The sequence below is a fragment of the Dipodomys spectabilis genome, unplaced genomic scaffold (genome assembly GCF_019054845.1).
Source record: "Dipodomys spectabilis isolate Male_0828 unplaced genomic scaffold, ASM1905484v1 ptg000085l, whole genome shotgun sequence".
NCBI classification, from domain to species: domain Eukaryota; kingdom Metazoa; phylum Chordata; class Mammalia; order Rodentia; family Heteromyidae; genus Dipodomys; species Dipodomys spectabilis.
In genome coordinates, this window is record NW_024870762.1 from 1,765,015 (window position 1) to 1,907,575 (window position 142,561).

At 47.0% G+C, this 142,561-nt stretch overlaps 4 protein-coding genes and 1 pseudogene across 6 annotated transcripts; 2 read left to right on the top strand and 3 right to left on the bottom strand.

The window, feature by feature from the left end:
• Positions 1-8,694: 8,694 nt before the first annotated feature.
• Positions 8,695-41,918, bottom strand: Rnf8 (ring finger protein 8). Its single transcript, XM_042683846.1, has 8 exons — positions 41,638-41,918; positions 31,039-31,167; positions 27,604-28,341; positions 25,518-25,577; positions 21,313-21,402; positions 19,735-19,842; positions 15,386-15,590; positions 8,695-9,197 (listed from the first exon to the last, which is right to left on the bottom strand). Exons 1-8 carry the CDS (start codon positions 41,746-41,748, stop codon positions 9,181-9,183), a joined length of 1,458 nt encoding a protein of 485 aa, XP_042539780.1. The 5' UTR covers positions 41,749-41,918; the 3' UTR covers positions 8,695-9,180.
• On the bottom strand, positions 31,682-34,005 carry LOC122111047 (annotated as a pseudogene).
• Positions 41,919-45,395: 3,477 nt separating the features above from the next.
• Tbc1d22b (TBC1 domain family member 22B) lies at positions 45,396-108,536 on the bottom strand. Of its 3 annotated transcripts, XR_006147987.1 has the most exons (14): positions 108,229-108,536; positions 93,039-93,095; positions 87,476-87,783; positions 84,873-85,052; positions 84,282-84,352; positions 82,824-82,952; positions 81,528-81,593; positions 76,903-77,017; positions 61,107-61,213; positions 60,613-60,688; positions 58,052-58,179; positions 57,671-57,766; positions 46,957-47,331; positions 45,396-46,805 (listed from the first exon to the last, which is right to left on the bottom strand). XR_006147987.1 is itself a non-coding variant. In XM_042683844.1 (13 exons), exons 1-13 carry the CDS (start codon positions 108,282-108,284, stop codon positions 47,203-47,205), a joined length of 1,518 nt encoding a protein of 505 aa, XP_042539778.1. In that variant the 5' UTR covers positions 108,285-108,536; the 3' UTR covers positions 45,396-47,202. The 3 variants fall into 3 exon arrangements, 2 of the variants coding, with proteins under 2 accessions (XP_042539778.1, XP_042539779.1); XM_042683844.1 differs by having other exon boundaries at positions 45,396-47,331; XM_042683845.1 differs by lacking the exon at positions 108,229-108,536 and having other exon boundaries at positions 45,396-47,331; positions 87,476-87,638; positions 93,039-93,091.
• Positions 108,537-119,980: 11,444 nt separating this feature from the next.
• Positions 119,981-120,553, top strand: LOC122111142 (transmembrane protein 217-like). The gene has a single exon (XM_042683876.1). It carries the CDS (start codon positions 119,981-119,983, stop codon positions 120,551-120,553), a length of 573 nt encoding a protein of 190 aa, XP_042539810.1.
• Positions 120,554-122,690: 2,137 nt separating this feature from the next.
• On the top strand, positions 122,691-123,245 carry LOC122111143 (transmembrane protein 217-like). Its single transcript, XM_042683878.1, has one exon. The coding sequence runs from the start codon at positions 122,691-122,693 to the stop codon at positions 123,243-123,245; it is 555 nt and encodes a 184-aa protein (XP_042539812.1).
• Positions 123,246-142,561: the final 19,316 nt, after the last annotated feature.

Below are 142,561 nucleotides of genomic sequence, written 5' to 3' on the forward strand. Positions count from 1 at the left end.
AGCCCCATGACCGACAAAAACAAACAAAAAAAATAAGCTAACACATTAGAAAACATACAGGTGGAGGCTTGCACTGGTGGTCCACCTTTGTAATCCTAGCTACTCAGGAGGCTGAGATCTGAGGATGGCAGTTTGAAGCCAGCCTGGGCAGGAAAGTCATTAACCACTTAGAAACTGGAAGGGGAGCTGTGGCTCAAAGTGGTAGAGCTAGCCTTGAGCAAAAAAGCTCAAATACAGCACCCAGGTCCTGAATTCCAGCCCCATGACCAGGAAAAAGAAACAAGGATCAATTTTTATTTTAGTTTAGTTTTTGGTGGTTGAGGGGCTTGAACTATGGGCTTGGGCACTGTCCCTGCGCTCTTCAGCTCAAGGCAAGCACTCTACTGCTTGAGCCACAGCACCACTTCCGGTTTTCTAGTGATTTTATTGGAGGTAAGAGTCTCACAGACTCTCCTGCCCAGACTGGCTTTAAACCATGATCCTCAGATCTCAGCCTCCTGAATAGCTAGGATTACAGGCATGAGCCATTGGTGTCCAGCTAATATCACAGTTTTAAAGGGAAAAGTAAAAGCAATAATCTCTAGTATCTAGAACTTTTAACTCTATCTACAATCTGCTAGCAATAATAGTTACCGTCTTTGGGAGGGTAAGTGGGGGCACAGAAATGGAGGAACAAAGGATGCAGCAGGTACTGACTAGATACTATGTTGAAAATGAACTATGCAACTTTAGTTGTATAGTATAGTTGGAGATGGGAAGGAAAAACTGGGAGAGAGTGAGGGGAGGGGTGACATTGTCCAAAAAGAAATGTACTCTTTACCTGACTGACATAACTATAACCCCTCTATACACCACCTTTATAATAACTATAAAAATAGTAATAGTTATCTTAAAAATACCCTGTGACAGTTACATGAACCCCTAGACAGGTTTGAAATTGCCTAGTTCATGTGTAGATTATACACTTATCCAAGTCTCAAAAGGTCATCCTGTATTATAAAGAATTTTTATTTGAACTGTCTGGTTTCCAAAATGTAAAAGCAACAAAAATATCTCAATATAGGACACAGGCCTTCAGCTTTGGTAGCCACATAATTACTTGGTATAGCACTGCCTGGTGACTATACCACACCAGCACAAGTAGATGAGTCACGTATTATCTGGTGGTAGAGCTGACAGTGTTATGGTTCTGGGTAGAAATTATTTTTGTTTTTCTTTGCTTTGCCAGTCCTAGGGCTTGAATTCAGGACCTGAGCTTCTTTTGCCCAAGTCTAGCACTCTACCAGTTGAACCACAGCACTACTTCTGACTTTTTCTGTTTATGTGGTACTGAGGAATCGAACCCAGGGCTTCATGGATGCTAGGCAAGCACTAAGCCACATTCCCAGCCAAAATAATGTTTTGGATTACCCCCAACTACTATGATATGAAAAGAGCTATAACTGCTGTTGGTGAGAATCACCAAGACTAGTACTATTATTAGTGTTTACCATCTATTGGCTCCCTATTGACTGCTGCATTACAAGGTGCCCCTGTACCTAGCTTAATATACCTCATCACATGGCTGATGGGAGCAGTTTGGCTCCAGGGCCCTCGTGGAGTGGGAATCAGCTGCTGGTCTTGGGCAGCCTTCTGCAGGCTTGTCTGGGCTGGATATCTGCTTGCAAGTAGTCTGTGTCTGCTGGTAGGGGTCTCCATTCCACACTGAACCCCATTCTGCTTTGTCCAGCTGGAAGCTGTCAACCCAGCCTCCTTTGTCACCGCACATAACCCTATTGCTATGTCCTAGGTAATGACATGTATTCCGTGTAGGGTGAAACTTGGGAAAGTCTTTTTAAAAAAATACAAGGAAATACTGGGATTATGGGGACTGAGAGTGAACAATAGGAGAGGTTAATCTGAATACAGTATATGTACATGTAAATTGCTATGGCGAAATCTTTTTGTATGTTTAATATATGCAGGCAGGTACAGGTGGGAGGAGGGGGGTCCATGCAGAGAGTGAGGGGGGTAAATATGGCTGACTTTATATACTGACTTTTAACACTTGAGCGGAGCTTATGCTTCTGACTTTTTTGTTGTTTAATTGGGAATCAGAGTCTCTTAGATTTGCCTGGCTTCAAACCTTCATCCACACATCTGAGCCTCTGGAGTAGCTAGGATCATAAACATGAGCCAGTGGTTGACTAGCTCATGCTATAAATAGCCAAATGTAGAACTGGAATTCAAATTAAGCTGTGTCTGCCTTCCAGTCTGTGCTGTGACCTGAGTCGAGATATTCAACCTCTCTGAACCTTGGGAAGTTCATTTGGGGTCACTGGGGCCATACTCTTGAAGAGGATTGGAGTGGGATCTCACCTGTGTCTTCCCTTCCTGTTTGACTATGAGGTGAATGGCTCTGCTCTGCCAAGTGTTCCCTGTACAGTGCTGCAGTCTGATCAGGCGCCTGGGATAAGTGTGTCTGCCTGATCATGCTACCTCCAAACCCATGGGCCCAAACCAACCCTTTCTCTGTATAGTTAATTCATCCCGGCAACAAAGTGGACTAACACAGAAGAGCAATCTTTGTTCTTGCAGGTGTCTCTCCAGGCCTTTCCTTTCCTGTGACCAGCTTTTAATCCACATTCTGCCTTTTAACCTCTCATCATCATAAAATCCCTCTCAAGATCCCAATCCTAACCAGGCACTGGTGACTCATACCTGTAATCCTAGCTACTTAAGAGGCTGAGATCTTTGGATTATAGTTGGAAGTCAACCTGGGCAGGAAGATCTGTTGAGTCTCATCTCCAATAAACCACCAAAAAGCCAGAAGTGGAGCTGTGGCTCAAGTGGTAAGTCTTTAGACAGTACTCAGACCCTGAGTTAAAAAAAAAAAAAAAGAGCAGCGCGCGTGCACACACAAACCCATACCCACACCCACACCCCCACCCACCACACAGAGGCACACACTCACACAAAGATCTAATCCTGGATGCATCCACTTTCTCCACACATAGGCGGGAAAAGCACACAACACATCCTAACTGATGCCATGATACCCAGGCCTCCATCGCTGTACTCATGCTGCCCCTTTATCCTGCCTCCCCAGAGAGCTCTCCTGGCTCCCAGACCTCCCCTTCCAACCTGATCCCAATGCTCACTCTCCACTGTCATCAGAACCCTCTGTAGCTCCACAAGATAAACAGACCATCAGTGGAACTTCCTCTACCAGATTTTCAGATTTTTCCCTCCACTTCCATTTTCTCCCCTGAAATACATAACAAGTCCTATTTCTCACTCACTAATGCCAGGCAGATGGTTATTTTGCCTCCAGTATGCCACCCGAACTGCTCTTCCAGTGAATTTATAGAGCAGTAACAGCAGGAAATACTGTGTGGAGATTGATGAGCCGACAGCGTGTAGGTATGTGGTCTGGCAATGTGGTCAACTTTACATCAGCATTTGCTCAGTGTCTACTACAGGCCCATCCCCTTCCTAGGATGGAAGGGCTCTTCGAAACTGGAGAACGAAGTGAACAAGACAGCTCATTATTTTTCTCAACACAAAGCCCTATCTTCTCCCCAAGAGCTGCCCTCACCAACTGCCTCCACTACCATTTAGACAGAAAAAGTTGAAAAATGCTGACCACATCAGAAATTTCTTCCTCTGAATGATGCATAATAGCCTTAAATGCCAGGCCTGCTGTAGCCAATGGCAGTCTTCAGCTCTCACCAGGCCCTGTACCTTCAACAAGCCAGACCCTCTAAGGCCAGGGACAGACAGTGATTCCTGTTCTGATCTCCTCCCATTCTTCTTAGATTAGGACCACAATGCAAGTTAGAAATTCCCTCTGCACATCAAGTAGAGCTAATCAGAGGACGAGGGCATCTAAATGTCAGATAAACAGCCCGGGACACCCCAGGTTTCTGGGTGGAGAGATTTGTTACAGAGCAGGTTATTAAAAAGCAAAGGCAGTTGAAGAGCTAGCTGCCCATCCCAGGAGTCCTGTGGCTGTGGTGCCTGGGTGGCTACTCACAGAGAATGGCAAAGTGGGGATGAGAGAAAGGCCGGCGATAATGAGGGGATTTCGTTTTAATTTGTGTCCAGCTATTCCGTCCACCAACAGCAAAATCTCCCACTTTGGCACCATCTGATTGATGAAGCTGGCCTAGAAGTTAGAGAGAGACCTTTCTAGATTGAAATAATGGGATGGACAGGGAGCACCTCACTTCACTGGCTGCATTCATCCGCTTAATAAAGCCAGAATGGAAGCACACACTCTAGTCTCTCAGAACCCTGTTGTAGAGAACATGTCTTTAATTAGAGGCACACTGCACAGCAGTGGGGCTCAGCTCTACTGTAGTTTGGTGCTGTGTGAGAGAAAAGTTATCATGTATTTTTCTAGGCAAGCAAAATGAATATGATGTTTAACATCAGATCTCTTCAAGGAAAGAACATTCTGTAGCTCAGAGAAACTATGCAAGTTTGGGTTATTTTTTGGTTTGTCTTTTTAAAAATAGAACATTCTTCTGAGCAAGGTATGGTGGTACATGCCTATAATCCCAGCACTCAGGTAGCTAAAAGGTTTGTAAATTCAAGGCCAGACAGTTTAATATTGAGACCATTCCCCCTCCCCCACAAAAAAGCTAGGCACCGGTGGCTCAGGCCTACATGTAATCCTTACTACTTAGGAGGCTGGGGCTCAAGGTTCAAAGACAGCCAAGTCAGGAAAATCTGTGAGCCTTTCCTACCCCCTCCAAAAAAAAATGCTGGAAGTAGAGCTATGATTCAAGTAGTAGAATGCCAATGCCAGTCTTGAGGGAAAAGGCTAAGGGATAGCACTCAGGTCCTGAATTAAAAAACAACATTCTGGTTTATTTTAGTTGTTTTTTTTTTTGTTGGTCATGGGGCCTGAACTCTGGGCCTGAGCACTGTCCCTCAGCTCTTCAGCTCAAGGCTAGCGCTCTACCACTTGAGCCAAAGCGCCACTTCCAGCTTTTTCTGCTTATGTGGTGCTGAGGAATCGAACCCAGGGCCTCATGCATGCAAGGCAAGCACTCTACCACTGAGCCACCTTCCCAGCTCCTATTTTAGGTTTTTTATCCCCCCAATCTTGGGGCTTGAACATTGTCCCTGAGCTTCTTTTGCTCAAGGCTAGTGCTCTGACCACTTGAGCCACAGCATGACTTCCGTTTTGCTTTGTTTTTGCCAGTTCTGGGGCTTGAACTCAGGGCCTTGGGCACTGTCCCTAAGCTTTTTGCTCAAGGCTAGCACTCTACCACTTGAGCCACAGCTCCACTTCCAACTTTTTCTATTTATATAGTACTAAGGAATTGAATCCAGGGCTTCATGCATGCTAGGCAAGCAAAGCACTCTATCTCTAAGCCACATTCCCAGCCCCCAGCATTTTTATTTATTTAATTTATTGGAGATAAGAGTCTCATGGACTTTCCTGCAATACTCAGATCTCAGCCTCCTGAGCAGCTAGGAATACAGGTGTTTGCTACAGGCGCCTGGCTACTTTAGGTTTTAGAGATAGGGTCTCACCATATAGCCCATGCCAGCCCAGCCTAGAACTCATGATAGCCTAAACTATTTTCCTGCTTCTACCTCAAGACTGCTGGGAATACAGGCATACACAGCACAACACCTACTACATATCTGTTTGTATGCAGTATGATATTGTGATGTAACTATTTAGGCCTTACTTTGTAATTAAGTTGGAAGTGGAGATCCTTTACAGCTGAAATAACCAAGGCTCAGAAAGATTGAGGAACTTATCTAGGTTATACAGTTACAAACAGCAGGGCTGCGAGTCCAATCAAGACAGTGTGGCTTTTTAATTGTAAAAGTTCTTTACTTAGTATTCCTCTTAACATGTCTTCCTAGCTTATCTTCTCTAATTGTGTGGCACTGGGAGGGGAGCATGCTCCGAGAGGCGGCAAGTTGGGAGTGCTCAGAACGGTCGTCTATGAGGCTGTCCCTGCAGATAACCTCAGGATATTCAAGGCAAGAGGCTCTTTAAGGATCTTTTCTTTAATGAATGAAGTAGGGACCACAACAACATTGTTTCAGGAGGAAAAGGTTTGAGGCAACCTGCAGTTCCATCAGAAGCAGGCTGGAGTGCCAGGTATGGAACTCAGTGGTAGAACATGCTGCATAGCCTGTATCGGGACCTGGTTCAATCACAGCACCCAAAGTGAAAAACAGCCCAGAAAAATAAAGCATGGTAAAAGCAAACTGAAGTAACATGCATCTGTAAGAAAGGAAGGAAGACGAAGTCCTTTAGGTACTACGTGTGAAAGAAAAGCAAGGTGCAGAATAGCTTATCATTTGTGTAAAAGAAGGGAGAAGAACCCACGTGCATGTGCTTGTCCATGCAGGGAAGGTCTCTGTAGTGCCTGTAGTACTTGCTCATCTGCGAGGATGTGCTCATAGGGAGAGAGCCAGAAGTTTTCCACAGTGTTCTTTTATGCCTTTTGATTTCAAACCATGAGAACTAGTACTTGGTTGTGAAGTGTATATCTATACTTGTAAAAGAATTATGTCTCAACTGAAAACATGGAATATACAAAATCTTAGCTCTATCCATGTCATCACATAAAGCAAGCGTATGTATAGAAACGAAGTCATTACATCAAGGTAACAATCACCTTTTTTTCAGGACTTTTCTGATAGTTATAGTTAATATTCTTTTTGTTGTTGTTGTTGTTTGTTTGTTTTTTTGGGTCCAGTCGTGGGACCTGAACTCTGGGGCTGGGCACTGTCCCTCAGCTCTTCAGCTCAAGACTAGTGCTCTACCACTTGAGCCACAGCACCACTTCCGGCTTTTTTCTTTTTGTTTATGTGGTGCTGAGGAATCGAACCCAGGGCCTCTGGCATGCAAGGCAAGCACTCTACCACGGAGCCACCTTCCCAGCCCTAGTTAATATTCTTAAAGCTATTTTTCTATGTTTCATTTTACTTCTTCCTTGACTCTACTAGTACCTCTTTTTCTTCCCTTTTTTAGGCAGTGCAAGGGATAGAACCCAATGCCTCATACATGCTAGGCAAGTGCTACAGCACTGAGCCTTCAGCTAATATTCAAAGATGGAATTGAAACCAGGGTATCCACAATACTCAGTCTACTGCATGAAAGAAGACATCCTGTACCATCCCTGCAAAGGTGGTAAAAGGTATAGTAGTCTCCAATTCTTTGTGAAACATACAGGGTATAGAAGAGTAAAATACAATGGTTCTCTGCACAGAAAATGGAAAGGGAGGGAAGCAGATCAGTGACAGACAGCTCAGTTCCACATTCCTGCTAGGAAGAGGGCTCTCTGTTCTAATCACCATTCTTCAGTCTTCTATGTTCTCAGAACACCGAGGACACCAAAGCTTGTCCAGAGCTCTTACCTCCCACCATCGACATGCTGTTTCTTTCTGTTAAAAAGGGAAGGTGAGGCATAGGTAATGTCTTTCTCAACAGGACTCCTATTGTTCACAAAGTAAGAGCAAGAACTGACAAATGTATTGTATCAGACTAAAAAGTTTCTAGGTACTGGGCACTGGTGACTCACATCTGAAATCCTACTCAGGAGGCTGAGATCTGAGGATTGTGCCAGCCTAAGCAGGAAAGTTCCCATGAGACTCTTACCTCCAATTAACCACCAACATACCAGAAGTAGAGCTGTGGCTCAAGTGGCAAAGCACTAGCCTTGGACAAAAAAAGCTCAGGGACAGTAGGGTGCTGGTGGCTAACGCCTGTAATCCTAGCTACTCAGAAGACTGAGTTCTGAGGATCATGTTTTGAAGCCAGCCCCAGCAAGAAAGTCCATGAGACTCATCTCCAATTAATCACCAGAAAACTGGAATTGGCGGTATAGCCCAAAGTGGTAGAGCACTGGTCTTGAGTGCAAAAGCTCAGGGATAGTGCCCAGGCCGAGCTCAAACCCCAGGACCAGCACAAAAAAAATTTAAATAAATACTTATACACATAAAATTGTTTAGAAAGAGGGGAGGGGAAATAATAAAAAAAAGTAGAAGAGGTGAATTTGAATGTATAGAAACATCATAATGAAACCCCTTTGTACACTATACACTAAGAAAAAGTAAAAAGAGAAGGTAATCAAAAGCGGCTATTAATTTAAAAAGGGGGGTTGGGGAGCACATCAAGTTCTCCTAAGTTCATTGTCTCTGTGTTCTTTTTTTTGGTCATGTGGCTTGAACTCTGGGGGCCGGGGTGCTATCCCTGAGCTCTTCAGCTCAAGTGCTCTACCACTTGACCCACAGCACCACTTCCAGTTTTCTGGTGGTTAATTGGAGTTAGAGTCTTAAGACTTTCCTGCTTGGGTTGGCTTTGAACTGCAATCCTCAGATCTCAGCCTCCTGAGTAGCTAGGATTACAGGCATGAGCCACTGATGCCTGGCTGTCTCTGTGTTCTTGACATTGCTTTGTAAGTCTAGAAACATCTTCAGATGGCAGCTGAAGGAGAAGAACTCACCCACTCTGAAACAATGTAAGCGGTAACCTCGGCCTCCAGAATAAGAGGGGACATGCTGGTCGAGCCCACCTGCTGTGACACAGCCTGGGTGTGGCCTGACATTCACTTGAAGTGCATCATCTGCTACAGTCACTTGGCTGTAATCTATGAGCTGCCAGTGTTTACTTGTGAAACTGCCTGGGAGCTGGAAGGAAAGGAAGGTAAATACACCAAAGCCCAGCTGAGCAACCAATAGGTTTTACATTTTATTTCCAAGAAATGACATCTTGTTTTCACAAAGAAGAGGTAAGGTAGGCTCAAAATACAGGCTGCCTGCATGGGCAGCCATGGACTGAACCCAACTGTTCAGAACATACATCAACAGAAATGCTTGTGAGGTACCAAAAACAGTAACAAGTTAAACAAAACAAAACAAAACAACCAAAAAACAAACCCAGAACTCAATCCATTGAACGTGTAGTGAAGAACTTGAAGCAGCCAATGTGTGTGATCCACAGTGCTTCAGACAATGATGGTATTGTCCATGTATTCACCAGCAACATCTTCAGAACAGTAGCTGAAGGAAAGGAAGGAGGCCAGTGGGGCTAGCCACCACACCAAGCAAGATGCAAGGCTCCCTAACTCAGTCTCTGTCTACACAGCTTCTCAGATGACCTCCAGAGCAGCCGGAGTCCTACCTGGAGAGCCTTGTCTTTCACATGCAGTCAGAGCATGCTCTTCATGACAGTCTCTTTGCTGTGGAGAGAAAGGAAAAGCAATGATGGAGGCGTCTGCACTCCCTCTCCTGGCCTCCCTGCTTCCATCTTTGCCACCCCGTCTCGTCTCACAGCAACCAGAATGAAGGGAAAAAATAAAACCAGATCATGTCACACTCTGCCCTGGGTGAGCAAGAAGGCACTGCTCTCACAGCCTCCAATAACAAAAGGATCTCACAGTAAGCGCCAGTGGTCACCTTCTGGACCCCATGGTGAGGCTCCTCAGTCATTGACTCCTGCCCTGCCCTGCTGAAGATCTATGTAAAGGTGAAGTGAGAAGGTAGTCAAACTCAACGGTGTATGCATTTGGAGTGCAATGAAGGAATGCCATCTCCTAAACCATAGAAGCTTTCCCCCTGCTTGCAATGAGGGTGTAGCTTTTTTTTTTTTTTTTGGGTCCGGTCATGGGGCTTGAACTCTGGGCCTGGGCACTGTCCCTCGGCTCTTCAGCTCAAGGCTAGCACTCTACCACTTGAGCCACAGCGCCACTTCCGGCTTTTTTCTTTGTTTTGCTTATGTGGTGCTGAGGAATCGAACCCAGGGCCTCAGGCATGCAAGGCAAGCACTTTACCACTGAGCCATCTTCCCAGCCCGAGGTTGTAGCTTTTAATGAGAGAAGACCCCACTCCCCCTCTACCCCAAATCCCATAGCACTGATGTTAGGGAACTGCCTTCTGACCTCTGGCTAGAAGGACAGCTCTGGTATCATTGGAAGGGACTACTGAGGCAACAAGAAACTCAAGGTTCAAGGACTTTCCAGGCTGCTACCCCATGTCTCAGTTAATCCCAACCACTGATCCCCAGTAAAAGGATAGTTACACATCCCACTGGATGAACATGAAGGATACTGTGGTCATTTCAAACTGTGTGTTCTCAGATGTTAAGTAAGAGACATCTCAGTGTGATGGAAAGCAACTTAAACAGAGGAAGTGCATTATGACCAGGAAAGTAAGGACAACAGGACACAGAGGAGGAGAAGGAATAAAAGAGCAGAATGGTGAGCGAGAAGTAAGAACATGTTTCTAGTAATATATCTGTTAACTTTCTATCTCATAATTACTTTTACAAAGCATATATTTTAAAAAAATAGTCTCTTTATTTGAGTGTGTGAATGTGGAATACTCTTAATCCACCTGACTTTCTTGAGCCATTTTCCTCAGTCATGGTTCTGAGAGGTGGGCAAGAAGGCTGACTTCATACACATGGCCTAAGAAGTTCCTGCTAGGCCAGGGATATTGCTTCGTGGTCGTGTTTACCTAACATACACGAAGCCCGAAAAAACACAAGTGGAAAAAAACAAAAAGAAGTGCTTACCAAAAAGGGACAACGAGGTATCCCTTATCTGACATTTGAGAAGACAGTTTGAAATTACAGTATGGCAGGAATTGTCCATCCAATGGGACAAGGGACTATGATCTTACAGCAGGTCAGCTGTAGGAATAACTGAAACACGTGGGGTAGCAGCCAGAAGGGCCCCACGAGTATTCTCTCTGGGTGAGTGGATTTACTATTGTCATTCCCACAAACATACCTTTTTTTTTTTGCCAGTCATGGTGCCTGAACTCTGGGCCTGGGCGCTGTCCCTCAGCTCTTCAGCTCAAGGCTAGTGCTCTACCACTTGAGCCACAGCACCACTTCCAGCTTTTTCTGCTTATGTGGTGCTGAGGAATCGAACCCAGGGCCTTATGCATGCAAGGCAAGCACTCTACCACTGAGCCAGCTTCCCAGCCCCCCACAAACATACCTTGACAAAGCTCTGAGTTCTAGCAATGGAAGATGGGCATTATCAGAGGAAAACATCAGGGCAGCAGACACATACTCCAGAGTCTGGACTAGGAGTTCCTCCTGTTCCATGTCTGGAGCACCTACCTACCAGAAGCCACCAAAAGCCACAGGCCAGGTGGTCTAACTTGAGTAAATCTTCCCAGAGACCCTCAACTCTGGAGGAGGCCTCTGTCTCAGCTTCACAAAAGTTGACCAGCCCTTCTCCCCCGCTTAGCCCACTTGAAAGTCCCCTGAAGGCCTTCCGAAGGCCGCACTGCACTCCTGTCAGCAGCCTCAACTCAGTAAAATACTAGCAAGGGAGCAGGGGAATGTAATATTTAAAAGTCTAAGTTGAAAATCAGTGTTCTAAGGAACTAGATTTTAGATCTTTGATTAAACCCATGGGCTTATGCATGCTAGCCAAGTGCTTAACCACTGAGCTGCATCTCCAGGCCTACTTTTCTATTTTCTATAATCCAAGGGAAATGCTACAGAAAGCAAAAGGTTAAATATTAATGTATCTCTTAACCAACTAAAACTCAACAAGAACAGAAGAAACAGAAAGGAAGTAACCAGACACTGCTCTCTCGCCTCACCAACTCCCCTGTAAGGGGTTTCAAAAAACTCTTCCTGCTGGGGTACTGTGCTCACATCTGTAATCCTAGCTACTCAGGAGGCTAAGATGTGAGGATCACAGTTCAAAGCCAGCCCAGGCAAGAAAGTCTGTGACACTCTCATCTCCAATTAACTACAAAAAGCTAGAAATGGAGATGTGTCCCAAATGAGAGAACTAGCCTTGAGCAAAAGAAGCTCAGGCCCTGAGTTCAAGCCCCAGTACTGGCTTTTACAACAACAACAACAACAACAACAACAAGGGCTGGGAAGGTGGCTCAGTGGTAGAGCGCTTGCCTTGCATGCATGAGGCCCTGGGTTCGATTCCTCAGCACCACATAACCCGAAAAAAAAAAAAGCCAGAAGTTGTGGTTCAAGTGGTAGAATGCTAGCCTTGAGCTGAAGAGCTGAGGGACAGTGCCCAGGCCGAGAGTTCAGGCCCCACGATCGGACCAAACAACAACAACAACAACAACAACAACAACAACAACAAAAAAGCAACCAAAACCCTCTTCCCCTCACAAAAATGTCCTAGTACTCCAGAGAACAACCATTACTCATGCAACAAAACTCTATTTGTATGTATGCTATTCACTCCAGTTCCAGAGAATCCTTTCTCCAACTCAGAAACCCTTCCCCTCCCCGGCTCTCCTTTGGGCTGCATTTATAAGAAACCATAGTTAATAGTTATGTGGCTCTACTCCTAGCCTGGAGATATGGAACTCTGAGACAACCACCAGCCAGGGAGGCCAAGGAGGGGCTGCTCTTGGTGAAGCTGGAAAATCAGCCATCTGCATGGGCAGCCCCCATCAATCACAGGCAGACACACCCCTCTGAATTTCTGAGAAAAACCATCCTTGCCCAGGGCTGGACTGTAGCACTAGAAATGGCAATGAAATACTTGCCAATCCTACTTCCTAGATCCTAAATTTAGTCCTTCTAAAAAAAAAACAAAAACAAAAAAAATCAACTCAAAACCCTCCTAAGCACTAAGGAGCAAATCAGCTTTTAATGGCCTTAAACACACAAGGACAGTTGGTATTTGCGCGGTGAGTTTTCTCTAAACCCTGCACTGCAGTCCAGTGAAGCTGCTGATGATTTGGCACATCATTCCCTAAATCAGGTTTCAGGTCTTCTGTGTATCTCTAGAGAACACCTCAAAGCTGCATGCTGCGATAACTGCACAACTGGAGATGGTTGCCAGAACTGCTGGGAGCAAATGCACACAGAGGAGAAACTAACTGTTTACTGTGCAGCCTCTTACTGTCGCCAAAAGGCCAAGAAGTATCTCTTTAGCCTTTGGAGAGAAAGGTGTGTGTGGGGGGGTGCTGGCATTTACTCTGTACAGCAGTTTTGTGGACAAAGCTGACACAGGCTGTTCAGTTTCCTTCCAAGGCCTTGTGAAGTCATCACAGTAGATGTACAAACACATTACTGTGTTTGGACTGCCAAGAAGGGAACTGGGCAAGAGGTTGGGCAGAAACCACACTCAGATGTCCCTATCCTGACACAGACCCAGAATACTTCAGCTCAAAAGTCATAACCTGATCCTGGTCAAATTGAATTTCTGAGACAGTGCCTCTTGCAAAAGGGGAAGAGAGAGAAGGAAGAAAGCATTCCCAGGCCTCAGTAGATAACTGTTCAACCTTGCTGTCATCTTACAAGTCTAATACCACATGAATATGGCATTTGGGGGGGGGGGGGGGGTTGATTTCAACTCGGGGTCTTGTGCATTTCTATCAGCACTCTATCACTTGAGCCATGCCTCCTCCAGCCCCATTTGCTTTCATTATTTTTATAATAGGGTCCTGATACTCCTATTTCCTATTTCCACTTCTCACATAGCTAGACTGACATAATGATATGACATCATGCCTAATTTTTTACTGGTTGAGATGAAATTGCAGAACTTTTTTTTTAAACAGGGGTTAGCTTTGAAGGATGACTTTCTCAGTCTCTGCCTCTGAGTAGCTAGGATTCTGGCATGAGCCCTCAAACCCAGCTAAATATGTTTTTTTTTTGGGGGGGGGGGCACAAGAAATAGGGCTGGTGACCAACCACTGCTGTCTCATGCCTGTATGCTTTGCTCATGCAGTTTCTTCTGCTTGGCAAACCAACACCCAAGGAACCTGTAAGATTCCACCCAAATGTGGAGCTTTCTCTCCCTTCCACCTACCTAAAGACAGAATGGTCCATGCTCTGAAGTTTCCCAGGTCCTGCTGTGACACACACCAGCTATCTCCTTTCTTCCCGCCTTTTCTACTGTGAGTGCTGTGCTTACTAAGACGATGCTGTATTTCTCTATCCCCATGTCCATTAAGTTTTGCTATGGCATGACCGGAGATGGCATTCTACCAGAATCAAACAGCTCTTGGAGGTAAAAAAAAAAATGTGGGCATTCAAAACTTGGCACAAAGCTGGGTGCTAGTGGCTCACGCCAATAATACTAGCTACTTGGGAGTCTGAATTTGAGGATCACAGTTCAAAGTTAGCCTGGACAGAAAAGTCTACAAGACTCCATCTCCAATTAACTAGAAAAAAGCCAAACTGGAAGTATGGCCCAACTGACAAGAGTGCCATCATGAGCAAGAAAGCCAAAGGAGAGAATAAGACCCCAAAATCAAGCGCTCAGGTATAATCAGAGACACATGAACATGAGTATGCAATGGCCAGGTGGCATGTGAAGGAGCAGCAAGCTCCTGGTTCTCTGACAGGTCTATATGTATAGCCAACTGACAAATGACATCACAGCATTTTGTCTCTGAAGCTTTCCCAAGTAATGCTTCATTAGCTCAAGGGACTGATCATGATAACTATATCTACCCTGCTTTTATATACACTGGAGCTTTACTCAGTAACAATCCTTTCTATTAGCTTCCTGTGCTTTGCCCAAGACACATGCTTTTGCCATAAAGATATTCCTGTCTCAAGCAGAGTGGCTCTCTGCAACCTTAATACAGCAGGCCAAGTGTGGCAAGATCACTTTAATGAGCAGATACTTTCTACAGCAGCATAGTTCATCAGGGAAACTCACCTATGCTATCTCTAATGGTCTTATACAAATTCTGACTGGGAGCTTTGTTAGTGAAACTATCAGGATTCCAGAAGACCACACAGTAGGATTAGACTTACATACCTTAGTTCTATAATCCTGTCCAGTCTGTCAAATGATAAGTCTAATAGACCAGACATGTATATGTGTTCAAGTATTCTGAAAATTAAAAACTTTTTTAAGTGCTTGAACTCAGGGTTAGAGTGCTATCCCTTAGCTTTTTTGCTCAAGGCTGCCTCTCTAGTGCTTGAGCCACACCTCCACTTCCAGCTTTTTTCTGGTTAATTGGAGATAAGAATCTCACAGACTTTTCTGCTTGAGTTGGCTTTGAAAGTTGATCCTCAGATCTCAGCCTCCTAAGTAGCTAGGATTACAAGCAAGCCACTGTGCTAACACCAAATTGAAAACTTTGATTTGTAAACATACTATTTCTAATTGTCTACTTAACCTGTGATAGCAACTGAGCTGTCATGAGCAACAGCACCATCTAGTGATGAATAAGGCAAACCATCTGACTGACTGTGTTTTGTAGTCAGCTTGTTTTTACCACATTCCCATGGCCAAGGCACACACCAGCTTTCCACATTTCCTATGTTCAAGGTACAGAGAACTCCCTTTATTATCTCATTTCTTCCACCCTGTCTTTAGCTCACTCTCTTCCCCATTTACAAACAAATAAATCTGTTGAAGTCTAGATGCAAGTCTTTCATTGAGAACTAGGGGTTTCCTGACCCACTCACCTCTTCGTTCCCTAATGAGGACAATCCGTCGTTCTCTTACTTCTGAGCTCAAACTGACCACCATCTTATTAATGCAATTATCCAGAACCAGGGAGTAAGTTTTGGACTTGATGTCCTGCCGACAAATGGGGCATTCTGTCTTCCGCTTCATCCACTCATTGATACAGTAGGAACAGAAACTGTGGGCACAGTTCAAGGTGACAGCCTACAACACAAATGGGAACACAAAATCATACCTGTCATGCTTGCTTTCTCAAAGCTATAGCAGGAAGTAATTTTCAAGGCAAAAAAGAAAGCTAGTCATAGTCTCATGTAGAGTAGGGTGGAATTTTTTTTTTGGGTGGGGGGCCAGAACTGGGGCTTTAACTAGGCCTGGGCACTGTCCCTGAGCTTTTATGCTGAAGACTAGCATTCTATCCCTTGAGCCACAGCTCTACTTCCAGTTTTTTTTTAGATAAGAATCTCACAGATTTTCCTGCTCCAGCTGGCTTTGAACCACAACCCTCAGATCTCAACCTCCTGAGTAGCTAAGATTATAGGTTGAGCTACTGTCTACTTGGCAGAGGTGGAAATGTTTAAGTTTCATGTTAGAAGATTCATTTCCTTTGTAGGTCCCTCCCCCACAGTATAACTCCTGTTTTCACTGTATTTGATGTTGGTATAATTTGGGGAGCGGAAGGGAAAAAACAAATTGTTTAAATAGGGATACAGGTTGACCCACTGCAACAATGAGATGTACAAGATGCTATGTCAAAAAATGAACTTTACAATGTAGAGGGGCGGGGAATGGGAGATGGGAGTTGTGGAGATGGAAGGGAAGGGATGATAAGGGAAAAACAAAGGAGGAGGCAACAATGCTTGATAAGAAATGTATTCATTACCTTGCTCATGTGATTGTAACCCCTTTGTACAGTATTTTCACAATTAAAAACTTATTTAAAAAAAAGGAAGATTCATTTCTTCCTTTCTCAAAGGTTACAGACATAATCGTTGCAGACTGGAAGGTATAGATCAGACCCCAGGTAGGCTGATTTGTTTGTTTTATGCTGCCTATTACTAATGTGGATTAGTAACCTGGCAAAAAATGTAAATGGATATAAGTAGAATGTGTGAATGTATGAATGTACAACTATATCACTAAGTCTCTTATAAACAACAAATTTGCTGCCATTGTGGTTCATCTCTGTAATTCTAGCTACTCAAAAGCCTGAGGATCACAGTTTAAAGCCAGCTGAGCAAAAATTCCATGAGATACTCATTTCCAACTAACCAGTAAAAAGCCAGAAGTGGAGCTACAGCTCAAGCACTAAAGTGCCAGCCTTGAGTGAAAAAGCTAAGGGACAGAGCCCAAACCCTAAGTTTAAGCCCCAGGACCAGCACAAAACAAAACAAAAATCTATAAAAATCTATGTTCTAATGCTAGCTTGAAATATTCATTTCAATAAAAATGATGTTCTAAAGGGATCCATATACTAAAACAGTCAATAAACAGAACTGGAAGATTTGGTTAACTGGAACTATATACTGAATTGCGCATCAGTCTGGACTACAGAGTGAAACCCTATTTCAAAGGCAACAGAAGACGGTGCCAGTGGCTCACACCTGTCATCCTAGCTACTCATGAGGCTGAGATCCAAGGATCATGGTTCAAAGCCAGTCCAAGCAGGAAAGTCTGTAAGACTCTTATCTCCAATTAACCACCAGAAAAACCAGAAGTGGTGCTGTGGCTCAAGTGCAGAACACGAGCCTTGAGGAGCTCAGGGACAGGGCCCAGGCCCAGAATTCAAGCCCCATGACTGACAAAAAAAAAAAAAAAATCAACAGTAGCAGTGGGAAGAAGAGGAGGTATGGTAATAGACACCAGATACCAGTGGTTCCACCTACTCAAGAGATGGAAAGACTCAAACTATAATAGCAAAAGGACTGAAAAAAATGGCTCAAATGGTGCAAAAAGACTGGGAAAACGGCTTAAGAGTAGAGAGTTTGTCTACGAATTATGAGGTCCTTAGTTAAATCCCACGTTCATCTCTCTGAGGATGAGGATGATGATGAAGAAGAATATAAATGACCAATAAATAAGCTGGATAAAAAAAGAACTAGAACATGTTTTTGGGGGTGAGTAAAAGCAGGCACAGGAATGGAGGGAGGAAGAGTGAGCAAATGTAGTCACTATATTCAATGTATATTATGTTAAAAACTATGACGCTGGGTGCTGGTGGCTCATGCCTGTAATCCTAGCTAGACAGGAGGCTGAGATCTGAGGATTGTGATTTGAAACTCTGGCAAAAAAGTCTGTAAGACTCCTTTTTATTTTGGTTGGTGGTGGGGCCTGAACTGTGGGCCTGGACGCTGTCCCTCAGCTCTTCAACTCAAGGTGAATGTTCTACCACTTGAGCTACAGCACCACTTCTGGCTTTTTCTGCACCACTTCTGGCTTTTTCTGCTTATGTGGTGCTGAGGAATCGAACCCATGTCCTCATGCATGGAAGGCAAGCACTCTACCACTGAGCCACCTTCTCAGCCCTGTTAATCTCCAATTAACAACCAGGAAACCAGAAGAGGTGCTTTGGCTCAAAGTGGTAGAGCACTAGCTTTGAGCAAAAAAGCTAAGGGACAGTACCCAGACCCTTAGTTCAAGCCCTACAACAGACAGAAAAAAGAACTATCTAATGAGGTTAGGGACAGGAGGGGAAGAATGGAGGAGAACAAAGGAAGAAGTAACGCTGACCAAAAGGCACTATACTCCTAACCCTGATTTATGAATTGTAACCCCTATTAACAACTACTTAATAATAATTTTTTTTTTTTTGGTCAGTTGTGGGGCCTGAACTCTGGGCCTGGGCGCTGTCCCCAGCTCTTCAGCTGTAGACCAGCACTCTACCACTTGAGCCTCAGCCCTGCTTCCAGCTTTTTCTGCTTATGTGGTGCTGAGGAATCGAACCGAGGGCCTCATGCATGCCAGGCAAGCACTCTACCACTGAACCACCTTCCTAGCCCCCCAAAATTTTTTTAAAAGAATTAAAAACTTTAATATGTCACTAACAGTGCCTGAATCCCTATGTAATTTTGCCATGAAAAGAGAAAAAGAAGGAAGTCTGTATTTAAGAGTCTCTTCTGAGTATTGGTCAGATTTCTGCCAGAATCTTTTCTGATCTAGGAAAACAAACCATTTTCTTTGTTATACTTGTTTATGTTCATTTTCTAAGTAAAACTTATTATGAGGCTCAAAAGTCCTCATTTCTATTAGGATAACAGCAGGAAAAAAAACCCCAGAAATCATGTTTCTTCAAATGTTAAATCTATAAAGTTAGAAAACAAAGGTATTATTTTCCATATGAGATAAATAGGACTAAAACTTGTCTGATTAAAATGAAGCACTTTTTTTTTTGTGCTACTGGGGTTTGAACTCAGGTCTTTGCTTTTGCTTGGAAGGGGCTCCACCACTTAAGTCATGCCCCTGGCCTCTAAGGCTGTCTATGAGAAATAAAGTAGAACAGGAGAGGCAACACAAGGCCAAGTACACTGAGTTTCTTCTCCACAACAGGGAATCAGCTGACTAGAAACTGTGGGAAAAGACGACCTGAAGTCAAAGTGGATCCAGGACAAAGAAACAGGTCTACTGGAGGGAGATTTTTCAAAAGGTTAATAGACCCAGCCTCCCTAAAGACTGCCAGAGAAAAGGAAGCATTGTGTGTATGCATTTTCCTTTTCTAAGGAATCTGAAAAGATTGCCATTTAACAGCCTGAGTTCAATACTTCTAGTCTAACATGAACTGGTCACAAATGGTAGAAATTTATGAAAAGTAAATGAGCTGGAACAAAAAATATGACAGGATGGCAAATGGTAGGCTAGGACAGAGATGTTTCCATTTCAAAAGCAGCCTTGCAGTCCCTGAAATATATGTAGCTTTTCTCCTGAGTTCCCAAAGTGACCACAAATCAATGACATTTAGCACTCTGTTGAAAGGGCTGCACTACAAGCTACTCTTGGCATTGTGCCCACTCTGAATAAAGAAAGAATGGCTTTATTGGGCAGCTTTGTTCTGACAGTTCAAAATCCTAATACTATGTATTCCTATTTCCTTTCCACCACCCAACAAGAAGGGTTTTATTGAAGTTTAAATGTTAATTGTGCTAAAAAAAAAAAAAAAATCAAGAAAGAAAAGGGACAATCAAGAGAAAGAAGACTACAAAACCTAATGAGAAGAGGCCACTCTGAAATCAAAATAGCTAAAAACTCCTGGAATAAAAATCTCCAAACTATTTCCCTGTAGTAGCAACCTGAAAAGCCCCTGCAAACCCCTCAAGGCTGGCAAGGCGCGAGGGGTGAGCTGCTGTTTCACACTCACCTCAATGAAGTATTCTGAGCAAATAATGCACTGGAGCTCGTTCTCTAGCACGTCATTCACATGGTTAAGGACTTCCTCCTTCTGGGCTAGCACCTTATCCTTCTCCTCCTGCAAAGACACACAATGCCACTGTCATTTGAGAAAACTGACGAGAATGCAGATCAGTGCAGGGAGTGAGGTTAATTATCTGGAATAGGATTCAGAAAGAGTTTAAATTAAAAATTCATTCTGGTGCAGCAACAGAGAATGAAATACTTTTCCCATGGGTTAGTTTCTCAAGAATTGCTTTCTAATACAGATACTAACTTCCTTCTTTCCTTCTCCCACTTGCTGCAGCCTAAACCTCTGGAACCTAACTTGAATTGGATAGTTCTTTTGTGTGTTTGTAGGCTTTCTGTGTTTATTTTTTTAATTTACTAAATGTATGTTAGTTGGGGGAAGTAATATCATTATTACATTTCTACACATGTATAATGCACTATATGATGGTTTTAAGAGTGGACTGGTGGCTGGGTGCTGGTGGCTCATGCCTGTAGCTACTAGCTACTAGCTATTCAGGAGGCTGAGATCTGATAATTTTTTGGTTTGAAGCCAACCTGGGCAGAAAAGTCTGTGAGACTTTTATCTCCAATAAAGTACCCAGAAAAAGCTGAGAGTGGGCACTGTGGATTAAGTGGTAGAGCACTAGCCTTGAGCAAAAAGGAGCCTTAGGGGCAGTGCCCAGGCCCTGAGCTCAAACTGCAGGACCAGGAAAAAAAAAAATCCCCTCATCCTTTCTGTAATCAGTACCAGGAGTCATCACATGGTACCCTCAAAGTATATACAAATTGTATGATTATTAGCTATTAGTTAAAAAAAACAACAGCAACTGAGTGGCTCAAGTGGTAGAATGCTAGCCTTGACCAAAAGAAGTTCAGGGACAGTGTCCAGGCCCTGAGTTTAAGCCCCGAATGCAACAAAACAAAACAAAAAAATAACGGAACTTGCTGTCAATATCTGAAAAATGGTAGTTTCACTTACACTAGAAATGATTTTTCATGCCATAGGAAAGTCATGTGAACACTGCTGGGCCTAAACTTCCAGATGCCAACAACTGATTGAGTAGAAAAGAGCTGCTTTGTGATGCCTCCTGAGTAAAGATGGGGAAGCACCGCAACCTCACTGTCCTGCACCAAGCCACAGGCTCATTCATACTACTGCTCTCCATTCATAACACCACACCTATTGATGTGGTGAGAGGAATTATGTAAGTATGTCACAATGAACCGCTATTTTTGACTGACACTCCACAGTCTGCATCAGTGACACACCCTGAAGGAGCATTCACCACACCAAAGACTAGAATGCTGGAGCCAGTGTCTTGTTTTCAGCATTTAGTTTCTGGACAAGGGAAAAGAAACAGATCTTGCCCTACAGGCAGAACCTTCTATAAGCCTGAATAATTTTATAGCTTATTTCCCCAGAGGCAAGGAGCAGCCATAATCTCTCTCTTCGTTCACCATAGCAACCCAGGCACTGTCAAAAATGCTGAGCTGCACATACTAACCAAAGTCTACACCTCTATTCTCTTTGTCATACCTTGGTTTGCTCCAATTCTTTGTTCTTGGCTTGAATGATTGTTTCAAAGTCCTTCTTGCTGCGATTGAGCTCTTCCATTAGAGCCTGATGCTGTAGAAATAAAGCAGATACACACTCAGGATGAGCTACCCAGGATCCTTCCTTTCAGCCACACACATCTCCTTCCTCCCCCTAACTCAGTGATTTTGGTTGAGGGATCAAATGAATTGTCAAATTCAAAATAACATCCTTTATTCAGGATATCCCACAGAAGGGGATTGGGAGGGAGGCTATCAAATCTTCTAGTCCCTAACCCAATCTCCATGGCCAAACAAATCAATGGAAGAACTTTTACTGCTTTTACAGAGTCTGATTGTGTATGTTTGGCTTGAGGCCCAGGAATGTGCATTTTATTAAAAAATGATCTAGGTGATACTAGAAACCAGAGCTTAAAAACCAATAACAGTGCTGGGTACTGGTGGTTCACACCTGTAATCCTAGCTAGTCAGGAGGCTGAGATCTGAGGATCGCCGTTCAAAGGCAGCCCAGGCAGGAAAAGTCCATGAGACTTATCTCAAATAAACCACTAGAAACCTGGAAGTGGCGGTGTGGTTCAATGGTAGAGTGCTAGCCTTGAGCTGAAAAATGAGACAGCACTCAGGCCCAGAGTTCAAGCTGCACAACCAGAAAAAATAAAATAAAATCAGTAACAGTGAAGCTGATCAGAACAACAATTAAAATAGGGTTCAGGTAGTTTGATCATCATATTTATTGAAACAAAATAAGGCCTTTAGCAGGGAGCTGATGACTCACGTCTGTTATCCTAGCTGCTCAGAAGGCCCAGATCTGAGGATTGATGTTCGAAGCCAACCCAGGCTGGAAAGTCCTTGTGCGACTCTTACCTCTAATTAACCACTCAAAAACTGGAAGTGGGGCTGGGAAGTTGGTTCAGTGGTAGAGCGCTTGCCTTGCATGTTCGAGGCCCTGGGTTCGATTCCTCAGCACCACATAAGCAAAAAGAAAAAAGCCGGAAGTGGCACTGTGGCTCAAGTGGTAGAGTGCTAGCCTTGAGCTGAAGAGCTGAGGGACAGTGCCCAGGCCCAGAGTTCAGGCCCCATGACAGGACCCAAAAAAAAAAAAACAAAAAAAACTGGAAGTGAAGCTGGGCGCCGGTGGCTCACGCCTGTAATCCTAGCTACTCAGGAGGCTGAGAACTGAGGATCACAGTTCAAAGACAGCCCGGGCAGGAAAGTCCGTGAGACTCTGATCTCCAAAAAACCACTAGAAAATCGGAAGTGGCGCTGTGAGCTGAAGAGCTCAGGGACAACGCCCAAGCCCAGAATTCAAGCCCCACGACCGACAAAAAAAAAAAAAAAAAAGAAGTGAAGAGCTATGACTCAGCACCCAGGCCCTGAGTTCAAGCCCTTCAAACAACAAGAAAAAAAAAGAAGAAAGAAAAACATAACCTTTAACCTATTCATTCTACAAATCACATACCTCATGTTCATAAGGCAATACTGTCTGAACCTGGCCAAAGTCTTCTGGAAGCTAGCATGCCTAGAAGCCAACAGCTGAGTCACACAATTAGCTGCTTATCCCAAATGTCAAGAAATTCCACATCTATGAAATATAATTAACAGGCTGGGTGTGTGGCTCAGTGGTTAATCAAATGCTTAGTATGCATGAGATCCTGAGTCCCATCCCCAGCATAAAAGGGAGGGAAAGAGGAAAAGATAGGAGAGAAGGAAGGAAGGAAGGTAGGAAGGAAATTTGTTAGTTCCTTCATATACAAGAATAGAATGTACTTTAGAATCTTTCCTTAAATCCTTTTTAAAAGGTAGAATAAAGGTTGTTTCTGGAAAGATAGTCAAGAAACAAAATTTTAAATGTGTGGTCTCTCAGAAGGCCTGAGTCTTCTGACTAATTAGATCTATGCTCCTTAACTTTCTTACCTATAAGATAGGAAAACAAGTGCATCTCCTTCCACAGTGTTGCTAAGAAAATAACATTTCCAGGCTGGACATGGTGGCTGACACCTGTAATGCTAGCTACTCAGGACACAAAGATAGGGAAGCCCAGTTCAAGGCCAGCCCAGGCAAAAAAGTTAGCAAGATTTTATCTCAATCAATAAAAGCTGGGTTTGGAGCCGGTCACTGGTGGCTCACACCTTTAATCCTAGCTACTCAGGAGGATGAGATCTGAAGATCTTGGTTCAAAGCCAGTCTGGGTAAGAAAATCCACGGGACTCTTTTTTTTTTTTTTTTGTCGGTCGTGGGGCTTGAACTCTGGGCCTGGGCGCTGTCCCTCAGCTCTTCAGCTCAAGGCGCCACTTCCATCCTCGGGACTCTTATCTCCAATTAACCACCAGAAAACCAGAAGTGGTGTTGTGGCTCAAGAGCTTGGGGACAGTGCCCAGAGTTCAAGCCCCACAACAGACAAAAAAAAAAGCTGGGCATGGTAGTGTACATCTGTCATCCCAGCTATGCAGGAAGCATAAATAGGAGATCTTTAGGCCAGCCCAAAGCATAAATGATAGACTCTACCCCCAAAATAAAATAAATATAAAAGACTTAGGAGCATGGCTCAGGTGAAAAGGTGCCTGCCTAGAAAGTACAAGGCTGAGTTCAATCTGTCCCCCCCCCCCCAAAAAAAAAGGAAAGAAAGAGAAAAGCATAACAGGTATGGAAAAACATTCAGAATCGTTTTAAAGTTCTATGGAAATGCAAGGTTTCCTATCAGTGTGGTAAAAAATAACTTCAAAGGAACCTGCAGGGTAGAACAAAAACCAACCATTGCTTCAGTTAAGAGTAACATGTCCCCCTAACATGATCATACAAAACCAGGGTCTAAAGCATCACAATTCAGCTAGGTGACTTCAAGGCTAAGCATCCATAATGTGTGTTTTCCCGTCTGCTCAGAACATGTGTGTACTTTGTACAGACAGGGAACTCAACAATTCCTCAGGGAATCTCAGGGAGCAGAGCCTTATTCTTTTCTAGTCAATTTCAAACCTGCATCTCAATAGTAATCTTAACATATTCCAAATGGGAAATATACTTCTTTCCCACCCTATAAAGTAAACAACCTTGGAAAAATACTGAAACACTCAATTAACTTTTACCTAATTTTTTCTAAAGCTATTTGTGGACCCCTCAAGGAAGTCAAGGAAGGCACTCTGTCACACTTACAATACCATATAATTATTAGTACTGTAAGGTACAGAAATAAGCAATAAATGAATATAAGGAAAAATTCCCATGCTTACTTTTCTCAAGGAGATTTGAGCTATCCCCTTAACCTCCTGACAAAATTTACATCAAACTATTAGTTACAATATATAAAGGACAGAATATGAAGCAGCTTTAAAAATATATACTTCTATGTGTGAAATAAGTAAATAATATAAATGAATAGCTGGACACTGGTGGCTCACTCTTGTAATCCTAGCTACTCAAGAGAATGAGATATGAGGATCAAAGTTCAAAGCTAGCCCAAGCAGAAAAGTCTGTGAAACTCTCATCTCCAATTAACCAGCAAGTAGCTAGAAGCAGAAATGGGGCTCAAATGGTAGAGTGCCAGCCTGGAGCAAAATATCAAGCAAGACCATGCAGCCCTGAGTTCAAGCCTCAGGACAGGCACAAAAAAAAAAAAAAAGTAAAATGAACCAGTTAAGTGAACTAAATTACAAGTAATCTTTTAGGAGAATTTTATTCCTGTGAGATTACACTACAGTTAAATTGATGTGTTTTGTGGTTAAACTGCACGATCTCAACCTGACTTAAAAGGCTTTAATAGGAACATTCTCGAAATATTCCTATATGTCCTAGTTCAGAGAGAGACTTAGAAGCCCTTGCAGGCCCTGAGGACCAAGCCATGGCTCTCATTTCCCCTCTGCTGTACTCACTATTCTAGAAGTAGAGGCCCTTCTCCAGAGTCTCTATTACTATAGGGTTGGGTTTTTTTGTGGTTGTTTTTTTCCCCATCACTACCAGAGCAACTTATGCCCAGATGAAGACGTTAAGTTTTCATGCTGAGATCTGGCATATATGTGAGGCTCCAAATCTCCAGCCTGATGGTGAGAACAGCTGCCACCTGCTCTGTTTGCAGACTGGAGATGCTGCGGACGTGTGGGCTAAAAGGCAGAGGCAACGAGTGATCATATGATGCCTGGCTGGCCCCCTCTTTCAAACCACTACTGTCTCTGAAAAGTGGAACAAGGAAATTACCTCTTGCAGAGCCTGGGCCAGCTGTTGCTTCAGGTCCTCTTCTTGCTTTTTCTCCAAACCCTGCAAAGTCAAAAGAAAATGAAGGTTTCCCTCTAAGAGGGGGAACAAAACCCAGCAGCTACCAGAGCAGACCAGCTAGGGTAAAGAGCATCTGGAAACACCAGGGGGCAGGGAGCAAGTGGAAGACACCCTCCCCCGCTTATTTCAAGCTGTTGGCAGTAAAGTATTCAAGCTGTTTATCTGCTCAAATATTGCACTCCTTAGAACTGTCAGCTCGAAGCCACCACTTGGATGGTTCTGGAAAAACTACAGACTTGCAGTTCAAACCTTCTTCATTGGCTAACAAAATGACATACAAAGGATGCAAACAACTCTAGAGCCACTAAATCCTTAAATGAAGACACAATTTCTCATGCTGGCGCTATTAAGAACTTCCAAGTTTCTTCTCTCAGTCTGGTCACCCCATCTCCACTCTTGAGTCTTTTCCACTTTTAGCCTCTAAGCTGCTCCTCCTCCCTCCGGTCTTAGCTTCTGATATACTTCCTCTGCCAGCCCCTCCAATGTCTTTCACATCATTAAATCCTATGTTTGGCTGCTTCCACAACAACCTCTGGGCTCTTCCTTCTTTAAAAGTTACTATTTAATATGCCAACTTAAAAGGGTTGTCTACTTTAATGACTGAAATCTATTCTTCCATTATATTATGTGTATAATACATCTTCTCAACAAGGTAAAACATTTCACAGTAAAAAGATAACACAACAACAAACTATTTGACTGGGCACTGGTGACTTATGCCCATAAATCTAGCTACTCAGGAGGCTGAGATCTGAGGATCGAGGTATATAAGCTAGTCTAGGCAGCAAAGTCCCTGATATTCTTGTATCTCCAAAAAATGCTGGAAATGGGGCTGTGGGTCAAGTGGTAGAGCACTAGCCTTGAGCAAAAAAGCTAAGGGACAGCACCTAGGCCCTGAGCTCAAGCCCCAGTACTGGTACATTTGTGTGCACACACACAATACAGAGAGAAAGGGAGAGAGAGGGAAAGAAAGAGAATATTTTCTCTGGAGAAGGTATGATACACTAATTAGGAAGAGATTATTACCCTCCATTAATTTCAAGAAGTCACCAGGGCCGGATGAGGAAAAAGGGATACACATGCAGCCAGGGTATATCCTTAAAAGACACTTAATCCATGGCCTTTGTTAATCCTACCCGCTCAAAGTCATAGCAGATTAAGAATGAAATTTATAAATTGTTCAGCAATAAGCCAACATTACTTCTGGTTGTTCCTTGCCCTGAGCAACCCAAACACTTCAGTTGTGAACAACTGGGTGTGACTAACTTGGTTCCGGCCAGATGGGAACTGACATTTTGAGTAGGGACAGGATGAGCTCCAACCTAAAGCTATGTGCTTGAGCTTGCCATCTAAGCAAATGACTTAGGAATGAGAACACATTTGATCTTACTTTGACATCACTAAGACAGTTAATTCCTGTTTTACCTTCCTATATTAAAGGAAGGCTGTTAGTTTCTCACTCTGCCCAACAGAGTAGTGAGGTTCCTGTCCCTGTGCATGCTGACTGCATGTAACAAAAGCTTTTCCAGCTTTCCACCTCCTATATTAGCTAGGGTAAACTAATCGTAACAGCTAACACACTGTCAGGCACAAGGGCATATTAGCCATCTGATCTACACCTCTTTGGGGGTAAGGGATTTGCCTTTGACCACATAGCAAAGACAGAAGTCAGGAAGACAACTATGGGCTTCACTGGAATGTAGTATGACTTTGTGGCATCCTCATTGTCTCCCTGAATTGACCCTGGGTCTGAGACACCTCTGCTTTCTATTCTAATGACATAATCCTTACGTCCTAGCTGGCTTTCAATTACTTATCCCATCATGTCACTCCAAGATGAGATCACTGCAGCTGAGGCTCCTGATCTCATCAGTGTGTTGAATTCTTAACCCTTTCCTCAACCTCTTTAAAAATCTATTCTCATTCCTAGTGCTCGGCATTTGGTCCCTGGCCAGAAACAGCACTGGCCAGAGGCATGCAAGGCACCTGCCCTCCCTGGATGGTATACCTGGAGATACTGTTCCTCTTCCTGCAAGGTCTTCTCTAGTTGCTCCACTCTGGCCTGCTGCTTAGCCTGCTCTGCACACAGCTGGGACTGTAAATCCTGCAGTTCCTGTTCCATTTTCACAATTTTCTTCAAGTTCTCCTTCTGGGACTGCTTTTTCACGTTCAAAACAGCTACTTGTTTTTCTTGCATCTGTGATTTCAGCTTCAAAATCCTGGACATATTCATTTTAAACAGCTCTAAGTTGCTCTGAGATACGGAAGAGTTGGAGGCTTTCTGCTTCTTATGATGAAGCTCTTTACCTTTTTGAGGGCCAGGGCAATGATGAGCTCCTGTGGTCTTACTTGCTTCAAGAGAAGTCAAGTTAGGACATGAATATTCCAAGGGTTGACTTGTCACTTCACTTTTCCTATGTGACTTCACTAGCTGACCAGGTTCACAAGACACTTTGCTGATTTTAGATTTCAAATTTGAGGGGCCTTCAGCTCCAAGACCCTCTAATTCATCTAAACTAAATCTCCTTTTAGTTCTCAAGACTTTGTTTTTTTCCATCATCTGGTCATTCTTTGGGGCAAGACAGGGATAGATCTTCTCCCAGTCCTCTTCGGTAACTTCATATTCATACTCTGCATTCTCTTTATTCTCCAGAGGCACTCCAAGCTGGATGTGGTCTCCCTCCTGGATGAAATAAACCCGCAGTGGTTGCAGACGTTCTCTGTTCAGCCAAACACCATTCAGACTCTAGAGAAAGAGAGACAAACTAAGCTGCCTGATTTTCCTCTACCTAGTGGAATTGCTTTCCTGCTGCTGAAAACCACTCTGCCTTTTCTGCAGGAAAAGCCCTGAGAATAAACAGGAAAGAAAGGCTCCTAAACCAACCGTCCTTATAGCAGCATTTGTCAAACAGTGCTTTGGCTTTTCACCCTTATTTCACATTCAGGCCTCTACAGCGAACTGCCTGTATAAGCAAGAATCACCATATTACTGGGGGAGAAATTCCTCAAATATATGCAACAGCACTAAAGAGAACTGAAATTGAATTGCTCCTACTGATCTAAATGGAAGACAATAGCCCAAAACTGGAAGGAAAACAAAAAACAAAACAACTTCTATTAGTGAAAAAAAATTAGTATCTAATTGTGAAGTCCATGAGGTAAGCTGGGTCAGCAAAGTTATTCAAGCACTGTCTCTGTATGTGTTCCTTAATACATTCCAGTGTGCACAAACCCAAAAATGGGTACCTATGCTTTGTAGTGGGATTAGGTAGGTGGACCTTGATCTAGGTAATGCCACCAGAGATCCACAGACATTATATCATAGTAGTTAAGACTGGAGCTCTGTACTTAGCCTTGAGCTCACTGCCCAAATGCAACACCATGGGCTTATTAGCTGTATGTCCTTTAGCAATTTATCTTCTCTGTGCTTCAATTCTATCTATGAGACAGGTAGTATAGTACCTACACCTCACAGAACAGTGGTAACACATGTGCTAACACATGTAAACACATAGCATAGTGACTCACATATAATAAATGTTTAATACTCACTGATTCTGAAGAAGTCCTAGTGTAGGGGTTAAAAAAGCAAGGGATGCAGTTTCAATAAGTGGGTAGTAGACTAAGGGAGTGTGATGGAGAGGGTGAGGTTGATCAGGATACATTGTATACAAATGTAGAAATCTCACAATGAAACCCTCCCTGTAGAACTAATGCTAATAAAAAATAGGCAATCAAGTGCACAAATTGCAAATATACTAGGTAAATAACCACAAAGTGAACATATCAATGTATCTATCATGAGTTTTGTTTTTTCTCCTAAAGTTTACATAGGGCAGGCCCTAGTGGCTCACAGTTGTAATCCTCAGATTGAGATCTGAGGATCACAGTTAGCCCAGACAGAAAAGTTGGTGAGACTCACCTCCAATTAACCACCAAAAAGCCAGAAGTGGAACTGTGGCACAATTGGTAGAACACTAGCCTTGAGTGAAAAAGCCAAGATATCACCTAGGCCCATGTGACTAGAATTTGAACTCGGGCCTCCAGTTCTCTTGGTTTACTTGCTCAGCTGGTCCTCTATTATTTGAACCATGTTTCTAGCCCAACTTCTTACTAATTACTTTGGAGGAGCATAGCAGACTTTTCTGACTGAACTGACTTCAAACTGTGATCCTCAAATATCAGCCTTCTAATAGGCTAGCATTACAATAGCACCTGGTTCTCTTGTGCTTTTCATTTGAATTTCTCCCCTGATCATTAATGAGAATGAATAACTTTTCGGGGACATTGAACTGTTTTTTTTTGGTTTGGTTTTGGTTTTTTTGCTGGTCCTAGGGCAAACTCAAGCCCTTGGTGCTATCCCTGAGCCTCTTTGTGCTCAAGGCTAGCACTCTACCACTTAAGCCACTTCTGGCTTTTTCTGAATAGTCTATTGGAGATAAGAGTCTAATAGACTTTTCTGTCTGGGCTAGCTTTGAACTGCAATCCTCATATCTCAGCCTCCTGAGTAGCTACAGACGTGAGCCACTGGCAACGTTTTTTATACTCTTGATAAAGGCCCATCTTTTACTCATTTTGAAAACTGGGTCATATCTTGACATACATATACATGTATATATATATGTCCTTCATCAGGTATATGTGTAGCAAACACTCTGGTTTGCTTTCATTCTCTTAATGGCATGTTCTGAAGACTGGACAGAATTGAAGGACAGCCTCCCTCCTTCTAACAGATATTTTAAAATCCTGGCCAGTAGAGCAGTAAAGTATAAAATGGTATGTAAACATTTCAGACTTTCTAAACTTTACTTGTTTATATTAAAATTCCTCTCAACTCATAGCCGATATTTTCATTACATTCCCGGTGCTTGCATAAATAAATGCATGATAGTATTCTCAGTCTCTGGGTTTTGTATACTGTTTTAATTCCTTTAGTATATTCTCCATCAGACAACACACAGGTTTGTTTAAAGAAAACCCTTTTATTTAAAATAAATTGTCTTCATGTTTAGGGAGGTAGGGAGACTTAGGAAAGGAGCTAAGTGCAGTCAAGTTCACTTTCTCTACCATTCCCTTGTCCCCGGAGGCACAGATGTCTTTCCAAAGCTTCATCTGATTTCTAGGGTCTCTGGACCTTCAATTCAAAAAAGACAACTCCTCCAAGAACTTGGTCCAGTGTTTTGAATAGGACTTATGGCCCAATTCAGATGTTCCCTTCATAGTTCCAATTCATTTATCACCAACTCTTTCAAACCCATGTCATTCAAAATTACTGATGGAATTTTGCCTCTAGCAGCACACAGAAGTTGAACAGAAAGAAAATGAAGCTACAAGGAAGAACATGAAAGTTTTCAGTTTTATACAATGAATTATCTATGCAAAACAAAGTAATATCAAAATACATAAAATGTCAAAGTCATTAGGCATCTATGCATGCTCATACCTTGTTGTCCTTAATTGTCCACTGGCCCTCAGGGTTTTGTTTCAAAATACAGTGGTTTCGAGAAATCATCAGTGGACAGACTTTTGATACTAGCTGGTATGTGACACCAAATCCTCGTCCTATCGTCACCTAGAAGACAACAATGTAAGGAGAGACGATCAGTCACTGTGTCGAAAAGGGTGTTCTCCTTTAGTCTGATCAACCAGCAGAGTACATGATCGTGACTTAGGAAAACAGATTCCTAGGGAACCCAAACGGTTCCCCTGCCACGAAAACCATTAAGTAGAAAAAGGCAAGAAGGTGCGATAAGAAGAGAGCCGAAAGGAGTGAATTGCGGACTCTGGGTATTCAGGGCCAACCAGGTTCAATCATAGAGTGATGAATGATCTGGGACGATGCCCAAGAGTGGAATGGCTGGGTCACAGAGAAGTTCTGTGTTTAGGTGGTTTTTTGTTTTACATCGTCTATTCTCACATCAGGTTTGTAAAAATGGTGCCAGATGGCACTTGCATTTCTAAAGGCCTTTTTTTAGCTGTGGTTTCTCTTCTAGGACAGAGTTTCCAGGTGTGAGAGAACAACCAGAGGCTCATCTGGACGCTGGGCGGTGGGCCAGCAGAGTCATTGATTTGCTGTGTTGTCTCTGCTACGACACTTTTGACAGACACAATATCAATAAGATTTCACATTGGGTTCCCCCCCAACCTTTTTTTTTTTTTTTTTGGTCGGTTGTGGGGCTTGAACTCTGGGCCTGGGCGCTGTCCCTCAGCTCTTCAGCTCAAGGCGAGCGCTCTACCACTTGACCTACAGCACCACTTCCGGTTTTCTGGTGGTTTATTGGAGATAGGAGTCTCACGGTCTTTCTTGCCCGGGCTGGCTTTGAACCGCGATCCTCAGATCTCAGCCTCCTGAGTAGCTAGGATGACAGGCGTGAGCCACCAGCGCCCGGCTCCCCCCAACCTTTTTTTTAAGTAAGTATGCTCTCAGTTTCTCATTCATATTTTTCTTTGAATATATTGCACAATATTTGATTATTTAAAAAGGGGTTTTTAGATTCTCCTTCCCCTTAGGAGGTGATAATGTATATTATTTTCCAAAAGAGGTAAGTGTATAGCCATACTCAAAAGGAACAGAATGGACAGAAAGCAAATTATCTTGACTATAACTTTTCCAATTCCATGTAGCATGCCTGTTGAAAAGATTCCTCCAGAGCCGAGTGCTAGTGGCTCACGCCTGTAATCCTAGCTACTCAGGAGGCTGAGATCTGAGGATCGTGGTTCAAAGCCAGCCTGGTCAGGAGAGACCGTGAAACTCCTATCTCCAATAAACCACCAGAAAACCGGAAGTGGCGCTGTAGATCAAGTGGTAGAGCGCTCGCCTTGAGCTGAAGAGCTGAGGGACAGCGCCCAGGCCCAGAGTTCAAGCTCCACAACCAACAAAAGGAAAAAAAAGAAAAGATTCCTCCAACAATACTGCAGTCTTACAAAAAACTGCCAGAAGGCATAAGCTCCTCAGCAACAGTCACCATGAGAGAGTAGAGATCATATTTCATGAAGATCCCAGAAACTCCATGGCTACCTGCAGTTGATGATACATTCCCTTTCTGTGATGTGTTTCTGATGAAATTTTGTATGTTTGGAGTTTTCTTGGCAGATTGGAACATCTGGTTGTGATCTATAGCAATTTTTTTTTTTGGGGTCCATTCGTGGGGCCTGAACTCTGGGCCTGGGCGCTGTCCCTCAGCTCTTCAGCTCAAGGCTAGGGCTCTACCACTTGAACCACAGCGCCACTTCCGGCTTTTTTCTTTTTTGCTTATGTGGTGCTGAGGAATCGAACCCAGGGCCTCAAGCATGCAAGGCAAGCGCTCTACCACTGAGCCACCTTCCCAGCCCTATAGCAATTTTTTTGTTCCATTCAGAGGACTAATAATTCCTGAACAACCTCTCCAAAAGGCAGGTGATTTATTCTGTGAGAAAAGTTGTAGGAGTCATGGTTGACCAGTGCTGCCAAGCGTGCATGCCCACAAGGATGTGGAATTGCCTTACCCATAGTTACATGAAAATTCCCTGTCACTTTATTAATGTTGAGATGGCTGCAGATTCTGCACGTGTCTGTAGACTGTGGCTAGTCACCTTCCCTGGGTGGAAGTGCTATAGATAAGCTTTAAAAAGGACTTTTGAATATCACATCCTGAGAGAATACTCCTTTTTTTTCTCTTTTTTTTTTTGTCGGTCATGGGGCTTGAACTCTCGGCCTGAACGCTTCCCTGAGCTCTTCAGCTCAAGGAGAGCATGCTCTACCACTTGAGCCACAGCACCACTTCCAGTTTTCTGAGTGGTTTATTGGAGATAAGAGTCTCATGGCCTTTCCTGCCCGGGCTTGCTTTGAACTGCAATCCTCAGATCTCAGCCTCCAGAGTGGCTAGCACTACAGGCTTGAGCCACCGACGCCTGGCCAAGAATACTCTGCATCAGCTGCAGCATCCTCTGCCACTCTTTTTGCTGTGGTGAAAGTTCTAATGTAACTGGTTCATAAATAAGACTATCTGCAGAAGCAACCATTGCTTCTGCTAAATCTAATACATCTGCTCCAACATCTAGAAAAATCTTTTTCTACTTCATATTCACACTTCACCCAAGTATCTTGATATACTGAGAATTTCATTATTGTTAGCAATAATGGCTAGTAATAAAGGCTATTAAAGAAACTAGCCCCACTGGCTGAGGTCTCTACATAGTTTTTGGGAACCTTCAGAAAGGCATCCAAGTCTTTCACCAAACAATGTTTTTTTGTTTGTTTTTCCAATTCATCTTCAGGAAAACTTTCCTCTTCCTTCATATAGTCATGCTTGTGGTATGGCCCCAGCTGGCTGACATGTTTCAGAGGAGCCCGAGTCACTGTGTTTAGCCTTTTGAGGAACCTCCGAACTGCCTTCCAGAGTGATTGTACTACCCAGCACCAGTGGCTCATGCCTGTAATCCTAGCTACTCAGGAGGCTGAGATCTGAGGTTCAAGGTTCAAAGCCAGCCCAGGCAGGAAAGTCCATGAGACACTTATCTCTAATAAACCACCAGAAAACCAGAAGAGGCGCTGTGGCTCAAGCGGTAGAGCACTGGCCTTGAGCTGAAGAGTGCAGGGACAGCACCCAAGCCCAGAGTTCAAGCCCCATGACCGACAAAAACAAAACAAAAAACCAGAGTGATCGTACTAGTTTAAATTCCCACCAACAGTGCAGTTTTTCCCAAATCCCTGACAGTATTTGTTTTTTGAATTCTTTTTTTTTTTTTTTTTGTCGGTCGTGGGGCCTGACTCTGGGCCTGGGCGCTGTCCCTCAGCTCTTCAGCTCAAGGCGAGCGCTCTACCACTTGAGCTACAGGGCCACTTCCGGTTTTCTGGTGGTTTATTGGAGATAGGAGTCTCACGGTCTCTCCTGCCTGGGCTGGCTTTGAACCGAGATCCTCAGATCTCAGCCTCCTGAGTAGCTAGGATTACAGGCGTGAGCCACCAGCGCCCGGCCTTGTTTTTTGAATTCTTGATGGTCAATCTAATCAGGACAAAATGGAATCTCAAAGTTGTTTTGCATGGGGCTGGGAAGGTGGCTCAGTGGTAGAGCGCTTGCCTTGCATGCATGAGGCCCTGGGTTCAATTCCTGAGCACCACATAAGCAAAAAGAAAAAAGCCGGAAGTGGCACTGTGGCTTAAGCGGTAGAGCGCTAGCCTTGAGCTGAAGAGCTGAGGGACAGTGCCCAGGCCCACAGTTCAGGCCCCACGACCGGACCTCCCCCCCCCCCCCCAAAAAAAAAAAAGTTGCTTTGCTTTACATTTCCTTTATGGCCAGGGATGTTGAGCATTTCCTCATGTGTTCGCTTGCCATTTTTACTTCTGAGATGTCTCTCTTTAGATTCATTGTCCATTTGTTGGTTTGTTAGATTTTTGGTTAATATTTTTTGAGTTCCTTGTATATTTTGGATATTAGACCTTTGTTGGATGTGTTGTTGGAAAAGATCTTCTCCCAGTCTGTTAGCTGTCTTTCTGGTTTAGTGACTATGTCCTTTGCTGTGCAGGAACTTTTTATTTTGATGTAATCCATTTGTCAAGTCTCTCTCCTATTTGCTGTATCCCTTTTCAAAAAGTTCTTGCTTGTGCTTATAAGTTTAAATGTTTCTCCTATTCCATCTTGCAATAGTTTCAATGTTTCAGGTCTTACATTGAGGTCTTTAATCCACTTGAGTTGATACTGGTGCATGGTGACAAATAAGGATCCAACTTTAGTGTTCTATATAAGGACATCCAGTTTTTCCAATAGCACTTATTGAAGAGGTTATCTTTTCCCATTGTACATTTTTGGCTCCCTTGTCAAATTTCTAAGTCTTCTAGTTGGTTCCATCAATCTTCAGGCCTATATTTGTGCCAGTATCAAACTGTTTTTGTTGTTTTAGAGCTGTGGTACAGCTTAAAGTCTGGGATTAGGATACCACCAGCATTGCATTTCTTGCCTAGAATTGCTACTGGAGATCTTTTGTTCTTCCACATCAATTTTTGGATTGTTTTCTCTATCTTGGTGAAGAAAGTCACTGTGATTTTGATGGGGATTGTGTTAAATTTGTAGATCACCTTTGGCAGTATGGACATTTTCATATTAGTTCTACGTATCCATGAACATAGGAGGTCTTTCCAGTTCCTGATGTGATCTCTGAATTCTTTCTTCAGGTTTTTATACTTTTCACTATAGAGATCTTTTGTTTCCTTGGTTAGGTTTATTCCTTTTTTCTGTTTTTTGTGGTTTTTTGAGGCTATTACAAATAGCATCATTTTCCTTTTCTCTCTAATTGTACATTGTTGGAATACAGAAAAGCTACTGATTTTTGTATCCTGCAACTTTGCCAATATTCTAGAAGGTATAGTACAATGTGTATAACTGGAAATCTCAACACCAGAACTTAATTTCCCATGGGAACTGCATACCAAAACATCAATCAATCATTGAGAATTGTTTCCATTAACTTTGATCAGCTTGGGTCTACAGTCTCTCAGGTCCTTTAGATATAGGATCATGTTGTCTACAAATAGGAATAGTTTGACTTCTTATCTATCTATGCAAATCCCCATTATGTCTTTCTTTTGCCCTATTGCTCTGGGTAGGCATTTCAGAGATATATTGAAAAGGAGAATGGACTTCCTTGTTCCTGATTTCAGAGAACATGGTATTTTACCATTTAGTCATATATAGCTCCCTTCCCACCGCTTTTTTTTTCTTTGTCAGTCATGGGGCTTGAACTCAGGGCCTAGACCCTGTCCCTGACCTTTTTTGCCTAAGGCTAGTGCTCTACCACTTTAAGACAAGATTCTGACAGACTTTCTTGCCCAGGCTGGCAGGAACCACAATCCTCAGACCTCAGCTTCCTGAGTAGCTAGGATTCCAGGTGTGAGCCACTAGCTGGATATAGCCACCTGGCTTGATACAGTCTTTTTATATTGATGTGTGCCTTATATTCCTAGCTTATCCAGAGCTTTTACCATAAATGGATGTTGGATTCTATCAAAGGCTTTTTCTGAATCTATTGAGATAATCATGTGATTCTTTTCTTTGGCTCATTTATTAATGTGGTACGTTGATATTATTTATTTTTGTCGGTTGTAGAGGATGAACTCTGGACTTGGGCACTGTCCCTCAGCTCTTCAGCTCAAGGCTAGCACTCTACCACTTGAGCCCCAGTACCACTTCCAGTTTTTCTGCTGATGTGGTGCTGAGGAATCAAACCCAGGGCCTCATACATGCAAGGCAAGCACTCTTTACCACTAAGCCACCTTCCCAGCCCTATTATTGATTTATACATGATTTATTGATTTATATATATTAAATCAGTCTTGCATCTCTGGGATAAAACCCGTTTGATCATCATTTATACTTTTTTTTGATTAGTTGTTGAATTCTATTGGCAAGTATTTTATTAAGGAGCTTTGTCTCTATGGTTGACAGAGAAATTGATCAACAGTTCTCTTTTCTCATTAGGTCCCTATCCAATAAAATATAATGAAGTATAATGCTGGCTTCATAAAATGTGTTTGGTAGTGATCGTTCTATTTCTATTTCATGGAAAAGTTCAGTGAGTACTGGTATTAGTTCATATTTAAAGCTCTTATAGAATTCAGCTGTGAATCCATCAGGTCCTGGACTTTTCCTTGTTGGAAGACTATTAACTTCCTTCCTCATTTTTCTTGATATGGATTTAAGTGGTTTATATTTTCTTGGTTCATCTTAGGCAGCTTTTATGTCTCTAGGAATTTATCCATTTCTGCTAGATTTTCCGTCTTATTTGAGTATAGGTTTTGGAAGTAATTTCTAATTATCTTTTGGATTTCTTGGATATTTGTTGTGATGTTACCTTTGTTGTTTCTACTTTTGTTGATCTGAGTGTCTTTTTTCCTTTCTTTTTTGTCAACATAACTACGGGTTTATCAATTTTATTAATTTCTTCAAAGAACCAGCTTTTGTCTCATTGATTCTATGTACAGTTCTTTTTTTATTCTCAAATTCAATTATTTCTTCCCTAGTTTATTATTTAGGTGGGAAGTTGGGAACTAGATTATTAGAGCTGGAAAATATGGAGGAACAGCTAGGAACTCTTACAATTCATTTCCCTTTAAAATGCTGTGGTGACTACCTCCACTAAAATTCTCAGTCTGAAGTCTTTCCAGTCCTTTGATAGTTTGCCAGAATTTGAACTAATTCCAGAAATTCCTCTGAATATATATATATATATATATATATATATATATATATATATATATATATATATATATCCTATAAAATGGAGTATTTAGGACTGTGGTATAGTTCAGTGGTGGGAGGTGTATTTAAGAACTGTCACCCCTATTTATTAAGAATTTCCGTCTGGTAGATTTCTAAGAGAGAAAGTATTCCATATTCCATTTTACTGGTTGAGGAGAAATTGCTAGACTGCCATTAGGGAAAACAGTATAGAAGAAACAGAAGAGTACCTTTTTCTGAGATTGCCTCCAATGGCTTTTGAATCCAAAAGAAGAAAACATTCATTTCGAAAACATTCATCTTTTCCTTCACTGTACAGTCTTAGAACTTACCTAGACTGATATTTCACTTATGCTACAGTTAAGAGTTCAATGTGCATTACTGGAAATCTCAACACTAGAACTTAATTCCCCATGGGAACTGCACACCAAAAACATCAACCAGTCATTGAGAATTGTTTCCATTAGCCAAGTTTTGCACCCCTTTGAACACACAGACATTATCAACCTAGAGATAATCTTGTTCCTTCCACTTTTGTTTAAGGATACCGAAGATCCCTTTTGTCTTGGGCCCTTGTTTCCTAGACGACCTGCGCATACTCTAGAATTATCCTTTCCCTTTTTTTTTTTTTTTTTGGGTCCGGTCGTGGGGCCTGAACTCTGGGCCTGGGCATACTGTCCCTCAGCTCTTCAGCTCACGGCTAGCACTCTACCACTTGGGCCACAGCGCCACTTCCGGCTTTTTTCTTTCCTTTTTGCTTAAGTGATACTGAGGAATGGAACCCAGGGCCTCATGCATGCAAGGCAAGCGCTCTACCACTGAGCCACCTTCCCAGCCCCATCCTTTCCCTTTTGCCAACCTTCTTAGGATAGAACCCTTCATGAAGACCAAATACAAGAGCAAACAACTGAGGACTCCTCTTTATCCGTACTCTAGATGTGGAGTTTCTGCTTTCTTCCACAGAAATAAACTTTTCCTTATTTAAAAAAAAAAAAAAAAGGCAAGGAAAAAGATGATACTATGACTTTTCTTCATTGGACTGGGAAGTAGCTAATTTTTTTTTTTTTTTTTTTGCACAACTTTAAGAAATTTAGGGCGAAGGGAAAATGGGAGAAAAACAAGTGAGGGGGGTAACAATATTCGACAAGAAATGCACTCAATACCTTACATATGTAACTGTAAGCCCTCTGCACATGACCCTGACAATAAAATTAAATTAAAAAAAAAAAAGAAATTTAAAGACACCAATCCAACCAGGGGAAGGATTCTCTTCAACATTTTACTCTTATCTACAAGATCTGTGGCTTAAAAGGGCAACAGAAAGGCAAGGGTCTGACTTGACTGCACACCTACCCAAATCTTGTGCAACATCTGGATATATATGGTTGTGTAAGAGTTTAATTCACTTGCAGGGATTGGATTAAGTTATGTAGGCAAAACAAGTTATACACAAAAATAAGTAACACTTTATAGCTTCTAATTTTGCCACATTTAAAGCTGTATCTGAATTCCTCCTTGATTTGAGGAACTACTGCTTCACTGTATAAATCCCCCTTCCTCGCTCAAACCATAAACTCCATCCAGTACAAATTCTACTATTTATCTCTAAGTACACCAAACAATATGCATAGTCAATAAATTTTTAGGAGACTGTAAATTCAGACTATAAAGTTTACTTTAAAAATCCAACAAAGGCCGGTGCCAGTGGCTCACAACTGTAATCCTAGCTACTCAGGAGGCTGAGATCTGAGGATCATGGTTCAAAGCCAGCCAGGGCAGGAAAGTCTGTGAGACTCTTATCTCCAAGTAACCACCAGAAAACCGAGGTGGTGTTGTGGCTCGAATGATAGAGTGCTAGCCTTGAACTGAAGAGCTCAGGGACAGCGCCCAGGGTGCCCAGGATGAGAGTTCAAGCCCCATCACCAACCCTCCCCCCCCAAAAAAATCCGACGAAATACATAATAAAAGCCTTGTGAAAACTGAAGCCTTTTATTGCTTCAGTTATTTTTCAAATAGGATCTCAGGAAGGCTTGGATCAGATCCTCCTCTTATATAGCCTCTGTACAGAATTGTACTGCCACACCTAGGTTGTTGCTTGATAGAGTCTCACTCTTTTGCTTAAGCTGGCCTGGGTCAATAAGCCTCTTAATCCTTCTGGCCTCCAACTGTGATCCTCTCAATCCCCAACTCCAAATTGGCTGGGATTCTAGATGTGAACTACCGACCTGGCAAAATAAATTCTTTCACTTCCAACATAATGGGCAACACAAACCTCCCATACAAAATATTTCCAAAACCCAAATGGCTCCCCACCACAATTGTCCCTGACCAAACTGCTCTTTCCAGCCAGTCTAACTGCCATTGTTTCCCAACCGCCCTGCTCTTGGGTTCTTAGATGCAACACACTAGTCCTAGTTGTCTTTCTCTGCTGCAAAAAGGCTTCACCTTTCCTTTTCCCACTTTTTACTAACTTCGCAAGTATCTACGATCAGGTGGCTGAGGCCTCCTCTAAGCTACTCAGAAGGCTATGCATTTGGAACCCAACCTGGGCCTGGAATTACACACACACACAGAAGTGGAGCTGTGGCTGAACTGATAGAGTCTTAACCTGGAGCAAAAGAGCTGAGGGACAGGGTCCTGAGTATTATTAGCACCAATAGTAACACATAACAAAAAACCCAGGTGCCAGCAGCTCACACCTGCAAATCCTACAGGAAAGTCTGTGAGACTCTCTTAAGGAGAGAGAAAGAGAAAGAGAGAGAGAGAAAGAGAGGGAGGGGCAGAGGGAGAGAGGGAGAGGGGGGGAGAGAGAGAGAGAGAGAGAGAGAGAGAGAGAGAGAGAGAGAGAGAGAGAGAGAAAGAAAGAAAGAAAGAAAGAAAGAAAGAAAGAAAGAAAAGAGAGAAAGAAAGAAAAAGCTGGATGTGGAGCTGTGGCTCACACTAGCTCTGAGCAAAGCAGTTAGTGGACAGGACCCAGGCCCTGAGTTCAAGCGTCATGACACACACGGACACACACACACACACGGACCCAGGCCCTGAGTTCAAGCGTCATGACACACACTGACACACACGGACACACACACACACGGACCCAGGCCCTGAGTTCAAGCGTCATGACACACACTGACACACACACGGACACACACGGACGGACACACACACACACACACACACAGGGCCCAGGCCCTGAGTTCAAGCGTCATGACACACACTGACACACACGGACACACACACACACACGGACCCAGGCCCTGAGTTCAAGCGTCATGACACACACTGACACACACACGGACACACACGGACACGGACACACACACACACACACACACACACACACACAGGGCCCAGGCCCTGAGTTCAAGCGTCATCACACACACACCATCAAAACCAAAAAACGTTCCCGGCTCAACGGCATTAGCAAGCGCTATAAGCAGGCCTGTGGCCCTCCTATGAGGAGGACACTCCGGGGAAGCGTCCTACCTCTAGACCCACAAGTTCAAAACAAAGTTGACCGGGCCAGGCCCTGGGCGGGCCTTTTGAGGCCTGTGCGCCCTCCCTCCAGCCCCGCCCCGCCCCGCAGGCCTTCGGAAGCTGGGTCGCAGTGAGGCCTAGAGGACTCGGGAGACCAGCCCCCGGCCGCCTCGGCCCGCGCCCGCGGTCCCGGCCCCCTTCCCGGGGCGGGGCCTGACCCAGGCGCCCCTCCCACCGGATCCGGGCCTCCAGCGCGGCCCGCCTCCCCTCCCGCCCCCGAGGCCCGGTGCCCGCACCCGCACGCCCGGCCGGGCCGGACCGGGCCGGGCCGCCCCGAGGCCTGCGCGCCCCGCCCTCACCTCGCGCCCGTCCTCCAGCAGCAACCACTCGGCGTTCATCCCTAGTCTTCTCAAGCACCAACCCCGGCGACCGGCTCGGCGTCCCTTAACCAAAGAGCCCGGCTCCCCCATGGTCCGTTCAGCCCCCCCCCAGTGGCAGTCAGCAGTGGACGAGAGCCAGGCCTCGGGTCCCGCAAGTCCGCGCCATTCCTAGGCAACAGACAGAAGCCGTCGCTGCCGTTCGTGTTCGACGCGAACGAACGCGCGCTCCGGCGCTGCGCGAGGCCCGCGGCGACCCGGAAGCCCGGGCTCCGCGCATGCGCCGCTGGGAGGCCGCGGCTGCGGGCGTTAGGGCCCGGCTGTAGTAGCGTAGATAAGGGGGAAGGGCGTCCCGCCTCGGTTCCCTCCTCCCCCTCCCCGCCCCCCCGGCTCTGCCCATATAAAATAGGGCCCATCGATAAAGAACGGTTACCAGGGGCTAGGTGTGGGAGTGGGGACTGGATGCAGAGTGGCTTGAAGGACATAAAGAAGAGCGGACAGGAATATTCTAAACGTAGATTGATTGTAGTGATTTGCACGTGTATAAGTTTAGAAAAAGTCATGGAAACGCACACCTTCAGTGGGAGAGCTCTGGGATGCGGAGCTTATCCTCCGATGAAAAATAATTTTCAGCTCTCTCCCGATTGTCTGGTATCGTGTGAAAGCTTCTACCCGTATTAGTCTCTCCAATAGTGCAATGTCTGCCACGTTTTCTTCTGTGTGTGTGTGGGGGGGGGAGGTAAACTGAGCCTTGCCTTTGCTAAACAAGTGGTCTGTCACTTGAGCCATGCCCCCAGCCCACTGCCACCTTAATGTTTTCAGTTTTCCAATACCTGATGAAGTTTGCCTCTACAAAATTGTGTCTGTGGGGCACGGAATCATGGTAAAAGAGTAAAATGGCGTGTGAAAACAACGAAACCTGCTAAAATAGTTTTAAGAAGAGGGAGGAGGATGTGGGAGAATACCCGAAGGGGAAGTTTGGTTGGGATACGTTGTGTATACGAGTGTGGGAATGTCACAAACTCCTTGTATAATCATGTGAATAAAACCATAGTCAGTGGCTGACAACCCGGACGATCACTGTTGATGTGTTGATCACATGGTGGAGGTGGTGCGAGCAGACTGGTGAAGGGATATTATTTCTACACACATCACAAGGGCCAGACTCAAAAGTTAAAACCAGAAAGGAACCTGAAAAAGCAGTTAAACTGCCTTGCACTGATGGTCCACACCTGTGAGGCTGCTCAGGAGGCTGAGGGCTGAGGATCTCAGTTCAAAGCCAGCCCAAGGAAAAAGGCAGCCCAGGAAAATCCATGAGACTCTTACCTGTGATCTTAATCACAGAAAAAGCCTAAAGTGGAGCTGTGATGTAATAACCAGTGTGGGGGGGGGGGGGCGGCCAAAGCCTGCGGGTGGAGGCCTACCTGCGGAGGGGGCGGGGCGTTGGGAAGCTGACGTCACTGTCACTCCCCTATGGGGGCGTGCTACTGGAGGGGGCGGAGCATGCCATTGGAGGGGCGGGGCGCCTAGGAGTGATGTAACCGGCTCAGGGAGCAAGCCGTCAAAAGCTGTCAAGAAGTGGTTGGACAGTGGGGCAGCTTGAGGGAGGGGCGTAGCAGCCGAAACCGTTAGACGGTTGAAACCGTTAGACCCGTTGGAGTGAAGGGGCGGCGCACCTATATATAGGCTGCGTGTTCCAAGGGGCGGGGGGCGGTCAGAGAGAGAGACGCAAAAGGCTCCTACTGGAGCAGAGCAGGGCAGGCCTGTGGAGAGGCCTGAGGCCTGTGGAGAGGCGCCTACTGGAGCAGAGCAGGGCAGGCCTGTGGGGTGTGGAGAGAGAGGGCTGCCAAGGAGGCAGGAAGCAAAAGGAAAAGCCTGGGCTTCGCAGTTTGGAGGTCTGGGGGTCGAGGCTGCCCTTGGCTCTGGGGATCCAGCCCAGGACAAGGTAGTCACAGGCCCCTCTTCTGTTGTAAATAGTGTAAATAAAATGTGTCACCTTTAACCGTGCCTCAATGGATTGTCTCACTTTTGGGGGGTTATAATTGTGGCTCAAATGGCAGAGCACTAGCCTTGAGTGCCCAGGCCCAGATTCCAAGCCTCAGGACTGGCAAAAAAAAAAAAAAAAGCAGATAAGCTCTCCTCCCATCATACCTTCTGCCCCAAGTGTTTCTGCTCAAAGCTAGTGCGCTACCACTTACGCCACAGCTCCATTTCTGGCCCTTTGATGGTTCCTGCCCTGGAACAGCTTTGAACTGTGATCCTCAGATCGCAGCCTCCTGAGTAGCTAGGATTACAGATGTGAGGCTCTGGAGCCAGGCTTAAAGGGAATATTACATGCAGTTTCCTTGGCCTTCCTGAGGACACAGCTGGCACATTTCCTTCTTTCACTGTCCTCTCTTTAATCTGTTCTGTTGCTTGGAAAATAAATGCAAAAATATCTCCAGTGCTGGCTACCATCTTGACCATGAAGCCTAGCGGCATCAACCGGCTAAGAACTTCCAGTCAGCACACCAGCCCTGGGGTGCCTACTTTTGGATTTTATGTGAGATAGAGGTAAATTCCCATATTAAGTGAGTAGTGATGTAGGTTTCTGTTACATGTAGAAGAATTTGACCTTTATATATCTCCTAATGGTTGACACCAAGAAACACTCTCAAATCCTACGAAGGAATTCAGAAGAAGAAACAATCCCAATCTATGTTTAGTAGATGAAAAAATGCAACCAGACTATATTTTCTGAGACATTACATGCTAAAGCTGATGAGAGAAAGACTTAAAGGCCAAATAAGGCCTAATGAAGACCCTAAATGCATAGCCAATCTTAGTGCTCTATATCTTAGTTCTATATGGTTTGATGGAACATATTATCTAGGCAAGCCAGGATAAGGCCTGCACTATATCCTGACCCTAAGGTTGTCCCTAGCCATGATGTGATGGGTCTTCCTCTGAACTTAAGGGTGTTAAGATTATCTATCTTGGGTCTGGGAAGGTGGCTCAGTGGTAGAGCGCTTGCCTTGCATACATGAGGCCCTGGGTTCAATTCCTCAGCACCACATAAGAAAAAAGCCGGAAGTGGCGCTGTGGCTCAAGTGGTAGAGCACTAGCCTTGAGCTGAAGAGCTGAGGGACAGCGTCCAGGCCCAGAGTTCAGGCCCCACGACCGGACCCCCCGCCCCCCCAAAAAATTATCTATTTTGCCAGACACCAGGGACTCACACTTTGTAAACCTAGCTACTCAGGAGGCTGAGATCTAAAGATTGCGGTTCAAAGCCAGCCCAGGCAGGAAAGTCTGTGAGACTCTTATCTCCAATAAACTACTCCAAAAAGCCAGAAGTGGTGCTGTGGCTCAAGTGGTAGAGTGTTAGCCTTGAGCAAAAGAGGCACCCAAGCCCAAAGTTCAAGCCCCAGGATTAAAAAAAAAAAAAAAAAGCTATCTCTAGCTGAAATTCTAAGTCTATTTTCTCTCCCTACCTATCTCCTCTTTTTCTCCCCCTCCTTTTTTCCCCCTTCCCTCTTCCTTTTTTTCTTCTTCTTGAGACAGGGTCTCACTGTGTAGCCCAGGCTGGCCCTGAACTCATGAATTCTCATGTCCTCTGAGAATGTCTCTTGGTCTTCGCTTGATGCCCTTCTTGTTCCTGTGAAAGGCTTGATCCTTATATATGAATATCAGCAAGAAAAACGCAAGAAAAGGAGACAGCTTTGGTTCCAGTCTACACAAATCCACAGGAGAAAAACAGCAGATGGAGGAGGAAATACACCATTTATTTACAATTCATTCACCGTACCCACAATTTCCCATACAAACATAAAAACTAAAAAAATAAAACCACCACTTGGGAGCACAAGTGTCTTTCTTTAGTTAGTCTGGCTGAGGGAGGGCACCCCACACCCCTCTCCCCTGTAGAGGAGACATGAGCAGAGGCACACCAACGGGGAAGGACGCCTGAGAACAACTCCAGATGAGAAATCTCACTCCATCATGCCAGGGACTCGGGAGAGGGCTTGGCTGGCAAAGACATTCAGGGTGTCATCCTCTGGGATGCCACGTGACCGCCCAACCAAGAGGATGCCAGCTTGCCCTCATCCCCCCCCCCCCCCACCAGCCACCAAGAATTGAGCACAGATCATCCATTTCATGAGCTGTGACAGGGGGTGATGATGACAGCAGGAGACACCAAACCTCACTCTGAGAAGAGCCCCAGACGCCAGGGACACGGAGGAAACCCCTTCCCTTGACATGGACGAGTCAGCCACAGTTCGGCATTGAATCTAGTGCTAACTTATGGCCTTCCTCAGACACTAGGGAAAGGCAGGGGCCAGGAAAAGGAGGCAGGGCTTCTGCCTCTGCAGTCCCTTCTGAGGGAGGTACTAGGGGCAAGGGGCAGGGTGCTCCACAGCTAAAGAGAGGGGTAAGGTCCAGGCTGAGCAGGCATGGGATGATGGGAGAAAAGAAAAACTGATACACTGATGTGTGGGCTGATGGCTCCATCTTAGCCAACCCACTCCAGCAGACTGCTAGTCTGCCCCCCTCCCCAAATACAGGGTGCCCAGGAACGGACCAAAGAAGCCACCAGTCAGGCAACTTCATCTGTGCTAGTGACCTAGGATTGCTTTCACATGTCGATGCACATTATAAATATAAAATCATATCTGCTACAAAGGACATATATTTGTACATCTTTACCATATACATAATAACACAATTTACACATAATATCTTGGAGTGGGTCATCATGGAAAAAAGGTTTGGAGAGGGGAAAAACCCCCTCCTCCCTGCCCAGCCCTGATCCTTCTCGGCTTGGTCACTGGGTGCTGATGGGCTAGACCGGACACTGAAACTCAGACAGTGACAGAACGCTGATGGGCTTGGTATACATTCGCACATAGACATCTGATGAGAAAAGGAAAAAAAAAAGTCCTAGCCCTTAGGAATAGGTCTCTTCCCAGAGTGATGAGCCTTGGTGCCTCCTCCATCTGACTGGCTCAGACACAGCAGAGGGAGTGCGGTGAGGGAGCCAGAAGCAGGAAGCGGGACCAGGGGTCTTCTGAACACATACAACGGTGATCAACTCAAAGTGAGTCACAAAAAGCAAAGGTTATCAGCCTAATAATCCCCTGCCTTAGACATTTAATAAATTTTGTGTGTGTTTCCTGTTAAAAAAAAAAAAAAAAGCAATTGGTATCCGTTGAGGCCTAGAGGCAAGGACCAGCCAGCCTGTGTAGGGACAATGTGAGTTGAGACCCTGAGCCTCCCCCTTTTTCTTTTGTCCAGTTCCTTTTAAAGGGGCAGACAACCCTGTACCTCCTTTTCTGTCCTCTCCCAGAGCTGGGCCCATCCACATGGCATGGAATACTGAGAGTGGTCCAAGAAATACATCCAGAGACATGGAGTGGTGGATGCCAAGAAGTTGAAACCTGGGCGGCGGCGGGGGGAGCTTTGTACAGCAGGAGTGGTTCCCAGCCAAGGTCCACGGCTCGCTCAGTGGCCACAGTGATGAGAATTGCCATCAAAGATGGGGGCAGTCTGGGTCCCCAGAGGAGACAGCACCTATCGGCGGTAGTGATTGGGGGCATCGGCAAACATATACTTGAGTCTGTATGCCTCAGCCAGAAGCAACCCGATCTCTTCATTGCCCCAGTGTATCGTAGGTAGATTCTGTAGCAGCATGAGGAGACCCTGGAAGGCAAGAAGGGCCTTTTGATCTCTGTCCAGACTGTGGATTGCAAATTGCAGACACTCTTAGAGACCCAGACCTAGAAGGAGGCCCCTCCTCCAAAGCCCTCTGTCTCCCCCCCACCCAATCAAAAATCTACCTCCCATTTCCTAAACTGCCCTTAGCCTTGGCCCCTTGTTTACCGCCCCCCCCCAGAAACCTTAAGAGCCTTTGTTGATTGCCTGAGGCACTGACACCTGCCTCTTTGAAAATATGAACAGACCATGACAACAGTGCAACTCTGTAAGACAGGAGAATAGCCACCCATCATCCAAGTAAACCTCTTACTTTTGAGCCATTCCCTTTCAGCCTCATGCACAGAAGGCAAGTGCCTTCCATCACCTTTTTAACAAATGATAAGTCTATCTTTTCTTCCCAGTCCTCACAGATGATAATTCTCAAAGCTAGTACTCCATCATCTGGCTAATTCTAATTTACTCAGCCATTTCCCTTTTGCTGGATGGCTAATTGGCTTAAGTAAAAAAAATAAAAAAGTCTTTATTAACAAGACTGTGCATATACATCCTCTGACACTACCATTTTCCTTCAAGGCGGGTTCACCTGTAAGCACTGCACTCACCCTCTGCCCACTCTGCCCACTCTCAAGCTGGTGTGCACCTCCCCCCCCCCCCCCCCCCCCCCGCACATGCCTCCCGCAGCCAGCTCCATGTCAGCCACATTTATTTGTGCTCCATGGTTTAAGCCATTGCTTTCATTGCCAATACTTTCCTTTTCTGCTCTACCTACTAAATCCTATCCAGCTTTCAAAGTCAAGCCCTCAAACTGCTCCCTGGAAGGAGCCTGGTAAAGAGGGTATCAGCATAAAAAACGAATGTGAGATTTTCAGGTGACCTCTGTAATTGAGTTAACCATGCTGCTGCTTCCCGTTCTTGCTCTACCTCTCTTTCTGATCTGGCTATTGTAAGGTCCACTCCTGGATGGAGAGCAGACTCCACCCTCCTCGCAGCCAAGTCTCCGCCCAGTACCTGTGTTACCTAGGCAACTGGCACACCTGAAAGAGGTCACATCCTCATCCACTGAGATCACATCTGGATTCCATGCGGCCACACCTTTCTCCCACCTGGTCCTACCTCCCTTTACCTGGCCACACCTTCTCAGCCTCTACCCTAAATAAGGCATGGGGGAGGGGGTGTTGTCAGGGGCTCTCTTTTCCAGCCATGTGAAGTGCCAACCTGGCCTGGTGGCAACTGGAACGACAAATAAACCTACCTGAATACCAAGTGTGTGGTGGTGTTCTTACTAACCAGCCTCTTTAAAAACTTAACAGCTATTCTTCTTTTTCCAAATATGAAAGTAATAGTCTTAAGACACAAAACCCACCTGACCCTGGTAGCTCATGCCTGTAATTCTAGCTGAGATCTGAGGATCACTGTTCAAAGCCAGCCCGAGCGGGAAAGTCCATGAGACTCTTATCTCCAATTAACCACCAGAAAACAGAAGTGATGCTGTGGCTCAAAGTGGTAGTTTTCTAGCCTTGAATAAAAGAGGTCAGGGAGAGCACCCAAGTCCTGAGTACAAGGACTCCATGGCAAACAAAAACACAAGACCCAGAAGCCATGAAAAACAAGTTTGATTGTGAATAATTTTGTGGTCCCAATACATCGAGGGACTCCAACAATAAAATTAAAATATAAAAACCTGACTGAGAAAATATTTATATACCTATAAAAGAGAAATTATTAATATCCATAATCAATGAAGAATGCCTACAAGTCAACCAGGAAAAGAGCAAATGACCAAATAGGGAGACAGCCGGGGGATGGAGCAGTCCCACACAATCACCCCATACACCCTGCTTTCAGCCCATCCAAACCCCAGCAGTGCCCTGGAGTTTGCAGGGCAGAGGACAGCAGAACCTTGTGTCCATCCTTTCCCCTTCCACATGCTTCTTTCGTGGCCCGTGCAGGTGAACACCCTGCCATGTTCCCTCCATCTGACCCATTAATCAGTTCCTGGTACGCAGCCCACCCAATTATGGTGGGCTGCTCATTGTAGAGCTGATCCGAATGTCTTTGGAGTGTTCACTTCTTACACTCACAACTCTCCCTTGGTACTTTCTTGGCTTCAATTGTGTATCTTCCCTCTAAACTGTATAAATTGTATTTTTATTTAAAAAACAAGACCATTATTTCTTTTTTTCTTTTTTTTTTGGTCAATCATGGGACTTGAACTCTGGGCCTGGGCAAAGTCCCTCACCTCTTCAGCTCAAGGTGAGCACTCTACAACTTGAGCCACAGCACCATTGGTTTTCTAGTGGTTAAGTGGAGATAAGAGTCTCATGGACTTCCCTGCTCAGGCTGGCTTTGAACCATGATTTTCAGATCTCAGCCACCTGAGTAGCTAGGATTACAGGTGTGCGCCATTAGCACCTAGCCTGAACCATTCTTTCTTTCTTTCTTTTTTCTTTTTTTTTTTTTGGGGTCCGGTTGTGGGGCCTGAACTCTGGGCCTGGGCACTGTCCCTCAGCTCTTCAGCTCAAGGCTAGGGCTCTACCACTTGAGCCACAGCGCCACTCCTGGCTTTTTTCTTATGTGGTGCTGAGGAATCGAACCCAGGGCCTCAGGCATGCAAGGTATGCCTACTCTACCACTGAGCCACCTTCCCAGCCCTCTTTCTTTTTTTTTTGATCAGTCATGGGGCTTGAACTCTGGGCTTGGGCATTGTCCCTGCACTCTTCAGCTCAAGGCGAGTGCTCTACCGCTTGAGCCACAGCGCCACTTCTGGTATTCTAGTGATTTTATTGGAGATAAGAGTCTCATAGACTTTCCTGCCCGGGCTGGCTTCGAACCACGATCCTCAGATCTCAGCCTCCTGAGTAGCTAGGATTATAGGCATGAGCCACCTACGCCTGGCTGAACCATTATTTCTATCCTGGAGTATTTCTTGAAATAATTTTTTTTTGGGGGGGGAGGGGTAATTGGGCTTCAATGCTTTCCAGGCAGGTGCTGGCCCATGCCTCTAGCCCTTTATTTATGCTAGCAACTTTTGAGATAAGGACTCATTTCTTGCACAGGTACATGCCTAGACCCTGATCTGCCTATCTTAGGCTTCCAGTTCTAGCTGGGATGACAGGTGTACACAACCATGCTCAACATCTGTCCATTAGGATGGCGTCTTGTGGACTTTTCTACCTGAGCAGGCCTGGATTATCCCAATCTCAGCCTCCCACATAGCTTATGGTAACAAGCATGCCCCATCACATGCAGATATGAATTAAGAAGGGGTCTTGTTGGTGCCTCAACTGTTTCAAACTTCTATTCTCCTGTTCTCAGCCTCCTGAGTAGCTAGGATTAAAGGCAAGAGCCACTGGCACCTGACTCGTTTATTTTTCAACATACCCTTTCTATACTTTTTCTTTTCTTTTTTTAACACTACTAGGGCTTGAATTCAGAGGCCTCACATTTGTTCTGCTTGCTTGTTCATGGTTGCTGCTCTATCACTTGAGCCATACCTCCAGGTAACATTTTGCTGATTGGTGATTAATTGGAGAGGAACTTTTCTGCTTGGGCTGGCTTTAAACTATGATTCTCTGATCTCAGCCTCCTGAGCAGCTAAGATTGCAGGTGTGAGCCACTGGTATCTGGCGCATATATATATATATATATATATATATATATATATATATATATATATGTTTTTCTGGTCCTGGGGCTTCTCTGAGCTTCTTTTGCTCAAGGGTAGTGCTTGAACCACAGCTCCACTTCTGGCTTTTTTTGGTAATTTATTGGAGAAAAGAATCTCACAGATTTTTCTGGCTTCAAACTGCAATGATCAGATCCCAGACTCCTGAGTAGCTAGGATTACAGATGTGAGCCACCAGGGCCCAGACGTATGCATATTTTTGAGACTAGGTCTTACTTTTTTTAGGCTGGTTTCAAACTCCCTAGGCTCAACTGATCCTCCCACTTCAGCCTCCAGAGTAGCTGGGACTACAGACATTTATCCCTGTGTTGGTTTATAACCTACTGTTTAGATGTTTTTGGACCCTCTGATCCTTCTCTCCTGCTTCCTCCTACCTCCCTCATTCTGCCCATCCGCACACAAGCTGGAAAGCGGCTTTTTTTGCCAACTGCCTCCTCACAGAGTCAAATTTTAGTCTAAATTGGGCAAATTGTACTTTACGCTCTTTGGGCTATGTGGTAAAACCTATATCAGAATAATGATTTTAAATACACAGATATATAGTCCAATTACCAAAATATTTTAAGAACAAATGAGTGACACAAGGTGTTGGTTTGTGGCTCAGCCCTGTTTAAGAAAAACAAAAACAAAAAACAAAAAAAAAACTCAGACAAACTAGCAAACCAAATGTATGACATCTACCTGGGTGTGATAACATTTCAGGAACAATTCTTTTTTTTTTTTTTTTGGTCAGTTGTGGGGCTTGAACTCTGGGCCTGGGTACTGTCCCTGCACTCTTCAGCTCAAGACAAGCGCTCTACTGCTTGAGCCACAGCGCCACTTCCGGTTTTCTAGTGGCTTATTGGAGATAAGAGTCTCATGGACTTTCCTGCCCGGGCTGGCTTTGAACTGCGATCCTCAGATCTCAGCCTCCTGAGTAGCTAGGTGGCATGAGCCACCTGCACCCGGGCAGGAACAATTCTTTTTTAGCCCTTTACAACTGTCTAATTTTTCTATCATGGTTGTGAGTAAAATTGGTAACAAACATAAAAGCCAATAAAGGGCAGCTTAGGAAGGGAATGTTTTTCTGATTTGAACATTATCTGTAATGTATAGGAAGCCTTAAGAGAAGCCTCCCAGAAGCTTCTGAATAATGCTACCCCTAGACAGTTAACCTCCTTGCCAGAAAGGAGGTGAGGCTACGCTGTGAAGAACCACTCTGCCACCTGGTGGCAATGCCTCCAAGCTGCAATCTCCCCACCCCCAGCCTCTACCTAGCCTAATGCTGCAAAAATGGATAGAGCTGGAACTTGGCTGGGGGAGAAAGGTGTTAATCGCAAGTCAGGAGCTCTTCTGTGAGGGATAGAGACGGTACACTGCCATGCAGGGGAGCGTTAAGCATGACATGTGGTCAGATGCAACAGCAGAGCAGTGGGGGGGGGGGATGCCTGTAGGGCAAGCATTAGAGAATGGTTTTCAATTCATGGAAGGGGGCCACGGCCTTTCAGAGGCGCAAGCTGTAAATGCCAAAACTGCAGAAAAGGGCCTTGCAGAGGTTCCTGCTGAGAATCCACAATTCCAAAGGGAAAAGGCCAAGAAGGAATTTGAGCCACGTGTGAGGAATGAAAGAAAGCAATTAGATAAAGGCCAAAGAGTAGAGCGTGAGTAGATAAAATGAAAAGGGACCTTGATCAGGGAAAGGTACAAGGAACCCATCAGAGAGTGTTCAAGAGAAAAATAGGGGTGAGAGAGGGAGAACATCAAGAATATTGATTATACTGGCAGTGATCACTGGTAGAGCAGGTACTGCATACTCCGGATGCGCTATCTATACTTTGTATGTATTTGCTCGTTTAACCCTGAAACAGTGCTGTGAGATGACATTATTGCCTCTACAGATGAGCAAACAGGTTAAGGAACTTGCCCACAGCCACAGAGTAGGAGGGTTTGAACCAGACACCTGGCTCAAGAGCTGATGCTACAGACCACTTGCCCTGGGCATGAGAAAGAAGCAGCACAAAGCAAACAGAACACAAAATAGTCACCAAAGAAACTGAAGGAAATCTTGAAGAGTCAACTAGTTTCACCTGGTGATGAGGGCCAGCATAACGGAACACAGGAAGTGCAAGAACAGCGCAATTGCTCAAAAGGATTCAGTAACAAAAACAAAACAAAAACAAGAAACACTTTGCAATAATAGAACATTCTTTGCAAATGTAGTGTATCCAGTCAAGTCAAAACACTTTCCTAGCATGGCATTGATAGTTCAAGCCTCTAATCCTATCTAGGAGGCTGAGATTGGAGGATCACAGTTCAAAGGTAGCCCAGGCAAGAAAGGCCATGAGATTCTTTTGTTTGTTGTGGGGCCTGAACTCTGGGCCTGGGCGCTGTCCCTCAGCTTTTCAGCTCAAGGCTAGTGCTCTACCACTTGAGCCACAGTGCCACTTTTCATGAGATTCTTATCACCAGTTAGCTACCAAAAACCCGGAAGTAGAACTGTGGATCAAGGGATAGAGCACCAGCCTTGGGTGGAAATAAAGCTAACAGACATTGAGAAGCCCTGAACTCAAGTCCTAGTACTAACACATTCATGCACACTTACACTTCAACTTTCATAGCTGAATAAGTACTTTCAAACAAGCATCTCTCCAGCAAAACATTTTCTCTGATTCCAATGTTACTTTTCAAAAGCAGGTCCTTGCCTATAAACTCTCTGAAAGTCAAATGTGTATTCACCGATTTCTCTATCACCAAAGCACCTGGTGGTGTATTTGGCAGGTTCTCCCCCAATCTCTCCCCCCCTCAAGAAAGCAGCGTGGCTTCTTTTGTTTATGTGCCTAGAAACCATGCCCTTTCTCACGCCAGCTTGTTTGGGGCTGAAGATGTTCGGTTCCCAGGGTTCCTCTGAACCTTTCTTATGGGCAGGAGTCCACTTGGCAATTCACCAGATGTCTGCAGCCGAGGGCCTGGGGCCGTACTCCACAATCGCACCCTTGAGTTCGTTCCTGCAGAAGCGGGGGTGGATGCCATCTGGTTCAGGGATTTATTTACATTCAGTTTGTTACGGAGGCCTGGAGCATCCCACAGGCTTGCACTCTTTCACTTAATAACTCCAACCTTTCTCCTGCAAAGACACCTTCAGAGTGGGACTCTTTCCAAGCCTCTTCTAGAAGATGAAAGCAAGAATTCTCTGGGACTGGCAGGCGCTGATTTGATCCTGGCTGGCCCACTGCCTCCTTATTTCTCTTTCTATTTAGAGGAACTCTGTTTATCAGGCCTTATGGTCCCCTGCACGGTGCTTCTCAGAATCAGCTCTGAGCCATAGGAGGCCTGGTGGGACCTGTTTGAATCCATCTATAGCCTCCACATCTACCACAGATGCTGCATTCCCACGATGACTTACTGGACTGCGGCGTGACCAGGTGCTTGCTGGGGCTTGCCATCCGATTCCCGCACACCTCCTCCTCTGCAGCATCAGGTTTCAGCCAAATAACTTCCAGTGAGCTACTTTCTCTTGTATAAATTTTCTTTGTGTGTGTGTGTGTCTTAAGTTTTGTGGGATAGCGGAATTTTATTTTATTTAGTTGTCAGTCAGGGGGCCTGAACTCTGGGCTGGGCACTGTCCCTCAGCTCTTCAGCTCAAGGCTAGCACTCTACCACTTGAGCTACAGTGCTACTTCCGGCTTTTTCTGCTTATGTGGTGCTGAGGAATCAAACCCAGGGCCTCATGCATGCAAGGCAAGCACTCTATCACTGAGCCACCTTCTCAGCCCTCTCTTGTATAAATTTTCTATCTGCTATGGCATAGCTTGTGCTCTTGTAAATGTTTTATTTTAAAAGTGCTTTCTAGCCAGGTGCTGGTGACCTGCAATCCTAGCTTCTCAGGAGGTTTAGATCTGAGGATCACGGTTCAAAGCCAGGCCACACAGGAAAGTCCGTGAGACTCTTATCCAATCAATTACAGAAATGACCAGAAGTGGAGCTAGGGCTTAAGTGGTAGAGCGCTAGCCTTGCGCCAAAGAAGCTCAGGGACAACATCTAGGCCCTGAGTTCAAGCCCCAGAATTGGCACAAAAGTGTTCCATTGTTTTTTCTTCTTCTTCTTTTTTCTGGTTTAGGGGGCTTGAACTCGGTGCGGCCTCATACTCACATTCAACAGGCACTCTGTCTGTCTCAGCCTCCTGAGCAGCTAGGAGTACAGGCATGAGCACTGGTGCCCAGCACAAGCGTGGGTTTTAAAGCTGTCATCACTTGGCCACTTACAGACTCAGGAACACACTGTACATAATGATAATATTAAGTTTGGGTTTGGTTTGGTTTTTTATCTACAGCAAGTGAAGACTAAACCCAAGGCCACAGGTTTGGCAAATGCCTGAGCCTTCGCTTAGCACCTGCCTCTCCCTTCTTTTTGTATTTTGTTCCTGAGATAGGGTCTCATAAGCTTTGCCTAGGATGGCCTCAAATTCTCGATCCTGGGAGTAGGTGGGATTATAGGTGTATGCCACCACATCTGGCAAGCTCAATATTTTGAGAGCTGTATGTCAAATGTACCTTTCTACCTGCCCCATGTGTCCTAACCTGACTAGTCCCTAGAACAGCCCCAGAAGCCAGTGGCTCACGCCTGTAATCCTAGCTACTCTGGAGGCTGAGATCTGAGGATCACAGCTCAAAGCCAGCCCATCAGGAAAAGCCCACGAGACTCTTATCTCCTATAAAACCACCAGAAAAACGGAATTGGTGCTGTGGCTCATGTGGTAGACTGCTAGCCTTGAGCTGAAGAGCTGAGGGACAGTGTCCAGGCCCAGAGTTCAAGCCCCACGACAAAAAAAAAAAAAAAAAAGAACAGTTCAAGGAGACAGATGCTATTACCCATTTTACAGAATGAAAACTAAGGCAGAGAGCCAAGGTATTTGCTTAATGTAGTGGGCCTAAAAAAAGAGCAGAGAAAATTGACGCCAGGCAGCCCCAGCTCCAAAGAAGGGGTTATACCACTGTGCTACTCAGCATGTTTCTCCAACTTTAGCAGAAGGCACTGCTGCCCTGGAAGGCCCTCCCCCAGCCTGCCTTACCCCGTGCTAGTCCCAGTCCTTTAAGGGTGACGAGGTCTCCTGGGACTGCCACCTGTACTCATGTGACACTCCAGCTGAGTCTTCTTTGTGTCATTTAGTGCAGTAAAACTGCTTTCTACCTCGTCTGGATTCTCCTACAGTGCGTTGTGGGCAGATTTACTATGAGTAGCCTTCAGCAGCAGCGATGCACCAGCCTCCTTCCCTGCAAGGTCATGTCCAACAGTACAGCCTCCCACAATGCCCTGCGCCCTCGCCTCACACCTCGGCCATGCTTCTGTTTCCTAAAGACCCAACACAGCCAGGCACAGTTGCGCACTTGGCATTCTTCTTACAACTAGAGTGGGAGGAACTCTGCAGCCTCAACAGTTCAATCGTTCACTTTCTCTTGAGTACTCCTCCACAGTCGGGTTAACTGAGGTGTTACCAACGCCACACACAAAAAGCCCAGTGTGGTTCTGTGGGTTACTGCCCAAAGGCCTCTAGTCTATCTGATATCCAATGTGTTTTTTGTTTCAGTGTTTATTTTTGTTTTTTGGCAGTACTGGGGTTTGAGCGCAGGGTCTGGTACTTGCTAGACAGGAACTCTACTGCTAAGTCACGCATCCAGCCATTGCCCCCACCATTTGTTATTTTTGAGATGCGTATCACTTCCTGCTTGGGTAAGTCCCTGGGCCACGGCCCACCTATTTTAGGCTTCTTGTCATACTAAAATAACTTTTCTGCTCAGGCTGGACTCAAACCAGGATCCTTCCAATCTCAGCCTCCCATGTAGCTAGGACTATAGGCAAGAGCTGCCAGAAACCAGCAGCTATCTACTAAGCAACTAGTGCAGCTTTAAAGCCATGGAGAACTGACCTTGTGAACTGCTGACAGCTGTTGCAGGAATTCCCTCCCCTTCCTGAGCGGGCGCAGGGCCTGTGGTCTCACCTGATAAGGCTCCCTAGGCCTGGCTCACACTAAGTCATTTAGACTTCATGTTCTCTACATCCTGCTCCACCTCAAACACATTAGCAAAATTGATAGCTCACCCTGGCACCCGGCCCTCTGGCCCCTCATCCTCATTTATTCTGGGATGTCATGTATGCTGCTTGTTGGCAGAAGCTATGGTTCTTTAATCAGAGGCCTGCAGCCTGGCACCACAGCCAGAACCAACTCACAGAAGTCAACACATCATCACCTTGCTCTTCCCAAACCCTTCTTGGGCAAGCAGGCATGTCTTGCCAACTCTCCTGTGTGCTACCGCCTAACCCCACCTCCAGAGCCCGCTGCACTGCTCCGCTTCGCGGGGCTGCTCCTTAGGAAAAAACACTGAGGGACTGGAAGTATGGCTTGGTGGTAGAGTGCCTGCCTAGCATGCATGAAGCCCTGGGTTCAATTCCACAGTACAGAAAAACAAACAAACAAACAGAAAAAGCCAGAAGTGGTACTGTGGCTCAAGTAGTAGAGTGTTATCCCTGAACAAAAATCTCTCCTGAGCCCTGTTCTCCCCTCCCGCTCCAGTGAGTTGGTGCCTGCTGCAGCATCCGCTGTCCACATAGCCTACCGAGGGCTCTGCCACCCTCATGCTCATCCTCAGCCCAAGCTGCGCTCACCTGAAAGTCTTCTTCATCCAGGATCTCTTTCCTCCACTTGATCAAGAAGGCCGCACACACGTAGAGATGAAAGTGGGAGAAGCCTTCCGGTTCAGACTGGGAAGTAGAGAGCAGGTCAGGCCCCCAAGCCATGCGCCGAGAAGGGAACCCCCCCAGTCCTCCCACTCACACCCCTTCTGGATGGCACAAAGCGGCACCATACCCTCCTCACCGCAGGGCAACCAGAAGGGGCTCAGTGAAGGGCTGATCATGAGGCTAAGGCATTCATGGGAGTAGAAAGGAAGGGGAGGGCATTTCTGAGCTGCCGTGCCCCACACCATGGCAGGGAGCTGGGCACTCCAGGACAGCCTGGCGCAGGGGGAGGCAGGGGACCCCTTTTACCTGGTATGTGTCCCAGAGGCGGATGGTGCAGCGAAGAGGAAGCTCCCGCATGAGCAGGTTGTTCATCCATCGGAAGGCAAACTGTAGGTATTCGACCTCGTACCTCCTGAAGTGATTGTGTACCTGCTCTGGAACAGGAAGTGTCATTGGCCTCGGGGACACAACCTGGGGGACAGACCCTCAGGCCTGTAGGAGCCAACAAGGCAGATTCCATTCCTTACCACCCCTCACTCTGGGGAGCCAATCAACAAGGGGAACATGGGTACAATGGGCCTCTGTGCTTGCTTGCATCCTCTCAAGGCAGCATACACCTATAGCCAGTCCCGCACACAGGGCGACAGTGGCATCCCACAGGGACGCCTCGGTGCCCTCTTCCTTCACAGGCTGCTCTGGCCGCAAAGCAGGAGACATAAGGTTCATTTGGCTGCTCGATCTCATTACTCATCCGAGAAGGCTCCAGAATGGAAAAGAACCTTGGAGGTCACCTTAGCCATTCTCCCACTGGCGAGGAATTCCTCTCAGGTTCCTGACAGATGGCCAGCCAGCAGGGACTTGAACACTGCCAATGGAAGGGGCTCGCTGGCCCCACTCAAGGGCAGCGTCTCCCACAATGTGTGCGGCGATCCACCAGATCAACAGAAAGCAGCCGCCTCCTAGCTCCCACCCCAGGAGGCCAAGTGGTATTCCGGAGCAAGGAAGTCAACATAAACTCCATCCCTATGCCACCAGACAGCCCTGCAACTAATGCCCAACACGACTGTTTTCCATCAATGTCCTCCTCAGTTTGCTCATCTATAAAATGGGGACAATCACCCACAGCTCAGAAGGCTTTAGGGAGGATAAAATGTGAAAATGTGAGAAAAGAACTTATCGTATCACCTAGCCTGGAGTAACTAATACTATTCTTGAAAGAATGATTAACAAAGGTTATTTATGGGGAGGAGAACTTAAGGAGGGGAAATTCTAGTTAGGTTACAGTTGTCTGCATTTTTAAAACTCTTATAATAAGAAAACAAAGAAATGTGTGTGTGTGTGTGTGTGTGTGTGTGTGTGTGTGTGTAAAAATCCACTATCCAAAAGTATCATGCTTAAAATCAATATTTGAGAGGGCAGAAAATAAAAGCATGGGGAGAGGAGGACAGAGGCAGAAGCCCCACCTCTTCCCTCTGGAAGACGGAAGTGATGATCAGCCTCTGGCAGCCAGCTGAGCACCTCAGAGGAAGGCCCATGTGAGGCTCTGGGGGAGCCATGTGAGAGAGCGGTACCTGGCACCGCAGGGCTGACAGCTGACAGGATGGCAAGACAAAGGAAGACAGATGAGGGTGGAAGCTTGCCGTCATAAAAGGAAGCTGGAGTGAGTAGAATTAATGAAGGAAGGTTTCCAGGAAGAGACTTAGGAAAGGAGAGACAGAAAGCTGTGCTACCTCCATGTGAGGGAAAAGGAAAGTCTGAACAGAAAAAGCAAGAGTTAGAGGGGTGCCAGTGGCTCACACCTATAATCCTAGCTACTCAGGAGGTTGAGATCTGAGAATTGTGGTTCAAAAGCCAGCCTGAGCAGGAAAAGTCTATGAGACTCTTATCTCCAATTAACTACCAGAAAACCAGAAGTGGTGCTGTGGCTCAAAGTGGTAGAGCACTACATAGCAAAAAAGGCTCAGGGATAGCGCCCAGACCCTGAGTTCAAGCCCCACAACCAACAGAAAGAAAGAAAGAGAGAGAGAGAGAGAGAGAGAGAAGGAGGGAGGGAGGGAGGGAGGGAAGGAAAGGAAAGGAAAGGAAAGGAAAGGAAAGGAAAGGAATGGAGGGAAGGAGCGAGCAAGAGTTGATGTTGTTTGTTAGTGTGGCAACTGCAGAGTCCCTCACTGGTGCCAGAGACGCCATGCCCAGGAGCCTCCCTGCCGGGTCAGTGTGCTCCTCAGGAAGCTTAGCTGACTTCTCTCCGGATCTCAACAGGAGGGCTTCCCAAAGTCTGTGATTCTAGCAGTCAGGCTGCCCCTGTGGAGTTCCTGCTCCTCAAAGACATCTGCTTCAGGAGCCATCTGTCCTTGAGTCCCCAGAGAACAAATGAAGGTCCCGCCGGGGTATGCCACACTGCTCCAAGCCCAGGAGTGCAACAGCAGGACAAGGCCAACCTACTGACTTGATGCCAATGGGGAGCCAGCAGGGACCCCAGAGCAGAAGAGAGACATGGCCAGAATGGGGCTGTAGAGAAACGCTTTGAGAGAGACACAAGTCGGGGGAAGGGGGAAAGTCCTTTAGAAGGAAGTGGCAGAAATGTGACAACGGTTGGACTAGAGCTATGTGGCTCGGGTAACAGGACAGATAGAACAGAACAGAGAGGTTGAAGGAGAATCGACAATGGGGTAACAAAGTCTAGGGGGAAGGATGAACTCAGGAAAGCAGCAGAGTTTTACCTCCCCTTCTGGCTGAGACAGGGAAGATACTGGAGCTGCCGATAAATAACAGCCTGTGCCTGGAAAGGTTCATGGCCCAAGTAACGCTGGCTCGTGTCAGGGCCAGGCTGAGCTATGGCTAGAGAATTCTGGCTCCTTGAAACCTACCATCAATCCGGCTAACAAGCTCTTCCAATGCCTTGACCTTCTTCTGGATCCCTGGCTGTGCAAAGGTATAGTTATCCTGCAAATGCAAGAGAGCCCAGGTTGAACACATGGAGTCTGCATGATTAGCCCTGGGCTCCCCATAACATGGTAAAAAGCACAGGTGTTCTTCCCAAACCCAGTGCTCCTGACTGCCGACGGTGTTTGGGAGAAAAAAAGGAACTAATGCTACTATAGTGTTTATGTGGGTGAGGGCCCTTTATTGTGGAATCCCACCCGTGGGTTCTGGGCACACAGAAGAATGGAACTCACTCTGATGGTAGAGTCAGATCCCCCCCCACCAAAATAGCCTCAGGCTCTGAGGACACAAGGCCACTGTGAAGCTAATGAAAGAGGTAGAGGCCATGGTGGGTGGGTGGCCCTGCCTCATTGAGAAGAGCAATGAGTTAAAGACAGGCCCCAGGCCTACCCGGCCTGCAAGGGCCGAGGCAGCTCACCTGGATCCCATCCAGCAGCTTGCTCATGCACCAAAAGCTGTCAGCTTCAATGCTTCGCAGTATATCCTGAGACAAGTTGGTCACGTCAAAGTTCTCCACATCCTCTTCTGTAAAACAAAAGGTGAAGAAAGTCCAGAGGTCTTATCTAAAAATGGAGAGAGAAAAATAAGAGCCTAGTGTCTTCAACAGAGTCCTTCAGGCCAGGGGAGAACCAGGCTAAGGTGATGTCAAGGAATGAGGCTGCCCTATTCCCCTGGGGGAGGAGGACACTGGCGTCTCAAATTTCCTTAGGACCCTCACGACACTGAGCAGGAAGAAGACCTCCTTACAGCACTAAGCAGACTTTCACTGAGTTATTAAGTCCAGCACATGTTTCTTTTTTTAAATTTCAGATATTCAGTAAGCTGTCTACCATACTCACACATATGTCTAGTGAGACCAGCTGGGATCAGGCACCCCCCCCCAACACACACACACACACCCAAACACACACACACACACACACACACACACACACACACACACACAGTTCAAGGTAAGGATGGACCCCAAATGCTGATGCTTGGTCTCGCTGTTGAGAAGTAAAGGGATACAAGGGAAGGAAGAGGTATCAAGCCCGGGGTACTTCTAGGGTTTAACTCCAAGTTGCTATTTCCCAGGATGGGTTCAGGCCAAATGCCAGTCCCATAGGACACAGGCAAAGGAGGAGCTCGTGAACAAATACAGATGAGCAACACCACATTTTACATCACCAGCTTTGAGAGCCACCAAAATCAGAGCATACGAAAGCGGTTGAGAAGTTACAAGGAAGTCAGCAATAAGTAAATCTATTCCACTCAGTTTATGCAGTACTTTCCATGCTTACTTAGCCACAAGACCTCTTTAACACTACTAGCTTCTCATGGGAAGCCCACAGTACGTAAGCAATGGGAACAAGAAGTCTGGTTTGGCATGTAGCAAGGAGAACATAAGAGACCCACAAAAACCCTTCAGCCACAGAGAGGGGAAGCAGTTAGAAAGGCTCTCCTGCCCCACAGCACAGCCACATTGAATGTCGGTGAAAGGACAAGAAGAAACATTCAGTCCCTTGAGTTCTGCATCAAAGGCAGCTTCTTAGCTCACAGTCCTACTCTGAAAACAAAATGTTCCCTGTCGTCCCTTGTGCCACTGGACACAGACTTCTGAACGCAGCCCTCTCATTGATGAGAATTATGACTAAGACCTATGTCTTGACCTATACCATGACCAGTGGATTCTCATTCATATTAGTATGTGGAGGGCGATGTGTGTGCACATGTGCTTGTATTGGGGTTTAAACGTCAGGGCCTGAGTGCTATCCCTTTTTTGCACAAGGATGGTTCTCTGTCACTTGAACCTCATCTCTACTTCCAGCTTTTTTCTAGTTAATGAAGATGAGTCTCATGGAGTCTCATGAGACTCATTAGCCTGTCTGGACTGGCTTCTAATTGTGATCCTCAGATTTCAGCCTCCTGAGTAGCTAGGATTACAGGTGTGAGCCACCACTGCCCCATTCTCATTCTTCTTGAAGAGCTGTTTTGTTTCTGTTTCTTTTGGTTTGGTTTGTTTTTGTGCCGGTAATGGGGCTTGAACTCAGGGCCTAGGTGCTGTCCCTGAGCATTTTTATTTTTTTGGGGGGCCGGTCATGGGGCCTGAACTCTGGGCTTGGGCGCTGTCCCTCAGCTCTTCAGTCCAAGGTTAGCACTCTACCACTTGAGCCACAGTGCCACTTCCAGCTTTTTCTGCTTATGTGGTGCTGAGGAATTGAACCCAGGGCCTCAGGCATGCAAGGCAAGCGCTCCACCACTGAGCCACCTTCCCAGCCCTCCCTGAGCATTTTTGCTCAAAGCCAGCATTCTATAACTTAAGCTACAGCTCCATTTCCAGCTTTTCTTTGTGTATACGTGGGGATGGAGGGTAAGCTAATTGGAGATAAAAGTCTGAAGACTTTCCTGCCCAGTCTGGCTTCAAACCATAATCTTTGGATCTCAGCCTCCTAAGTAGTTTACAGATGTGAACCACCAGGCCCAGGCTGTTCTTTTTTTTTTTTTGTCAGTCATAGGGCTTGAACTCTGGGCCTGGGCACTACCCCTCAGCTTTTCAGTTCAAGGCTAGCACTCTACCTCTTGAGCTACAGCACCACTTCCAGTTTCCTAGTAGTTTACTGGAAATAGTCTCATGGATTTTCCTGCCCGGGCTGGCTTTGAACTGTGATCCTCAGATCTCAGCCTCTTGAGTAGCTATGATTATAGATGTAAGCCACTGACACTTGGCTTTTGTTTTGTTTTTTAATGGCCATCAAGGGCTATAACAAACAAAACTCCTCTTACAGACAGTGGAGTACTTTGTCAGAAAAGTTGTGATCCTAGGAAAGAGGTAAAGTCTAACTTGAAGTGTGGTTGTGGTTAACATGTATACAGTGACGCCCCCATGCCTAGCACATAACAGGCACACTACTTAAAGATGAGGTGGTTTTTTGGTTGTGAGGCTTGAACTTGGGGCCTGGACATTATCCCTGAGCCTCTTTGTTCTCAAGGCTAGTGCTCTACCACTTGAGCCACAGCACAACTTAACTGGAGATAAGAGTATCACAGGGACTTTTCTGCCCAGGCTGGCTTTGAACCATGATCCTCAGATCTCAACTTCCTGGTAGGTAGGATTACAGGCATGAGCCACCAGTGCCTGGTTACAAAGTTTATTAGGAGTAAGTATGTAATAACACAGGAAAGCATGTTCCAGTGGTAAGGGGAAGGAACAAAGCATAAAATTATATATGGTAGACTCTCAACTACTATACATACAATATTTATGTATGTTTACATAAGCACTGGGGAAAGATAAAATATATCACAAGGTTTATAGTGCTTATTCCCCAGGTAGAAGAAATAAAAGACTTTATTCTCTTTAAGCTTTACTGGACTTTTCAAAATTTCTACAATAAGCATAATTTTTATAGTCCCTGAAAATGCACATTATTTAGAAAAAAAGAACCACAAACTGACTACACTTGCTTTTTATCATCAAAATGGAATAAAAAAGGCTTGTAAAACAACACTAAGCTTACAGAAGCAAAGGATTCAGATAACATATAAAGGTCTGAATGAAAAATCACATTTAAAAAGCCCTCCAAAAAAAATCCTTTGCCTTTGCCTTAACTTAAGCGTTTATTACATAATGTTTTGAGGTGGCATATATATTACTTTAATCATACTGAACCATAACAAAGGCCCAGCTCAGAATCCTGCTTTATGTTTGTGCTTCCACATCTCGGATCTTTCCGGGTTGCTGTACATACTCTTAACTCATTTCTGCCCAGCGGGCCTCCCTGCCACTTTGCTTCCTCAGGGATAGAGCCCTCAAACACTACCCACAAACAATGCCGTGCCCTTGGAGCCTGCAAGAGAACTGGTGGGTTTCAGACTTGGGCAGCCCATTCTCAGGAGCAGCTTCCCAACTGGGTAGGAAGGAGGAGGCCCTCTCCTCATCAGGAAGTGTGCGCTCCGTTCCCCTCCCCTCCCCTCCCCTCAGCAGCAGCTCCTTTACCAATAGAACAGAGCTACAAGGAAACTGCGACACCCACAAGAAAGGCTCCAGACAAAGACCATTGCCACTCCTTATGCATTTCCCACAGGAAGATCCAGAGCCCCATCACAACTAGAAGGGTCTTCTCCAACCTGGGCATACTCAGATTCCAGAACACACACTGGGATACCATGCACTGCACAGCCACAAGGGGCAAGGGGGAACTCAGCCTACCAGCCAAGCACAGACTCGGGAGCCACACTGAGCCCAAATCCTGACCACCGCGCATTCACAACTCACCTGGCAAATGACTGCCTTCCGTGGCCCACTTCTCACTGTCCTATCACTATCATATCAAGAATAGTATGAGGATGATATTGAGTTAAAATATGGCAAGTGTTAACAACAGCCCCGCATGAAATAGGCATCATGTAAATGTTAACTAGCATTATCACAACTGTTACATGAACAAATAGGCTTCGACCTTGACATTTAAAATCTCTATTATGTAGCCTTGCCTAATCCAAAGCAACAAACCTGCAATCCCAAAACATACCTTAAAAAAAAGTCAATTTTAGCTGGGTGCCGGTGGCTCACACATGTAATCCTAGCTACTCAGGAGGCTGAGATCTGAGGATTGTGGTTCAAAGCCAGCCAAGGCAGGGGAAAGTCCGTGAGACTCTTATCTCCAATAAACCACTCAGAAAACTGGAAGTAGCACTGTGGCTCAAGAGGTAGAGTGCTAGCCTTGAGCTGAATTGCTAAGGGACAGAGTGCAGGCCCAGAGTTTAAGCCCCACAACCAAAAGCAAAAAGTCAATTTTTGCTGGGTGCTGGTGGTTCATGCCTGTAATCCTAGCTACTCAGGAGGGTGAGATCTGAGGATTACAGTTCAAAGCCAGCAGGCAGGAAAGTCCCCATGAGACTCTTATCTCCAATTAACCACTCAAAAAGTGGAAGTAGAACTGTGGTACAAGGGGGTAGATCACTAGCCTTGAGCAAAAGAGCTCATGAACAGCATCCAAGCGCTGAGTTCAAGCCCCATAACCAACAAAAAGATCAAAAGTCAATTTTCAAAAGTTCCTGCTTTTACTTTTTGGTCTTGGGAAAAACCACTGCAAGAGGTCACAATTGGGTAGGCGGCCCCTCTCAGTGCCTACTTTAGCTATGCTGAACCCTGTTTGGGGACTTGAGTGGGGGCTGCTGTCTGCTGTCTACTGTCCTTCTGCCAGGGACCGTTCACCAGCACTGTAGGGTGGGAGGAAGTGTTTCATTCTTTCTCTGCCTGCTGAGGATAAAATTCACACATTCAGTCAAACACTGTGAGCAGAGTGTACCAGAAAGCAGCAGTGGAGAGAGGAGGAGCTACTGTTCTCTGCAGAGCCGAGTTCAGCATAAACAATCTGTTCGGAGGATCATTAAGTGTCCACTTGAGGAAATCAACACGTAATTGAAGCGGAGCCTGGCCGCCAGGCCAGCCACGCGGTCTCCAGTGAGGGCAGGCTTTGGCTGGCATGACAAGCAACAGCAGCCAGCCTCAGACTGGAGGAAATGGGAGCTTTGGAGATGTTTTATGGCTATTTTAAGAGGCAAGGCATCTGAGAGGAGGAAACTCAAAAGCTCTTTATGAAAACCAAATTGCCCACTCTGGGCTTGACAGAACACGCTCATTTATTAGCTGATAAAACGCTGGAGTGAGGTGGGGGGAATTGAGTCGCAATTATTTATCTTGAGAGCTGCCGAGTCCTGGGCCTGAAACCAGCTTATTAAGTGCCTCACAAACACCCTGACAGCTTTGGGAAGAACCGGTTTTGCCTAAACTGACAAGAATAACTTGTCCATGCACCGCCTCAGGCCCCGACAGGAGCCATCTATGATCCCATGGCAAACCCCAGCTTTTGGGACCTGGTGAGCCGTTCTAGGGTGAACTGTAGATGAGGTACCTTCCAAAGCCTTCCTCCTTTGTGGTTGGTTTCTAACACCTAAATTCAAGCCAGGCACTGATGGCTCACACCTATAATCCTCAGAAAGCTGAGATCTGAGGTTGAAAGCCAACCTGGGCAAGTAAAGTCTGTGAGACTCTTATCTCCAATAAACTACTCAAAAAAAGCCAGAAGTGGCACTGTGGCTCAAGTGCTAGCCTTGAGCAAAAGAAGCTCAGGGACAGTGCCCAGGCCCTGAGTTCAAGCCCGAGGACTGGCAAAAAAAAAAAAATCATCTAAACAAGACAAAGTCTCACCATGATGTGCAGGCTGCCCTTGAGCTCCTGGGCTCAAGCAATGCTCCCGCCTCTGGCATTTTCATGAAAGAACTTGATGACAACAACCAAGACCACCAAGAGCACAAAACATTTAGTATGTAGAGGGTGGAGCGGCCACATGGCCAAGCCCAGCAAGGCCAAACCACCTGACACAGAAGAAGAGTGAGTTGTCTCTGAAGAGAGCTGGATATACAGGGGAGACATACTCAAGTTCGTCCAGAGAAAAGCCCGACCACAGGGATGTAGTTGTGTCAGCACACCCATTTCTGCCCATCAGAGAAGATGCGGGGTTTTGAAGGTGCAGAGAGGCAGCTGCCCACAGAACCTGTCAGTCACTCTGTTTACCTGAGTGTATGTGAGTCATATGACTCTGGTAAAAACTGATTTTTAAAAAGTCTCTGGCCGGGCGCTGGTGGCACACACCTGTAATCCTAGCTACTCTGGAGGCTGAGATCTGAGGATAGAGGTCCAAAGCCAGCCCAGGCAGGAAAGTTGGTGAGACTCTTATCTCCAATAAACCACCAGAAAACCCGAAATGGTGCTGTGGCTCAAGTGGTAGAGTGCTCACCTTGAGCTGAAGAGCTGAGGGACAGTGCCCAGGCCCAGAGTTCAAACCCCAGGACCGACCGAAAAAAAATAGTCTCTGTAGATCACCTTTATGATAACAATTTGAAAACATTTTTAAATAAAAAAGCAGAACTGAAAAAATAAGAGAAAAGCCCACACACCTTCTATTTTTCTCTATGTTTCCTAGGTGTTCATATGATTTGTGCGTCAAGTTAGCAAGCACCAGTGGCTGCTGGTTAAGTCTGACTTTGAGGGGGGAGGTGACCCCACAGATTGTATAGCATAAACCTGAGTATTCAAGGTCCCACACGTCTTCCAAAGACTGCCCAAAGACCACTCAGGAGACAGTCATTGTGTCACCAAGACACCCAAAGCCTCAACAGCCCCGGGGAGGGGGAGGGTCTCTAGTGCAATGTCCGAGGCTCACAGCAGTCCTCTAAGCTCAGAGGAGGTAGGTTAGGTCACCTCAAATTCCTCCTGCTGCGCTGCTATGTCTTATTTCTGGCTCACTGGCAGGGAGGGGGCAGGCCAGCAATGGAGCAGGGAGGGGGCAGGCCAGCAATGGAGAATGTTGTACTGCAGACTCTGGAGACATGTACACACACACTGGAGAAAGTTGTACTGCAGACACTGGAGACACACACACACACACACACCACACACACACCGCTCTCCAGTGCTGGCGGCTCAGCTGGGCTGTCACACACACACACACACACACACACACACACACACACACACACACACACACACACACACACACACACACACACACACCACATACACACCGCTCTCCAGTGCTGGCGGCTCAGCTGGGCTGTCTTCCACATGATCTGCTGCACCACACACACACCGCTCTCCAGTGCTGGCGGCTCAGCTGGGCTGTCACACACACACACACACACACACACACACACACACACACACACACACACACACACACACACACACACACACACACACCACACACACACACCGCTCTCCAGTGCTGGCGGCTCAGCTGGGCTGTCTTCCACATGATCTGCTGCTGAGAAGAGCCTGCATCTGAAGTGCTTCTCCCAAGACAGGGCCAGAGTCATCTTGAGGGAAGAGTAAGAGTGCCGGCCAGGGTGAGTGCTAAAACCTCAGCATCAACCCCATTCCTCAATTCCCTCCCAAACAACAGCATTCACATGGAAACCCCTTGTTGTATGACTCAATGCAGATAAAGTTTAGTAACAGGCAAAAATGAATCTAGATGTTACAGTAAGTCAGCTTAGTAGTTAGTGTGGCAGGGCGGGGAGGCGGAGATGGGTGGGGACTGGAGAGGAACTCAGGGCTGTCCCATGTCGTAGTATGGGTGCTGGATATTTGGGGGAGATTCACCAGGCTGGGCAGGCATGACAGGGGCACCTCCTAATGACCTCAGCCTCCTGCAAAGCTGAATGGCAGACACCATACCCAACTATTAATTCAAAAGAAGTTTCACAAACATTCTACTCAGGATAGCCTCAAACTTCAATCCAGATCTCAAAGAGTCCCAAGTAGCTAAGATTACAGGAGAGAACTACCAGCTCAAAATAAACTATCTTAGGGGTAGGAATGTGGCTCAGTGGTAGAGCGCTTGCCTAGCATGCATGAAGCCCTGGGTTCGTTTCCTCAGTACCACATACACAGAAAAATCCAGAAGTAGTGCTGTGGCTCAAGTGGTAGAGTGCTAGCCTTGAGCAAAAGAAGCTCAAGGACAGTGCCCCAGGCCCTGAGTTCAAGCCCAGGACTAGCAAAATGAAATTTTTTTTAAATAATAAACTATTTTACTTATAAAGTACGTAGGCTTGGGCTTCTTTTTCAAATGAAATTAGGGCAGTACTCATCCCAATCTAATAAATACTTTATCATTTTTCAACTTATTGTCTCTTTGTATCCACTTAAGAAAACTTTATTAGCAAATATTAGCATACTGGGGGAGAGGATTTCATTATGACATTTCTACACATGAATACAATACATTCCAATCAATGCTCCCATCTCTCCCTTTCTCCCTTCCTTAAAACAATTTCAACAAGCTCACAGTTCTATTTTCATATCTATAAACCATATTCATGAACATGAACCATATTCATTCTCTTTCGCCAACCCCCTCCAACAAGCATCTACCCACTAACCCACCAAAATTTTAAACTCTATAAAGAAGAGTGTTGGTTTCTTTTGTTAAAGGTATAACTAGGAAGTGGCGCTGAAGCTCAAGTGGTAGGGTGCTAGCCTTGAGCTGAAGAGCTGAGGGACAGCGCTAAGGCCCAGAGTTCAAGGCCCACAACTGACAAAAAAAAAAAAAATGTTCACAGCAGTTAAAGGTATAACTAACCTATAGCAGTCTGGACATTCATGCATAGTTCTGTGAGTTCTAGTAATATCTGTGCTCATCAAATCAAGAGCATTTCTATTACCCCAGGCAAGTTTCCTCACACCCACTTCCCATCAAAAGCAACCTCTGTTCTGATTTCTACCACCACAGGCTCACTGCGCTTATTTCTGGACTAGACTGAAAGGGAGGCAAATCATCCAATAGTGCTTTTTTGGTAGCTGGCATCTGTTCAGTTTGAGGTTCTTCCTTGTGGCATGCATCAACATACATTCCTTTGCTGCTAAGTACTATTCCATGGCATGAATGGCTTTTAATGGACAAGAGGATTGTTTTCACTTGTATGAATTGAGTTGCTAAAAATATTCCTACACAGTGTTTCTATTTTTCCTGACTAAATCTCTCAATGGTTTTCACTCAGTACCCAGCAGTGGCCTGCTCAGACTGCATACTCAGCAGACACTTTACAGACTGAGCGGTGTCTCCACCTCCTGCCCCATTCAAATGCTCCCTGTCAGAAAAGTACTTCACCGCCCTCTAGTGGCCAAACTCAGCACCGCACAGTTAGTCCCTGTGCATCTTGCAAATTTTTCAAGAGTGGAATGCCTATTTTGAACACCAAAATAAAGGTCCTGAGAGTATAACACAGAGATTTAAACTAGCCTCTGGCTTCCAAGAGTCACAGTTTGGTGGCAGGGAGCAGGAGGGAAACAATGGTGAGGGGAAAGTGCTAGAAGTGTGCTCAGCTGTGGGTGCTGAGTACCAGGCGAGAATGGCAGCTTCAAAGGGAGGAGGGATGACAGGAGCAAGACGTTCGTCACCAGAGCCTGGGAACTGAGTGAACACCCAAAGTGAGAAAAGCGAGCCATGGACAAATCTTAGCCTTTCTGACTTCAGGGGCAAGAAACCGCAGCCAATTGGGAGTGAGGGCCGTTGGTAGGAGACTCCACAGGAGCATGCCAGGCATGCAGAGACTGCCAGCTGTGAGGAACGTTCCCTCCCCCTTGGTGACAGAACCCTTCAGGGTCCTGTTTTCCAGCCTCATGCTTGATTACCCATAAGTCTGAGTTTACACAAGAGAGATACAAGCATGAGCGTCTTTGAACAGGAGTATTCTCCCTCTGTGTTGGATGGAATGTAGATGTGATGGCTGGAGCACAAATCAGTATTCTGGATCATATTGGATGGTGAGAAGCTGCATACTAAAGATAGCCGAACAAGAGAGAGGAGCCTGGGTCCCTGGTATCTTGGATCCTGATATCTTGGGCATCAAACAAACCCCAGAATGCTTGCCTCTGGACTTGTCAGGTAAGAGAAGCAGGCTTTTCTGTAGCATTGTCATTTGAGGTCCTGGTCACATGTAGCCAGGCTAATCCTAACTGATCACCGACGATGTGAGTAGGTGTCAGTGTGACTCAGGGAACTGGATGTGCCACTCAGAGGCCTGTGCATGCCATTACTAACATGCCTCTAAGGAAGATTTCAAATTAAAATCCTACACTGCTTCATGCAAAGGCAAAAGAACACGTATCTGATCACTGCTTATTTTTACACGGGAACAAAGCAGCAGGCATGCCTTTTCTCAAACGGAGCAGGTGTAATCTTTTGGAGGACGCTGCTCTTGTGCTGGACATCATGGTACACATTACCTAGAAGTATGTGTTTGATGTCACACTGTTAGTCACAGGATAATACTGCCTCATCTCAGAAGCCCGCAGAGGCCACCCATGTCAGAGACCCATGTCAGTCGCAAGACTCTCTCTCCAGCAGAGACACTGGCACTGTCACCACATCAAGCACTTGTAGTGAAAAACCTTCCATAGAAGCTGCCTTGTCAGGATGCTGCCATCAGCCAAGTGGAGAAAAGTAGATCAAGAAAACCAGTGTTCAGACCCACAATGCTGCATCTTGGCAACAGAAAAAGCTAGAGGCTGGCGAGGAGTCTGCAGGCCTGGTTAAAGCATTAATTTGTCCATCAATGGATGGAGAGATAACAAGATGTGGGAGGCTCGGGTTGTAGCTCAGAGGTGCAGTGACAGCCTTGCTGCTCTAAGCCCTGGGTTTATTCCCAGTGAGACAGAGGGATATGCAGAATAGCCATACTATATAATATTCAGCCTAGCAAGTACAAGGTGCTGAGTTCAATCTCAGTATTACAGAGAGAGACAGAAAGAGACAGAGAAAGAAAGAGAGGAGAGATTGGTCCTGAGATTAAATACACACATGTTCTTGAGAAGGCATGGGTTCACACACATGCACACACACACACACACACACACATACACACACACTCTAAATCTCAAAAACAAAATCTGTGCCCTGTGGCACTTGATAGGAATGGAGATAAATGGAAAATAAAGTAGAGCCACAGAAATAAAGGATTTATATAAAATTCTGAAGAGAGATTGCACACTAGTAAAAAAAAATGTACTACTTATGCATGGCAATGAAATAATTATCCATAAAATTAGAATAAAAGTTTACATCTCAACCCCTGTAATACAAGAAAATAACTTACTAGTGGAGTGTGTGTGTGTGTGTGTCAGTCCCAGGACTTTAACTCAAGGCCTGGGCACTAACCCTGGGCTTTTTTGGTAATTAATTGGAAATAAGAATCTCACTGACTTTCCTACCTGGGTTGGCTTCAAACATCAATCCTCAGACCTCAGCCTTGTGAGTAGGATTATAGATGTGAGCCACCGACACCTAGCTCCACATTATCGTCTTCCCTCTCTCTTATCCCTAACTTGTAATAAGGGCTCAAAACATAATGAAAAATCTGACTACATAAAATTTGGTTAAGTTCCACATAGGAAACATAATAAATTCAAAGAAGAAACAAATGATGGCCTGGGGAGAAAAATACAAGAATAAATCATAAAAAATTCCCATATTTAGGGGCTGGGAAGGTGGCTCAGTGGTAGAGCGCTTGCCTTGCATGCATGAGGCCCTGGGTTCGATTCCTCAGCAGCACATAAGCAAAAAGAAAAAAAAAGCCGGAAGTGGCGCTGTGGCTCAAGAGGTAGAGCGCTAGCCTTGAGCTGAAGAACTGAGGGACAGCGCCCAGGCCCAGAGTTCAGGCCCCAGGACCAGACCAAAACCAAACAAACAAAAAAATTGCCATATTTAGGGACAAAAAAACAAAACACTTGACTATTAGCAATTTCATGTGATTCAACATCTTTTTAACACATACCAAATGAAAGATAAGTATATCTAATCTATTAAAACATCTTTTACAAAACATGACAAACCAAAAATCCATTTTTAAAACTGATTGAGTAAGGGCTGGGCATTGTGGTACACACCTGCAATCCTAGCACTTGGGAGGCTAAGGCAGAAGAATTACAAGTGTAAGGTCAACCTAGGCTATGTACCAAGACTGTATCTCAAAAGACCAAAATGAAACAACAACAAAAAAAAAACCTGGCAAACAACTGAAAAAACATCACAGAAGAAACAATAATACACATAAGATGCATTGCCAAGAAACGGTGATGCACACAGATCATCCCAGCTACCCAAAAGGCTGAGATCTAAGAATCAAGGTTTGAAGCCAGCCCAAGCAGATGAATCTGAAAGACTCCATCTCCAATTAACAAGCAAAAAGCTGGACTGAAGGTGTGGCTCAAGTAGTAGAGCACCAGCTATGAGTAAAAAAAAAAAAAAACAAGCAAGAGTACCAGGCCCTATATTTAAGCCCCAAAAAAGGAAAGAAAAAAAAATAAAAGCAACAATGTGTGATCTCAGTGACAAGCAAGTAAAATAAAACCTGAAAGGCACACCATAGTGTAATTTCCAGAGTAGTGAAACATGACTTTACTAAATGATATCTCTGCTAAGGATGTGAGGAAAAGTGCATCCACCAATCAATTTTCTGATGTATAATTTAGTAGTTCTTATTTGGCATGCTCTTAGGACAAGAAATTTCACTTCTAGGATCCTTGAGGTGCAATATGTAGTTGAACACAAATATAACAGATAATATGTAGAAGGCTATTGGTTGCAATATTATTTATTATAGCTAAAAATTATAGGCAACTTAAATTTCTTCCACAAAAGAACAAACTGCCAAATAAATGGCAGAAAGGCCTTACTACTGAAATAACTACTGAAAATAAATCTAATGTCCACACTTGGAACAAGCTGGATATGAGATTTTTGGATTAAAAATGAGCAAGATATAGGAAAGTATAAACCTTTTGTTCCCATTTCTCTGTATACCCACACACAATATGTTTTTCCATGCACACACAAGAAAATGAAATACACACTGAAAGACTGACAAGAAGAGTCTCAGGTGGGGGTGTGGCTATGGAGGTATGCGGTAACGCTTCTATACTGCTCTGGCTGCTTGAACAGTATGTACTTCTGCCATAGTTTTTCTTTAAGTAAGGAGGGGAAAAGCATGCTGCCTGCTTTGGGCAGAGAATAGTGTAAGGAGAGCCATTTGTCATCCAAGCACAGGGACTCAAGGTGAGATCCCACTCATATCACGAGCACAGGACGAAGGTCAGAGATCAGGGTATCCGCAGGAAGCTCATTTAGCCTCTCACCCTTGGACTTTGCACCTGAAATCAGATATGTCAAAGTACTTTACAGGCAGAACAGGGCTTTAGAAATCAGAATGTATTACTGCTTGGCCTGACAAGGTCCTCCCATGAAAAACCAGAAAAATCCTAGTAAAAGCTACAGACTCCTAAAGAAAATAAATGAAGGAGGGACAGATAGATGAAAGATTTACCAACCAAGTCTATACCATGTGGGTCTCATCTGGACCCAACTTAAACAACTGGCTGAACATGAACACTGACTGTATATTTCAGATAATACTGGAGAGCCATTATTACTTTTCCTTCGGGGGGAGAGCAGTACTGGGATTTAAACTCAGAGCCTCGAACTTACTAGGAAGATGTTCTACCACCTGAGTCATGCTTCCAGCTCATTTTGCTTTATTTTCTCAAATGCCTTTTGCCCTGGCTGGTCTAGGCCATAATCCTCATATTTATGTCTCCAGAATAGTTGGCATAACAGGTAAGCACCACTACACTCAGCTTTTTATTGGTTGGGATAGGGTCTCACCAACTTTCCACTGGGACTGGCCTTGACCAATGATCCTCCCATCTCTACCTCCCAAGTGGCTGGGATTACAAGCATGAGCCACTGTGCCCAGCCATAGTTATTATTATGAATGAAATGGTATAAGGTTTGATGTCAATATCAAAACACTGCACCAAGATGGATGGAATTATAGATAGATAAGATTAATTGCTGAAGTTGAGTGGTAACAGGGTAATGCTACTTTGACATGCATTTGCAATTTAATATAACAAGTTTTTGTAAAAAATATATGGGCCTCATCTTCCTAGGTCAGAGATATTCAAGACCCAGGTAAGGTCTGTGGCTGAGGTGCATCTCTGTGCTGCCTCATCCAGACTAGACCTCAGGAAGTGTGAAGGTGCACCCTTCATACCTGAGGTGCTGTGGGTCAGTGGTGTGTGTGTGTGTACATGCATACGCATGCACAGGCACACACTACTCAACCAGATCCTAAGACAAGAAAGCAGTTATACATATCACAGAAAGGCCCAGTGCCAAGGGGAGGGGTGGAGTCACGGCAGCGATGAGAAGAACGCTGCGTGACCACCCGAGAGCACACGACCCCACCCTCATTCCCAGTTCTGCGGGCGGTACAATGAGCTGGTACTCAGGTGCTTTAATGTTCTGAGACTGCCTTGTAGAAGGGCAAACCCCTCCCCTGCAGGCCCCCTTGGAAAACCTGACTATGATGAGGTAGTTCCCCAAATTCACACAATGACCCACCAGCCCTAGTTCTGGCCATGCCACTGGTAAAGAGGCAGAGAACCTTAGACTTCATCTGTGAAATCAAAGACCTATGGGGTGTTTATTAAAGTCTCTTTCAATTGTGTGTGTGTGTGTATGCCAGTCCTGGGGCTTGAACTCAGGGTATAGACACTGTCCCTGAGCTTTTCTGCTCAAGGCTAGCGCTCTACCACTTGAGCCACAGCTCCACTTCAGGCTTTTTAGTGATTAATAGGAGGTAAGAGAATCACCGACTATCTTGCTTAGGTTGGCTTCAAACCAAGATCCTGAGCTATCAGGCTCCTGAGTAGCTAGGATTACAAGCACAAGCCACTGGTGCCTAAGTCTTTTTTTTTTTTTTTTTCAGGCAGCTTTGTTATGTAATCCAGACTATAATCTTCCTGCCTCAGCTTCCCAAGTAGCCAGAATTACAGGCCTATGCCCAGCTCCTTTCAATACTCTTTTACATAAGCCTCTCATCTGAGTAAAAGGGCGAAGTACCAGGCCATGATAGACATGTCTCTCTGTGGTCCTCTAACCACAATGATAAAGAAGCTGAGGAGAGGGCTGGGAATGTGGCTGAGTAGAAGACTGCTTGCCTAGAATGCATGAAGCCCTGGGTTTGATTCCTCAATAGCACAAACACAGAAAAAGCCAGAAGTGGTGCTGTGGCTCAAGTGGTAGAGTGCTAGCCTTGAGTAAAAGAAGCTCAGGGATAGTGCCCAGGCCCTAAGCCTGGAAAAAAAAATGCTGAGGAGAGGAACGGGGTCCTCAACTCCTTTCAGACTGCTTAGCTTAGACTGGTGGAGGGATGAGGGGAGGGGGGGACTGAGAGAAAACCCGCACACCTCCATGAAAGTAAGCACGCTCCAAAGTGAGGAGAACCCAGGGGTAGGAGTGAGGAGCAGAGGGGAGAAATCAAGGTTCTGGCATTCATGGGTGGGCGAATGTCTGAGACAAGTTCCAAAGAATCCTAAAATCACCTTGGAAAAGCCATCACACCATGTGTTTGTGGCAGAATATAACTTGATCATCTTGGCCCCTCTTGTGGCAAAGCAGGTCTTTTAAGGTGAGATCTGTGATTATCTCAAGAGATCAATTCCAGGCTGTCACTGCTGCTCAAACAGCTCTTACTGTGTATTCCAAAGCCACTGTCTGACCCTCTTTCAGCAAGACATACCCGCTGGCTGCATGCTCAGGAAAAGCAAACAGATGGCAGACAGGAAAGAGCAGTAGCTTGTTCAGCTCAGTGCTCGTGCTTCTTACCCACATATTCTGAGAGGAAGACGACAAAGAACGGAGTGACCAGGTCATTAATTCCCTGGACATACCCACTGGCAGGGTGTCGGATGGCCCAAATAAATAGAATTCTTTCAAAGATCTAGGAAAATGAGAAAGAAAGAAGACACAAGTGTTAAATCAGAGGACAACGCCTTCTCACCCTTCTTTTTTCCTACTTCATAATTAATTTCAGGCATTGGGGGCGGGTGGGAGAATCATTTAGAACAATTAAAAACACCAGGGACAAAGGAAGAATATCAGTACAAAAAAGTTTCTAAGGGCTGGGAATATGGCTTAGTGGTAGAGTGCTTGCCTAGCCCTGGGTTCAATTCCTCAGAATTACATAAACAGGAGATGGAAGTGGTGTTGAGGCTCAAGTGGCAGAGTGCTAGCCTTGAGCAAAAGAAGCTCAGGGACCGTGCCCAGGCCCTGAATTCAAACTGCAGGACTGGCAAAAAAAATTAAATAAATAAATAAATAAATTTAAAAAATGGGCTGGGAATGTGGCTTAGTGACAGAGGGCTTGTCTTGCATGCATGAAGCCCTGGGTTCAATTCTTCAGTACCACATACACAGAAAAAGCTGGAAGTGGAGCTGTGGCTCAAGTGGCAGAGTGCTAGCCTTGAGCAAAAGAAGCTCAGGGACAGTGCCCAGGCCCTGAGTTCAAGCCCCAGGACTGGCAAATAAATAAATAATAATAAATTTTTAAAAGTTTCTAACACACAAGTTGTGGTTTAGATACTTTCCCCCTTTTAGCTTCTCAGTATCTGGGTATCAGGACATAAAGTTGGGAGGAAAAGAAAGGATAGTGACACAGACTGATTAAAAACAGAATGCTGGGATGGTGGCTTTTGCCTGTCATTCCAGTCCTCAGGAAGTGGAGGCAGGAGAATGACGAATTCAAGGCCAGCCTGAGCTACATAGCAAGTTCTAGGCCATCCTTGGCTGCACAGAAAGATTATGTCTCAAAAATATCTACACACCCCCAAATCAAAATAACCTAACATATTCAAAGCCCTGGGTTCACCCCCTCACACTATTTAAAAAAAAGAACCCTCAATAATAATAATTAGAAAAAGGGTTGTTATGAGTGTCCCTAATACCACCACATTCTCAATTATGGATGCTGCTGCTTTGGTTATTGCCAGAAGCAAGATATCAGAGCATCCTACCTGACATCTTTTCTTAAATCTTTTTTGGTCATTTTAGGATTCAGATAGGAATACCTTCTCCACCACTCTTCCCTCTCTCCCTGCTGAGGAGGAGATCTAGATTTAGCTCATTCTCGCCTGAGTAGGAACAAGTGACAGACAACACAAGCAGGAAGTGCCTTCGTATGTCAGGATACAACTGGGACACGGGCTGGGATAGGACATTGAGGGATTCAAATCCCATGAACTCCTACAGCTAGAGCTACAGCTAGAGCTCTGAGCAAGAGAACTCAGCCAGAGGCCCCCTGGGGAAGCCTCTGGAGTTATATAGACATTAGTCAAAAGAAGCCACATAGGCCTATGTGGGGTACAAGGAAAACATATCTACTGTCCCTTAAGAGAGTTCTGTCCTATCCTAGTCAACTGTCTTCTGCTTTCATTCAGCCCTCTGGGCTTTCCCTTCGTCTTCTCTCAACCTGACGCTATCCCCTGACTGCCTGTGTCCTGATAAGCACATACAGGCTTGAGCCATTCAGAGATGGCAGGTGAGAGCAGGCACATGAAGGTGGGACAGGTCAGAGAGCAAAGAGGCCCTTCCAACCAGACAAGGTCTCTCAGGGAGACCAGGGAAATGAAATACAATTTCAGGAGCTGATTATCTAGTGTAAGAAAGAAGCAAAGAATCTAGAGACAATAAAGGATGTTTCTTAGCCCCTGCATCATAGGTGACCAAGTCTGCCTCCAGCTGTCTAAGAAAGCTGAGGAACACTTCTGGCAGAGCAAAACCCTGCCTAAAACCGAACTGGTTTTCTGCCTCCAGTTGCTCGCTGTCTGTGTTGAAGGAAGAACATGGCGTCCTTGTTTGTATTACAGCCTGTTTGTATGCATGAGAGCCCTTTTATACATCTGCCTCTCAGTTGCTGAACGACCTCTCTCCCTTCCTTGAAAATGAAGCCCAAAGCCGGGCGCTGGTGGCTCACGCCTGTAATCCTAGCTACTCAGGAAGCTGAGATCTGAGGATCGCGGTTCAAAGCCAGCCCGGGCAGGAGAGACCGTGAGACTCCTATCTCCAATAAACCACCAGAAAACCGGAAGTGGCGCTGTAGCTCAAGTGGTAGAGCACTCGTCTTGAGCTGAAGAGCTGAAGGACAGCGCCCAGGCCCAGAGTTCAAGCCCCACGACCGACAAAAAAAAAAAAAAAGAAAAGAAAGCCCAAGCTAGATACATCATGTTCCAGAAAAATCGCAAGAACTCCCTGCCTCAGTCTGTCTCCTCTCACCACCTTTGACATGTGTCTGTCTGGATGCTTGTGTTAAAAAGCTCCTCCTGGGGCTGGGGATGCAGCTCAGGGGTAGAGATGGCATGCAGAAATCCCCGAGTTCCATTCCCAATGGCACAAAATAAAAACAATTTAAAGAAGATCTTCCAGGTCATTGCTGTGAAGGACAGACCAAGGGCTTCGCCTGCCCTACACTGTTGGCCCTTGTGAATACACAAATCCTTGGTGACTGGCTTTAACAATGTTGTTCAAGTCAGGAGACCAGCAGGATGTCTGGTGGGTAATGAACAATGCACACACACTTATGCAGTACCATAAAGAAGCAAAAGAATGCCACCGGAGGACAGCTTGCTGGGGGTGGAAAGGAAAATCCCCCATGAGTTGTCTATGCCTCCTCTTCTAGGAGCCATTTTGACTTGTTACAGACAGGTCTCAAAGACCTCACAGCAAGCATTTCAGTTCAGTGTTACTTTCTGGTCCTTGGATGGCATTCTTACTGTTTTAACAGAAAGACTAGATGAGATGAAGGTTTGCATTTCCATCTTTGTTTCCAGGTTTCACTTTGAAGGGAAGACTTTTAAACAAACTATTACGTTCATATACAAGTTGGGCTGACATGAACAAGTAAAAGGTAAGTATCTCAACACTGCCACCCAGAAATGAGGGCTAAGCAGGGATGAATTGTGGGAAACTGAACAGGGGGAAGAAAGGAACTCTGGCTGCATATTTAGCTTCCATTGCACTGAATCTTATGGGTAAAACAATGGTGTCACTCCCAAAATGTTCCTTATGGTATTGCTAAGTCAGGAAGGCTCTCACCAAGAGAGACACCTGTATTTAAGTAGAATTACGAACACCACTCCAAGTCAATTTATTTTCAGAATTTTGCTACCAGCTCTCTCTATTCTGCACAGAACCGACAGATTGCTTCAAGGAACATGAACACTTAGCATCCTGTCTATTGCAGAGCTGGGAAGGAAACTCCTGACCTCAAGGAGCTGGTAGTTACAGCTAAGCTGGGAAGATTAAAAAGGTAGGAACTTCTGGCACATGCTATAACACAAAGAAACCTTGAAGGCTGATGTTAGTGAATTAAGCCAGTCACAAAAGGACAAATGTTCTCTAATTCCATTTAGCTGAAGGACCTGGAGTAGTCAAATGAAGAGAAATAAAAAGTAAACTGGTGAGCTAGGTGCTGGTGGCTTAGACCTACAATCCTAGCTATTCAGGAAGCTGACATCTGAAGATCATGGTTCAAAGCTAGCTGAAGAAGCCAAACCCATGAGACTCTTATCTCCAATTAACTAGCAAAATGCCAGAACTAGAGGCATGGTTTTAGTGGTAAAGTACTAGCCTTGAGTAGAAAAAGGCAAGTGAGAACTCAAGGCCCTGAGTTCAAGCCCCAGTTTCTCAGTCTCTGTCTCTCTCTTCACACACACACACACACACACACACACACACACACACACACACACACACACACACACACACACACACACACACACACACACACACAAATGTAGAATGGTGGTTGCTAGACAAAAGGGAATTACTAGTTAATAGATACTAAGTTTTAGTTTGGGAAGATTTGGGACTAGATGGTAGTAACAATTATGTAACAGTGTGAATATACTTAGTGCCACTGAATCATACATTGAAAAAAGTAGTAAAAGCTGGGCACCAGTAGCTCATGCCTGTAATCATAGCTACTAAGGAGGCTGAGATCCAATGATCGCAGTTTGAAGCTAGCCCAGACAGGAAAGTCCATGAGACCCTTATCTCCAATTAACCACCAAAAAGCAGGCAGTAGAGCTGTGGCTTAAGTGGTGGAGTGCTTGCCTTGAGCAAAAAAGCTCAGGAAATTGCCCAGGCTCTGGGTTCCAGCCCCAGCATACACACACAAACAAATAGTTAAATGGTAAACTTTATGTATATTTACCAAACTTTTTTTTAAATCCTAACTTCCATCTTGATAAAGTAGGCCAACTGTAAGGTGTGGGTTGTTCATGGGCATCAGGTAGGCTGAAGGCTGGGCCAGCTCCTTACCTGTGAAGGACCCATGAGGACACAAGAGAAAGTGCTCTGAGGCAACGCTCCGCAGAGGAGCAATAGCTGCACACCGTGAGCAGGGGCCGTGCGCTGGGGCGGAAGGACCAGAGAGCGTTAAGTAATTCCCTCACCTCCTGTACAAGTGGCTGCTGGAACAATGGAATGAGAGGATTCGTCCTTGGAATGTCAATGTGAATCTGAAAAAGAGAAGCCATATGCACAAACACCAATGCCAATGTGTTCTTCTGACAAGTACTTTCTTTTTCTTTTTTTTTCTGACAAGTATTTTCTTAACAAATGGAATCAGAGGAGTAAGAATTAGAGCACAGTTTACCTTCAGGAAGAACTGACACAGACAAAAGTCCAGCTCAACTATCTCCATTGAGCATATGCAAGCTGGCCTCAGCTCAGCTAACAGCGAGGCACCTTCCGAAATGGCCATTTTCATCCAACTGCCTTGGCCAATCCACTGCTCCCACCCACTCCCCATAAGTCTGAGCCACTCCGGGCCAGCGCTGTGTACAGGTGTGATCAAAGTATGTGGCCCTCCTGCTGCCTCTGACTTTCCAAGATCTGAAGGAGCTCCCACTGCAACCTCCCAGACCAGGCTGGGGAGCCAGAGGAGACAGCAAGGTCTATGAAGTCTTGATGGGTAAGATTCGAGGAAGGCCCAGGCGGCTCGCCTCTCACTTGGTGCTGAAAGATCTCATTTCTGTTGCCAAAGTGGTCAGTCCAGCTGCTTTCAGCTTGGAGGACCTTCCAAGGCCCAGTCTAACCATCGTAAGACAGCGTCCACCGCAACAGAGGCCACTTCCGTTCTCAGGCTGATTGTGGACAGCTGTCCCTCCCCCAGTCTCCCCTCTTCTCCTCCCTCTGCATGCTGACCTCCTCAGCCTGTGAAGATTACTGCAGGCAAAGATGGAGGACTCCCTAACCGTGAAGACTCAGACAGACAAAAAGAACAGAGAAGTGGGTGCTGTGTGGGCACTGTGGCTGTCAGAAGGCAATACTGGTGGCATGGGCCACTCCTGAGTGGTCTGTAGCCCATAGTACTCAGTGTGGTCTGTGAACCAGCGGCATCTGCTACTGGGGATTTGTGGGGGGTTCACTGCAATCCTGCATTTTCCCATAATCCTCAGGGCCAGGGGAGGGGGGTGAAGGGGATGTGCTTATCAAGGTCCCAGGTGACTTGTACACATGTGAAGGTCCGAGACGTATTACAACTGACCACTGCTAAAGATGTCAACCTATTCAAAAAGACCAAAATCAAAGATACTCAGTGCCAAGAAGGGAAGAGGGCCTGGGAATGATGGAAGCCGCCCCAGGCATGCCACCACCTGAAGACTTGGAAAGTCTCTACCAGGAGGTTCCAGGAGTTAAGTATTACCAGGAGACACAGGTCGAGAACAGAACCGCTAAGACTGTACCTGTCTGTAGGTGTCCTGGTGATGCTCCTCGTTTCTGGAGTCGTAATACTGCTCAATGAAGCCAAAATACTCCTCCCGCTTCCGCTGCAGGGTCAACGTCCGCCTCTCGGTGTTTGCTGGGAGATAGCCCTGCAGACGACACCGCCCGTGAGGAAGGACGCTCGCTGCTTGGAGGGACAGACGCTGGCTGGATGCTTTTTCATTTTAGATTGAGCAGTGGCTGGGAAACTGGCAAAGGCAGAAGGAGAACTGCCAAGAGGACAAGGGTAGTTCTCTTGGTTTGGGCCACTCAGTGTTTTTTTCCTCTGCCAATGGGATCCACATATGCAGATGAGGTGAGGCTGACCTTCCTAGGGTTATTCATTCCTGAGGCCCCGCCCTGCCCGTGGAGCATGAACCACTGGTAAGCTTCACAGCCCTCAGAGTGGGCCTCTTCCACAGCAAGGAATGGAGGTCAGTGGGAGGGAGCTGGGCCCGAGTCTCCGCCTCAGAGGCCATGATCTCTCACTGCCACGGTGTAATCCCTTCCACACTTCCGGGAACCACAAGGATCTGGCAGCTTCTACAGCACAGCATTAGGTGTGCCAAATAGCCTGGCAATGAACACACATGCTTCTCCAGGGTAACCCTGAGCACCACCAGCTTAGGGAGCTGAATGGGATTTGCGACAGAGCAGTTTCGATGCCAGCACAGACCTGGCAGCAGCCCCGCTCCTAGTCCAAGTTCCAGCCAATTTTCACTCTTAGCCCTGGTCCCCATCCCATTCTTCATTCTCATACCTCCCAATCCTCTTCTGCTCAGCAAAGCCACTCTGAATGGCACTGAGCCTAGAAGTGGCAGGGGTGATGGTTACATGGTTGTAAGATTTCAGGTTGGGGGCTCAGAGAGAAGACACGCTTCCTCTCAAAGACCTTAAGCCATGCATTGCACAGCAGTGCCGGGAGAGCAGGGATGGGTGCTTATTCGGTTTTGGATCTGCTCACAGCATCTGGCACTGTGCCTGGCAAACAACAGGCCCTCAAAAAAGTCCTTCCTAGATCAACAGATGAATTTTACAGGCACTTCCCTCTCAGTGGCTGGCACAGTATTCATGGGGGGCGGGGAGGGACACTAGTACAGCTTATGAGGAACCACCTAGTGACGGGTCACCATGGGAAGTGGGCTTCAACCACTTGAGTTATTCAAACTGCAAAAGGAGATATGCCTAGGCAGTGTCCAGCTTGCTCACAGCACGTGGATTCCCCTGCTGTGACTACAGAGCCAGTTGTGCCCATCTTCCTGCATGGGAGTGGGACTAGATCCCCACCCTGCAGGGGTGGGATGAACTCGCAGGGGTCTCTAAGCCATCCAGTGGGGACGGAGAACTCTATGGAGTAAGACCAACATGTCCAGACTAACCTCATCAGGCAAGAAGGGCTGTGTGAGGCTCACGCTTCTCTACACAGGGGTAGAACTCACCGACAGGAGTCTCCAGGTTACAGGCCGAACCTCCCTGGGAACCCCTGGCCAGCTACACTTCCTCAGCTCATCTGCAAACAGACAACAGCCTCATTGGATTAGGTCCTCCCACAAGGCCCTAAAACAAACCCAGATCAGAGCTGCCAGATGCCTCCTACCGCTCAAAGACAGATACCACCACCACTAGCACCTGCTGCCGACAAGCAAGGGTAAGGCCCAAATTGACAGCTCTGAGCGGCAGAGTACCAAGTAAGGGCATGGCAGCCATCAATCAGCTCAGAGATGAGAGTTAGAAGGGAACAGAGAGCCCCATGGGTGTGGATTTCTGTGAGGACCCCCTCGAGGCAGAAGAGACGAAAGCCATAGCTGCACTATGGTCTACAGGCACCAGAAAACCCATCCCGTCTAGTTTGGTCCCTCATCTCTAGCAACAAACTTCTGCCTTAATACCTGCATGTCACTGCAGTGGGCGCCAGATCAGGAGATGCTAGAAAAGTAAAAGAAGGAAGAATAAAGAGCAATAGCTTCCAGGTCTCTGAGACTCCCAGTCACCAAGAGCTGCTGCTGTGCCCAGGGCTCTCAGGAACTCACCTAAGTCAGTGTTGTGGCTGGAGAGAAGCTGACGGAATTTTTCTAGGCGGGTTTTCTCCCGGACGGTCATGGGGGGTGCCCCGGAAGCATTCTGGTCTGAGATCCGGGCTACGAGGGGGATGATGGGCCGGAGAGGGAGTGACTGCTGTTTGTGGAGTGGGTTCCTCAGACATGTGTCACCTGAGATGGTTTGAAAGAGAAAAAGAATGGCCTGTGAAGAGCGTGGATGCTGAGAAAGCTCAACCTGCCCGTCCAGCAAGGATGCCCCCACCTCCAGAGCTGAGGTGGCACCAGTGTGTGCTGCCTGAGGCTCCAGCTGAAGGCCGGCTGGAGACCTGTTGGGCTCTGCTCCTGCTCACAGAAGGGCTGCGTGTGTATCACCAGGCAAAGGCATGCTGTGTGATAACAAGAGCTCTTGATGCTGAAACCACTCCTGAGAACTTGCATGGCAACACTGAGAAAAATCAAACACTCATTCTACCTCAATCTAGAATGTTATTCAAGGCCCGGGAATGAGTCCTGTAGGAACACAGAGCTCTTCTCCAGTGTCCACAGCCCAGAGCACCCTGCTCACCGCAGTCCAGGCATGACCAGCTGCGGCAGCAAGGGTTAGAAGGAACACCAGAGAGCCCTGCATGGCAGGTGGTACACTCTTGTGATCGATTGCTCTGTGTTCCACCTTTCCCACCACAATAAGCAGCTTTCAATTCTGCCAAAAGATGGCTGAAGTAGCAGAACGTACATTCACGCTACACTCTGTGGCTCTAGACATCTCTAGATCAAATGGTAGGTAGCAGGTCTATGAGTACAGGACAAACACTAGTGTTTGCTACATGTGAGTTAGCAGGCTGGTCACTGTTACACGTGGCCTCTCATCTGACCCTCATGACACAGGGAGGAATTTGCATGTATTTTCCAAGGAGCAAACTGTAGTCTAGAGAAGTAATGGTGAGACCTGAGGTGACACCTTTGGTAGGACTGAATGCCAAAAAGAAAACTCAGTTTCTAATTGTGCCAGTCTTTTCATGACTGCTTTTTTTTTTTTTTAGGTTTTTTTGGGGGCTTGAACTCAGGGCCTGGGCACTGTCCCAGAACTCTTTTTTTGTTGTTGTTGGTTGTGGGGCTTGAATTCTGGACTTGAGTACTGTCCGTGCACTCTTCAGCTCCAGGCAAGTACTCTACTGCTTGAGCCACAGCACCACTTCCAGTTTTCTAGTGGTTTATTGGAGATAAGAGTCTAACAGAGTTTCCTGCCCAGGCTGGCTTTGAACCGTGATCCTCAGATCTTAGCCTCCTAGGTAGCTAGGATTACAGGCGTGAACTACCAGTGCCTGGCTCCAGAGCTCTTTTTCTCAAGACTAACCCTCTATCACTTTGATCCACAGCTCCACTTTTAGTTTTTGAGAGATTAATTGGAGATAAGAATCTCACAGATTTTCTGCTCAGGCTGGCACTGAACCACGATCCTCAGAGCTCAGCCTCCTGAGTAGCTAAGATTACAGGCATAGGCCACCAGTGCCCAGCTTTGCTTCATATTCTTAATCTATCTTGGCCATAAAAGTAGTGGTCACAAATATTTAACAGTGAATTACTTATCAACCTCCCCTACCAGGTTTATAAATCCAACTGCCAGGATTGGGAATGTGGCTCAGTAGTAAAATGCTTGCCTAGCATTATTGAAGCCCTGAGTTCCATTTCTCATACCACATATACAGAAAAAGCCAAAAGTGGTGCTGTGGCTCAAGTGGTAGAGTGCTAGCCTTGAGCAAAAGAAGCTCAGGGATAGTACCCAGGCCGTGAGTTCAAGCCCCAGGACTGGGAAAAAAAAAAAAAAATCCAACTGCCATAAGGTACTTGGTTGAGATATCTAACAGATGAGGCCTAGAAAATACAGAGTAGAGCTGGGGATGTAGCTCAGTGGTTCAGCACTTGTCTAGTATGCACAAGGCCTTGTGTTCGAAGGAAGGAAGGAAGGGAGGGAGGGAGGGAGGGAGGGAGGGAGGGAGGGAGGGAGGGAGGGAGAGAAAGGGGGGAGGAAAGGAAGGAGGAAGGGAGAGAGAGTGGGAACACACAATGGATGCAGAAATATACACCTGAAGGCTCAAATACCTTCTAGCACCATCATCACCCCCAGCAGCTCCTGAGGCCGGTTTCCCACCCTATCCAACCTGGCAGGCACACATGGTGGAGGGGTCTGTGACCAGACACCTGTGTTAAGTTCTCCCTCCCACAGGACAGGAAAAAACCACCTGAGGCTAGTCTGTTCCTCAGGGTTGAGGAAGTCAACAGCAGTGCCAATGGTGGGTGAAGCTAACAACTTTAAATATGCTAGTCACTATTCATAAACCTGACCAGGCCTAAAGCACGTGAAGCCATCAACCACCCCAGAGAAAGGAAGAAGAGGTGGAGAATGGCAGGTGACACTCGGCCCCAGTCACAGGGCTAAGCAGCTACCCAAGTGGGAAGCTTCAGATGTCATCCTCAGCAAGCTTGAGCTTGCTTTCCCATTCTCATAGAAGGCCAGAGTGAGGACCTATAGGAAAATCATTTTTATTTCTAATGCACTCTGTGAGGAGACTGTGCTAGGGGCAGGGTGGACTTACTGGAGTTTCTGGACAGCTGGGCATCACTGCTGGACTTTATGACCTTGTAGCCTGTAGGACCATCTGATGTTGTGGACTGGGACCGTTCTGGTTTTACCCTCAGCTTGCTGTGGTTTTCTAAGACCTGGGCGGCAGTTGCCAAGGCAACTTTTGAGTTCAGAGTCTGCAAAGAAGGTGAGGAAAAGTCTTCTTCCTCATCATCGCCAATGTCCCAAGCATCACTGGTATTCCGGGCAAACTCGTGAAAACTCGAGGCCTTCTTATTCTTCAGAGGAACTGCGTTGACTTTTGATCGTTCTTTAATGAAGCTTCGAAAAAGGAGACAGCATTAGCAAGGAGCATCTGGCCACCTTCATTTACTTATTTTTGTAATATTAATAGCACAAACTACCCTAAATACAGCCATTAACCTCTTCGAACAAGAACGGCTTATCTCGACCCATCCCTATTAGCCCCATGTAGCGCAGACAGCTGAAGCAGAGACAATGAATCTCCCATGAGTGCCTCCGTAATTTCCCAGCCCCTGCACCTAAGTGACGCCCTATAATGGACTCTGGCCAAGGAGCTGAGGGGATGAGGAAGTTATTTGCAGGCCAAAGCCTGAAAGAGCAGGTATGAGTTCTCCATGATGATGTAGAGGAGAGCCTGCCCTCCACCCTTTCCCCACCCCATTTTGGACACAAGCCTAAGCAAGAAATAACTCTTATTAATGCTTATTCTCACGGTTAAGCCACTAAGATTTTTTAGTTCAACTGTTGTGGCAACATGAGCTAAATCAGCTGTTAGAGCAGACATAGATACGGTAGAAGAGGATGTAATTTTACACTAGGTCCCAAAATGAAAATGTCTATTTTTTTGTTCTGTTAGCTAAGAAAAAAAAAAAAGCCTAGGTTTGGGGATACTTTTTCTTTCTTCTGTTTTTTTGGTGGTACTGGGGTTTGAACTCATGGCCTCATGCTTGCTAGGCAGGTACTTATAACTTGAGTCATAACCCAGTTTAGGGCTCTATTTCTTAAACAAAAAGAAAAAAAATGAGGGTCAAGGGGATGGGAATGTAGCTTAGTGGTAGAGTGCTTGCCTAGCAAGCTTGAAGCCCTGGGTTTGATTCTTCCGTACAACATAAACAGAAAAGGCTGGAAGTGGTGCTGTGGCTCAAATGTAAGAGTGCTAGCCTTGAGCAAAAGAAGCTTAAGGATAGTACCCAGGACCCTAAGTGCAAGCCCCAGGACAAAAAAAAAAAGGCTGGGAAGGTGGCTCAGTGGTAGAGTGCTTGCCTTGCATGCATGAGGCCTTGGATTCAATTCCTCAGCACCACCTAAGCAGAAAAAGCCAGAAGTGGTACTGTGGCTCAAGTGGTAGAGCACTAGCCTTGAGCTAAAGAGCTGAGGGACAGCGCCCAGGCCCAGAATTCAGGCCCCACAACCAACAACAACAACAAAAAAGATAAAGATAAGCCACCCCGGTGGCTCACGCCAGGATCTCAGGAGGCTGAGATCTGAGGATCACGGTTCAAAGCCAGCCCGGGCAAGGAAAGTCCTTGAGACTCCTATCTCCAGTAAACCACTAGAAAACCGGAAGTGGCACTGTGGCTCAAGCGGTAGAGCGCTCACCTTGAGCTGAAGAGCTGAGGGACAAGCGCACAGGCCCAGAGTTCAAGCCCCACAATCGAAAAAAAAAAAAGAAAGAAAGATAATACTACTATAGATCAGTTGGAAGACTCAAGAAGTAAAGCAACCACCTAGCAAAAAGGGTTAGGCCCTGAGTTCAAACTTGAGGAAGAGGAAGAGGAAGAAGAAGAACAACAACAACAACAACTTGGAAAGACACATTTCAGCACCTGAAGCAGGACACAAAGCCATCATCCCTGAAGCAGAAAGACAAAAGCCTCAAGCAGAACATTACAAGGCTCCCAAAAGTATTCTAGGATATAGCAAAACGCTGGCTCTGCCTGAGGAAGGAGGCTTTGTGAGGAGGGGCCTGGCATCGCCCAGAAGAGAAAGGGGCTGTGAGGACAGAACTAGGTTGGTGAGAGACACCTACCTATAGGAATGACAGAGAAAAATCGAAGGAGTGAAAAGGTACTGTGTTCAGCACTGCAGAAGCAGAAAAACATAGAGCATGGAAAGTGATGGAAGATTTAAGGCTTAAAACTTTCCTGTTTATCAATGTCTCTCCAAGGAACATAAATAGATTCATATATTCACACATGAATGATAGTTAGCACTTACTGGCTACTCACTGGGAACCAGCCCCATGCTAATCTTCCTGTGTACACTTTTTCTCATATCCCCTGCATATTCATCAGCTTAGGGGATGGAAACTATGATGATCCCACTCACACACAGGAGGAAAAAGCCGGAAGCTGGTTGAGGTTGTGAGCAGGCAGAGGGGTCAAGGCTCAAGAGCCAGCAAGCACTCTCTGTTTAGAAAATCTAGCTAAAAAATAGGCGGAAGCAGGGCCAGGTGGCTGACGCCTGTAATCCCAGCTACTCAGGAGGCTAACATCTAAGGATCACGGTTGAAAGCCAGCCCAGGCAGGAAAGTCCATGAGACTCTTATCTCCAATAAACCACTAGAAAACTGGAAGTGGTGCTGTGGCTCAAGCAGTAGAGTGTTCGCCTTGAGCTGAAGAGCACAGGGACAGTGGCCAGGCCCAGAGTTCAAACCCCACAACTGACAAAAAAAAAAAAAAAGGAGGCGGAAGCTGGGCACTAGCTCCTCAGGCTAGCTACTCAGGAGGCTGCGATCTGAGGATCACAGTTCAAAGCCAGCCCGGGCAGGAATGTCCCTGTGAGACTCTTATCTCCAATTAAAAAACAGAAGCAGAACTATGGCTCAAAGTGCTAGAGTGCTAGAGCAAAAGAGCTCAGGAACAGCGCCCAGGTCCTAAATTGAAGCCCCACAACCAACCAAGCAAGATTTATCCTACTTTAGCATCAAATTCAAACAACAATACATATGTCATATCACCATGTGGCCAATGGGGCTTCTCAGCAATAAGACTGGTTTTACATGAGCTATAAAAATTATTGCAAACAATATTCCACTAATAGTAATAATTTGACAAATTGAAGTCAATATGCACAGACAGGGAATGATTTATGGTGCTCATGCAACTTAGATAATTGAAGATCCAATCCAAGGTTTCTACAGTGATGGGGATTAACCACCCAGTAATTAATGGCCTTCTGAAGTGGAGCGATAATCATGTAGCAGAGAAAGCAATAAAAACGTCCCAACAAAATACTAAAATAAGGGCGATAAATGTTTTATAGCAACAATCTAGAATTGTAAAACAGTGTGGAGCAGAGCTGGATGGTGTCCCCTGATGTAGAATGAAGCTCACACATGAAAAAGGGAATCAATTAATTCAGACAATTAAAGTCCTCCTAATTTGCAAAGCTAAGGGATTGCTTCTACTCCAAGTATGCCTGCAGCTCTGCTGAGTGATCACTGAAAATGTTCACTGTTTAACCTCATTCATAAGCAACCAAAGGAAAGGACAGAAAGTTTGCCTTGACAGTTTGGGACATGGCGATGTCCCTGAAGATCTGCCTTACGTAGAGAATGAGGGGAAACTCAAGAGATGACTGGTGCAGACAAGATATGCCACCCCTGACCCAACATGCACAAAGACAGTATTTCCAATCACCTGATAAAGGTGTAGATGGTGGCTTTATAGGCCACTTGTTTATTAAGGCAATTATAAAACATGCTGTAATGGTCAGGTGCTGGTGGCTTGCACCTGTAATCCTAACTACTTAGGAAGCTGAGATCTGAGGACAATGGTTTGAAGCCAGCCCAGGCAGGAAAGTCTATGAGACTCTTATCTCCAGTTAACTACCAGAAAACCGGAAGTGAAGCTGTGGCTCAAAGTGACAGTGTGATAATTTTGAGCAGAAAGGCTCAGGGACAGCACCCAGGCCCTGAGTTCCAGACCCACAACCAACAAAAAGTGTTGCAATAGCCAGGTGCCAGAGACTCAAACTTGCTGAGATTTGAGGGTCATGGTACGAAGCCACCAGAAAACAGAAAGTGGAACTGTGGCTCGAAGTGGTAGAACACTACTAGCCTTGAGCACAGAAACAGCACCAAGGCACTGAGGTCAAGCTCCAGAACTGGTACACACACGAACACGTGTATATATACATATACACACACACACACACACACACACACACACACATTGTATACAAGGAAGAAGCAGGGGTAGGGAAGATGATCAAGTAGGTAATTAATAGTGCCTTCCACTATTGACCAGACTACTCTCAATAAAATGAAGAAAACAGAACTTATTCTATACAATGGCAATATCACACAAATATCAGAGAAAACATGCTCCACTTAGAAGTTATTACAACAAACATAGTAGTGCATGCCATTAATCCCACTACACAGAAAGCGAAAGCAGGAGGATCACAAAGCATTCTAGACCACATAATAAATTTGAGGACATCCTGGGCTACACAAGAAGAGCCAATCTTAAAAAAGAGCTGGGCACCAGTGGCTCACCCCTATCAACCTAGCTACTTAGAAGGCTGAGATCTGAGAATTGCAGTTCAAAGCCAGCCCAGGCAGGAAAATCTGTAAGACTCTTATCTCCAATTAACCACCAGAAAATCGGATGTGGAGCTGTGGCTCAAAGTGGTAGAGCGCTAGCCTTGAGCAAAAAGAGGCTCAGGGACAGCACCCAGGCCCTGAGTTCAAGCCCAACAACAACAACAAAAATCCTTTGCCTATCCTCACGTTCCCCACCCCAACCCTGGCAAGCACAGAGTTTCTGGCTGTCTCCAGAGATGGATCTTTCCAGAATGGCATAGAGCCAGACTCATAATCATAATAGCACATCTCTGCACTTCCAGTGAATGTGAAGGAAGGAAGGAAGGTATGACACTACTACACAGGCCCAGAAGTTGAAAAACAGATCTGCACGAGCTTTCCCAGAAATAGGCCTCTAAGATTCACTATGCCCAAAGATGGAGGCCAAAGTTGGAAAATCTGGGCTGACGCCCTACCTCCTCTTTTACCTTCGCTATGGCTGAGTGCTGCCCATGGAGACAGGAGCCATGTGAACACCAGGAGAGGAAGACTCATCCTCACATCTTAGTTTTACCGAGTGTCTGTGGTGTTTGCAAAGAATTTACTAGAATTTGACTACAGAAATGGCTTCTAACTACTGTTCATATGCTGGGGGTTGCTGAGAGTGTAGGCCAGGGCAGCTGGGCCAGGGAAGATCAGGTCACAGTTCCAAGCTCTTTGCCCTGGCTCACGCTTGAGGGGAGGGAGAGGAGGCAGTCCTTCTACTCAGAAGCAACAAGCTCCCAGAGGACCCCAGGAGGGTCATCCAGGGACAATGTGCAGCCCATACCAACCTTCTGCAAAGAACAGAAACACTCATGAAGTTTCTCACATGAGCTAGCTTCCCATTTAGCCATGGACCATTTGGAAATGAGAGGATTATTCACCTCCAGGTCCAAAATCGAACATAAAAGGTCAACATGGAACAGGGGGAGGCGCAGGGCGAGGGAAGGAGGCACATGAATGGAGATACATCCTGACTTACTTTTTGGTGAGCCGAGGGTCCAGAGGAGGGTGCTGTGCTCCGTACACGGGCTGGATGCTAGAAGCAAGGAAAAAGGAAGTAGGCAGGTGTGAGGATGCTCGATGTGTTGGCTGAGTACCAATTACCACAAAACTGGATAGTACTTTAAGACATAGGAACAACCACACCAAGCCATCCCAAGAGCCTTTAAAAACATCTTCAACATTGTGTGAGTTCCCTGATGGTCAGCAAGTCCCTACTGTAAGGATGGCAGTGTGGCAGGTAACGAAGAGCAGAGTTCAAATGCTGGTTCTGTCGCCCACACCACTGCGAACTGGCATCAAGTTATTAGACATTTTTAAATCTATTTTCTCAAGCAGAGCACCGGTGGCTCACGCCGGTAACCCTAGCTACTCAGGACGCTGAGATCTGAGGATTGCGGTTCAAAGCCAGCCTGGGCAGGAAAGTCCCTGAAACTCTTATCTCCAATAAACCACCAGAAAACTGGAAGTGGCACTATAGCTCAAGCGGAAGAGTGCTAGCCTTGAACTGAAGAGCTGAGGGACAGCGCCCAGGCCCAGAGTTCAAGCCCATGACTGATTAAATAAATAAATAAATAAATCTATTTTCTCATCAGTAAAATGGAAAAATTGCTCACCTCACACGACTCAAGAAGGGAAAAGTGAGCTGAGGAAGGGTGCAGGAGGGGTGTACAGTGGCACGGACACTTGAAAACGTTTGGTTATACCCAGGAATTACACAAATATGGACCCCAACACCAGTATTTTCACTCACAAATGGAAATACATTGATATGTAGATATAAAGCTACTTAGTACACCAGAGGCCCTCAAACCCCAATCTAGAAACACCCCAATGTCCCCTGACAGTGTGTTCCTATAACAGAATTCCTATATAGCAATGACAATACATGAAAGAAAGCTGCAAGGAACAATGTGGGAGGAGGAGCTCCTCAATAGCACACAGTGAAAAAAAAAGAGGTAAAGGCTGGGAAGGTGGCTCAGTGGTAGAGCGCTTGCCTTGCATGCATGAGGCCCTGGGTTCGATTCCTTAGCACCACATAAACAGAAAAAAAAAGCCGGAAGTGGCGCTGTGGCTCAAGTGGTAGAGCGCTAGCCTTGAGCTGAAGAGGTGAGGGACAGCGCCCAGAGTTCAGACCCACGACTGGACCCAAAAAAATTAAAAAAAAAAAAAAGAGGTAAAGTAGCAGAGAGTAAATTGTGCGGCTGTCACAAAGTCATGCACATCCTCAAGTGGCTGACGTGAAGGACGTAGCTCTGGGGACAACCACTTTTCCTCACTTGTGTTTCATGTGCTTTTCTGTACGTAACAGGTCACAATGAAAAGGAGAAAAAAAAAAATTCAGTGACCTGAGAATAATTACGTGCCAAAGCAAACTGATGTCCATGTATAAAGCAACAGCAAAAACCACTTTCAGTAGGTCAGAATTTAAGGATCTCCTTCTGCATAGAAACTGAGATAGCCAGGCATTGGTGGCTCACACCTGTAATCCTAGCTACTCAGGAGGCTGAGATCTGAGGACTGCGGTTCAAAGCCAGCCTGAGTAGGAAAGTCTGTGAGACTCTTATCTCCAACAAATCACTAGAAAACTGGAAGTGGTGCAGTGGCTCAAGCCGTAGAGCACTCACCTTGAGCTGGAGAGCACAGGGACGATGCCCAAGCCCAGAGTTCAAGCCCCATGACAGACAAGAGAGAGAGAGAAAGAGAGAGAGAGAGACTGCGAGATGACAGAACACATCTCTTCCTAAGATGAATGGAGAAACCCTGGGAAAAGACCTGCACATACCACCTAACCGACCAGACCTTATGACCAAGTCTCAAATCTGAGACTCTACCATGAGGTAGAGGAAACCATAAAAGTGGTGTAATGGACAACGGTTCAAACAAGGAGAGGGTAAAAAGCAGACAAATACATCGAGCTTTGGCTAACAGAGCGCAAGGACACTAAAGCTGAAAGCTCAAGAATGTTTTAAAATAGAAACAAAGGCTAATGAACAGTGTACATAAACTCAGAACAGGTGGAGAGAAAAGGAGCAGGAAATATAACTACTAATTTCATAAATATTTATGGTGGGGTGGGGGGTCAGTAGATATTTTCTAAAGAAATATGGTGGGTATGAAGGCAGAAATCTGTAATGCCAGGACTGGGAAGCTAAGTGAGGCAGGAGGTTCTGGAGTTCATTGCCCTGTGTCAAGGCCCTGACTCAAAACCCACACATATGGCCTAGGAATGTGGCTTAGTGGTAGAGTGCTTGCCTAGCATGCATGAAGCCCTGGGTTCCTTAGTACCACATAAACAGAAAAAGCCAGAAGTGGCACTATGGCTCAAGTGGTAGAGTGCTAGCCTCAAGCACAGAGAGGCTCAGAGACAGAGCCCAAGCCCTGAGTTCAAGCCCCAAGATCAGCAAAACACACACACACACATTTAAAGAAAAGAAAAGCTGAGTGTTAATGGCTCAAGCTACTTAGGAGAATGAGATCTGAGGATCAAGATTCAAAGCAGCCGGAGCAGGAAAGTCCATGAGTCTCTTATCTCTAATTAACCACTATGGATTTGTGTTGTAACATTCACAAATACTCTAGAGTGAGTACACTTGAACTCTCCAAGTCCACAAACCCTCGTAGTAAAGCATTAAAAAAAGATATAATAAACTCTGCAGGAAGATATCAATGAGCCAGTGAGGAGAGTTGACTAGATAGAAAAACCAAGAAGGATCCCAAGGTCTTCTCCCTAAAGATTATATAGCCACCTGTCAGTAAACTGTGCGGAGAAAACCCAAACCTAACTGTGCAGGCTTAAGGGCCAGAGTCCATCAATTAACCTAGGAAAGGATCTTAAACTCACAGTGGACTATTTTTTTTAAAGACGTCAGCCATATGTGCTGGCACAGCTAGAAAGGCTAAGATGAATGATGGACTCCATCAGCAAAGGTATCAGGGCCCAAATTGAATTTGTTAACATGTTCCTGAACTAAACCATGATGTATCTGAATCTGGAAGGCTTTAAATAATAAATCAGTTTACTGCACCTCAGAAAAAGACACACAAGAAGTTAGACAAGAAAAAGAAAAGAAAAAAGAAACCAATATAATCACACAGGCTAAATGACAACAGACAGCCTAGCAGTTCAAAAGCAATATTTTTCTGATGTTTACAAGGTCTCCACCTTCCAAACACATCCCAATTGTCGAAACAGCATCTTTGCCCTTCTTTGGAATGCTTTCTCTGCTCTACATCCACCCTGCTACACTCCCCTGCCTTTCCCCCAGTGCCTAGGCCCTCTCTGACTCCCTTGCACAAATCAGGACTGAGATAACTTTAACAGGCGAGATTTAGATCAAAACCTAAGCCACAACTCAGGTAGGTGTTCAATAGGAAGCTGTGTGTGTGTGTGTGTGTGTGTGTGTGTGTGTGTGTGTGTGTGTGTGTGTGTGAGGTAGGTGTTCAATAGGAAGCTGTGTGTGTGTGTGTGTGTGTGTGTGTGTGTGTGTGTGTGTGTGTGGTAGGTGTTCAATAGGAAGCTGTGTGTGTGTGTGTGTGTGTGTGTGTGTGTGTGTGTGTGTGTGTGTGTCAGTACAGGGGCTTGAATTCAGGGCCTGGATGTTACCTCCGAGCTTCTTACCTCCGAGCTTCTTTGCTCAAGGCAAATGAAGCCTATACCACTTGCCCACAGCTCCACTTTTGGCTTTTGGAGGGTAGTTTATTAGAGATAAGTCTCACAGAGCTTTCTGCCCTGGCTGGCTTTGAGTCACAATCCTCAGAGATTACAGGTGTGTGATACCTGCACCCAGCTCAACAAGCAGCTTTTAAAGGAGATATTATAGAATTGGAACCCCCAACTCTCCCCTCCCCCATTTCAGACCTAGAAAATCACTCTGCTGAGACTGCATTTTTCACACTCATGTTTTGCTTTACGTTTGTACTTTCTACATGTATATTCCTAAACAATGAGTTGGTATGCATGCCATATCTTTTAAAACATATAAATGCTATAATTTGTTTGGCTAAATCCTAATGCTAGCTTAAATTTTTACTTAATTCCAGAGCTGTCTTTAAAAAGATATTTCCTCAAGCCAAGCACCGGTGACTCATACCTGTGATCCTAGCTACTCAGGAGGCTAAGATCTGAGGAGGTTCAAAGCCAGCCTGGGAAAGGAAAGTCCATGAGACCCTTATTTCCAATCAACCACCAGAAAATCAGAAGTAGGGCTGTGCCTCAAAGTGGCAGAGTGCTATCCTTGAACAAAAGAGCTCAGGAACAGAGCCCAGGACCTGAGTTCAAGCCCCACAAGTAACAAAGAAAACAAAAAAAGAAAAGAAAAGAAAAAGAAAACCAGAAATGGAGCTGTGGTTCAAAGTGGTAGAGTGCTACCCTTAAGCAAGAGACCTCAGTGACAGTGCCCAGGCCCCAAGTTCAAGCCCCACGATCAACAAAAAATAAAAAGTAGGGAGATACTGTAACAAGTATGTGTGAACCCCTTACTCCAATTTCCCAAATGCTACCATTTGTCACATTATGCATATGAAGCATTAGAGAGACCACTGATGACCAGTCCCCTCAAGAGATAATCACTCTTCTTTTTTTTTTTTTGGTCGTGGGGCTTGAACTTTGGGCCTAGGCACTGTCCCTCAGCTCTTCAGCTCAAGGTGAGCGCTCTACCGCTTGAGCCACAGCACCACTTCCGGTTTTCGGGTGGTGTATTGGAGATAAGAGTCTCACGGAGTTTCCTGCCCCAGCTGGCTTTGAACCACGATCCTCAGATCTCAGCCTCCTGAGCAGCTAGGATTACAGGCGTGAGCCACCGGCCGGGCTTAATCACTATTCTTAAGTTTAAGAGATCCTGTCTGGTTGTTTTTGGTTTTTTTTTTTTTTGGTCAGTGGTGGGGCTTGAACTCAGGGCCTGGGTGCTATCTCTGAGCTCTTTTTGCTCCAGGTTAGCACTCTACCACTTTGAGCCAAAGTGCCACTTCCAGTCTTCTGGTGGTAACCTGGAGATGAGAATCTCACAAATTTTCCTGCCTGGCTGGCTTCAATCCGTGATCCTCAGATCTCAGCCTCCTGTGTAGCTAGGATGGCAGTTGTGAGCCACTGGCAACGAGCCTGTATTTTCTTCTATTACTTTCTTTTTGTTGTGGTTGTTTAATGTATTCTTATTTTGTGAATGACATTGTAACTGTATACATCTCTAGGGTAGTGTGTAGAAAATGTGCATTTTTTTTTCTTTTTGCAAATGGGGCGTGCTTGCCTTCTGTGTTCCCTCAGCTCCTGTTTACTTCTTCTGATTACAAAAGTAACGTAAGCTGAATGGAAAAACCGGATGGTCAGTCATTCACATCCTCACCAGGGCAGGCCACAGTGCCAAATCGGTTTCCAGCTTCTAGAAAGCTGTGGTCTGTTTCTGTTGTCCCCACACTGAGTACCTGAACACAATACATAACAGCAGTAGGCATGCAACAACACGTAGAAAGGGAAAAGAGAGGAAAGCCCAGAACTCTACAAAGCCTGGCTTACACTCACTCTTGTAGCTGCACCTGAAAACTGGCAGCTCCCACTACAGCAGGGAAACACACTGCACACACAGCAAAGAGGCTCCGGGCTCTGGGTGAACCCGGAGGTCGCCAGCTCCACCTTCACCATTCAGGAAAGCACACAGAAGGCACTGGCAGAGCTGTCTTCCAGCTGCAATGGTGCGCAAACTTGAGGAGGAAAAATCAACAGGTGTTGGGCGCTGACAAAGGAATGGAGGCAAACATGAGGTGGGAACTGTGCGGCTTCGATGCCAGACATGCTGGCAGAGGGCCCAGGCTCCCCCTGTCTGTGCTAGTCTCCCAGAACTGGGCCCTGCCACGCCAGCGCTGCAAGGGCCTTCTAATCAACTGTATCAGTAAAACCACTGCCAAGCTGAGAATAGGTGCTAATGCACCTGCCCAGGCAGACTGGGACCTTTATACCAGGTATCAGGTGTCAGTGACAGATGTTTTAGTTAAGAAATATGTAAGTACCTAAATAATCCCTCAACCTTTTTTTTTTTTTCTTTTGCAATGCTAGCGATAGAACCAAGCTGATGCCAGGTTATACCTCTAGCCCTCAACTTGTTTTAATAGCAGTAAAGCTTCCTTAATTGTTTGTGTTTGTGTGTGTGTGTTATGTGCACTCATTGCCAATACCAGACCTCCCGTATATGGCTGGCACTTTACTACTTGAACTATGCCTCCAGTCTAACATTTTGTTAGTTAATTGGAGACGGAATCTTCCATACTTTTCTACCCCATCTGGCTTCAAATCACAATCCTCCAGGTCTCAACTTCTTGAGTAGCTAGGATTATGGGTGTGAGCCACCAGCAGCCAGCTTTTCCAAAGTTCAAAACAGAAATGTCCATCTTCTGCCCCTGCCCCTTTCATCTACTCACATCTCTCCATTGTGCCTGTGTGACCGTGGGAAGAGAAATAACCTTGCTCATGCATTCTTCAGAACTGGAGTTGCCCTCAGAGCTCACTTGATCCAGAGATACTAGAGGTGAAGTACTTCAGAATATGCCTTAAGACTTGGCTTTAGTCAGGCGCTGGTGGCTCACGCCTATAATCCTAGCTACTCAGGAGGCTGAGATCTGAAGATCTCGGTTCAAAGCCAGCCCAGGAAGGAAAGACCTTGAGACTCCTATCTCCAATAAACCACCAGAAAACCGGAAGTGGCGCTGTAGCTCAAGTGGTAGAGCGCTCGCCTTGAGCTGAAGAGCTGAGGGACAGCGCCCAGGCCCAGAGTTCAAGCCCCACGACCAACAAAAAAAAAAAAAAAAAAGACTTGGCTTTTTCACTGGGTGCTGGTGGCTCATGCTTGTTATCTAGCTACTCAGGAGGCTGAGATCTGAGGATCTTGGTTCAAAGCCAGCCCAGGCAGGAAAGTCCATGAGACTCTTATCTCCAATAAACCACCAGAAAACCGGAAGTGGTACTGTGGCTCAAGTGGTAGAGCGCGCTAGCCTTGAGCTGAAGAGCGGAGGGACAGTGCCCAGGCCCAGAGTTCAAGCCCCACGACTGACCAAAAAAAACCCTAAAACTTGGTTTTTGTTCTGAAGCAAGAATACCACACTCTCCCTGAGCATCTATCCGGCCTTCTTGGCCCCTCCCTCGATCTCCTTGCCCCTCCCCCTCTCTAGATTTAATCATTTACCAGTCCTGCACCCAGCACTGATGCCCACTTCTGCCATCACTGCCCTGGGAGGGCCTCCGTTCCTTCACTCCTGCACTCTCTGTCCCCTGCAGGGCATTTAGTGGGTCAGGGTCAGAGGCAGAGGCATCAAATGTCCTACAGCCACTGTAAACACTAATCCACACCACTTTCCTCAGCATCCATGATTTCTTTTCAACATGGGAATGAACCCTACGCCTCACACAAGCTAGGCAAGTGCTCCTCCAATGAGCCACACTTTGGACCCCAGAATGGTATGTCAGTAACTGCAAATCTGAGGTGTCACACCCCTCCCAACTCTGTAAAGCACCCCACTGCACTCAAGATTCAGATCAAAGTCCAGATTGGGGGCGGGGGTGGAGCTCAGTGGAGAAGCACCTGCCCAACAAGCAAGAGGCCTGGCTTCCATTACCAGCACAAGGCAAAAAAACAACACTTGGCCTCTTCTTTATTTTTTTGTCTATCGTTGACCTTGAACTCCACCGGGAAGCTGTCTCTGCACTTTTTTGCTCAAGGCTAGCACTCTACCACTTTGAGACACAGCACCACTTCTGGTTTTCTGGCGGTTAATTGGATATAAAAGTCTCATGGAGGGGCTGGGAAGGTGGCTCAGTGGTAGAGTGCTTGCCTTGCATGCATGAGGCCCTGGGTTCGATTCCTCAGCACCACATAAGCAAAAAGAAAAAAGCCGGAAGTGGTGCTGTGGCTCAAGAGGTAGAGCGCTAGCCTTGAGCTGAAGAGCTGAGGGACAGCGCCCAGGCCCAGAGTTCAGGCCCCACAACCGGACCCAAAAAAAAAAAAGTCTCATGGACTTTCCTGCCTGGGCTGGCTTCAAGCCACAATCCTCAGATCTCAGGCTCCTGAGTAGCTAGCATTATAGGTATCAGTCACAGTGCCCAGATAACTTGGCCTATCTTTCTAAACATGAAGATCCAGAAAACTCTGAGAATGTTTTTTTTTGTTTTGTTTTTTGGCTGGTCATGGGGCCTGAACTCTGGGCCTGGGCGCTGTCCCTCACTTCTTCAGCTCAAGGCTAGTGCTCTACCACTCGAGCCACAGCGCCACTTCTGGCTTTTTCTGCTTATGTGGTCTGAGAAATCGAACCCAGGGCCTCATGCATGCAAGGCAAGCACTCTACCACTGAGCTACCTTCCCTGCCCAACTCTGAGAATTTGGATCTTATTAACCATAACAGTGGGCAATAAGAAAAGCAGGAAGAACTATCCAGCAGCTACAGCAGCAGTCCAGGCATGCTTGATGCAGATAGCAGGGGTGAAGCAATGAGGGCAGTCCAGAAGAGGTGAATGTTGACATGCCAGCAGGACTTGAACTGCATGTGGCAAGAAAAGAGGAATCACAGAGTTGGGCAATGAGGGGAACATTAGCTGAGATGGATGAACAGCCTTGCTGACAGAGGTGGCAAGTGGGGATCCCAGAGTTCTGTTTGCACTTGTGTGATGCACCAATGCGATCAATTGGTTTTTTCAGGACCCATATGGCAAAAGCCCCAGCACCATGACTGGAGTTCCCGGCAATCTAATTCAGGATTCTTTTCTCATCGGTACTCAAAGCACAGCCAGCCCCTAGACCAGCTGCTGCCTCTGCACTTGAATTCTTGTTAGAAACTCAACTTCTCAGCCAGGCACTGGCAGCTCACGCCTGTAATCCTACCTACTCAGGAGACTGAGATCTGGGAATCGCAGTTTGAAACCAGCCCAGGCAGGAAACTCCATGAAACTTTTATCTTTAATAAACTACTCAAAGTTGCCGGCACTGGTGGCTCACGCCTGTAATCCTAGCTACTCAGGAGGCTGAGATTTGAGGATCGCGGATCAAAGCCAGCCCGGGCAGGAGAGACCGTGAGACTCCTATCTCCAATAAACCACCAGAAAACCGGAAGTGGCGCTGTAGCTCAAGTGGTAGAGCGCTCGCCTTGAGCTGAAGAGCTGAGGGACAACGCCCAGGCCCAGAGTTCAAGCCCCACGACCGACAAAAAAAAAAAAAAAACTACTCAAAAAAGCCAGTGGTATTGTGGCTTAAGTGATACAGTGCTCGCCTTGAGCAAAAAGAAACTCAGAGACAGTGCCTGGGCCCAGAGTTCAAGCCCCAGGTCTGGTTCCCCCTTGCCCAAAAAAAAAAATTCAACTTTTCAGATATGGTATCAGACCTAATGAATCTGGAACTCTGGAAGCAGACAGGAAAGCTAGGTCTTAACCAGCCCTGCAGGAGACACTGTACAGCTAGAAAACTACTGTTCAAAACCATCTCTTCAGGAATGGGCTGCCTGAGGGCCACAGCTGCCAGAAGTCTTTTTTTTTTGGGGGGGGGGGTCAGTCGTGGGCTTGAACTCTGGGCCTCGGCGCTGTCCCTCAGCTCTTCAGCTCAGGTGAGAGCGCTCTACCACTTGAGCCACAGCACCACTTCTGGTTTTCTGGTGGTTTATTAGAGATAAGAGTCTCACAGACTTTCCTGCCTGGGCTGGCTTTGAACCATGATCCTCTGCCTGGCCCTCTACCTAATTAACCTGAAAGGTGAGGCTTTTGTTTTTCACCTCTGCGCACCACAGTACTGACTGAGGACTCCAGACACACCACTGACCCAAGTCTTTCAACTAGCGAGCAAACAAAAACTGGAGCTACTATAATCAATCTTTCTCATAGCAGCTGATATTATGGGTTACTTCCTTCCCATGAGCTATGCATCCTCTCTCATTTCATTCTTATGCAGCAGATATTCCATGCCCTGTTTACAGACTGAGGCACAGAGACATTAACTTATACAGGGTCAACAGCCAGAAAGTGGCAGAGGTCGGATTTGATTTTTTTTTTTTTTCTTGAGTCTGGTCCTGGGGCCTGAACTCTGGGCTATCCCTCAGCTCTTCAGCTCAAGGCTAGCACTCTACCACTTGAGCCGCAGCACCACTTCCAGCTTCTTTTTGCTTATGTGGTGCTGAGGAATCGAACCCAGGGCCTCAGGAATGCAAGGCAAGCACTCTACCACTGAGCCACCTTCCCAGCCCCAGAGGTGGGATTTGAACCCAAGGAGTTCAGTTCCAGAGCCTACTTTCAAGTTTTGGTAGTACTGGGGTTTGTGGTATTGAGTCTCAATCTTGCCAGGTTAGTGCTCTATTACTTAAGCAACATACACCTCCAGCCCCTCTTGCTTTATTTTTTCAGATAGCGTCTTGCTTTTCACCTGGGCCAGCCTCTCACAGAGACCTACAGCCTCCCACACAGCTGGGGTAACAGACATCCACTACAACCAACTTGTTTTGTAAAGTTGAGAATCTCACTTAACTTTTTACCCAGGCCAGCTTCAACCCTTGATTCTTCCAATCTGACTAGACAGGACTTCAAGCGTGAGCCACTGCACCAGATACTAAGTACATGAGGTTCTTATTTAGAACTAAGAGAAATTAAGATATTATGTTTTGTTTTGTTTTTGTCAGTTGTAGGGCTTGAACTCAGGGCCTGGGTGCTATCCCTGAGCTCTTTTTGCTAGTGTTCTACAACTTTGAGCCACAGTGCCACTTCCGGTTTTCTAGTGGTTAATTGCAGGTAAGAGAGTCTTACAGACTTTCCTTTCTGGGCTGGCTTTGAACTGTGATCCTTAGATCTCAGCCTCCTGAGTAGCTAGGAGTACAGGCATGAGCCACCAGCACTAGGTTAAGATGTTTATTTGCATCAAGTTACCACAGGACGCAGTCATTTCAATCCTATGTACACTGAAAAGAATAGAAAACACGTCCACACAACCTGTGTGTGACCATTCACAGAGGTGCTATTCATAACAGCCATGAGATGGAAACCACCCAAATGTCCATCAACTGATGAACAAATAAACAAAATGGTATCTCTATAGTAACAAATGTTATTCAGCCATAAAAGGAGCAAAAAATTGATACATGCTACGACATGGGTGAGTCTGAAAACATTATTTTTTAGTAAAAGAAGCCAAACACAAAAGGCTTTACGTCCTATCACTCCATTGATTTAAAATATCCAGAATAGGTAAACTGAAAAACAGAAAAATAAATCAGTAATCACTAGGCTCTGGAAGAAAGAGGAAATGGGAAATGAATTGGGTGGGGGGTGGGGGTACTAAAAATGTCCCGCAGTCAGCAGTGATGATTAGACAAAGCCACCTATGTTCTAGATGAATATACTGTACTAGCACTGAACTGTACATTTTAAAAGGTGAATTGTGTAGTGTGAATTATATCTCAGCAACATTGCTATTTGTAAAAGAGTTTTATTCATTTTTGAACTTAGGCTATTTTATTTAATGAAATTCCTAGTTTTTGTTACTTGTTACTTTTCACTGGATCATGATGAAAGAAAGTGAAAGTGACCTGCCATCACTTTCATGTTTTTGTCTTTCAATTTGCGAAGATAACTCAAATGGTTTCATTTCTAGGTTATAAACCTAGAGCATGGTCTGGTCTTGCCTGCTGTTTCCCTTCCCAGAACCAAGAGTCCAGATGCAAATCTTCTATTCCTGAGAAAATGCTTTAACAGCTTCCTTAAAACAAAGCACCTTGCTAGGTGCCTGTAATCCTAGCTACTCAGGAGGCTGAGACCTGAGGATCAAAGTTCAAAGGTAGTCCCCCTCCCTCTCTGTAGGAAAGTCCCTAAGACTCTAATCTCCAATTAAGTCCAAAAAAAAGCCAGGGCTGGGAGGGTAGCTCAGTTGTAGAGTGCTTGCCTAGCATGCGTGAAGCCCTGGGTTGGATTCCTCAGTACCACATAAACAGAAAAAGCCGGACGTGGTACTGTGGCTCAAGTGTTAGAGTGCTAGCCTTGAGCTGAAGAGCTCAGAGACAGAGACCAGGCCCAGAGTTCAAGCCTCACGACTGACAAAAAAAAAAAAAAAAAAGCCAGAAGTAGAGCTGTTACAAGTGGCAGAGTAATAGCCTTGAGCAAAAAGAATTCAGGGACAGCACCCAAGCCCTGAGGTCCCAGAACACACACACACACACAAACACACACACACACAGCACCCAAGCCCTGAGGTCCCAGAACACACACACACACTCACTGTACTAACACACACACACACACACACACACACTCTCTCTCTCTCTCTCTCTCTCTCTCTCTGTACTACTTGAAAGAATCTTAGTTTTCTCCCTTAACCAGGAGCTCCTAGGGATCTCTGATAAGCACACAGTTAAAACAGCATTCCTCTTCAACAAGTAAGATACTAAAAATGAATAATCAGAATAATTAAGCAACAGATACTGGAGTAAAAGTCTGAGAAATACCTGTTTTAAATGTTTCCTTGCTCTAGTTACAACACAGCAGTAATCACTATTTGACAATTATGATATGCTAAATAAACACCATCCTAGGTTCTTTATAAATCAGCTACTTCAATCAGGTGCTGGTGGCTCACACCTGTAATCCTAGCTACTCAGGAGGCTGAGAGCTGAGGATCTTGGATTGAAGTCAGCCCAGGCTGGAAAGTCCATGAGACTCTTATCTCCAATTAACCATCAGAAAACAGGAAATGGAGCTGTGGCTCAAAGTGGTAGAGTACTAGCCTTGAACGGAAAAAGTTCTGAAACCAAGCCTAGGCTCTGAGTTCAGCCCCCATTAACAAAAAAAAAAAGTTTCATGAGCCAGGTGCCAGTTGCTCACACTTGTAATTCTAGCTACTCAGGAGGCTGAGATCTGACAATCATAGTCTGAAGCCAGCCCAGGTAAGAGAGTCCCTGAGACTCTTATCTCCAATAAACTACCTCTTAGAAGCCAGAATTGGAGCTGTGGCTCAAGTGATAGATTGCTAGCCTTGAGCAAATGAAGCTCAGGGACAGCATCAGGCCCTAAGTTCACGCCCCTGGAACAACACACACACATACACACACACACAACCTTCTAAGGGCACTAGTGGCACACACACACCTTCTAAGGGCACTAGTGGCGCGCACACACACACACACACACACACACACCCCTTCTAAGGGCACTAGTGGCTCATACCTGGAATCCAAGCTACTCAGGAGACTGAGATCTGAGGATCAGGATTCCAAGCCAGCCCCGGCAGGAAAATCTGTTAGACTCTTTTCTCCAATTCACCACCAAAAAGCCAGAAATGGAGATGTGGCTCAAGTGGTAGAGCAAAAAAACTAATAAAAGTACCTAGGCCCTGAGTTCAAGCCCATGATGGGCTGGGAAGGTGGCTCAGTGTTAGAGTGCTTGCCTTGTATGCATGAGGCCCTGGGTTCGATTCCTCAGCACCACATAAGCAAAAAGAAAAAAGCCGTTAGTGGTGCTGTGGCTCAAGTGGTAGAACGCTAGCCTTGAGCTGAAGAGCTGAGGGACAGTGCCCAGGCCCAGAGTTCAAAAAAAAGTTCCATGATCCTGTAATTCAGGAGAAGAAATACGGGAAACAAAAGATAGTTTAAACAACAGACCAAAGGCACAAAGTACCACACCACCTACCATTATCTTCTACATTGTTTCCTGACTTAACTGTTTCCCCACTCATTCAAATTTTAGGATGTGGGCATGTCATGATCTTTCTATGGAAAACCACAGAAAACACTGTGAGCACAACTGGAGAGCTTAACAGACCAGGAAGGAAAGGAAATCAGATGGCAGGAAGTGGTGTTCATCTAAAGCACACGTTTAGTACTGACAACATTATTAATTCTACAGCGTTTTATTTTATTGTATTTTTTTGGGTCCTGTCGTGGGGCCTGGGCGCTGTCTCTCAGGTCTTCAGCTCAAGGCTTGCGCTCTACCACTGAGCCACCTTCCCAGCCCTCCACAGTGTTTTAATGGGAAGCCATTTTTGCATTCCCTTGCATGATTTTATTTTATTTTAGTGCATGTGTGTGTAAGTGTGCTGGTACAACTAGGGCTTGAACAAGACCAGGGCACTCTCCCTTAGCTTTTTTGCTCAAGGCTGGAGCTCTAATCATTTGAGGCACACTTCCACTTCCAGCTTTTTGTTGGTTACTTGTAGTTAAAAGTCTCTGGAACTTTCCTGTTGTGGCTGGCTTTGAAATGAAGTCTCATCTCATTCTCCTGAATAGCTGAGATTACAGGCATGAGCTACCACCACCCAGCCTCTCATATGATTTTAATATTTAATTTGTATTTGTTTTGTACAATGTATGTGCTAAACACTGACTTCCACTCTATTCTCCTTAAGATCTTATCAGGATCTTAACAACTGAAAAACACACTTCTCTTACTGCTCAGGACCCAACCTCAAACAAATTGAAGCTGTAAACCAACAGAAGACTGATGGATGGGTGGAAGATTGCTAAGTGTCAACATGCAATCAGAAGAAAGAAAAAAGTAGCTTTCCAACAAAACTGAAGAATGGAAGAATTGGGTATATTTACACAATGTCTGTTTACATTACTACACAAGGTGGGGGGGGGGGGAGTTCACTTTGGGCTGCACAAATCCTGAGAAAATGGTCAGTGACTAACACCTAATTTTAAAAAGGCCAACGGGAGGTAAAGTAACGAACCCAGGCTGGAGAATGGCTCTCTGGCTGGCTGCCCCCAGGAGGTCCTGGAGAAAGACGGGTTCCTGCGGGGCCCCACCCCGTCGAGGGCCCAGCCGAGGGGCCACCCACCGGCAGGCAACCACCTGTGCTGGGCGGAGACCCCCGAGGAGGAGTTGGGGCTGAAGTGGGAAGCAGTTTGGGGGCCAGCCCCCCAGCCCAGGAAGGTCCGGGCCAGCCGCCCGACTCCCCGGGCCCTCTCCCCGGGCCCCCGGGCCCCTCCCGGGTGAGGTCAGCCCTCGGAGCCCCCCGCCGCCGGCCCAGGGCGCGCCCCACACCCCGCCGGCCCCAGGGCTCGCGGCTTGACAGCTGCCCCGCCACGGCCAGGCGGTCCCGGCCCCTTCAGCCCGAGGTCCCCCAAACCAGTCGTCCGGCCTCCGAGGCGCCCCGCGCCCGCGGGATTTCGGGTCCGGGAGGGTTTGGTCCGATCCCGCCTCCCCCTCGGCGTCCTGGGCTCACCTCCCCGGCAGCTTGGCGCTCCTCTTCCAAAACTGCTTGCTGTTCTCGGCGGCCATGGCTCTGGCCCGGGGAGGTCCTGGTAGGCGGGCCACGGGGGGGAGGTGCCCGCGGGATGCCACCCCCAGGACCCCGGAATCTGAGGGCCGGACCCAGGCCGCTTCCCCGCCGCCGCCGCCGGTCACCCGCTCCCAGCTCTTGGGGACGCCATCTTGGATGTGGGCATCTCCCCGCCCAGCCCCATTGCCATTGGTGTTCTGCACAGGCCCAAGACGGATGGACCAATCAGAAGCCAGAATCCTGCAGGCCTCTGAAGCCCAACTGCTACGTCAGCGGCTGGGCATGCAGGTGGACCGAGGAGGCGGGGCCTAAGAGAGCAGGAAGGCGGGGCTGAAAGTTGTACCCACTGGAGGCAAGAAACAGGTACGGAAAGAGACCTGGGGAAAGATGGTTTTCTTTGAGGGGGATGAGATTTCTGAGCTACATATATTTTTTTAAGAAGAAAAAAAAGAGCATAATATACTTATGTACATACATAAATCTTTTGACTTAAAGGTAAGAACCCTCAGTGATGGTTGTGGGCCATTTTTAAGATCTCCCAACTCAATGACACTGGTTTATGACATGCCCCCTTCTTTCCCTTAAAGCCCCCAATTTATTATTATTATTATTTTAATTTTTTTGGAAGAAGACTGATACAGCCCAGGGTGACTGTTTCAACAGGCAAGTAACAGTTGATTCATCAGAATCTTCCTCTTCTCTGATAACTGAACACTATTACATGATTTGGGTTGCAGGTGAAATTGAAATGATGTAACCCCAATTTCAATCTCGACTCTTAGTTTTGACTACAGGAAGCTAAGCACTTGACAGGTTGCTCTTAGGGAAATGTTCTTATTTTATCCATCCAGTTGAAATTACCAAGTGCCATTTCTCTTGAGGACATAGAGTATCTGTATAACATCAGCTACAAAGATTAAAGCCGTAGGAACCCATGTCCTTAATTTTCTTTATCATTCACCTTTGATTTTTTTTCAATTGAGCTTTTACTCAGAATGAAACCTAATGTTAGCATTTTAAACCCTTTGTCTTGTTAGTGATTCTACTTTTTGTTTTTTAGTGTTTGTGGTTGTATTCCATGATGATTGAAGGAGGAATATTTGCTAGTTCAGAGTCATTTTGTGTCATCTAAAGACTGTAGCATGTGGCTGATTGCCCTGGAAGCCCACTCTATTCACTGCTATCCCATGTCTTTCTACATGTTGGAGAATACTTAAGGAGCCCTGTTAGTTAATGATTCTTTTTGTTTTGTTTTGTTTTGTTTTGGAGGTCCGGTCTTGGGCCTGAACTCTGAGCCTGGGCACTGCCCCTCAGCTCTTCAGCTCAAGGCTAGCACTCTACCACTTGAGCCACAGCGCCACTTCCGGCTTTTTTTTTCTCATGGGTGCTGAGGAATCGAACTCAGGGCCTCAAGCATGCAAGGCAAGCGCTTTACCACTGAGCCACCTTCCCAACCCAGTTAATGATTCTTTTTATTTTCTTTTTCCCAGTCGTGGGGCTTGAACTCAGGGCCTAGGCACTGTCCATCAAGGCTAGCATTCTACCATTCTGAGCCACAACTCCACTTCCAGTTTTCTGGTGGTTAATTGGAGAACAGAGTCTTGGGCCTTTCCTTTCCTGGGTTGGCTTTGAACCACAATCCTCAGATCTCAGCCTCCTACGTAGCTAGGATTATAGGCTTGAGCCACTAGCGCCTAACTTTCAATCTTTTCTTTTCTTTTTCTTGCTTTTCTTTCTTTCTTTTTTATTTTTATTTTTTTGTCTGTCATAGGGCTTGAACTCTGAGCCTGGGCTCTTTCCACTCACCATGAGCTCTTTCAGCTCAAGGCAAGTGTTCTACCACTTGAGCCACAGCACCACTTCTGGTTTTCTGGAGATAAGAGTCTCATAGACTTTCCTGCCAGGGCTGGCTTAAACCCCAACCCTCAGATCTCAGTCTCCTGAGTAGCTAGGATTACAGGTGTGAGCCACCAGCACCTGGCCTACTTCTTTTATCTTGTCTTTTGGTAGTACTGAGTTTTTAATTCAGGACCTTGTGTTAGCTAGGCAGGTACTCTACTACTTGTGCCATACCCCCATTTCTAGAACTTTTTTACCTTTATGTATTTGTGTCTATAATTGGGGCTTGAGCTTGGGACCTCATGCTCTTGTTCACTGTTTTGCACCAGGCTGGCACTCTACCACTTGAGCCACATCTCCATGTCCAGCTTCTATTTTCTTTTTTTTTCCAGTTCTATGGCTTGAACTCAGGGCCTGGTCACTGTCCCTGAGCTTCTTTTGCTCAAGGCCACCAGCACTTTTCTACTTTAGGAGAGTTGGTGTCTTGATTTCTAGATCCCTTTCCTTGGAAGCAGCTGGCCATTCAGAGTTCATTATCTTCAATCTCTCATTGGAATTGCCCTTCCTTGTGTGAGAGGCACTATTTGGCACGTGGCGAGACACCTCCCACTTTCCAGCTCACTACATGGAGTTAGAAATGTTCCAGAAGATACTCCCTATTGACTTGACATTTCCCTAACTGAAAAGGAAAGTCTAATTTGTGTACCTAGAAGAGTCTCAAAGTATCCTTTTTAAAAGTCATTTATGAAATGTTAAATAACACAAGTTCCCAGGCGATTTGGTTAACAATCCTCAACCCAGACAAGCTCTATTAGTTCCCCTCTCTATTTTCTACATTCAAACCAGTTTTTCATCTATGATTAAACAAAAAAAAAAAAAAAAAGAAGTCTTATTTGTCATCAGCTGGGGCTTGACCTCAAAGCCTGAGCTTTTCTGCTCAAGGCTAGTGCTCTACTACTTGACCCACACCTCCACTTCCAGCTTTTTGGTAGTTTATTGGTGGTAAGAGTCTCACAGACTTTCCTGCCAGGTTGGCTTCAAACCATGATCCTCAGATCTCAGCCTTGTGAGTTGCTACGATTATAGGCATGCGCCATCAGCACCTGCCTGATAACTTTTTTTTTTTTTGGTCAGTTGTGGGGCTTGTGAAAGACAGCCTGGGTGCTGTCTTTCAGCTCTTCAGTTCAAGGCAAGCACTACTACCACTTGAGCCACAGCGCCACTTCCAGATTTTTGGTGGTTCATTGGAGAGAAGAGTCTCACAGACTTTCCTGCCTGGGCTGGCTTTGAATTATGATCCTCATATCTCAACCTCCTGAGTAGCTAGGATTACAGGCATGAGCCACCAGTGCCCAGCTTAATGATAACTTTTAAAATAATACTTGGTAGGGAAGCCAAGAGTGTTGAGCCTTTCTAATCACCATCAAGATTATAATCTCCCTAACCTAAACCAACTATTCCCTCTCAGCTTCCACTCTTATGTCCCCCACAGCAGCCAAGGAGGATTTAAAACTTGTCCCTGGCTGGGAAGGTGGCTTAGTGATAAAGTGCTTGCCTAACATGCATAAACCCTGGGTTTCATTCCTATGTACCATATAAACAGAAAAAGCCAGAAGTGGCACTGTGGCTCAAGTGGTAGAGTGCCAGCCTTGAGCAAAGAAGCTCAGGGACAGTGCTCAAGCCCTGAGTTCAAGCCCAAGACTGGCAAAAACTAAAAATAAATAAATAAATAAAAACTGTCCCTTAAACCAGGTGCTGTGGCTTATGCCTATAATCCTAGCTGCTCAGGAGGCTGAGATCTGAGGACCACAGTTCAAAGCCAGCCCAGGCAGAAAAACCCCCATAAGACTCTTATCTCCAATTAACCACTAAAAAACCAGAAGTGGCACTGGGGCTCAAGGACAGTGCCTAGGCCCTGAGTTCAAGCCCCAGTGCTGGCCAAAAAAAAAGTCTGCGATAGGAGGACTGTACCTTTGAGGCCAACCTGGGCTACATAGCAAAACTGGAAACAAAAACAGTACGAGGTGTAAACCTGAGAAAGCAATTACATAAATCACTGTGTGTGTAAACTCAAACTATGTTTTACCATTAAAGATTACAAACTTGGCCAAGTGCCAGTGGCTCATGCCTGTAATCCTAGCTACTTAGGGGGTTGAGATCTGAGGACCACAGTTCAAAGCCAGCCCAGGCAGGAAAGTCCATAAGACTCTTACCTCTAGAAAACCAGAAGTGGAATTGTAGCAAGTGGTAGAGTGCTCGCTTTAAGCTGAAGAGCTAAGGGACAATGCCTAGGCCGAGTTCAAGCCCCATGATTTAAGAAGAAAAAAAAGAGGGCTGGGAAGGTGGCTCAGTGGTAAAGCGCTTGCCTTGCATGCCTGAGGCCCTGGGTTCGATTCCTCAGCACCACATAAGCAAAAAGAAAAAAGCCGGAAGTGGTGCTGTGGCTCAAGCGGTAGAGCGCTAGCCTTGAGCTGAAGAGCTGAGGGACAGCACCCAGGCCCAGAGTTCAGGGCCCACGACCGGTCCCCCCAAAAAAAAAGAAGAAAAAAAAGATTATAAACTTGGTGCTCTCCAGGTCTATCCATTACCCTTAAAATGACACCATCATTGTGATTTTGGGTGAATGGCACTCCACTGTGTATATGCACCCATTTTCTTGATCCATCTGGGCTATTTCTTTTTTTGGGGGGGGGGGTCGGTCATGGGGCCTGAACTCTGGGCCTGTGCGCTGTCCCTCAGCTCTTCAGCTCAGCTAGCACTCTACCACTTGAGCCACAGCGCCACTTCCGGCTTTTTTCTTTTTGCTTATGTGGTGCTGAGGAATCAAACCCAGGGCCTCAGGCATGCAAGGCAAGCGCTCTACCACTGAGCCACCTTCCCAGCCCCTGGGCTATCTATAGCTTGGCTATATGACTAGTGCTGCAGTGCACATGGGTGAGTGAGTGCCTCTGCTGTACTCCTACTCATGCTAAATTAGGCTTGCTGGAGCCTGTGGAACTGGAGACCATCATGTTAGCAGAAAGAAGCCAGAGCGGGAAGGACAAAAATTGAGTGTCTTCTCTCTCATGTGGGTGCTAGATCCAAAAAATAAAAATAAAAAAAAATATATATATATATCCATACACATAAACACACATGCATGCACACTAATACATTACTAATTGTGAAACTTAGGGATTGGACCCAGTAGCCTGGTCTTTCAAAACAGAAACTTCCATCTCAATAAATGAATAAACTAATAAATAACTGCTATGCACCAGTGGCTCATACATATAATCCTAGTTACTCAAGAGGTTGAAATCTGAGGATCACAGTTCAGAGCTAGCCCAGGTAGAAAAGTTAGTGAGACTCTTTTTTTTTTTTTTTTTTATTGTGAACATACTGTACAGAGGGGTTACAATTACATGGGCAAGATAGTGAGTACATTTCTTATCAAGCATTGCAGCCTCCTCCTTTGTGTTAGTGAGACTCTTATCTCCAATTAACCACCAAAAAATGGAAATAGAGCTGTGACTCAAGTGGTAGAGTGCTAGCCTGAGCAAAAAAGCTAAGGAACAGCACCCAGGCCCTGGGTTCAAGCCACAGGGCCAGCACAAAGAAAAAAAATTTAAGAAAGTAAAAACTGGGCTGGGAATGTGGCTTAGTGGTAGAGTGCTTGCCTATCATGCGTGAAGCCCTAGGTTACATTCCTCAGTATAAGCAGAAAAAGCCGGAAGTGCCACTGTGGCTTAAGTGGTAGAGTGCTAGCTTTGAGCAAAAGAAGCTCAGGGACAGCGCCCAGGCCCTGAGATCAAGCCCCAGGACTGGCAAAAAAAAAAAGAAAAAGAAAAAAAATTAAGTTCAGAGGCCATATAAAAATAGCACACCAGATTTTGCCCATGAGTGATAGTTTGCCCAGCCCTGTAGTAAATATTAAAGAAAAAATAATGTGTAAGAGAAGATTAAGAAGGAGGCTGACAGGGGCTGGGAAGGTGGGTCAGTGGTAGAGTGCTTGCCTTGCATGCCTGAGGCTCTGGGTTCGATTCCTCAGCACCACATAAGCAAAAAGAAAAAAGCTGGAAGTGGCCCTGTGGCTCAAGTGGTAGAGTGCTAGCCTTGAGCTGAAGAGCTGAGGGACAGCACCCAGGCCCAGAGTTCAGGCCCCATGACCGGACCCAAAAAAACAAAAAAGAAGGAGGCTGACAGAATGATAGGAGTGATATTGATTAGAAGATTATAAACATGTATGCAAATAGAATAGTGAAATCCCCTCCTATGTAACTAATGTAAGCTAATCAAAAAAGTTTTCTCGGGGGCTGGGAAGGTGGCTCAGTGGTAGGATGCTTGCCTTGCATACATGAGGCCCTGGGTTTGATTCTTCAGCACTACATAAGCAGAAAAAGCCAGAAGTGGCACTGTGGCTCAAGTGGTAGGGCATTAGCCTTGAGCTGAAGAGCTGAGGGACAGCGCCCAGGCCCAGAGTTCAGGCCCTATGACCAACAACAACAAAAAAAGTTTGCTCAAATGAATTAGTTTAAAAAAGAGAGAGAGGAAGGAAGGAGGAAGGAAGGAAGGAGAAAGGAAGGAAGGTGAGGAGGGAGGGAGGAGGGAGGGAGGAAGGTGAGGAGGGAGGAAGAGAAGGGAGGGAGGGAGAGGAGAAAAAGAAAGAGGCCTAAGATACAAATAAAGTCACTTTTCCCCTCTTCTGTGGGTCTCCTGTCTCCCTCCTCCCCCCTCCCCCGCTGGAAAGCTAGAGCCTGGGTGACAGGTTCAGCTTTCCCGCACGTCGCTGACTCCCCACATATGTGCGTGTCCATAAACAACATGCTTGCCGTGTTTGGAAACGTTATAAATAGCATCACGCTATACATATGCTCTTGCAACTGGCTTTTTTTCCTCTCACCATCTCTCCAGTTTCATCTTCACTGCAATGTACTCTTCCATGATGAAAACATGTCTTCATTCCCATTTCTGAGGGTTTCATTTCCAAGTGTTCAGTCAGCCTTCTTTTTCCTTCTGTTCCACTTTTCTTGTTTGGTTTCTTGTTTGCATAGTACTGGGGATTCAGTCCATGGCTTCGCGCATGCTTGGTCATTAATGTACCACTGAGCATCATTGTCAGCCAGGTGCAACGGCTCACACCTGTGACCCTAGCTATTCAGAAGGCTTGGTGTGGGGCCAATCCAGATAAAAAGTCCGTGGGACCCCATCTGAACTAATAGCTGAGCTCAGTGGTACGTACCTGGCAGGAAACATAAACAAGAGGATCATGATCCACGTTAGCTTGGGCGAAAGTGAGAGACTCTATTTCAAAACTAATCACAGCAAAGAGGGTTAGAGGTGCTCAGGTGATGCGGCCTAGCCAGTGCAAGGCCGTGATTGCAGACGTCATCATCCCCAGACAGTTTCCCAAGCTGTGGAAGTTCCATGAGGCCAGAGCCCGCCTCCCAGTATGGTATCTGCCAGAGCCAGCTTCTCCCTCTCCAGGCTTCCTTGAGAGCTAAGGCAACAACTGTGCCATCAGGGTGTGCTAATAAAATGCTCCACTCTCAATTTTGAGGCAGGAGGCGCTCATGTTGCGGAGATGACAAAGCAGATAAGAATCTTGAGAGCCGGGGGCGGCTCACGCCTGTAATCCTAGCTACTCATGAGGCTGAGATCTAAGGATGGTGGTCAAAGCTAGCCTAGGCAAGGAAAATCAGTGAGACTCTTATCTCCAATAAACCACCAGAAAACTGGAAGTGGCACTGTGGTTCAAGTGGGAGAGCACTAGCCTTGAGCTGAAGAGCTCAGGGACAGTGCCCAGGCCCAGAGTTCAAGCCCCACCATGGACAAAAAAAAAAGAATCTTGGATCTGTGGGCGGGCAGTGCCAGGCATGGCCGCAGCCCCGGGCTGGGAGAGCCATTGAGGCAGCCCGGGCAGCAAGAGGCTGGCCAGAAGGACTTGCAGCATAACGACAAGAGTCAAATGCTCACCAGTGGCTTTGTGGGGTCTTCAGGGATCCAGCTGGGCACTGAGCCATGACTATGGAGAGAAGCTTCTAGTCTTGGCGGGGTAGACTGGGTACAGGGTGGGGTTGATTCTTACCCTCCTGGGCCTTATCGTGTCGGCTCATCCTCTGCTGACTCTAGGATTCCGTGAGATTGATTGTATGGGTCAATGAGATTTTAGTAACCATTTCACACGCAGACGCCTGAAAAGCAGTCGTGTAACTGGGCTTGTGTGATTGCTATTAGCGCATGTCTAGACTGGCCTGCTGCACAATGAGAGACATGTGGACCCTGGCCAAACCTCCCAGTATCCCAGCTGAGGCCATCGGAAATTAGCCAAGAGCCAGCTGAGGCTCTGACGTAGGAATGAACTCAGCCAAAACCAACAGAGCTCCCCGGCCAGCCAACAGTTGACAACAGACACACCAGCCAGTCCGGCTGGCATCAGCCCAAATGGCCCCGCCCCAAATAAGCAGAGGCCGACAGGCTCGTGACCTAACGATGTGATCACTGTCACGGGCCACCAAGGCACCGCGATTGTTCATGGGGCTTCGCACTGGTTAATAGATACACGTGATTCTGCGGCCTTCATCATCTATAAGGAATGGCTTTTCTGCTTCAATGGGCCAACAATCGGATCTGTTGCTTGGTTTGACTTAACACAGAAAAGGCTGAAGATAAGCTGGAGAGAAACTTAGGGTCAAAGGAGAGGTGGAGATAGGAGAGATTTTTCACATGCTTATATAGGCAGCAGACCGGAGGCAGTTGTATTTGTTGAGATAAAAGTAACAGTGTGCTGGGCACTGCTGAGATCTGAGGGAGTGTGGTTGGAAGCCAGGCTGGGCAGGAAAGTCTATGAAAAGCTTAGCACCAATAAACTACTCAGAAAAAGCCAGAAGTGGCACTGTGGCTCAAGTGGTAGAGTGCTAGCCTTGAGCACAAAGAGGCTCAGGGACAGCGCCCTCTGAGTTCAAGACCCGGGACTGGCAAAAGAAAAAATAATAATAACAGTGCTACTCAAGATGCTGAGATCTGATTATTGTTGTTCGAAGCCAGCCAGGTGCAGGAAAGTCCATGAGACTCTTATCTCCAATTATCCACCAGAAAACTGGAACTGAGGATCACAATTTGAAACAGCCAGGGCAGAAAAATCTGTGAGACTCTTATCTCCAATTAGAAAAAAAAAAAAAAGTGGTAGAACACCAGCATTGAGTGAAAGTAAAAGCTTAAGACCCTGAGTTCAAGCCCCAGTACCTGCATAAAAAGAGAAAGAAAACTGGGCGCCAATGGCTCACGCCTGTAGTCCTACCTACTCAGGAGGCTGAGATCTGAGGATCACGGTTCAAAGCCAGCCTGGGCAGGAAAGTCCATGAGTCTCTTATCTCCAATGAACCACCAGAAACCTGGAAGTGGTGCTGTGGCTCAAATGGTAGAGCCCTTGCCTTAAGCTGAAGAGCTCAGGGATAACACCCAAGCCCAGAGTTCAAGACCCGCGACAAACCAAAAAAAAAGAGAGAGAAAAGAAAAAAAGTAAGCATTGCCTGCCTAAAGGACAATTTGCCTTTTACCACAGGTAAATCCTGTCTTTCCTGGAGGTGTGCAGAGCACCTGTAGGAGAAAAGGGCTCAGATCAAAGGACACGGATGCCAAGGGCTGGGTGCCCAGCTGGCATCCTGCTTTAGGTTAACTCATGGGTGCAGCACAAGTAGCTTTTGAGTCATCTCATGCATATTCCTTGTTAAGGACCTCCTTTTTCAGTGGGGTAGAGCAACTGTGTTGCCAGTCTGGGCATAAGTGGATAATCCCATTCTGCTTTGCCAGAAACTTGCTTTCCCAGCCTCCCCCTGACTATGGTTGGTCATGTGACCTAGTGCTGGCCAATGGGCTATGATAGGAAGACTGCTGAGCATGTCTGGGAAATGTGCACTTCCTGTGAAAGAGACAAGGAGAGGGAGAGCTTGGGGATATACTCCTGGTTGGGGTGTTGGTGTGAGGGGCTGTGGCAGACAGCTGTGACACTGAAGGCCAGCACGCGCGCGCGCACACACACACACACACACACACACACACACACACACACACACACACACACACACACACAGAATGCAGGCACCCTGGGACGCTGAGTGGCCAGCAGACTGTGTGGACTTTGTACCCAACTGTGAGATTTACTGTCAGAATTACCTCATTCTCTGTCGGGCTGTTTTTTTGCAGGCTGACTCACCACCAAAGCATGCCAGGCATTTTCTCTAGGTTGAAGAGGATTACCCATTTTCTCCCCCAGAGGAGAGTTTTGGGAAATCTGTGCTCTAAGAGCCAAAGATGGAGATTCTGTTGGTAAAGCAGGAAGTGTTGATTTGCAAAGTTGCAAAGTGTTGAAGGTGTGGTCCAAGTGGTAGAGCACCTGCCTAGTAAGTGCAAGGCCCTGAGTTCAAATACTAGAAGGAAGGAAGGAAAGAAGGGAAATTTGTAAGACATCCAGAGTAAAGAACTATCCACAGTCATCTGGCTGGGGATGTAGATGTATGATAGAGGACTTGACTAATAAGCCAGGCTCTGGAGGTTCACTTCATAACCCTAGCTACTCAGAAGGCTTAGATCTGATGATCACATTTCACATTTCAAAGTAGCCTAGGCATGAAAGTCTGTGAGAGTCTTACCTCCAATTAACCATCAAAAAGCCAGAACTGGAGTTGTGGCTCAAGTAGTAGAGCACTAGCCTTCAGCAAAAAATCTTATGGACAGTACCCAGGCCCTGAGTTCAAACCCTAGGACTGACACACACACACACACACACACACACACACACACACACACACACACACACACAAAGAATACTTGATCAGTGTGCCTGACTTCTGTTGTACTGCTATAAATAATAAAAGTAATAATAAATAAATAAAAAGTCTTACTAATATTTTCACAGCCCAGCCCACTCCCCCCCCCCACCCCCCTTTCTCTGGTATTGGGAACTCAGAGTTTAGCATTTGCTGGGATAACACTCTTACTATTGGAGCCATACCTCCAGTCTGGCATTTTCCTTGTTAATGGAAGACTTTCTTAGACTTTTCTGCCCAGACTGGCTTCAAAACACGATCCTCCAACTCTCAGCCTCCTGAGGTTTACAAGTGTGAGCCACCAGCACCCATTAATTCATAAGTTGTTTTTTTTTGTTTTGTTTTGTCGGTCATGGGGCTTGAACTCTGGGCTGAGAGCTGTCCCTCAGTTCTTCAGCTCAAGGCAAGCGCTCTACCACTTGAGCCATAGCGCCACTTCCAGCTTTTTCTGCTTATGTAGTGCTGAGGAATCGAACCCAGAGCCTCATGCATGCAAGGCAAGCGCTCTACTGATGAGCCACCTTGCCAGCCCAATTCATAAGTTTTGATAGGCAGCAGAGGAGTGACTTGGAAAGCCAGTCAAGTGCCCTCTGTTTACATCATAACCCTGCTGCCCTAGGGTTAGCCAATTTCACCATGAGGACAGAAGTGGTCATGGGAGCTATATCTGGAGAGATCAGAGAGAATTTAGACCACCTTGTTATATAACCTTGTGTTTTCTAACATGGGACTGGCTGCCTATGAAAATTCCTCTGAGGCTCTTAGAACCCTGCTGCCTGGGTCCCGCCCAGAGAATATCTGATTGGTCCAGGGAAGAAGGGAGGGAGGGGCCTGGGGCCCAGGCACTTCTAGGGTTAAGAACCAAGTGCTTTCCTTTATCAGCTCCCAGCTCCAGAAATCCCCCTCCGCACTACAGCCAATTTCAACTAGGCCGTTCTTCCCTGCCCTCCCTGGTGGATCAGGGAGGGGAAACAGAGAGCAGGCCTGGATTGCCAGCCTGGGCAGCTCCTGGAGCCGGGCTCCTGTGCTTTATCTCCATAGGTGTGGACATGAAGCAGAAGCGCTGGTGTGGGATGACTGCCAAGATGGGGACCATGCTGTCAGGAGTCTTCTCCATCATAGTCACCCACTTGTACCTCATCTTTGAGCAGAAGCACCTCGAGGATGGCAACTGCACGGCGATTAGCCCCCAGGACCACAGGGGCCTGAGGAACATGCTAAGTCACTTCATCATCTGTTGGAGTTTTAGAATCATTATTTTCCAGTGTTTCATCACCATGATCATCAGCTTCCTCCTCCTGTACTCTGTGTACGCCCAGATCTACAGGGGCCTGGTAATCTACATCGCATGGATCTTTATCTATGAGACGGTCAACTTGACCATCCAGATCCTCATCAATGACTTCAGCATAGAGGAGGTCAGATTCGTGCGCTGGAGCGGCCTGGTATGCCGGACCTTCTTGCACGGCTTCTGGATGTTCTTCGTCTTCAACTACATGAGAGTCATCTACAAAAGTCAAAAGCAGGGCAACATCATCTGCTACAACAGACGCATGTCAGTGGCGAGTGCTGAATCTCCACGACGGAAATCGAAGATTATAAGCTTCGTCCATCACTTATAATAAATGTCAGCCTCCCTCCCACCCCTCCCCCCCCCCCCCCCACACACCCAGGCCCAGGCTGTGGTCTCCACTCTGCTTCCTTTCATGGGCCATCCCACTCCACCCTGAGACTTAGTCCAAGGGCACTGGTTTTGAACAAGCCCTCCTCCAGGTCTGTCTTCTTTTTCTGGTCCATACCTCCTGGTGGATCCAAATGAAGAGGATGAACTGAGCATCAGGGCTTACGCTTGTAATCCTAGCCAGTCAGGAGGCTGAGATCTGAGGATCACCGTTTGAGGCCAGCCCAAGCAGAAAAGTCCATGAGGCTTTATTTCCAATTGACTACCAAAGGGGGAAAAAAATAACACCAAAAAAACAAAAATCAAGACGGTAGAGGTGTAGCTCCAGTAGTTAAGAGTACCAATCTTAAGTGAAAATTCTCAACCAAGTGTGAGGCCCTGAATTCAAGTCCCAGGAATTTTGTTAATGTGTGGAAAGGAATGCAGTCGCATGGACTGCAGTAATCACAAATGGCTTTGCTAAAGCGATAGGATTTGACATGCCTTGGAAGGTTGGTTTGATTTTAATGTGGCCTAGAAGCTAACATTGCAGAAAAGTCACGATGTACCAATGCATTATAGCCACCAGGGGTCGCTGATTACTGATGCCTAGTCTGTTTTCTTTTGAATTTAAAAAAAAAAAAAGATGTTAATAGATAAATCAGCCAATTTCTCTCCCTGTGGCTTTCCCCCTCTTCTTCCCGCTCCTAATCTATGTTTTAAATTGCATGTAAATGTACATGTCTTGAGTATTTAAAAAAATTTTAAATTATTATAAAAGTGATGTACAGAGGGGTCATAGTTACATGTCAGGTAAAGTGTACATCTTGAATGCTTTTCTTAAAGAAAAAAAGTGTAGCCAGCCAGGCACAGTTGGCTCACACATGTAATCCTAGCTACTCAGGAGGCTGAGATCTGAGGATGGAGGTTCAAAGCCAGCCAGGGCAGGAAAGTCCCGATGAGATTCTTTATCTCCAATTAACCACTCAAAAACCAGAAGTGGTGCTGTGGCTCAAGTGGCAGAGCACTAGTCTTGAGCACAGAGAGGCTCAAGTACCCAGGCCTTAAGTTCAAGCCCCACAACCACCACCAACAACAACAAAATATTGTCAGTGAGTTATGGAAAATTGAAGAGTAACTGAGCAACTTCTGACAAGATGAACTCCATGGATCAGCTCCCTAGGAAAATAGCTGCAAATTATTGTAAAAACAGCTGGGCACCAGTAACTTATGCCTGTAATCTTAGCTACTCAGGAGGCTGAGAGCTGATGATTGAGATTTGAAGCCAGGCCAGGCAGGAAAATCTGTGAGACTCTTATCTCCAATTAAACACCAAAATCCAGAAGTAGAGCTGTAGCTCAAGCAGCAGAGTGCTGGCCTTGAGCAAAATAGCTGGGGGACAGCATCTTGGCCCTGAGTTCAAGCCCTTGGACCAGCACCCAAAGTAAAAAATAAATTGTAAGCTGGATGCCAGCAGCTCATCATGCACTGTCCCTGAGCCTCTTTGAGTCACAGCTCCACTGCTGGTTTTCTGATGCTTAATTGGAGATAAGAATCTCAGGGCCTTTCCTGAGATTCAGCTAGCTTTAAACCATGATCTTCAGATCTCAGCCTCCTGAATAACCAGGATTACAGGCATGAGCCACCAGCACCCAGCAGAATGGCAGCTGTTTAAAGGTATCTTTTTTCTGGGCAGAGAATACAGTTAAGTCTTGTACACATAAACTTCCCCCTGTTCCACACTGCTGGCCTAGTCTGTGACTTGAAACAGGACTAGGGCGCCCCCCAGAGGACAGCAGCAGAACCGTTCTAAATCCCAAGGATTTAGAAAGAAAGGGTGAACATTTAGAGGTGGCACAAATTCCCCAGAGGGGAGCCCAGAACTCCATTGCTCATTACTCCAGGGGAACTCCGACGCCCCCAAATCCCTGCCACCAGTGGCGGTATGGTCCCCTGACTCCCAGCCTTCCATCTGTCCACACATTGCTCTGCCCTCCTCTGGTGACAGTTCTAAGGGAACTGTCTGGGGCTGACAGTCACATTTCTCCATCAACTTTGTATTTTCCTTGCAGGAGATAATCCAGGAAGACGAGTAGGAAATGAATGCCAGGATGATATCCCTCATGACAGCTGTCTTCTCGATCTTCAACACCATCCAGTTCTTCATCATGGAGCTGAACCAGTCCACCTACATCGGCTATGAAGACAAATACAGCCTCTACCTGAGCACGAGCTCTGAGCTTGTCACCTGGCTCATTGTCCACAAGAAGACCATCAACATCTGCCTGGCCCTCATCACCATCCTCGTGAGCTGCTTCCTGCTCTACGGTATCCTCACGAGCCAGTGTATGGGGCCGCTGATCTATACGTTATGGATCATTGCCTACGAGCTCATCAACTTCTCCATCGTCCTGCTCATCCAGGGGCTCGTGAAGGAACAATTCAGGCAGCTGAGTCACCTGTACATGGTCTTCCAAGTCTTGCGCATGTGCCTGCACTTCTTCTGTCTGCCCTTCATTGTCAGGCATGGCTACTTCCTCTATGTGGAGCCCAGGGCGGTGGGAAAGCTAGCCCGCCATAGACACTCCTCTGTCAGCACTGTGGACATGTGGCCACCTGTTGGGCTGAGACTCATGTATCGCAAGTCAAACTGAACAGTGCCAAGATGGACAGAGAGAGAGAGAGAGAAGCATGTTGTTTAACAACAGTGAAGCCTGGGTCCTGTGGGTACTGCTTGCCTTTTGGGAGTTTCTAAGTTAGGGCTCTTGGAACGAAGTGGCACAGGTCAATTAGTTTGCCAATGTGCAATGACATACATTCATACTGCCTGTTTACCTACCTTGTTGGTGTCAAGTTGTATCTCGCAAAGTCCCCTCCTGTCTGAACGTCCTCAGTGCCATTTCTAACTCTTCTGCAGAGTCCTTTTGGAGCAATGCTGTTCCATGGAATTTTCTGTATTTTGTTTTTGTTGGTCATGGGGCTTGAACTCTGGGCCTGGGCACTGTCCCTCAGCTCTTCAGCTCAAGACTAGTGCTCTACCACTTGAGCCACAGTGTCACTTCCAGTTCTCTGAGTGGTTTATTGGAGATAAGAGTCTCACAGACTTTCCTGCCCGATCTGGCTTTGAACCAAGATCCTCAGATCTCAGGCTCCCTAGTAGCTAGGATTATAGGCATGAGCCACCAGCATCTGGCTGACAGAACATTTTTATCAATACAGAAAATTCCTTGCCAGGGCTGGGAAGGTGGCTCAGTGGTAGAGTGCTTGCCTTGCTTGCATGAGGCCCTGAGTTCAATTCCTCAGCACCACATAAGCAAAAAGAAAAAAGCCGGAAGTGGCACTGTGGCTCAAGTGGTAGAGCACTAGCCTTGAGCTGAAGAGCTGAGGGACAGCGCCTAGGCCCAGAGTTCAGGCCCCACGGCCGGACCTAAAAAAGAAAGAAAGAAAGAAAGAAAATTTCTTGCCAGGTGCCGGTGGCTCACACCTGTAATCCTAGCTACTCAGGAAGCTGAGATCTGAGGATTGTGGTTCAAAGCCAGCATGGGCAGGAAAGTCTGTGAGACTCTTATTTCCAATTAACCACTCAGAAAACCAGAAGTAGCTCAAGAGTGCTCACCTTGAGCAAAAGAGCTCAGGGACAGCGCCCAGGGCCCTGAGTTCAAGCTCTATGAACACCACCACCACTACCAACAACAAAAAGCTCTGCCTCGGCACTGTCTCCTAGCTACAGATGGCTGCTGAGCACTTGGAATGTGACCATTATAACCCAGAAGGCAAATTGTTCGTTCTATTCCATCGTAATTCACTTGGGTTTCAATAGCTGCTCATGGCTGGATCCCTGAGGGAGAGTGAAGTATTCTGGAAACTCAATTTGCCCTTGCCAAAGTAAGACCCTACTTGAAAAAAACAACCTTAAAGCCAAGGGACTGAGCTTGAGTGGTGAGCACTTGCCTAGCAAGCTGGAGGTTCCCCCCTTCCCCCTCTCCCCCCCACATACCATGCAGCCCTGAAGGATTTCCTATCACCAACATGCCACTGTCCTATGCATTATTCTCAGATGTCAATCACAACCAAAAATATCTCCAGGTTTGTAAATGTTCTAGCTCTTTTTCTCCCCCACAGCTCCCCAGTTGAGAACTACTATTCATGTGTGTGTGTGTGCACGTGCGTACACGTGCATGTGTGGGTCCTGAGGCTTGAACTCAGGGTTTTGAGATCTCACTTAGCTTTTTCATTCAAGGCTCACACACTTCCAGCTTTTTGGTAACTCATTGGAATCTGATGGGCTTTCCTTCCCAGGCTGGTTTCAAACCGAGATCCTCAGATCTTAACCTACTGAGTAGCTAGGATGACAGCGCCCAGCTGAGAACAATTCCTTTTAAAGAAACATGACTCCAGTGCAGAGAGTTGGTACACACTACAGTTGACTTAACAGGAGCCACTTTTTTCAACTGAGAGCAGAGGCAAGGGATGCTGTTCATTGTGGCTGCTTTCATCCAGACCTTGAGCAGGATGACAAAAGCTCACTTCCATTGAACACAAGACAGATGCTACTCTAACAATTCAACTCTTCTCACATTGCAAGAGCGAAACTTAGAACCAGGCAATTCCCAAAAGGACCACAAGAAGGCAGTAAAAGCTTCCGTTTAGCCCTGCTCACCTTCTAAACCAGGTCTTCTAAGGCTTATTTTGCATTTAAGGCACCACAAGCTGATGATCCCGAGCTAACTGTGTGTTTCTGCCCCACGTCACCAGGCATGCCTTTTCTGGCCAGAAACACAAGAGAAATCAAACATGGTTCCAATCTCTAATCTTTGTTGGGTGGCTACGGCGGAGGGGTGGGTGGGGACTGGGTAAACCTGGATACTAAAGACAGTTGAGAAAAGGAGAATTCTAAGAATCAGCTGGGCTGAGTTAGCCTGAGCTGGCTGCTGGTGGCTCATACCTGTAATTCAAGTTACTCAGGAGGCTATGATTTAGAGGAGCATGAATCAAAGCCAGCTCATATAGAAAACTCTACTATAGACTCCAAGTAACCAGCAAAAAGCTGGGTTGGGTGGCATGGCTCAAGTGGTAGAGTGCCTGTTGAGAGTGAGAAAGCAAAACAAAAGCCAGGTGCTATTGGTTTGCGCCTGTAATCCTAGCTACTAAGGAGGCTGAGCTCGGAGGGTCATGATTCAAAGCCAGCTTGGTCAAGAAAATCTGAGACGTGTGTGTGTGTGTGTGTGTGTGTGTGTGTGTGTTGTGCCAGTCCTAGGGCTTGAACTCAGAGCCTGGGCACTGTCCCTGAGCTGCTTTTTCTCAAGGCTGGCGCTCTACCACTTGAGCCACAGACTACTTCTGGCTTTTTCTGCTTATGTCATGCTGAGGAATCAAACCCAGGGCCTCCTACATGCTAGGCAAGCACTCTACCACTAAGGCACATTCTCAGTCCCTCTGTGAGCCATTTAACTCCAATTTACCACCACCAAGCCACCAGTGGAGCGAAAGAGCTCAGAGCCAGCACATAAGCCTTGAGTTCAAGACTCAGAACCAGCATGAAATAAAAAACCAAGTGTTGCCGGGCGCTGGTGGCTCATGCCTGTAATCCTAGCTACTCAAGAGGCTGCGATCTGAGGATCGCGGTTCAAAGACAGCCTGGACAGGAGAGACCGTGAGACTCCTATCTCCAATAAACCACCAGAAAACCAGAAGTGGCGCTGTAGCTCAAGTGGTAGAGCGCTCGCCTTGAGCTGAAGAGCTGAGGGACAGCGCCCAAGCCCAGAGTTCAAGCCCCATGACCGACAAAAAAAAAAAAACCCAAGTGTTGTAACAATGGTACTGACCTTTGCTCCTGAGGGTAGCAGTTACCTAAGCTGTTTTTCAGGAACTCAGAAGCCATTGACCGCTCTGCTAGGCCCATGCAAATGTCTGCCAGGTCAAAAGGCCACCCGAACACACTAGACCACACAATGCACCATTCTCTAAGCGGGTGCCCAACAAGAGCCGGAGGCCACCAATCACACCATCATTCCTAACCTTCAGTTACCTTGCCCCAGCTCCTCAGCCCACCCTACTGCTTGTGCAAACCTCAGCCTTGGGGCTTGACCCCCACCAACTCTGACACAAAACTCATGGTTCTGTGATTGTTGGGTGCCCCACTGGGTAACATAGAGAACTAATAGGTGTAAGATCTCACATCGGTGCCTTAGAGCCTTAGAATATATCCCAAGGCAGGTGTACATAGCTCAGACCTGTAATCCTAGCTACTCAGGAGGTTGAGATCTGAGGATCACAGTTCAAAGCCAGCCCCAGAAGACAAAGCTGACAGACTCTTACCTCCAATGAAGCAGCAAAAAGCTGGAAGGAGAAGCATGGCTCAACTGACAGAATGCCAGCCTCAATCAAAAAGGCTAAGCAAGAGCCGGGCGCTGGTGGCTCACGCCTGTAATTCTAGCTACTCAGGAGGCTGAGATCTGAGGATCGGGGTTCAAAGCCAGCCCGGGCAGGAGAGACGGTGAGACTCCTATCTCCAATAAACCACCAGAAAACCGGAAGTGGCGCTATGGCTCAAGTGGTAGAGCGCTCGCCTTGAGCTGAAGAGCTGAGGGACAGCGCCCAGGCCCAGAGTTCAAGCCCCACGGCCGACCAAAAAAAAAAAAAAAAAAGGCTAAACAAAAGGCTAACTCAGTGCCCAAGACATGCGTTCAAGCCCCAGTACAGACATAAAGCCAAAAATCAACATAAAAAAAAAAAAAGACTTGGACTGGGAAGGTGGCTCAGTGGTAGAGCGCTTGCCTTGCATGCATGAGGCCCTGGGTTCGATTCCTCAGCACCACATAAGCAAAAAGAAAAAAGCCGGAAGTGGCGCTGTGGCTCAAGCGGTAGAGTGCTAGCCTTGAGCTGAAAAGCTGAGGGACAGCACCCAGGCTGAGTTCAGGCCCCACGACTGGACTCCACAAAAAAAAAATTAAAAAAAAAAAGAGCCCCCCAGCCCTGCCCCCCCAGCCCTGTCACCCTGCCCCCAGCCCTGCCCCCCCACCCCTGTCACCTCCAGCCCTGTCACCCCGCCCCCACCCCTGTCACCTCCAGCCCTGTCACCCCGCCTCCAGCCCTGTCACCCCGCCCCCAGCCCTGCCCCCCCAGCCCTGCCCCTCCCCAGCCCTGTCACCCCCGCCCCCAGCCCTGCCCCCCCAGCCCTGTCACCCCGCCCCCAGCCCTGCCCCCCCCAGCCCTGCCCCTCCCCAGCCCTGTCACCCCGCCCCCAGCCCTGCCCGCCCCCAGCCCTGTCACCCCCGCCCCCAGCCCTGCCCCCCCCAGCCCTGTCACCCCACCCCCAGCCCTGCCCCTCCCCAGCCCTGTCACCCCGCCCCCACCCCTGTCACCTCCAGCCCTGTCACCTGCCCCCAGCCCTGCCCCCCCAGCCCTGCCCCTCCCCAGCCCTGTCACCCCGCCCCCAGCCCTGCCCCCCCAGCCCTGTCACCCCGCCCCCAGCCCTGCCCCCCCAGCCCTGCCCCTCCCCAGCCCTGTCACCCCGCCCCCAGCCCTGCCCCCCCAGCCCTGCCCCCCAGCCCTGTCACCCCGCCCCCAGCCCTGCCCCCCTCAGCCCTGTCACCCCGCCCCCAGCCCTGCCCCTCCAGCCCTGTCCCCCCCAGCCCTGTCACCCCGCCCCCAGCCCTGCCCCTCCCCAGCCCTGTCACCCCGCCCCCAGCCCTGCCCCCCCCAGCCCTGTCACCCCGCCCCCAGCCCTGTCACCCCGCCCCCAGCCCTGCCCCTCCCCAGCCCTGTCACCCCGCCCCCAGCCCTGCCCCCCCAGCCCTGTCACCCGCCCCCAGCCCTGCCCCCCCAGCCCTGCCCCTCCCCAGCCCTGTCACCCCGCCCCCAGCCCTGCCCCTCCCCAGCCCTGTCACCCGCCCCCAGCCCTGCCCCCCTAGCCCTGTCACCCCGCCCCCAGCCCTGCCCCCCCAGCCCTGTCCCCCCCAGCCCTGTCACCCCGCCCCCAGCCCTGCCCCCCCAGCCCTGTCACCCCACCCCCAGCCCTGCCCCTCCCCAGCCCTGTCACCCCGCCCCCACCCCTGTCACCTCCAGCCCTGTCACCTGCCCCCAGCCCTGCCCCCCCAGCCCTGCCCCCCCAGCCCTGCCCCCCCAGCCCTGCCCCTCCCCAGCCCTGTCACCCCGCCCCCAGCCCTGCCCCTCCCCAGCCCTGTCACCCGCCCCCAGCCCTGCCCCCCTAGCCCTGTCACCCCGCCCCCAGCCCTGCCCCCCCAGCCCTGTCCCCCCCAGCCCTGTCACCCCGCCCCCAGCCCTGCCCCCCCAGCCCTGTCACCCCGCCCCCAGCCCTGCCCCCCCAGCCCTGCCCCTCCCCAGCCCTGTCACCCCGCCCCCAGCCCTGCCCCCCCCAGCCCTGCCCCCCCAGCCCTGTCACCCCCGCCCCCAGCCCTGCCCCCCTCAGCCCTGTCACCCCGCCCCCAGCCCTGCCCCTCCAGCCCTGTCCCCCCCAGCCCTGTCACCCCGCCCCCAGCCCTGCCCCTCCCCAGCCCTGTCACCCCGCCCCCAGCCCTGCCCCCCCCAGCCCTGTCACCCCGCCCCCAGCCCTGTCACCCCGCCCCCAGCCCTGCCCCTCCCCAGCCCTGTCACCCGCCCCCAGCCCTGCCCCCCTAGCCCTGTCACCCGCCCCCAGCCCTGCCCCCCAGCCCTGTCACCCCGCCCCCAGCCCTGCCCCCCCAGCCCTGTCACCCCGCCCCCAGCCCTGCCCCCCCAGCCCTGTCACCCCGCCCCCAGCCCTGCCCCCCCAGCCCTGTCACCCGCCCCCAGCCCTGCCCCTTCCCAGCCCTGTCACCCCGCCCCCAGCCCTGCCCCCCCAGCCCTGTCACCCCGCCCCCAGCCCTGCCCCTCCAGCCCTGCCCCTCCAGCCCTGTCACCCCGCCCCCAGCCCTGCCCCCCCAGCCCTATCACCCCGCCCCCAGCCCTGCCCCTCCCCAGCCCTGTCACCCCGCCCCCAGCCCTGCCCCCCCAGCCCTGTCACCCCGCCCCCAGCCCTGCCCCCCCAGCCCTGTCACCCCGCCCCCAGCCCTGCCCCCCCAGCCCTGTCACCCCGCCCCCAGCCCTGCCCCCCCAGCCCTGCCCCTCCCCAGCCCTGTCACCCCGCCCCCAGCCCTGCCCTGGCATCTGCCCTGCCACTGTCTTCATTGTCACATTGCACAGGGCTCCCCTGGACCCCACCTGAGGAGGGCTGCAGAAAGGCCTGGGGGTCAGAGGTGGCCCCGGAGAGAGCAGGAAGAGGAAGGCGGGGGCCTGAGAGGGTGCAGCTGCCCCTGCAAGCTGGGGGGGTGGGTGGTAGGGGGGGTAGGGGGTTCTGTCCAGGGACCAGTATGAGGGGGAAGCCTGCAGATGCAGAACCTCCCCCAATGAAGACAGTCTCTCAGCAGGAGTCCGCCCACCCAGAGTTCCCAGCATCTAGCTGCCCCCCCCCCCAGCCATGGGGGGGGGATAGGTAGGCAGTGGGGGGGCTCCAATTGCCGCTAGCTGTTCCACAGGAGCACCACTCCTACTGCACTTGTTCCTCCCACTGCTTCAACATGTGCAAATATCCCTCCCTCCCTCCCTCCCTCCCTTCCTTCCTTCCTTCCTTCCTTCCTTCCTTCTTCCTTCCTTCCCATTGGCCTTTGGTGTTCAGGCCTCTGACATCTTCCCCTAACCCCCCCACAGCCTCTTGTTCTTGCCTTCTCTGGACACCTTCCCAGCTATCTTCAGTGCCTTTTGACTGTTGCTTTCACCCAGCGGCTGAATGCTTTGCATGTGTGTTTTATCATTATGTATTTAGCCGTGGGGCTTGAACTCTGGGCCTGGGCGCTGTCCCTCAGCTCTTCAGCTCAAGGCCAGCGCTCTACCACTAGAGCTTCAGTACCACTTCCGGTTTTCTGGTGGTTAGTGGTCGATAAGAGTCTCACGGACTTTCCTGCCCCAGCTGGCTTTGAACCGCGCCGATCCTCAGATCTCAGCCTCCTGAGTGGCTAGGATGACAGGCGTGAGCCCCTGGCGCCCGGCTCTGCGTGTGTGCTTTATGAAGGCCCCCAGCACTGCCCCTGAGTGAGGTGCCTGGAGACTGGGTCATGCGCTTGTCATGTGGACGTTCACCCAGAGAAGCTGCTGGGCCTCAGCTCCTTTCCTTCCTTCTTAGCATCTCACCAGTTGGAAGTAAAGAAGAACCTTGCTGAAGGACGTGTGTGTGTGTGTGTGTGTGTGTGTGCACGCGTGTGTGTGTGTGTGTGTGTGTGTGTGTTGTTGCCAGTCCTAGGGTCTGGGCACTGTCCTTGAGCCTCTCTGTGCTCAAGGCTAGCGCTCTACCACTTGAGCAACTGCACCACTTCTGGCTTTTTTTTTGTATATGTGGCACTGAGGAATTGAACCCAGGGCTCCATGCATGCTAGGTAAGCACTCTACCACTAAGCCACGTTCCCAGCCCAGGACTTGCTTTTTTTTGTAGGCTTCTCCTATGTGTTTTGACCATATTGATTTTGTGTCATCCAAAGGCTTTGTGTATTGTGTGCATGCTTATGTTTGAAATAGGGTATCTTGGGCTGGGAAGGTGGCTCAGTGGTAGAGTGCTTGCCTTGCATAAATGAGGTCCTGGGTTCGATTCCTCAGCATCACATAAACAGAAAAGGCCGGAAGTGGGGCTGTGGCTCAAGTGGTAAAGCACTGGCCTTGAGCTGAAGAGCTGAGGGACAGCGCCCAGGCCCAGAGTTCAAGCCTCACCACCAACAAAACAAGAAAGAAGGAAAGAAAGAAAGAAAGAAAGAATCTTGTATTTGTGTGTTTGAGTATGTTGGTTATCCTTGTGTATTTGTGTTTATGGGCATGAGTGTGTTTATGTTTGTGTCTGTGTGTGTAATTATGTGTTTGTCTCTATGTAAAAGGCTGTGTTAAACTGTTACGTGATGATTATCAGAAATAACTTCCAAGTCAGGTACCATAGCTCAAGCCTGTAATCCTGGTTATTTAGGAGGCTGAGATTGCGAAGACTGTGATTTGAGGCCACCTGGGCCGAAAAGCCCACCCATGAGACATAAGAGAGTCCATGAAGACAGACCTTATTTAGCACTGATCATCTTTGTTTAGTAACCAGCCTCCTCCCTCGCCTCTGCCATTCTGGAACTCACCGGTGTCCTGAACACGGGCCGACACGCTTTCCGCACATCCATTTACTCACCAAAATGCACGGCTCATCACCTCTACCGTGGAATCGTACTAGGGAGGCGAAAATAAAAAACAAGGTATAGCCTTGGCTCTGAATCAATCCCTAGCACCGGGAAGAAGAAAAATAAAATCACCCAAGGGCTTTACCTGCTCTCTGTGTTTTCAGTTACACACAGGTTAGTCATCATCAGGCTAGGTTGAACTAGAACCTTGGAGAGTAAATAGGGGTTAAGAAACCTGGATGTGTGCTCAATAGACAAGGGGTGGCCGTGTGATGGTTTTAACCGTGCTTGGGTTAAAGGGTGCCCAGATAGCTGGTGCTTCACAGGCACAGCCCAGCCCTCTTCTGCTAAAAAGGGTGTTTGGTTAGAATAGGCTGTCCCAGGGTGTGTGTGTGTGGGGGGGGTCTTTTGGGGAGAGATTAAGGTTTGTGGGGGTGGACTGAGTGGGGGAGCCTCCAGCTGGGCGTGGCCCATCTGCTCTGCAGAGGGCTTCCCGGAGGCAGTTGAGGAGGGGGAGTTCCTGCCTCCCTTCCTTCCGGAGCAGCCTTTCCCCTCCAGCTCTTGGAGGTCAGGACTCGGGGCCCTCTGCCCCTTGGGCTCTGAGGCTCGTATCCCCCAAGCAGTAATCTCATCAGGCTGGGGAGTACACGGCGGCCTCCCGGGTCCTCACAGCTTTGCACTTGACCTGAGCAATGCTACTGGCTCTCCTCCACTTTATGGAAGAGCTGTCTTGGGACTCTGTTGCCTCTGCAACGGAATGACCAGTTCTGCTACGAAGCCCTGCTCACCCGCACGGGGACACAGAACAACAGCATCCCAGGAGCACCAAGACCAGACCTCATTCTGGTCTTGCTAGCGCCCGTGCTGGAGGCGCATCCCTGCAATCCTCAGTTCCAGCGCAGGCAAGAAAGTCCATTAGACTCTTAGCTCCCGTTAACCAGCAAAAACCATAAGTGGAAGTGTGGCTCAAGTGGTAGAGCACCAGCCCTGAGAGGATAAAGCTCAGGGATAGAGCCCAGGCCCTGAGTTCAGGTCCCAATAACAGCACGTGCACACGCACGCACGCGCGCACACACACACACACACACACACGTATATCCTTGTTATTCAGGAATCTGTTTTTGTGACTTGGCTCTGTGGCAAGGTTTGTTTGTGGCTCCCCGAGTCCCACAGCCCTCGTGGATCTGTGCAAGCAGCAGAACCCCTGACTGGCCGCGTGCAGAGGCGCGGGGAGCCTGCTGCGGGAGCAGAGCCACGTTCTCGCTCCCCCCCCCCATGCTGTCAGCAAGTCTTCTCGTGATACATTTCATGCCACATTTTTCACATTTTTGGGCTCTTTGTGATTTTGCTGGGCAAAACATCCCCCAAGCATAGTCCTGAATTACTACTTGGTGTTCTCAAACGCAAAACGCTCTAATGAGCCTTACAGAGAAAACACGTGTCAGATACACGTTCCTGGAGCATGAGTTACAGTGCTGTTGGCCAAGAGTTCAAAGCTGGAGAGTCAACAATAGATACAAAATAAGTTGCTTAAGGGGTGATGTTGTCCAAAAAAGAAATGTATTCAACTACCTGGCTATGAAACAGTAACCGCTCTGTACATCACCTTTGAAATAATATTTTTTTAATATTTAATTTTTTTTGTCAGTCGTGGGGCCTGAACTCTGGGCCTGGGTGCTGTCCCTCAGCTCTTCAGCTCAAGGCTAGCACTCTACCACTTCAGCCACAGCACTACTTACAGCTTTTTCTGCTTATGTGGTTCTGAGGAATCGAACCCAGGGCCTCATGTATGCAAGGCAAGCACTCTACCACTGAGCCACCTTCCCAGCCCTTTAATTCTTTTAAAAGATATTTTTTTTTGCAACTCCTGGGGCTTGAACTCAGGGCCTAGGCACTGTCCCTGAGCTTCTTTTTTTTTTGGGGGGGGGGTCCGGTCGTGGGGCCTGAACTCTGGGCCTGGGCGCTGTCCCTCAGCTCTTCAGCTCAAGGCTAGCACTCTACCACTTGAGCCACAGCGCCACTTCTGGCTTTTTTCTTTTTGCTTATGTGGAATCGAACCCAGGGCCTCAGGCATGTGAGGCAAGCGCTCTACCACTGAGCCACCTTTCCAGTCCCGTCCCTGAGCTTCTTTTGCTCAAGACTAGTACTCTACCACTTGAGCCATAGTGCCACTTCTGGCTTTTTTCCCCCTTCAGTGGTAGAGCACTAGTCTTGAGCAAAAGAGCTCAGGGACAGTACCCAGACCCCAAGTTCAAGCCCCAATAACTCCCCCTACACACCCCATCCCCCCCCCAGTTCATAGTTACAGAATGTGCCTCACCCAGAAGCACATAAGTCTGTGTCCCTAGCTGAGTCACGGGCCCACCTGGTAGCCTCAGGAATGTTCTGAGTACAACTTCACCTGTTCCAATAAACATATGAGGACTTCCCCAAGCCTCCTCCCCTCTCTCTCTCTCTCTCTCTCTGTCTCTCTCTGTCTCTCTCTCTCTCTCTCTGTCTCTCTCTCTCTCGATGTGGGTACCTGAACTCAGGGCCTTGATCTCTGAGCATTTTTTGCTCAAGACTGGTACTCCACCACTTGAGCCAAACCTCCGCTTCCAGTTTTGTTGTTGTTGTTGTTGTTTGCCAGTCATAGGGCTTGAACTCTGGGCCAGGGTGCTGTCCCTCAGTTCTTCAGCTCAAGGCAGTAGCCTTGAGCCACTTAAGCCACAGCGCTACTTCCGGCTTTTTCTGTGTATGTGGTACTGAGGAATCGAACCCAGGGCTTCATGCATGCTAGGCAAGCACTCTACCGCTGAGCCATAACCCAGCCTTCCACTTCCAGTTTTTGCTAGTTAATTGGAAATAAGAGTCTCATAGGCTTTCCTATCTATGCTGGCTTAACCAAGATCCTCAGCCTCCTGAATAGTTATGAGCCACTGGCACCCAACCCCATATGTGCGTGTGTGTGTGTGTGTGTGTGTGTGTGTGTGTGTCCCTCTCTTTTGTCCGTCATGGGGCTGAGCTCAGGGCCTGGGCACTATCCCTGAGCTCTTTTGCTCTACCACTTAGAGTCACAGCGCCATTTCTGGTTTTCTGATGGATAATTGAAGATAAGAGTCTCTGGTCCCTGTCCTTGAGCACTTGAAATCAAGGCTGGTGCTTTACCAATTGAACCATAGCTCCAGTTCAGGCTTTTCTTTTCTTTTTTTGTAGTTTAGTGGAGATAAGATTTTCATGGAAGCCGAGCGCCAGTGGCTCACATCTGTAATCCTAGGTACTCAGAAGGCTGAGATCTGAGGATCATGGTTCAAAGCCAACCCAGGCAGGAAAGTCCATGAGACTCTTTTTTTTTTTTTTGGGTCCGGTCATGGGGCCTGAACTCTGGGTCTGGGCGCTGTCCCTCAGCTCTTCAGCTCAAGTCTAGCGCTCTACCACTTGAGCCACAGCGCCACTTCTGGCTTTTTTCTTTTTGCTTATGTGGTGCTGAGGAATCGAACCCAGGGCCTCGAGCATGCAAGGCAAGCGCTCTACCACTGAGCCACCTTCCCAGCCCCTGTGAAACTCTTATCTACAATTAACCACCAGAAAACCAGAAATGGCGCTGTAGCTCAAGTGGTAGAGCGCTCACCTTGAGCTAAAGAGCTGAGAGACAGCACCCAGGCCCAGCGTTCAAGCCCCATGACTGACAAGGGGGGGAAAACGTCTCGTGGACTTTCCTGCCCAGGCTGGCTTTCAACCTCAAATCTTGATCCTCAGATCTCAGCCTCCTGAGTAGCTAGGATTACAGGTATGAGCTACCAGCACTGCGCACCTTTTATCTCATTTTTATGGGATGTTCATTCAGTCCTTTTTACAGCCAAAACCAACTTTTCTCTTCTTCCTTTGTAAACCAAGCAGCACACTAATGATGCCCTGTTTACAAGGATTTCTGTAACGTCCTTGATGATGTGTTTGGTGCAGCCAAACATTCCAGGTGAAATTACGAGTAGTGAGTACCTGGTCACTTCCACAGGCCTCGCCCACATCAGCACCCAGCTTGCCCGTTTTCCGCCTCTTTAACTTGTGAGGTGATAGTCCCTTGAGCTGCAGGCAACGCCCCAAAGTACTTAGTATTTGAATAATACTTGAGTTGCTTCTCCTCAGTCTTCATTCTGTCCTGTCCACATTTTGGGGAGCAGTACAGTGCAGAAGATAGAATTCAGGACCTCAGACACATGACACAAGTATCTAGCACTTTGCCACATGGTGACTACAACATGGTCCTCCATGTCTCAGACCAGCAAGTCTCAAACAACCGTGGCCTTTGGAAGTCTCTAACAAAAGCTACATCCCCACACTAAGGAGACTGAGGCAGACAGACTGTGAGTTCAAGACCAACCAGGGTTACATAGTCACCTCTGAAAGGTCCTATCATTTAGCTTTTTCCATCTAAGTCTGGTACTCTACTACTTGAGCTACACCTCCACTTCTGACATTTCACTGGTTCATTGAAGAGTCTGTCAGACTTTGTCTGCCCAGGCTGACTTTGAACTGTGATCCTGAGATCTCAGCCTCTTGAGTAGCTAGGATTACAGGTGTGAGCCACCAACACCCAGCTTGGTGCCCTGTTTTAATAAGACAAATGAAGCCAGGCACCGGTGGCTCATACCTGTAATCCTAGCTACTCAGGAGGCTGAGATCTGAGGATCATGGTCCAAAAACAGCCCAAGCATGGAAGTCTGTGAGACTCATTTCCAATTAACTACTAAGAAAACTGGAAGTGGCGCAGTGGCTCAAATGATAGAGCACTCGCCTTGAGCTGAAGAGCTGAGGGACAGCGCCCGGGCTCAGAGTTCAGGCCCCACGACCAACAACAACAACCAAAAAGACAAATGAGCACATTGATGGAGGCCAGAATAATAAAGACAGAGGCATGCTGGTAACTGAACTGTTCTTTTCTGTGTTGTTTTGTGGGTTTTGTTTTTTGTTTTTGTTTTTGCCAGTCCTGGGGCTTGAACTCAAGGCCTGGGCACTATTCCTGAGCTTCTTTTTTTTTTGGTCTGTCCTGGAGCTTGAACTCTGAGCCTGGACGCTTATCTCTCAGCTCTTCAGCTCAAGGTGAGCACTCTACCACTTGAGCTATAGCACCACTTCCAGTTTTCTGGTGGTTTATTGGACATAAGAGTTTCACAGATTTTCCTGCCCGGGCTGGCTTTGAACCATGATCCTCAGATCTCAGCCTCCTGAGTAGCTAGGATTACAGGCGTGAGCTACCGGCACCCGGCTCCCTCAGCTTCTTTTGCTCAAAGCTAGCACTCTACCACTTAAGCCACAGCACCACTTCCAGCCTTTTCTATTTAGCGGTACTGAGGAATCGAACCCAGGACTTCATGCATGCTAGGCAAGCACTCTACCACTAAGCCACATTCCCAGCCCCTAACTACTGTTTTAACAGAAGGAGATAAGTCCTAGTTTGCAGCGTTTTCTGATTTACTTGTTATAAATGCTCCCATCATGGCCACCAGGGTGTCAGCTGCCTCATCACATTCCACGACCAGTCCACACACTGCGCGAGGAGTTCTAGACCAGGTGGTCTTATCAAATAAATAAGAACCAAGACCTATGAGTTGATTGGGAATTAAGACATTTCTGAGAAACTAGGCACTGGTAGCTCACATTAGTCATTCTAGCTACTTGAGAGGCTGAGATTTGAGAATCAAGCTTCAAAGCCAGCCTAGGATCATCCATGAGACTATCTTCAATTAACTACCAAAAAGCCAGAAGTGGAATTGTGGCTCAAGTGGTAGAACACCAGCCTTGGACACAAAAGCTTAAGGGACAGTACCCAGGCCCTGAGTTCAAGCCCTAGTACCAGTACATCACACACACAGCCACATTTCTGAACAAGAAGAATCCTTAACTATTTGAAGATTTGTCTCCTGCCCATCATCAGATTTACTCAGCATCAGCAAGTGGATCTAGAACAGAGGAAGAAAAAGGTGTTGAAGAAAACTTTAATGTGACATAAGGGTGAATTTTCAGTCCTGCCTGAGCCATAATTCCCTTGGCAGGAAAATAGAAGAGCAGATTCCTGTGCGGGGCAGAGAGAACCCGGTGTGGGGCGGCTTAGGGACACACACTGCAGAGAGCAGACTCAAATGTCTGAGTGCACAGCCACTGTTTTGTCTGAGTTCTCAAATTGCCACAGCACCATTTGGTTTCATATGGTTATGGAGTATTTCCACCCTGTCAGTGTAAACTCAGCACTGGGTGGGCACAGAGCGGCCCAGCCTCCATTCCTAACAACACCAAGCGAACGATCCACAAACAATTTTCAGAAACATGGCCTTTGTCAAACGAGGGAACTCTGTTCCTATTTGTCCTTAAGACTCCTCAAGTTGGGCACCTGTGGCTCACAGCTGTAAACTAGCTATGCAGGAGGCTGAGATCTGAAGATCTCAGTTAGAAATCACCTTGGGCAGGAAAGTCTGTGAGACTCTCATCTCCGATTAACCACCAAAAAGCTGAGAGTGAAGCTGTGGCTCAAGTGATAGAGCACTAGCCTGGATAAAAAACAACAAAACAAAACAAAAACACTCAAGGACAGTGCTCAGGCCCTGAGTTCAAGCCCTAGGACTGGTGCGCGCGCGTGTGCGCGCGCACACACACACACACACACACACACACACACACACACACACACACACACACACACACTTCCTCATGTACCCAGCCACCCTCTTCCTAAAACTAAATCTGTTTGCCTGATTCACCTGTGAATCTCTAGACTTCAAATTCCAGCCTGGGTCAGGCAGACACGAAGGAAGAATTGGGACCTGGCCCCTTCTGAATGCGATTTTTCTAGCTTTCTAGACTCTGCCTGCACTACGTGCCTAGGGCACCAGAGAACCAGCCCTGCTGCGCCTGCCCTCACCCTACACCCTGTCCTCTCTCCCGAGACCTCAGAGCTATTTCCCAGGCCCAACCTTCTTCTGAGGCTTGGTTAAAAGCTAAAGTCTGTTTCCTTCTGCAACCCTGTGAGTCCTGACCTTTTACCTATCGCCCCTAATGTATTTGCCTTTCAGGACCTCCTTAAAACCAAGAAGGATGGAGACATGGTTCAAATGATAGACACCTGCCTAGCAACAGGAGGCTCTGAGTTCAATCCCCCAGGGATGCCAAATAACTAAACAAATAAGAGGCCAGAAGCTGGGCACTAGTGGTTCAGGCCTGTCAGCAACTCAGGAGGCTCAGGTAGGGTGATTACAGTTTGAAGCCACCCAAGGAAGAAACTCTAGCTGAAAAACAACTAAAAATTAAAAGGTCTGGGGGAAGAGAGACCGTAAAAAACAAAAGGACTGGGCTGGGAATGTGGCTTAGCGGTAGAGTGCTTGCTTAGCATGCATGAAGCCTTGGGTTTGATCCCTCAGTACCACATAAACAGAAAAAGCCAGAAGTGGCACTGTGACTCAAATGGTAGAATGCTAGCCTTAAGCAAAAGCAGCCCAGGGTCAGTGCCCAGGATCTGATTTAAGCCCCAGGACTGGCAAACACACACACACACACACACACACACACACCAAAAAGAAAGGACTCCCAGGTACCAATAGCTCACACTGGTAATACTAGCTACTCAGGAGGCTGCAATCTGAGGATTGCATTCCAAAGCCAGCTCAGATAGGAAAGTCCATGAGATTCTTATTTACAATTAACCAGCAAAAAGCTAGTAGTGGAACTGTGGTTCAAGTGGTAGAATGCCAGCCATCAGCAAGCAAACTGAGCAAGCATAAGTCTGATATTAGCAACAATAAATACAAAATAAGTCAGTGAATAAAATAGAAACTGCTTTGAACAGGGCACCAGTGACTCATGCCTGTAATTCTAGCTACTCAGGAAGCTGAGATCTGAGGATCACTGTTCAAAACCAGCTGGAGTAGGAAAAGTCCATGAGACTCTTATTTCCAATTAATCACCAGAAAACCAGAAGTGGCGCTGTGGCTCAAGTGGCAGAGCGCTTGCCTTGAGCTGAAGGCCTGGGATAGCGCCCAGGCCCAGAGTTCAAGCCTCATGAACGACAAGAAACAAAAACAAAAACAAAAAACTGCTTTGTTCATTGGCAGTCCCTTTGTTTGTACCACTATTTAAAGACAGTAATTAAAAAAAATAGAAATGATCATATACTTGTCAAGCGTGTGTCACATGTTAGACACAATAACTAGTCCTTCAAATGGGCACATGCAGTGTGACACCATTTAAAGAAACTTCTAGAGCAGGTAAAATTAATCTGTAGGGACAGAAAGTTGTCAGCAGTGGCCTGAGGAGCCATACAACAAGGGGTGCAGGGAACTTGGAGTTGGCTTGTGAGGGGGGTGTAGAAGCATCTATATCCTGAGTGTGATAGAGCTTAAGGCTGTGTGCATTTGTCAAAACATCCAACTGTGCACTTAAGACGAGTGCTATTTTGTGTATGCAAATTAGGCCTGAAGAAAGTTGGTTCCTTTTTTTTCAATGTTCATTCCCTTCCTTTCAATGAAAAATGTGTTGGATGAGAGCAAAGCCAACTCTACGCACTTAAAATTACCTTTCGTGTCAGATTATTCTATTACTGTGTGCTTTCCCCCCATGGATTGATATAAATAAACGGGAACTGGCTTTCTGTCTCTTCAGGCCTTCCAAGTGACTGCAGTGAGGAGGCTGGGTGTGTGGTGGCAGCGGAGGGGCCGGTGCAGGGACAGCGCGGGGAGGGTATACTTAGATCCCACACATTTAAAAAAATCAGTAGCTTAAAGTTGGTTTTTTTTTTCTTGTTCTGGTGAAATATTAAAACCTTCTTCTCTTTCTGCAACACCCTGAGCCCTGACCTTAGCCTGGCCACTGACTTGTTCATCTGTCAGAGCCTCTATAAATCCAAGCAGGACCAAATTGGGTAACCAGTAATTCATGCCTATAATCCCAGCTACTCAAGAGTCAGCCTCTGAGAGCCTTTGGATACCCTGAGATCCAGAGGATCGAGGGTTGCAGTTATCCCAGGCAGAAAAGTCTGTGAGGCTTGGATCAACCAGCAAAATGTCAGACTAGAGGCTAGGTTCAAGTGGCAGAGTGCCAGCTGTCAATAAGAAAGCCAAGTAAGAACGCAGGTTGAAGCCTCGGTACTGAAAGCTTCTTACAAAGCAAGATGAATGTGTGACAGATGGCCCCAGAGGCCTGAGGAAGAACACCGTCCAGAGAGCGTGCATCCCCTCAGCCTCCTGCCAGATCGTCTTCGTCCTGTAGTGACAGTACTAGTGCCTCCCCGTAGGGCTCCAGAGCTGCTCGCTACCCTAGAGGCTGGACCATGCAGAAGGCAGCAAACCTCATTCCATGTCAGACTTCCTGCTGGGTTCAGCCAATGGGAGGCTGGGGCAGGAGATGAGAGGCCACGGCACTTATTTCTCTCAAGCGGGGTTACCATGCTGAGCCTACAATGAAGCTCAGGTAGCGTTGTCCACATCTCTGCAGTTAGTTCTGGTCCCGGCTCCCTCCGCTGGTCCTCAGTTGTGAGAGTGCTTTGATGCGACAGCCATAGGGCTCAGCACTGCCCCCTGGTGGCTCCCAACACCAGCCCCACACCTCAGTCTTTGCATTCTCAGATTGCCCAATTGGAGTACCATCTGCTTCCTGCAGGATCTGACCCCACCGAGGATGGGGAGACAGCAGGGAGAGGGAGGAGAGGAAACAGAATTAAGTGACGGAGAACTTGAAGGCGAGCCAGAGGTTATGAAATCAGGGGAAGACTTTCGAGAAGGAGACGGAAGCCAACAGTTTTCTGAAAATTATGGGGAAGGTCAGAAAAGGACGGGAAGGCTGGGGTAGCTCACTGTTAAAACTCCAGATTTAATTTGTGTGTGTGTGTGTGCTAGTACTGGGTCTTGAACTCAGGGCCTTACCCTCTTGCTTAGCTTTTTTTTTTTTTTCCCCCAGTCTTGGGGCTTGAACTCTGGGCCTGGGTGCTGTCCCTGAACTCTTCAGCTCCAGGTGAGCACTCTACCATTGAGCCACAGCTACACTTACAGTTTTCAGGTGGTTAAATGGAGATAAGAGTCTTATGGACTTTCCTGCCTGAGCTGGCTTTGAACCATGATCCTCAGATCAGCCTCTTGAGTAGCTAGGATTATAGATGTGGGCCACGGGTGCTGGCCTGCTTTGCTTTTTTGTTCAAGGGTGGCACTCTACCACTTAAGCTACTGCTTCACTTCCAGCTTTTTGCTGGTTAATTGGAGGTAAGAGTCTCACAGACTTTCCTGACAGGGCTAGCTTCAAACCACGAAGCCCCTAGTGTCCAGCTCTGGAGTCAGTCTTTAAAACACATACATGAAAAGAAATACCTTAAGCCAAGTGCCAATGCTTATACTTGTAATCCTAGCTACCTAGGAGGCTAAGATATGAAGATCGTGGTTCAAAGCCAAACAGGGCAAGAAGGTGTATGAGACTCTTACCTCCAATTAACCACCAGAGCTGTTGCTCAAGTGGTAGAGTGCTAGCCTTGAGCAAAAGAAGCTCAGGGACAGCACACAGGCCCTGAGTTCAAGCCCTAGGGCTATATGCACTCACACACACACACATACACATACACACACACACACACACACACACACACACACACAGAGCCCAAAGTGGAGGATGTCTTTAGTAACAGAATATCATCTGTGAGCAAAAAGAAGCCAAGCAAGGGCATGAGTTTAAGACCCAGTACTGGCACAAAAACAAACAAAAACCACCAATGTGAGCACTTAATCCTAGCTCTATAATTGTAACTACTCAGGAAGATGAAATTCAGAATGCAGTTCAAA

What these genes read in the sequence shown, in the direction of transcription:
- LOC122111143 (XM_042683878.1), top strand. Translation starts at nt 122,691, where the DNA reads ATGAATGCCAGGATGATATCCCTCATGACAGCTGTCTTCTCGATCTTC.
- Rnf8 (XM_042683846.1), bottom strand. Translation starts at nt 41,748, where the DNA reads ATGGGGGAGCCGGGCTCTTTGGTTAAGGGACGCCGAGCCGGTCGCCGG. An exon ending in TGCTGGAGGACGGGCGCGAG is followed by an intron (nt 31,168 to 41,637) that starts GTGAGGGCGGGG and finishes GTTGTCTTCTAG; the next exon opens with GTGACGATAGGACGAGGATT. An exon ending in GGACAATTAAGGACAACAAG is followed by an intron (nt 28,342 to 31,038) that starts GTATGAGCATGC and finishes CTCTTTCTCTAG; the next exon opens with AGTCTGAATGGTGTTTGGCT.
- LOC122111142 (XM_042683876.1), top strand. Translation starts at nt 119,981, where the DNA reads ATGAAGCAGAAGCGCTGGTGTGGGATGACTGCCAAGATGGGGACCATG.
- Tbc1d22b (XM_042683844.1), bottom strand. Translation starts at nt 108,284, where the DNA reads ATGGCCGCCGAGAACAGCAAGCAGTTTTGGAAGAGGAGCGCCAAGCTG. An exon ending in AGCGCCAAGCTGCCGGGGAG is followed by an intron (nt 93,096 to 108,228) that starts GTGAGCCCAGGA and finishes CCTTGCTTCTAG; the next exon opens with CATCCAGCCCGTGTACGGAG. An exon ending in GCTTGTTAGCCGGATTGATG is followed by an intron (nt 58,180 to 60,612) that starts GTAGGTTTCAAG and finishes TTCCTGTTCCAG; the next exon opens with AGCAGGTACACAATCACTTC.